Source organism: Doryrhamphus excisus, linkage group LG20 (genome assembly GCF_037039965.1).
Source record: "Doryrhamphus excisus strain RoL-2023G ecotype Guam linkage group LG20, RoL_Dexc_Guam_v1.1, whole genome shotgun sequence".
In the NCBI taxonomy this organism is placed as follows: domain Eukaryota; kingdom Metazoa; phylum Chordata; class Actinopteri; order Syngnathiformes; family Syngnathidae; genus Doryrhamphus; species Doryrhamphus excisus.
Genome location: NC_136376.1, coordinates 11851248 through 11992786, shown reverse-complemented (window position 1 = coordinate 11992786; position 141539 = coordinate 11851248). Strand labels below are relative to the sequence as shown.

General features: G+C 41.1%; 12 protein-coding genes and 1 long non-coding RNA gene across 19 annotated transcripts in view; 5 read left to right on the top strand and 8 right to left on the bottom strand.

The window, feature by feature from the left end:
* Nucleotides 1–3054, bottom strand: part of vstm4a (V-set and transmembrane domain containing 4a) — a 7553-nt gene extending 4499 nt beyond the window's left edge. The window contains exons 1-2 of the mRNA XM_058058467.2: nucleotides 2808–3054; nucleotides 1455–1907 (exon numbers count right to left, since the gene is read on the bottom strand). Of these exons, the coding sequence (XP_057914450.2) occupies nucleotides 1455–1907; nucleotides 2808–2856 (502 nt within the window). The 5' untranslated portion in view covers nucleotides 2857–3054. The remainder of the gene's footprint in view (nucleotides 1–1454; nucleotides 1908–2807) is intronic.
* Nucleotides 3055–4422: 1368 nt separating this feature from the next.
* lg20h10orf71 (linkage group 20 C10orf71 homolog) lies at nucleotides 4423–17541 on the bottom strand. Of its 4 annotated transcripts, XR_009120425.2 has the most exons (4): nucleotides 17372–17541; nucleotides 6537–14801; nucleotides 5745–5809; nucleotides 5583–5660 (listed from the first exon to the last, which is right to left on the bottom strand). XR_009120425.2 is itself a non-coding variant. In XM_078787225.1 (3 exons), the coding sequence occupies exons 2-3, from the start codon at nucleotides 14646–14648 to the stop codon at nucleotides 5109–5111; spliced, it is 8664 nt and encodes a 2887-aa protein (XP_078643351.1). In that variant the 5' UTR covers nucleotides 14649–14801; nucleotides 17372–17541; the 3' UTR covers nucleotides 4423–5108. The 4 variants fall into 4 exon arrangements, 3 of the variants coding, with proteins under 3 accessions (XP_078643351.1, XP_057915007.2, XP_057915008.2); XM_078787225.1 differs by lacking the exon at nucleotides 5745–5809 and having other exon boundaries at nucleotides 4423–5660; XM_058059025.2 differs by lacking the exon at nucleotides 5583–5660 and having other exon boundaries at nucleotides 5662–5809.
* Nucleotides 17542–22976: 5435 nt separating this feature from the next.
* Nucleotides 22977–28039, bottom strand: drgx (dorsal root ganglia homeobox). Its single transcript, XM_058059026.2, has 6 exons — nucleotides 27951–28039; nucleotides 27379–27479; nucleotides 26757–26858; nucleotides 24197–24369; nucleotides 23671–23783; nucleotides 22977–23595 (listed from the first exon to the last, which is right to left on the bottom strand). The coding sequence occupies exons 1-6, from the start codon at nucleotides 28006–28008 to the stop codon at nucleotides 23240–23242; spliced, it is 903 nt and encodes a 300-aa protein (XP_057915009.1). The 5' UTR covers nucleotides 28009–28039; the 3' UTR covers nucleotides 22977–23239.
* A 1262-nt stretch (nucleotides 28040–29301) lies between these two features.
* Nucleotides 29302–43595, bottom strand: ercc6 (excision repair cross-complementation group 6). Of its 2 annotated transcripts, XM_058058958.2 has the most exons (22): nucleotides 43461–43595; nucleotides 42696–42883; nucleotides 42370–42598; nucleotides 42078–42198; nucleotides 41882–41996; nucleotides 40607–41315; nucleotides 38930–39061; nucleotides 38352–38510; nucleotides 37457–37592; nucleotides 37095–37265; nucleotides 36825–37001; nucleotides 35793–35909; nucleotides 34736–34831; nucleotides 33769–33987; nucleotides 33411–33521; nucleotides 32812–32931; nucleotides 32581–32675; nucleotides 32346–32491; nucleotides 31780–32271; nucleotides 31535–31703; nucleotides 31389–31467; nucleotides 29302–30653 (listed from the first exon to the last, which is right to left on the bottom strand). In XM_058058958.2, the coding sequence occupies exons 2-22, from the start codon at nucleotides 42865–42867 to the stop codon at nucleotides 30204–30206; spliced, it is 4215 nt and encodes a 1404-aa protein (XP_057914941.2). In that variant the 5' UTR covers nucleotides 42868–42883; nucleotides 43461–43595; the 3' UTR covers nucleotides 29302–30203. The 2 variants fall into 2 exon arrangements, with proteins under 2 accessions (XP_057914941.2, XP_057914939.2); XM_058058956.2 differs by lacking the exon at nucleotides 43461–43595 and having other exon boundaries at nucleotides 42696–43450.
* A 22039-nt stretch (nucleotides 43596–65634) lies between these two features.
* cxcl12a (chemokine (C-X-C motif) ligand 12a (stromal cell-derived factor 1)) lies at nucleotides 65635–72170 on the bottom strand. Its single transcript, XM_058058497.2, has 4 exons — nucleotides 72010–72170; nucleotides 70409–70526; nucleotides 69201–69284; nucleotides 65635–66675 (listed from the first exon to the last, which is right to left on the bottom strand). The coding sequence occupies exons 1-4, from the start codon at nucleotides 72074–72076 to the stop codon at nucleotides 66654–66656; spliced, it is 291 nt and encodes a 96-aa protein (XP_057914480.2). The 5' UTR covers nucleotides 72077–72170; the 3' UTR covers nucleotides 65635–66653.
* Nucleotides 72171–97417: 25247 nt separating this feature from the next.
* On the top strand, nucleotides 97418–104350 carry tmem72 (transmembrane protein 72). The gene is made up of 5 exons (XM_058058870.2): nucleotides 97418–97505; nucleotides 100822–100888; nucleotides 101652–101723; nucleotides 102498–102637; nucleotides 102767–104350. The coding sequence occupies exons 1-5, from the start codon at nucleotides 97430–97432 to the stop codon at nucleotides 103171–103173; spliced, it is 762 nt and encodes a 253-aa protein (XP_057914853.2). The 5' UTR covers nucleotides 97418–97429; the 3' UTR covers nucleotides 103174–104350.
* A 690-nt stretch (nucleotides 104351–105040) lies between these two features.
* rassf4a (Ras association domain family member 4a) lies at nucleotides 105041–126118 on the top strand. 2 transcript variants are annotated; one of them, XM_078799367.1, is made up of 12 exons: nucleotides 105041–105130; nucleotides 111971–112039; nucleotides 113375–113450; nucleotides 118963–119069; nucleotides 119678–119757; nucleotides 122382–122548; nucleotides 122955–123056; nucleotides 123853–123933; nucleotides 124019–124070; nucleotides 124193–124314; nucleotides 125427–125524; nucleotides 125749–126118. In XM_078799367.1, the coding sequence occupies exons 2-12, from the start codon at nucleotides 111987–111989 to the stop codon at nucleotides 125810–125812; spliced, it is 1002 nt and encodes a 333-aa protein (XP_078655493.1). In that variant the 5' UTR covers nucleotides 105041–105130; nucleotides 111971–111986; the 3' UTR covers nucleotides 125813–126118. The 2 variants fall into 2 exon arrangements, with proteins under 2 accessions (XP_078655493.1, XP_057914316.2); XM_058058333.2 differs by lacking the exon at nucleotides 123853–123933 and having other exon boundaries at nucleotides 125749–126100.
* LOC131107888 (C-X-C motif chemokine 11-like) lies at nucleotides 108194–110124 on the bottom strand. The gene is made up of 4 exons (XM_078799406.1): nucleotides 109969–110124; nucleotides 109722–109839; nucleotides 109555–109638; nucleotides 108194–108649 (listed from the first exon to the last, which is right to left on the bottom strand). The coding sequence occupies exons 1-4, from the start codon at nucleotides 110033–110035 to the stop codon at nucleotides 108535–108537; spliced, it is 384 nt and encodes a 127-aa protein (XP_078655532.1). The 5' UTR covers nucleotides 110036–110124; the 3' UTR covers nucleotides 108194–108534.
* Nucleotides 117206–118358, bottom strand: LOC144902153 (uncharacterized). The gene is made up of 2 exons (XR_013630454.1): nucleotides 117879–118358; nucleotides 117206–117754 (listed from the first exon to the last, which is right to left on the bottom strand). It is a non-coding gene; the product is annotated as an uncharacterized LOC144902153 (long non-coding RNA).
* Nucleotides 126119–127469: 1351 nt separating the features above from the next.
* Nucleotides 127470–132492, top strand: paox (polyamine oxidase). The gene is made up of 10 exons (XM_058058329.2): nucleotides 127470–127791; nucleotides 128091–128267; nucleotides 128344–128474; nucleotides 129667–129854; nucleotides 130145–130326; nucleotides 130426–130595; nucleotides 130773–130858; nucleotides 131792–131904; nucleotides 131978–132132; nucleotides 132202–132492. The coding sequence occupies exons 1-10, from the start codon at nucleotides 127638–127640 to the stop codon at nucleotides 132349–132351; spliced, it is 1506 nt and encodes a 501-aa protein (XP_057914312.2). The 5' UTR covers nucleotides 127470–127637; the 3' UTR covers nucleotides 132352–132492.
* Nucleotides 132493–133022: 530 nt separating this feature from the next.
* mtg1 (mitochondrial ribosome-associated GTPase 1) lies at nucleotides 133023–136116 on the top strand. The gene is made up of 11 exons (XM_058058332.2): nucleotides 133023–133259; nucleotides 133366–133430; nucleotides 133509–133613; nucleotides 133693–133779; nucleotides 133869–133925; nucleotides 134009–134099; nucleotides 134517–134578; nucleotides 134649–134745; nucleotides 134809–134890; nucleotides 134962–135074; nucleotides 135495–136116. Exons 1-11 carry the CDS (start codon nucleotides 133157–133159, stop codon nucleotides 135590–135592), a joined length of 960 nt encoding a protein of 319 aa, XP_057914315.2. The 5' UTR covers nucleotides 133023–133156; the 3' UTR covers nucleotides 135593–136116.
* Nucleotides 136117–136280: 164 nt separating this feature from the next.
* Nucleotides 136281–136733, bottom strand: sprn (shadow of prion protein). The gene has a single exon (XM_058059263.2). It carries the CDS (start codon nucleotides 136731–136733, stop codon nucleotides 136281–136283), a length of 453 nt encoding a protein of 150 aa, XP_057915246.2.
* A 1129-nt stretch (nucleotides 136734–137862) lies between these two features.
* On the top strand, nucleotides 137863–140033 carry echs1 (enoyl CoA hydratase, short chain, 1, mitochondrial). Of its 2 annotated transcripts, none has more exons than XM_058058336.2 (8): nucleotides 137863–138053; nucleotides 138415–138612; nucleotides 138691–138818; nucleotides 138899–138998; nucleotides 139079–139183; nucleotides 139331–139450; nucleotides 139521–139588; nucleotides 139679–140033. In XM_058058336.2, the coding sequence occupies exons 1-8, from the start codon at nucleotides 137963–137965 to the stop codon at nucleotides 139742–139744; spliced, it is 876 nt and encodes a 291-aa protein (XP_057914319.2). In that variant the 5' UTR covers nucleotides 137863–137962; the 3' UTR covers nucleotides 139745–140033. The 2 variants fall into 2 exon arrangements, with proteins under 2 accessions (XP_057914319.2, XP_057914318.2); XM_058058335.2 differs by having other exon boundaries at nucleotides 138412–138612.
* Nucleotides 140034–141539: the final 1506 nt, after the last annotated feature.

Sequence of the window (141539 nt, the reverse complement as noted above, 5' to 3'; positions counted from 1 at the left end):
CTCCAAAGGGTTTACACCTGCATTATCCAATGAGATCCTGTGCAAGACTAGTATGAGAAAAGTCTTATTATATTTGCACATTTGCAGAAATGATGATACACGTCTATTGGATGCAGGTGTACCTAAAGGAATGATGTCCAGCATCCTATAGAATACAGCAATTTGATTATTTCTCTTTCATTTAAGCTCACATTTAGAATTTAGATTTTGTTTGCCCCATATAATCAGCTCATCGTCAGCTCTTGTTTTTTTGCTTTTTTTTCTGCTGTGGTTTGCATGTCAGAGATGCCTGCGGCTATGTGGCTCCATCAGCGGGGCACTGGCCTGAATGTAGGACAGGGCGTTGGCAGATGCCTCCACCATGTTGAAGTTTCTCCACGAGAGGTAAACTATACCATAAAGTGTTCACGTCATGCATACATCATTGCGGCTGCATTTTCAAACCCCAACAATGTAACGTAAAACCATCTTTTGTATTCAGCTTTGTTGCGGTTATGTGGTGTGAAAATGGGTGAGCAAGTTCTGCTGCGATTGAATGTTCTCCTGATTCTTGCATAAAAGTACCCTCCTAAATGCTGATGCTGTGTATTTCAGAGTTTCTGCACACAGCTCGCTCAGCAACATACAAGCTTGTACTCCTCACACTCATTCACGGGGTGATATTGTTGAGTGTGGTTTGGCAGCGTGAGCTCATTGTTTTTTTTAGGGAAATACCAGGGAAATGAGGTGACACACACACATGCACACACACACATGCGCACAGGTCTAATAGCGTGTAAGAAGCTCATCGTAGCTTTTCCACTTGCCAAAATATCCCCATGGTAATGGTGGGAAGACAAGGGTGGTGCCACACAAAGAAATACAAGAACACGTCCAAGGCACTACTCAGAGCTTGAGAGCATTTTTCCAATGTTTGCTTATTTCCATAACATGGCTTGCATGCGTGTGGTTATTAGGGATGTCCCGGTATTCCAGGCTATATCTTTTCCATGCAACAACACTAGAAATCCCCTTCTTTGCTGCTCCAGTTAGACTTGCCAAAAAGTGTGCATTTTGCTTGCCAGAATCAACTGATGATTGAATGGTGATGTTGAGAACTGACAGTGCTTTTAATTTAAACGGACATGCCAGATGGTTTGATTTATAAATACATATGGAAGAGAGATAGCAGAAATTGTGATTATGTGCACATTAAATCAAAATTGCACGTCCAGTTCTGATAGAAATGCTGCAATGGCCACATACTGTATTTCTTTTTCTGTTTAGATGCTTGCTGTTGCATTTTTACTAGGTGTGGCCTCAATGTTGTGATTGGACCTTTCTTTTTTGCTGTTTTTTTGGGACAGACCACAATGGCATCATCTGTGGTATAAGATGACTCACTTCAGTTCTGCCTCTCATGGCTATTCAGTTTTTTTGAAGACCACATGACCCACTCACACTCTTTTGGCTACCTGTTAGCTGTGTAGTGCCCGAACCATTAGACGATGCCTTCCATACGTTCCTGTACTTCCTTATCTCGTGCACTCTACACGTATAGAAGCCCTGGTCCGTCCCGCTCACATTGAGAATCCTTAAGCGGTACACCTCTCCCTCAATTTGCTCATAAAGTCGAAACTTGGGCTGGGGGAAGCGGCGGGTGTAGTTTCCATACAGCTTGAGTTTCTTGATGCCCATCTTGACGATGAGGAACTGGGAGGGTTCTGGGCCCGGAGGGGATGGAGACGGAGGAGATAAAGAGGGTGAGGGGGTGGGAGGAGTCAGAGGGGCGAAGAACCAGCGGAGGATGAGTACACTGCTGCTCCTCTTTCTCTGAGATACCAGGCAGGACAGTGTCAGGTTGTCCCGCTCGGTTGCCATGACAATGGGTCCAGGAATCACTGTCACATTCAAGGCATGGCCTAGTCCTGTTGGTACAACATACAAAGAGTACAATAAAGTGGTTGGTTGGTTGGTTGGTTATATAGTACATGTGTTGTATTTTTATATTTGTTGTTACCTCTGCTAAAAGACAAAAACTACCCAACGTGCAGACAAGCAATCTATTGATTTTTTTAAAATTCGAATTTTGAATCTGAGGGTCTTTCTGAGTCTTGTCCATGGAAACTCTATGTTAGGTTACTTAAGTTCTGCACTATGCCAAGTGCTACTCCAGTTTACGTTTGGTAGGTCACATGATGGGTGTCTCCTCTCTTCACTTCTGCAGAGATGTTTGATTTCCTGCCAGTTCAACATAATTGCAGCATTTTGTGTACATGCACACCCACAACTGCTGCATGGTTTCACACTGCTTGACCTCATTCAATAATGTTTTTCTATCATTAGACGGGAAATTCCTCCCTTCCTAACCAAGACTCTCTGCTCTGCATGCTGCTATTTTTTCTTCTCTGCAGGTAGTGATGTTTTGTTCTGCAGCCAGCTGGGTCAGCTCAGTCCTAGTGGAGACGTAGAGTCTGGACACAAGATGTGTGATCAAACAGATCTAGATAAATCTACCGCTGGGGAAATCGTATTGTAATAACAATTTAGGCCTAAAGAGACAAGGGGATAACAAGATAACGGAGCGGCAGATACCATCGTATGTTGCATTGCTCGGTTTTGTGTTCGCTGGGAATCTCTGCGATGGTAACAAGGTAATACACACTACTTACAAGGAGAACAAGCGCGTTCAAGTTCATTCCCCTTTATCTTGTAGTTCTAAATAAAGTTTTAATTTGATGGTTCACAACAAGTTCTTTTCTTTACATATTGCATGCATGCCCGCTCCTTCCCTGCCTTTTTTATTGCTGTAAACAAGATGAGCATACCTGTGAGCAGAGCTTTAGTCAGGACCAGCAGCACTACAGAGATGTTCATTGTCCTCTCTCTGTGAATCCATAAACCCTGAAAACTGCAGCGCGCTAAAACAAGCGGAGCACGACTGCACGACCCACCAGAGCCCTTGGCCACATTAACTCTTCCCCTCTTTCTCTTCTTTTCGCCGTAATATGAAACAGTACATGCTCTGTTCCCACTTAGGAACTCCCACTCATTCTCCCAGTAGTCTCTCTCTCACATTCCCTCCCCGGCCTGTCTCGGCTGTCTGTGTGTTCTGCTAAACGAAGGAAATGTCATTTCCTGTGTTCCTGTGAGGAGTCTTGGGCCAAGGCCTTAAACCCAGTGCCCAGTGTTTTGGTCCGGTCTTGTGGTTTAGTTTGTGTCCATCACATTGTGTGTCATTTTTAGAAGGGTACACGGCAGTGCTGAACGTGCATTTCCGTCATCCACAATTACTTGTCTACTTACGCTTGTCTCTCAGTGGTGCAAACGCTGCCAGTCAAATATGTTCACTCTTGTCTTTTTGTTTCTGCATGTGGTAATGATGCATTTCTGTGGATGTGTGTGTGTGTGTGTGTGTGTGTGTGGTGGGACTTCTCCCCCGTCTGGCTGCTGCATGGAGTGGCATGGGCTTGTCTTTTGGCTGTGGTTGACAGACTGTCCCAGCGGAATGAGGCCTGCTGCTTTATTGGGAAGCCCAAATTGCTGAGGCAGGGCTTCTGCTGTAGCGGCGTGAAGGCCGCCAAAGCCAAACGGAATCACAACAAAATGAACCCTTCTCGCTGTGAGTTGGCTTATGTTGGACGGGAGGGGGGTCACGCAAGTGGACTTTTGCATCCTTGTCAGAGTGTTTTGTGTTTTTTAGTCCAGTCAGTTGTACTGATGGGAGGCTGCTGGCATCCACAGGCCATGTTTGTATTTTACTGTGGAACATTAAACTTGTACACTCCATAAGTTGTACAGTATGTACCTCAAAACTCCTATTATTAATACTTTTATTCATGGTTAATTTCTTTTTACACTTGTACGACAGTAATGAATGTCAAATTTAAACTTAGAACTGCTCAAGGTACTGTTTGTAATTTAATTATATTTTGGTGGGAAAATATGCTAATAAGTCAGTAGTTTACTTCTTTTTACACTTGGATGATGACTCAGAATGACTCAGCAAGTGGCACATCTGCGACCAAGCTCAAATTTGCTTTTCATCATTAACCTAAATACTGGGTGTATTGTTTTATTTACGATTAGCTGTCATTAACTTTTAATGTTACTTCAAGTTTGACTATACATTTCTGTACAATTTCTACCACTAAATCTGATTAGGAGTTATTTTCCTACCAAGTTCCACGTATAGAAGTTCCTACCTGTATGCCCTACAATGGTCAATATGATGATGAGCTTCTCGGGGTAGGTAGAGCCCACTTGTGGTGACTATGGGGAGCCTGCACCACCACATCAGTGCTCTTTTGTGTCAGCCAAGGGAAATCAAAGAAATGACATTTTCATTCCGTCATTCATATCATTACATCCCATCGGTACAGTGGGCAAGGATTTGTTCCATACAGGAAAAAAATACCACACATACACATGTTTTAGCTCTTGTCTTTGTTTATTAACTCTCCCAGGATCATTTTCCCCTCCAGTGCGCTCCCTAAACAGCCCTTCATAATTGTTGTGCGTAATCAGTAAAAAAGATGTTTAATTTTAGTCATAGGCCCAGGGAATATTGTAAAAGTCAAAACAGGATGCTGACAGTAATATCATTTTGTTATTGTTTTTATTGTGTTTTCAAGTCACAAAATGAAGTCTTCAGCAGTCAGGTGATTTCTAAAAGGTAGTCATCCAATGAGCAGTTATTTTGTGTCTGTGTGTATTTTGAGCCACACTGCTTTGATTCACAGCAAAACACAACTTCCAACATTAAATACTCACTTTTCAGATCAAAACTTTTATAACATCGAGCTTCATTGAGCAGCAATTTACACCATCAGCAGAACGTTGACCATTTACACACATGCATCACCAAGCCAAGGGTTGTGCTATCACTGTGTTTACACAAAAGAGATATCTTACTATCTCCATTCATAAATGGAAATGGAATGGTGAACTCTGTAGCACAAATGTTTGCTTTATAAATATACATTTTCAGCAATATAATAGCATGGCACACGGTCAAACTAAAATATTCTGGTACTTTTTCCATATAAAAAACAGTAACAAAACGTATTGTGTAATGCATTGTTTCTACTGACATTCACCACAACCCCAAAGCTAGTCATCATTTTTCCTCACCAGTCAGTTATCTCCATAAAGTCGTCCAGTTCACTCATGGTTATAATATCGCAGGGTTGAAACATTGAGTGGGCTGAGTTATCATTTTCGCAAATTGTGCGTTCTGCAAGCTGTTTGTTTGTGTCGCACTCTGGGAACGGCTCTTGTGTGTTGTAAACAGTGTTTTGTGTTTTGTTTATATCATTAACTGTATCCATATATGGCGTTTGCTCCGGGCTGTAGCACTGACCCTCAGATTTCTGTCCGTTTTCACTGCTTTGATTTGTGTTGCAGCTATTTCGATAATACGCTTCCTCCTGGGCTCCTGAGGAGGATCTTTGGGAAGATGAAGAAGAGATACCAGCAGGTTTAAATACTTGTGGATAAGCTTGGTAGCCTTTGTAATGCACAAAAGGTTTATCAGCTGGCGAACCGTAAGAGTGAAGCTCATGTTGCTGTTTGAGCTGCAAATGTGGTTGGAAATTCGGCTGGGGGAAAACTGGCTTTGGCTGATGCTGGAAGATGCTCTGTCCAGACTCACGAACATTGAGCTGAACATAATTTCCCGTCTGTGGATCAAAGAAAGTCTTCATTTTCACCTCAATAGGCGCATCCACAAGAAAATACTGTCCAGAACCAATGTCTTGCAACACCTTGCGTTGTGTCAGTGGGTAGGAGTGGGGATAGCTTGATTGTACATGGTACTGTGTCACTGCAGCTGGGTTGGTGGCATAATGGAGAGTGGGAGAAGAAGGAACATGAGGAACCATCTTTGAAGCAATAGGGTGGGTAATTTGGGCAGAAGCATGAGGAGAGGACACTGGGAGGGAGATGGGTGCAGTGGCATGGGGTGTGGCAACTACATGGGGGGCATGAGTGAAGCGATGGGAAACAGAAACGTGGGGAGAGGCAGTTGTGTGGTGTACAGGCGCGGGGGCATTAGGGGTGGTCACTGGTTTGGACAAAGGGGCCGGGATGTGAGGAGGGGCAACACAGTGGTATGAAGGAGCAGTGGAATGGGGGTAGGCAACTAGGTGCAATATGGGTGCGGTGGAATGGGGCGTGGCGACTGGTTGCGGTAGAGATGCAAGGGGGTGTGTTACAGGTGCAGTGAGATGAGGGGAAGCAGCAGGGAGAGAGGCGGGCAAATTAGGCGATGCCACTGGATGTGATGCAGGTGCAGGGGGAGAAAGTGTGGCTACTGAATATGATATGGGCGCAGTGGAATGGTGGGGGGCAACTGATAGCGATACCGGTGCAGTGACACGAGGGGTGGTAACGGGGAGGGAGATGGAGACGGTGGAGTGAGGCGATGCATGAGAAATTAGGCGAGAGTGCTGGTTCTCTGTGTGCTTAGAGCTCGACCCAATAGTTGGTGCATAAGTGAGGGAGACAGGAGGGGAAAAATGCGGAGAAGCCACAGCATGGCGATTTGAGGACCATACCTCGGCGGAGGCAGAAGAAGGCCTACTGGAGGTTCTCTGTTGTGGTTTCTCCTCAGGGATTGCAGGGCTATCTTGGGTCACCTCTTTCCGTATTCTACGTGTAGTCAGCCTTTTAGCCCTGCGCAAGGCTTTGTCACTTTTGGGGGGAACCGTTGGAGGTTTTCCCGAACGAGACACATCACTGCTGAAACTGCAGGCTGAGACTGGCCTCTCACAATCATACAACCCTCGTAAATCTGCCAGGTCGGCTGCACTTGTGGCGTAACTCTCTACATCCTCTGACATGTTGCTGATGACCGAGCGAGAGTCGTCTTCATCCAGAGCAATGCTTCTCCTGGAGAAGGGTTTGTGACGTGGAAGAGGAGCTGAGCATTCCTTTGAAGATGCAGGCATAGCCATTGAGGATTTGTTCATAGGAGCAAGTCTGTTTAATCCTGTGGCTGAATCAAGATGGATGGGAGTTCCTGTGTTACGTCTCATTAGCTCCTTCTCGTCCTCCCTTCTCTCTGTTCTCCATTCCATGGGTGATCCCACTCTGGAATCTTCTCCAAAGTTCTTATGGAAGCGTGGTTTGACTGATTTGGTAAAACAAGAACCTTTTGTAGTGTTATCCTTCACTCTGAACATTAAGGGTTTGGCTCCCAGAGCAGGGGAGGAAGTATTGGAGCGGGGGAGTGATGGAGCAGGAGATGCAGCAGCTGGAGGCCTATGTGATCCTCTATGGGACCCAGTGTCTTCACTTGCCACAGGTACCGGGGAGCGTGCTCGTCTTTCTTTCAGTTTCTTATCTACGGAGGCGATGGTGTAGTACTGAAGAGCATCCATCATCAGGGCGGCTCGTTTCTGCTCCTCAGGCTTTGACATTTTCTCCATGGCTGCTGCTGACTGTTCTTCTTTCCTCTTAGATTTGGTCCCATCACCTCTGCTCAGTTCCTCTTCGGGAGCACTCTCGGCTCCGGGTAACTGCTTCTGTCTTGGTTGTGCACTCGCTTCCTGTTTGTCTTCACATCTCACCTGTTCAGCTGTTACCTGCCCTTCTCCCCTCTGCTGCTGCTCCATCTCTTCCTCTTGAATCTGTTGAATTCTCCTCTCCTCTGCATGTCTTCTCTCCTGAATCCTCTTGGCTAGACGTTGTTCCTCCTCGAGCACAGCTCTTATCTGCTCTTCCTGTTGAGCAGTTCTTTCCTCTTGGATCAGTCTGTTTCCCTCCCCAACCATGATGCTTCCCCCTTTATCCTCTTGACTGTCTGCTCTATTTTCCCTTTTCTCTCCAGTAGTTCCTTCATCATCCGTTGGATTTGCTATCCTTCCTTCATTTTGTTTAGCTTTTCTTTCTTCCTCCATTCTTTGTGCAGTTTCCTTTAGTTTCTCCCACCCTTCTGCTTCTCTTTGCGCACATCTTCTCTCATCTGATATAAAAGCTCTCGTCTCCTCTTTCATCACTCTCGTGCCTGCGGTTTTATCTTCCCTTCTCCTTGATACTTCTTCTAGTTTGGGTTCTGCTTCTTCGTGATAAGCTTCCAGCCTTTGTTTTTGAGAATTTTTTGATCTTGTTCCGTCGACTGTGTGTTTGTCTACGACGTTTTCTAATTGGCTTATATTTGATCTTCTATCTTCTACGTCAACTGTCTCCTGAGTGTTTTTTGCAGAATCCAGTAGTTTTATTGCCCCAGGGGGTTCTCCTGGTTTGCTGACTGAGGATGACGGTGGAGCTCGTTGTCTCCCAGACTTAGGCACTTCTTTTCCATCTGCCTCCTTTTCAACCTGAGTTTGTTGGTTCATTTCCCTCAGTTCTTGAGCCTGTCTTTCCAAAACTCCCTTGTGATCTTGGATATCTAAAATATTTTTTCCCAGTCTTACTCTGTCTCCCAGTTTGAACATCCCAGTTCGTTGGTGTTCTCTCTCAGTGATGGGAAAGACAACAGGTTTGGGCTCTTGGTTGACTTTCACACCAACGTCTGTCTTTTTTGGGAAAATGTTGTCCTTGGCAAAGTGCTCTTGGGGGTCAGAATTGAACACCGGGCGTCTGCTGTGACGTGACTGTATTAGCGGAAAGAATCCTTCTTTTTTGTGTGGAGGCAATTCCTGATTTGTGTTTTCTCTATCTTCAGAAACAATGACTTTCAATCTGGCGTAGTCCGCCAGCGCTGAGATCTCAGGAATTGTAGACACTCGGTTTTTGGGTTTTGATTGAAGTTGGGGTTCCTCCCTCTTTGGCTGTGAGTTTCTTGAGCTAAGTCTTTCCTTTGCTGATAAACTAGATCGAACTTCTGAGTGCTGTTTTTTCTCATTCACATTGTTTATCTTTTCACTGTTTTGCAAATCCTTCTGTTTTGAAGGGTTCTTACCCGCTACTCCTCGTGGCTCAACACTTAATGTTGAAGATTCTGAGTTACTCTCACTTGTTTGTTGGTCAGGACATTCCATTGCCTTTGAAACCGACAACGTATCTCCATTACTTCCGTAAGATGTATTTACTTCTGGTGTGCCTTGAACTTGAAAGTAGTCTCCTTCATTGGGGGGTACGTTTACTGTTGTGTCATTCATGTCTGCTCTGTCTGCCTCCCCACTATGGGCTGTTCTGTCTATGCTGCGGTATTGATCCATGTTCTTCAGTGAGTCTGCCAATTTTCTCACGCTGGATAAAACATCTTGTACACTTAGTTTGTCTTCCAACTTATCTTTCATATGCTCGTCACAGCTTTTTGAAGAAGGATATTTATCTTTGATTGATGTGCTCATGCTTTCATCTGGGTTCGATAATGCTTCTTGGTCATGTTCATCAATTTTAGCCACATTAGCGTGTGTTGTGTTGGGATTTTCCCCCACATTGTCCATCTCTGATCCTCCTGGAAGTACTCTGATGGCAATGCTGTCTATATGGACATCTTCCTGTTGATTCATTTCTCCAGTGTGTGTCTCATTTGACGAGTTGGTCATGTCATTGCTTTTTTCTGTCAGTAGGGGTGCACTCTTATCCCCAACATCACTACATTTAGATGGCTTTATGAAAGGTACCACATCCTCTTCCGGGGATGGCTTGAGGAATTGAGTCTCTGCAACAATCTGGTCAGAATCCTTGATGTAGTTGATTCCTGAGTTTATTACTTTGGCTCCTGTTTGCTTTAACGGTACATTTATTACTCCTGTATGAATTTCCTCTTGATATGTGAGGTGGTTCTTAACCGAGTCTTCTTTGGATGTTTTAAGTGTGTTGTCTGCTCTTTCTGCAGCCTTTATGTCCTGGTCCTGTTCATAGTGGAGTTGAGTATCAGTTGGCATTTTATTTATTGAACTGAAAGTGAGTGCAGGGGTCGCATCTTTTCCAGTCAGCGCTTCATTTACTTGTATTTTGCTTTGGGATCCTGCACTGATATTAGACCGCTGCTGCAGGGGAGAGGCCATTTTCTCAGCGACATTCTCATGATGCATATTCATACTGATATTCATTTGAGTGTCTGCAGAATGTGTTTCCTTTGCATTTTCACTACACATATCCAACAGAAATTCATTCTTCATGTTCATTTCTACACACGATTGGTCAGTATTACTTTGTTTGTCATGCTTTCTTTCGGCAACAGTTATTCCCATGATCTGCGGACTGTCCCTGGCCCCACAGACCTCACTTGGATCTAAGACTAAATCCTTGTGGGCTACTCTTTGTTTGCTTGTACAATGTGGTGACTCCTCCAGGTCATCAGAGTTTAATGCAGGTTTGCATATGACATCTTCCACTTTTTCTGACTTTTCTGCAAGTTTTTCTTGCAATTTTACTTTACTTTTATTTGATTCTTGATGCATATTTTGTTTTTCAGGTTGACCTGCTTGTGGCTGAACCTCGATTAAGCCTTCATCTGTTCTCACAAAACTGGGAGCTTTATTCATCACTGCAGGTGCTTCAGGTACAGAGTCACTGCTTTTCATATGGTCTACAGGAGCTTCCTTTGGCAAGTGATTGAGAGTTTTACCGCTTGTTCCTTCAGAGCTGGAACACGTTCTGACAAGCTCGACCCCTAATGTTCCCTTCTGATGTTTTGAAGTAATATTGCCGGGCATTGCGCTTCCATTGCCTCTCGACACTTCATGCAGTGGGGGCCTCTGTTTTCCATGAAGATTCTGACTAGCTGGTATTTGTTTGAAAACTTCCATGATGGCTGAAATCTCTTTCTCAGCGTGCGCTTTTATTTTGGAAGTCAGGATTTCCTGTTTTGTCTGAGCTTTCTCTTTATGGGGCAATGCTTTGGTAGCAGTACCATGTAGGCCTTTACTTGGTAGAGCGCCACACTCCGTTTTCCGTTTTCTTTCACAATGTCTCTGCTGTACGTGAGACTCGACATCAGATATTTCAAACTTTTCAACTTTGACGTCCATTCCTTTTTCTGAAGCAATATGATCAGTTGCGGTATTTTCAGCACAGGTCGGTAATAATTTGAATTCTTTGGATGTCTCACTGTAAACATAAAGACTTTCATTGGGCTTTACTTCCTCTTTAACTTGCTTTTTGGTTTCATTCATTATTATGGGATATTCATTCTTTGACTTACTGTTATCAACTTTTGTAACATTATCAAGGGATAGGGCTGATGTTACACTGGCATCGGTTGATGCCACTTTGTTTCTGCCAAGCGAAACTGCGTTTGTAAAGCCGTATTTTTCTCTAAGACGCTCATAGTAATCATCCCAATGATCTGCTTTTGAAGGACTCTCTTTTTGTTGATGTGTTTGTGTTGGCTGAGGCTGTTCTTTGCTTTGCTTGATGGTCACCTCTTCCTTTGTGACATTTTCCTCCACTGTGCTCGTTTTACTTCTGACTTTTTCCTTTTGCTCTGCTTTCATTTTCTCCTTTATCTTTGCTAACTCTGCTTTAGCTTTGGCTAACTCCGTCTTAACACGCTCGACTTTGTTAGGCTCACTTTTGACATAATGTGGCGCTGCTGGATTTGTCGGCTTTGTTAACCTTTCCTTTGTGTGTTGTTGTTTTAGCGATGCTACCTTAGCTAGGTCCATGTTGATTTGCTCCAGTTTGACCTCTTCTGCTTTCCTGGCCACAGAATTAGCCTCGATAGCTTCATGATTTTTTACTGAATTAGCTTTCTTTTCTTTTACATCTTCAACATTCTGTTCATCTGTCCTTGTGCTGCCTTGTTCAGGTTTAGCCTTTTGTTTTGCTTTGTATGCGTTTATTTGCTTTGCTGCAGTCGCTTCTGTTTTAAACTTTTCCTCTCTCACTTGCTCTTCCATTTTCTCTTCACCTTCTTGCTCACTTCTGACATCATCTTGAGCTAGTTTAAAGCCATCTTTTTGGGAGCTTTGTGTTGTCTCCATTATTACCTGTGGGCCGTCCAGCTTCTCTTGTTCTTTAACGTCATGTGTTTCATTTTTTAATTGGATTGTTTCAGCTTTTGTGTTTTCCTCAATTGAGTCATCTGTTTCGTTCCCTCGTGTCTGCTCCTCTTTCTCCTCCTTTTCTTCATGGTGTTCTGATTTCACCTTCACCGCCACATTGGACGTTGCTGAGCAAACCGGTTCTGCAGACTTATCTTTGAGAGTCTCCATATGCGTCCCGCACTCTACTTTAGGCAGCGTTACTGGCGACTGCTCTGACTGCCTCATCAGTGTAGGCTTTTGCTCAGCCTTGATCTCAGTAACTGGTCCATCTTTCATTTGGTTGACTTTTGGGTGAGAAGAAGCCACCTCATGGACTGAAGATGAACTGTTTTGCGTATTAGATTTGATTGGCTCCTGGTTGTCCTTTAACACTGCGGCAGATAGATTATCTGTATTTACTTGTGGAGTGTGTAGCTGTTGCCTTTTTATGTCTTTATTCACGTTCTGTTGACTTTCATTTTTGTATTTTGGTGAACAGATCTCCTCTTTTACGGCGTTTGCTAGGATGTTAACATGAGCAGGTTGGTCTTGTTTCCAAGGCGCTACAGCTGTTTTCAAAGTACACTGATCTGTGTTTGAACTTCTCCATCTTTCCTTTGAAAGATTATGATCCTCTTTGCGTTCCATCGGTTGACAGCCAGCTGCCTCTGCAGATTGCCTCACATGTGCTTCATTCAAATCCTTGCTTGTTGAATAGTCTTCACCACGTTGCTTCAGCACGTCTGCATCTTTCCTACAGGAAGTAAATGATGGCTGGACTTCAGTGAGGTTCTGCCCATTTGTTATTTGAGCACTGGTGTAATTTTCAACCTTCTCATCTTGCTTTTGAGCAGTCATATAGTCTGAAATCTGGCCTGCAGTGTTCTGAGAGTTTGTTCCTCCAGATAAGAGTCTAGGGCTGTGATGCGGTTTAACATACTGATGTGAAGTCGCATCCGTGCAGCTGGATTCATGACCATTTGGTTGTCGATCCTCAGGTATATCGATCACAATGTCCTTGGATTGCTGGAGAGCCGAGTCTTTGCTTTTTTCTACAGTCTCAAAGCTTTTGAATTTGCTCGGACTGTACGTACTTTTCACTCTTTTCCTGTTGTCTTTGAGATTGAAGAGGAGGCTGGTGGCTTTGGATTTGTAGCTTGACATTCTGATATCAGGAGTGCCCCCCCTGCTCTCTGCACGTACCGGGGCATGTTCCACCAGTTGGGGGGAACCTGCATACTGACTGGTTTGTGATGGCTCTGTTTGGGACACAGAAATCTTCGGTGAGAGCAGAGTGTTAGAGGTTGGAACATTTTGCTCCACTGTTATGGCATTGTAACCAAATGGTGTGGAGTTGTCACGACCAAGTGCTCCTCGTTTATTAGCTGCCGTCTCAGTTCCAGTCATTATTTTGATCTGTTGCTGGAGGGCTTTAACAGAGTTGATGGTGTCCTGAACATGGCAGGTCATCTCAGCGGTGGGTGATGCAGTTGATGGCCGCTGAGGTGGAGGTCTGTTGTTTCCAAGGCTATGTGTCCTCATCCTATGTGGATAATGCACCGCCAGGTCTGATTCACATCGCTTTTCTAAGGCAGAAGCTTTCTGCAACCTGGTGGATGTTGACGGGTTGTTTGGTACTGCAGGTGTTATCATAGTCCTGTGGTTCCTTCTATTCCTCTCTTGAAACATAGATGAACCATTCATTTGGGGATCCATGGATAGCTCCTTGTGCATGGGTTTTTGGCCCCATTTTGAGAACTCTGAACAACGCATAAACCCTGAGGTTTCCCCTTGTTGGAAAGGGAACCTGTTTCGATCTCTCCATACTCTAAAGGGACTGAACTCACTATGTATGAAGAAGTTAGTGTGGCAGTCCATATGTGTCATCATGCTGTGTTGACTGTGGGACGATGCCATGAAAGAGGAGGCAGTGTTCATGTGAGACACTGCAGCTGCTTCGGAGGAGTAAAGGTTGCCATCCTGGGGTGAGAACTGGCCAGTCAGGGGGAAGTGGCCGTTGGTAAAGTTTTGCTGATATGTTGTTGGCATGTTTATCAGAGCTGGTCTAGTCCAGCTTGCCTCATCGTTCCACTCTCTGAGTTGACCATCCATAACAGTTCCATCCTCCGAGTTAAATGCTCTGATAAGAGAAGAAACTCTGGAACGACTCCTTCGATGCTGCAAACTCAAATCTGACACTCCATTGCTGAAACAGCCTGGGTGCTCTCCTCTGAAAGATCTTTCTTGCTGAGACATTTCCATAAAGGAGTGTTGGAATGTGGCAGAAAGCCTCCCCTGTGTCCTGTCTTCATAAAAATCCCACTGTGGATTTCTGTTCATCTCTGCTCCATACATTCCTTCATGGGTCCAGTCCTGTCCGTACTGCTGCACCATCATGCTGAAGCTGTCATGTGCAGCTCTTTTGAGGTCCTCTCTGTCTCCGTCCTCTCTTTCGAGTCCACTCTGACCAAAGGCCAGCTGTCTGTCCCTCTGGATAGACGGTGATGAAGCGCCCAGGTCCGAGTCATTATAAACAGCTTCATCGCCAATGCAGAGACTCCTGAAGGCTCTGTCTGTGAGACTGCTGACTTCACGGTCAGTCTCGTCCAGGAAGGATCCGCCACTCGAGGTGTCGCTAAAGCATCCATCGCTGTACCTTCGATGTCCGCCACTTTTTCGCCTTGAGCGATTCGAGCGACTCGAGCGACTCGAGCGGCTCGAGCGACGTTTCTCCACTGAAGTCATGATGCAGGCTGGGTTGTGTCCTCAGCGGCTCAGCTATTCATTCAAGCATACAATTTTTAACTATTGGGTACAAGAACCCTGAGTTTAGGGTTCCAGCTGCTACTGAGCTGTGCATCTCACTTGACCTTTGTCCAAACATATCCTCTAAATGTCCTACAAGGCAAAACAAAAACGCAATTACCATTTTTATCATGGTTATTCTTATCCCAGTTCAAGTTTGAAAAATTAAGCTGTATTTGGGTGGGTGACTTTTTTAGTTATTTTAAAATATATCAGCCTAAACAAAATAAACAACACTAAGATATCAACAGTATTAGTTTATTAGGAAATTGACTCATAAAAAGAATATGTAGCCCCTTTTACACAGAGATATGTTGCAGTTCAATTACCGTGTTCTTTAACAAAAAATAATCCATTAATAAATGATTGCATGATGATTTCATGGTTGACTATGGTGTATTATTAGTCAAACAATATTTGAAGACGATGGTATAAGTAGTATTCAATCTACAATCACATTTCACGTAGTCAGCCATGGCATGTCTAACATGATTCCGTGTGGAAGTGGTACATTTTTGGCTATTTCGTCCATCTTCCCCACAGAGTTTTAAATCCTTTTTTATGTTTAGAATACAATAAATAAATGTGAGCCTAACTAGCTGCTAACTAACACACTTGGGTTATAGAACAAGACACTATTTAGACACACAAGGACATGCATCAAACAGAGCTGAACTGACAAGACACATGCAAGACAACCCAGTCCAAAGGCCATAAATCAAGAACTAAAAACACTATCAACCCAACACCAAGTCCAAAAATCTTGAAGTGTGTCTTGTTGCTGTGTGATACATAGCCTGCTGCCATTAGAAAATTCTCTCCTGTACAGTATGTGTTTCCGAAAACAGTCCTGTAAATCCCAGCACTCAATCGGCCTGACCTTCACAGGCGTGTTTGCATCAACCTGCGCTGTTGCTATGTGCACAAAAGACGTTATTTTGGGACATCAATTATTTGCATCAATTTAAATGACCTCATCCACGCATACACATAATACACATAATACACATAATACATATCCTACCAGTGTACTACAATAGCTGATAACACAATGGTAACTAAGGCTAAGTGTTGAAAAAAATCCCCATTTAAGTGGAGTTAAAAAAAATGTCCACATAAAAACACATTCACCCGTTGTCATTAGCCTTTGTTATCAATAATTAGTTATATTCATCAATTTAGTGATTTATTAGACCTACAAGGATGTGTGCAGTACCTTCATCAGCACATGCTAATGCTAACACAGAGCCCAGTTTTTTTTGCTTGTACATCAGTATAATGTTCTTTACAAATATAATACTACTTTGCATACATGTTACTCAGCTGCATTTCTAGTAATTGTGATGTCCAAGTTTTTCTGCACAAGGGCCAGAATAGTAGAAACAACTTTAAGTATGATTCATTGCAGTTCTACACCATTGCAAGCTACAATAATAAACATCGCTCTTTGATATTGTCAATAAATAATGATCATTAAACTTATTTGAAGTGTAGATCTTGTATTGGATCTTATTAGATGGAATCCATCCATACATTTTCGATACTGCTTATCCTCACTAGGTTCATGTCTATGCTGGAGCCTATCCCAGCTGTCTTTGGGTGAGAGGTGGGGTACACCCTGGACTGGTGGCCAGCCAATCACAGGGCACATATAGACAAACAACCATTCACACTCACATTCATACCTATGGACAACATATTTTTGTGCATGGTTCCTAATGAAGTGTGTATCTTTAAGAGGTCAAATTACAACACATACTTAGTTCAAGTACAGAATGTACAGAATCCTATATTGATAAAAAAAAAAACGTTGATAAAAAAAAGCAAAGCAAGCAAGCAAAAATCTTAGCTGTTCATTTCAAAACATATAATTTTAATTTTAACAGAATAAATTGGACTTAGCAAAGGCTAAAGCCAACAGAACACAGCCTTTTGCCACATCGGTAAACACACAAACAACATTGTTAAGCCACAAAAATAACATAATATGTAAGATTTAATTGCCATAATGATGATGATTATTATTATTAAAACATTAGTAGGAGAAGCATTAGTATGAGCATCACGGACGTATGCTTTAGGTTTAATTTAGCTACCAGACAGGAGAGAATCCAAATGTTCATTAATACTGTATCTTCTGGCCTGGAAGCCATCCACAAGTATTCAGAGAACATCTAAGCCCTGCTGCTACTCTGCCATATTGCACCGTCCACATTACCTTGCATTTAAATTGTTGACATACAACTCTTAATATGTGGTCCAAATATGTGCATGGTACTACTAGCGTTTACATACATGAAGTGTCTGATCTTATTCTAAGGCAAAAAATGCGAGTTGCCAGTTTGATTTCTTGTTTATTCTTGCATGTGACTGGTTTATTTTTGTCCAGTGACAGCTTCCAACGTTAAAACCTGACACCACGGTGACCTCCATTGAGAAGTCCAAACATAGACAGAAGCAATCTAGCAAAATATGTATTTTTAATAAATACTTCAAATGAATAAAAGCAGTCAGTCATCCGAGTCAGATTAAGGGTTTACATGTAATGAAATCATTATCTAAAGTTAGATTTTAAGACGGTCATATTGACAGATTTTAGGTTCCTTTTCCTTCTTGTCTTTTTCTATCTTGGAACAAAAATGCCAGGTGAGGTCTTAGCTTACCTTCCAAGTCCTTAATCCATCATTTGGACTCAAATCCCTCCCCCCCAACAGAAGGCCTCATTCATGGGGGGGTGTCCGGGTATCACCACCTTGGCGGCCTTCTTCTCCAACCCTCTATGAGGTCCACTGCGGGGTCTTGGAGGATCTGACCGAAGTGAGGCAGCGGGTCTCGGGCTGCAGATCAGACAGAAATAGAGGAGTTGTCCCAGAGAGAGTGTCCATCATGGGGGGGGCAGAATGGGGGCTTGGAGCTGGCGTGTAGGTCTGTGAGATCCTGTGGTGTCGAGTATCAGGTGGATGAAACAAACAGCCTGGCAACTATTTATAAATGAGGACGGCCATCTCTCAGGAATGAGCTTCTGGCAAACTGGGCAAATATTTGCTGTGGAGACGTTAATACACATTAATGTCTGTACATTCTGTCACTTTAGTGGATGTTAGTTGGGGGTCCGTTTTGGGTGGAGACGTAAATACCACATCTTCACGCTACATGGAGGGTCAGCAAGTCTCCACCCACTTGCTCTCAATGAAGGTTCCATGTTCTCTATCGTTTACCTACGCTTGTATCACTTCATTGCAGTCTAATAATCTACCCGGCTACAGCTTCTCTCAAGCTGAGAAGGCCATACGGCAGAGGAAGGGGCGGGTCTGTGCCGCCCACTTTCACCCCCAAGGGCCCCGCCCCCCTCCCCAAAACCCGCTGCTATAATAAGAGATTGCAGCAGCGGATCATTTCCTGGGATTCTTGGCGGGTGCAGGGCCGGCGTGGCAGGGTGATGGACACACACACATGGGCGCCTACACACACACACACACACACACACACACACAGAGCACCTCTGGAGTGTTTGATTTCTGTCTTCATTTGTCTTCATTTGCATTTGCAAGTATTGCAATGTGGTATTGTTTGGAACATGAACGTGGTTCCTTGCTTTTTTTCTTTTCTTTATTTCTTTTAAGGAGGCCGCAAAATGGCGCATCTCGTATGGATGTTGCCATAGGTTCCTCCAATTGATGACCCCGTGTTTGATGACCCCCTTATCAAACTATCTCCGCTTTGCCTAGCTCTCACTGGTTGTACTTTGGATTGGAGGCAACGTGCTAGCTAGCTAGTGTTATCTGACTAGCTCCTGGTCTTTAAATCAGCAATACGGTTAGTTTGGAGCGTGTATTTGTCCCACGGACAACCACAAGTGGATATCACGTTCATGGGGTGCTTTTTCACTGAACATCTTGCCATAGTACATTGCCATTAGTATCTTGCCATTATACTAAATATGTCTTGTCCTCCAAAACACTATTTGTGTGTGGTTGTTGACTAAACATCGACACATACTTTAGTGTGTCCAGCTATGATGTGATACTATAACAGGGGTCTCCTACTGTAGGTCGCCAGCTGAGTTCAAAGTATCAAAGAATATTTGTTTCGACCCAGTTTTTTATAATAACTGTTGAATTCAGACTGTAGACTAACTGATTGTGATAGGAAATGGCTATTAGCAACTCCAGACTCAGTGACCTTCTCTTTTTATGCACACTGTGTAATGCTACGCAGACCAGTGCTTTTGCTCCATGACTTACACGAAATAAACACAGTTAAGGATAAATTACTTACTGCTTGCTTCTCTGACTATTCGACATGACCAAGTAACGTTGGAAAGGCGTTCAGCAGTTTGTCGTCTAGTCCAGCTGCAGACTGGCCCAGGTTCACAAAACAGTCCAGTGGGAAAGGCTGTTGACAGATTTATATATTTTTCTTTTGCTGGTAGGGAATCAGGAACTTCAACCACTTCTATCTGATGTTTGCCTCGTTAGGAATAGCAGACAAATGTAGCTTTGCCTTACACCCAAAGAAACACCGTCATACTGGCATAAAGATACTGTATGTAGGATGATGACTTAACTATTTATCAGTGCTCATGTCAAACTTACCATGCAAAACCATGCAAAATACACTAAAATTAATTAACCAATGATGTTCAATATTTCAAATTAATGAAGATAAAAAAGTTAATGTTTTTAAAGTGTGCAGTAGTAGGTGCTTACGTGGCTTCAGGTCAAACGACTGAAAGGGTGAGGCTGTAAAAAGTTTGGGAACCACTGTTATGGTAATCACATGGTGATTAATAAATGCAAATGCAAATACAAATGATGATTATTTATTAATTATTACTTTGTAATTATTATTTTGCCAAAGTTTGCACATTTTAAAACCTTAAATATATATATATATATATAAAAACAATTAAACTGTGCAACCTTTACTATTTTTAAATATGTATGGAATGAAAAGGTGGCCAGTATATATGTCAGTTTCATCATTTTTAAAATCTTAAACTCCCAGTATGTGAGGAATAAAATAGGATGATTAAAAACCTTAGTACAAAAACTGTACATATACAAAGCCTATATATTTGAATATTTGTATTACATCATTAAAAAAAAAAGTGTTTGTATGGCCAGTAGTGAAGATTCTTGCTCCCTAGCTCCCCCTAGTGGAAATACCAGATGTAAGCCCCTCAACTAGGTCTTGGTCCTGCTGTAAGTGCCCATGTAGTTTTAGTGTTTGCGGCCAGTTGGACCCAAATGAGCATTGATCCCAAATGTTGACAGCAGGCCTTCAGTGTGCTGAGTCAGGAAGGAGGAGCCATGTTGTGGTGGTTATGTGGCAGACGGCCCACCTGCACATTACTGGATGCTGCATTAAGATGTGCTTCGTTAGTAATATCTCCATTCAGAGATGAGCTTAATTGATCCTAATTGATTGGCTTATTGATCAGGTCTGCTGCAGGAATTAAAAGGAGACGTCGTAATGTGGCGGGCTGTTTCAGGAGCTGGTTTCCCAACTCGTGCTAAGTTCAGGTGTTGTGCGAGCAAAAAGTGTATGTTGGTGTGTTTGTGTTTGACCGAATTTCTGCACAAATATTTCATTACTGCAACAAAAGAAGGCCATTAACTGCAATGTAAGCGTGGAGTCAAGCTGCTTGTCACCCACATTCTCACCATGTTTGTCTGCTTCTCTGGCTCCTCTCCAGCTAATTTGATATAACAATGCAACACAAGAGCGCCTCAGGACTTTTACAATTATCAATGATGCCACATGCTGCAGCTGAATGTCAACACCAACTTGACTTGTTTATGAAATATTAAAGCCTCGATTTATGAGCAGAACTTAATGATGATCGGAGTCATTAGAACTTCAGCGGGCTTTGTTTTGCCGATAATGATTAAATTCCACAACAGCTGTATTCAATTTTTGGGGAAGCTGAATGCATTTTTCCACATCTTTTGTAAGAACGGGATGGATTGTGGCAGCTGGTGGGGTACATGTTTAGGGAAAGGAAGTGGAATTGGGTGGAATTGGGAGAGGATATTAGCTGGCAGGTCACGGGGTGGATGTCACAGCCTTTTTTAGTGTATAACAATACCAACATATAGATGTATTGAAAATAATTCTATACATACATCCGTGTGTGTGTGTGTGTGTCTACAGTATATCACTTGCAGACTATTAAAATGCTCAGTAAAAAAAATGAGTATATTAAACTCAAATTGTGATGTTTTGGTGGAAAATAAAATACATTCACAATATTGACAAAAAAATATGTATATGCAGAATTTACACATATATACACACAGTATATATATTCAGAATAATTGTATGATTATTTTTTTGTATTTTTAAAGTATGAGGCACTCATAACATGATTCACTTAGTACAGTGTTTGAAACCTGAATTATTATCATAGTTTTGTTAAATAAAAAAATATAAATAAAAATATATATATATTTACAATAATGGTAAAAAACATAAAGATTACAGTGGTTGTATTTTTTTAAGTTAGAACAATTAAGACATTTGAAAGTGATCAGTATATTAGTGAGTAAACTAAAATGATGCTGTTTTCGTGGGAAATAAAATACAATATATTTGAATTTAAAATAAAATCCATTTTTGATGGAAAGTAAAATATAAATTCACAATACAAAACCATTATTTATTAAGTTTTTAAAAGATTCCACATTTGGAGACTAGCATGTTTTACTTTATTAGTACATGTGAAATAAAACTGAATATAGAATTCATAATAATGACAAAAATATACAGAAATTCTGATGATGTTTTTGGTGTAAACTAAAACATACCTTCAGAATAATAATACAAAATATGCACCAAAATAAGACCATTGAGAGACTTTTAAACTTTATGAGTATATTTATTGCCATGATGCACGTCTAATGGTGTGTTGTGTACAGTGTGACTTTAGCTCTCTTCTTCTTGTCTCAGCAGGGTGTCACTTCATCAATTATTGAAGCTCCACTTCACGGTAATACATAATTTCTCATCAATTATTCACGATAATGTGTGTGCAGTTGACTTAATTGTGTTATTGACTTATCAAAAGTAATTTCCTGAAAATCCTCCAGGATGTTGTCAGCTGATGTTGAGTGAGGAGGCGGTATCAACCGACAATAAGAGTACAAATAAATAGAGGAGATCACATTTAATGGGCTTTATTAAGACACAAGGAGAAGATTCCTAAAAAGTAAATAATAAGCATCACTCTAAGGTCTGCTCTCCTCGGCGTTGAAGAGGAGCTGCTAAATAATGGATAAGAACAGATGGCTGCAGCCAGAGGAACATGAGCGACTACATCTTTAATTGTTTTAAAGAACATGTCACAACAGGAGCAGCGGTGTGTTTGCTGTCGGACGGACGTCGTGCTAACAGAATAGTGGAGAAGGGGGGGTTGGGGGGGTGCCACATGGACGTATTTACACTGGGAATGGCTGATTTGATATTTAGATTAAAGTGCACTTTCACTTCAAGATCAACAAGAATGGAAAGATTGACGTGTGGAAACACACGAATGCAGCAAAGCCCTGCCATTAGTTACATGCATCAACATTCACAATAAGTTAAGTATCGGCCCACCGGGGAGGAAAACAAGAGGAATTGACATAAATTCACATTATCCATTGGTTATTAGTGGAAGTTTACATTTAAGGCCGAGTGATTTATACTCTGGCCAAATTTTCAGTCCAAGTGCAATTTTATTTGTTGAATGAGTATATTTTTTAGTTAAATAAATAATACATAAAAGTGGCAAAAGACTGTGAGAAGTATAATACATTTTCCAGGCTGTACTTTGTGGCGTTATAAGAACTCATTTTGCCTTAAACATATCTGAAGTTAGAAAAATGCATTTTTCTTCATTTTTCTAAAGCTGCAACGCCTCCCCTGAAGTGTCACACGCTCAAACTCCATGTGTTAAAGCAAAAAAAATAAAATCAACAAACTCTTTTTTTCCTAAAGGATCCTGTTAATCTAGAGGAAGCTAGAAGAGCATCGGTGGGTAACCTACGGCCTGTGGGCCATACATGGCCCATGAGAGCATTTGTTTCGGCCTGCCGTGCAATTTTAAAAACCTCAAGGGAACCTGAGCAAAAACCTTGGCTCATAACAGTATAATAATAAACATTTGTATAATTGGTACCTCATAAATTTACTACAGCACTATGAGGACTTAAAGCATTGGATGGAGTGCATGTATTGAGACCAAAATAATGAAAATAGTATAGTAATAGTATTACACAACATCACAGTCTTTTGCAACTTTCTTCTGTCATTCCCGGCGAAAAGAGACCAGTTCCCAAAAATATTTAACTTGAACTTTGCCCTGTTTGTCAATCATTTTGCCCTTTACCGTACTAGTCCATGAAAGAGTGCAGAAAACCAGATCCAAACGTGTGCTTTCATGAGGAAAACAAGTCCCCAAATGTTCAGAAATAATAAGAATAATCATTTAAATAGCTCCATAGTTGCGCCTAGAGGACCAGGAGTCAGTCTCGGACGCTTGAGAGTCCTCACTTCTTCTCCAGTGCATCCTTATCGGAGCAATGAGGGTGCTTGTCAGACACCTTGGAGGCCGTGTTGGGACTGGAGCTGTCACTTCCTCTTCCGGCTGTTCCGCTCACTTCCAACTGAGCTGAAGCGGCCGCCGAGGGCCTCATCATGCCCGTCACCCCGGACAGGACCCCCGCGCTGCCAACCCCGGGCCCGGCGCCGAGCAGGTTGGCCGACTGCAGCACCGCCTCCGAGTGCTCACGGGCCTTCATGCGCAGGGCAGCCACGCTGGCGGTGCGGTTGCCCTGGCAACCGTAGGGCGGCAGGAAGGATAAGCCCATGGGGTCCGAAACGCAGCAGGAACACAAAGCGTTGCCTGGTTGTAAAATCACACATTTAGTCATTTGGAATGATGCAAAGTTGAATTTGCGACGCCGTTAAGGAGGATCACCTTTTAAGGTGGCGACCTGAGAGAGGGCCTGAGCGTAGGTGGCAGAGTTGAGGAGGGTACCCGGTAGACAAGATGGGAAGAAGGGACCACCAGGACCCACGGGCCTATTCATGCTGACCAAAACAAGAAAACAGACAATAAGTCAGGGTATACTTCCACGCATCACGTATGCAAAGTGACCACTTTATTAGGTATACATGCACAAACCAACGGGATCCAGTACAAAAAACTGCTGTTGCTATAATGTTTATAGATTGATACCGTCAAATAGAGTAGTACTTTAAAAACCACAATAGCGTGATGGATTGCAGTTCTACACACACTTTCATATATACAGTAGAATTTGGTTATAGAATAACTATAGATCATAATGGAGTGGCCAGTCGGTCAAAAGTTTAGACACACTTTTGCATGCGATTCAATGAGAAATGTGTCCCCAAACGTTTGATTGTTAATCCATACACTTGAAATCCAACTCATGCAAGCGTCTCCTTGCCAGAGTTCAGTCAAGGTGTTAACATGTCACCTCTGCTGCATCTCCAGCGGCTCTTTCTGTTTCCTGCTCTGCTCGGAGGGCGACTGAGGGTTGATGGCGCGAGTCGGAGGAGCGCCCTCGCTTATCTGCTCTTTGCCTCCTTCTGGGTCTGCGCCGCCTCGCTCCGTCTTCCTCCACTTGGCCCTGCGGTTCTGAAACCAGACCTGAGAGAAACACATAGAATGAAATCACAAAATAGTTAACTTGTCTTCCTGTTATTATCATTATTATCAATATTCATTTTTTTATACAGACAACAAAGGCTAAAACAGAAAATATTTCTCTCTAGACAACAGTAACAAAACCCCAAATAACATCCATAATGACACATAATATGTTTATTTCCTAATACCTTCCTTCCTGTGGCACAACTACCGCTAACTCAAATACATCATACATCAGCACTGCCATACACAATACTGCACAATACTGACAACTTGCAGGAATAAAGCAAATGCTAATCATGGCTTGACCACAAGGTCATTTATAAAGTATAATTCAGCAACAGAACCAATGTTGGAGTAGCATAAAGGAGCCAGCATGAGTGCTGCTGATGCGTTTGTTGTAAACAACAATACGACAGTTGCGTAGCGCAACATTTTAAAGCACATGCAGAGGTAGATAATGCTGCTGAATGCTGACCAATCACGATACTTTTAAATGCATTCTACCGCCATGTCATTAAAAACATGAGCAGGTGGTAATTTGTAATAACCATACATAATAAACTGTGCAATAACTGTGCAATAAACCTGTGGCTTAATCGACAAGTACACAGCTTCTTCTTCTTCTTGATTTGTGTTACCTTGATTTTGCACTTTCTATGCTCTTGTGTGCTTTTTGTACTCTGCTTTTGCAGCCGTAAATCTGCAGCCCCCCCCCCCCCCCCCCCCCTTGCAACACCAATAAAGACATATCTGATCTTATCTTACCAATGACCACACTGGTCACTATGGGAGAATTGACCAGAGGTGTTAATTAAATATCTAAAACACTACACACAACTATGCCCTGTGATTGGCTGGCGACCAGTCCAGGGTGTACCCCGCCTCTCTCCCAAAGACAGCTGGGATAGGCTCCAGCACCTCCGTGACCCTTGTGAGGATAAACGGTATAGAAAATGGATGGATGGACGATACACAACTAAGGTCCATTGACTGTTTAATTATGTGGAACACTAAGAAAAGTTGTTGTGACCCAATACTTCTGCCAAACTTACTAAAACACCTCGCTCGTTTCGGAGGTGGAATTGCAAGTCAGAAGTGAAGCAAGTGAGAAATGAACTAAAGCATTACTCTTACGTCATATTAGCATGTACCGTGCACAGATGGACGATAAAGAACACAAATTTGCCAGACTATTGTGTCAACTGCGCTGATATTAATAAGGCGACACAGTAACCCACTCCCATCACCGTGACACCTTTCAAGACCCGACCCTAAGGTTGAACACCCTGTTTGTCACGTCCATGTAATGTAGCACTAGTCCAAAAGTTGCACCATCGGGCACCAAGAACAAGTAATCCTATGTTAATCGAATGAAGGTCAGTGCCTATAAGAACATTTAATGGAGCCATTTTTCATTATCATATTTTAATGACTTCCCACTGACAGTTGTGCAGCCCGAGAGAGGGAGCGATGAAGTCGTTTATTTCCCTATTTAGCGATTGTTTGACAACATCACATTCGATTAGGAGCGGCTTCTAGCGGGCATTAATCATAATGGGTACCTCTCCCATTGTAGCCGCACTACAAATGATGTCAACAAGCCCAAACAAAACACGCGGAGAGGACAACATGGCGGTGGCAGGACAACAATGCAGCCAATGGACTTATCTCACCCTTGCACCTTCCTGCTACAAGTCAAGCCCCCCCACACTAACCCCTCTCTGAATGGGCTATAATTGCTCCATTAATCTCCATTTGCAGCATGCTCTTAATGCGGGGGAGGCCCATTGACACTTTACAAAAAAAATGGAGGGAGGGGGTACGAAGGGGGGGGGGGTAACACTACAACAGAAATGACATTTATTTTCTAATAATAATGTAAGTTTAATATCCCTGCACGCTGCACGTTCATATGGAATAATAGCAATGCGATAATCGGATTAGGGAGAATAATAATTTGTTGACACTCCCTAATTTACAATGCTGGATTCCATTATGAGAGTAAAGATGACCCTAGGGAACAAAAGGCTAACTATTACATTGGACACAATTAGATCTATCTGTGTGCACCCGAAAGCAGGAAATGACGTCTCAATTCATAGATTTGCTGTTTGCACAAGAGTGTGCCTGAAAATGGACACACACACTCACTCACACACACAAACACACACACACACACACACACACACACACACACACTGACAAATGACATGACTGGGACATTATTGCTGTTTAATTATGCATAAGCAATGAATCAATCTAATCTGATCATTAAATTGACATGATTCAAATATTCCAGAGTCTTTATTTTAGTCTAATATTTTTCAAGTATAATAATAATTGATATAATAATAATAATTATTATTATTATTAGTGAGGCCCACCTGCACTCTGGCCTCTGTCAGGTTGATCTTCATGGCCAACTCCTCACGCGTGAACACGTCCGGGTAGTGGGTCTGTGCGAAGACCGCCTCCAAGGCTTCCAGCTACACACACACACACACACACACACACTAGACGTCAGTGAACATGCAGAATAATGTGCTTCCAGAACAAATCAAGTGTTTTGTTGTCACACTATTTTGCTTATTTTATGTATAAATATTAATTGACATAAGTCTGGTAAGAAAAAATATGTTTTACTCCAAAATAACCTTGATTTGAGATATTTAGGCTTACCTAGAGTTCCACTTTTTGCAGTGTGCTTACTTGTCCCTTTGAATAATTCTAAAAAGTACATAAATAAAAACATAACCCTACACAATATACAAAAACAGCTATATATATATATATATAAATGAAATATATAAATAAATATATACATTTTGTGAGGTAAAGGTGTTCATAGTCATGCATTATTTTTTTATGTAGGCATTTTTATTTCTTTACATTAAAGGAATCTTGTAGAGGCCTCCATTTGGCATGCATACATAGCAAGGATGCACGATAATAACATTTTCCCTGATTTCTTTTGTAGTGTTTCTGCTATGTAAAAATCAGTTTTACCTGTTGCAAAGTGAACGTGGTCCTGTTCCTGCGCTGTTTCCTCCGCAGGAAGCCATCATCGAAATCAGCTGGGGCGTGGTTGGCAAAAGTGCTCGAATTCACTGCAAATTAATTTCACATCATTTAATTACTGTAAATGTATATTTGGAAGAATTTTAGCAAATGTGTAGAATATATAAAAATGGAAACATGACTATTTTTGAAAAAAAAACTTGGTTTTGTAAGCCCATTGAAAAGAACACACAGACCCAAGTGAACAACATAAGATAATGTCATATATTGACTTTTCCCATTGTAGTTGCATGATAAAACATTGATGCTGGGAGTCTGAAGGGAGCCATGAAGGACTTATGACACTCAACATCTGCTCCTTTCCAGCAACAGAAACCCCCTTTATGAAACCTGACCTCAGGGGGCCAAAGCACTGACACTTTTAAACACAAAAAAAGTACGATTTCCTCTTCAATTTTGTTATTTTTCCATTCAAAAATAAGAAATCCTATTAGAAAGTGTCACATGCATATATCAATCCATAGAAAATGAATATAACATGAATATAAGCAGACACTTACATGTGTTGGAGCGACAACACTCGGCATCCAGCTGGGGAGGGCAGTGGAAGTAGAACATCCTGCAGCTTCAAAAAAGAAAAGAAAAATCACTCTTACACACACACACACACACGTGCACACGCACAGTTACAAGTCAAAGTTGTGTTTGTTGTTGCAGGAGCATCCTGGAACTGCTCTAGTGTTTGCTGCTCTATAGAGGAGGGACTGGGAGGGTCCACCTTGCTTGTCTTGTCTCCCCCCACAACTCTCTCTCTCGCCCTCGCTCTCTCTCTCTCCGTCTGACACACACACACACACAATCACACACACACACACACACCTCTGGGAGTGTCCAGATGTCTGTATAAGTGTGTAGAGTGTTAAGGCTTTCAAATGGTGTCGCACAATCTCACACCTAATTGTTCCTAATCGGATTATCTTTGTCTCTCACCCGGATGATATGTGTGCGTGTGCGTGTGCGTGTGCGCGTGTTATTCCCCAAACACACACACACACGCGCGCACACACACACGCACACACGCCCTGCACTGAACTTTTTTTGATTTCTTTTCATATATTAAAAAATAGTAAGGCCGCGTTTGGGTTTTGCACGGCGGGGTTAATTGCACGTCGGGGGTGTGTTAAGGGCTCCACTTTACAAGGGTTTGCGCTTCTCGAACACTCGCAAGGCCAAGATTTTGATTTTGTTCACAGCAAGGGGTCCCGCGATTTATTTGTCGGGGCTGAGATAAATGACGTGCTGCGGGAGCCTTTCAATTAGTTTTAAAGCACATGTGGGACGCCATGAGAGCACACGCCATGCCTTTTGTGAGGTGCGCGCACCAAAAAAAATGAGGCTGCAGAAATTTCCAAGAGGAGAGCGGGATTGGAGCAAACCACATAAAGTGCACAAAATCCCGTCTAATGGCGCGTAATTGGTTCTGTAATATCATTACAGGCGGATAATGGCCAGTTACACGGCCCCGCGCTATTAAAGCCTTTCCCCGGCGTGCAGCGTTTATGTTATTAAAGGGGGAATATAATGATATTTTAGTTATTAAATGCGCGTAATTAATTTATGCACCGCTGAAAATAAACTTGGTGTTATGACCTGCATGGCGAGGTGCGTGCAGAAAATTGAAATCAAATAACGGGGCTGATAACTTTATCCCAATCTTTGCTCCAGACGACTACTGGAGGAGGCCTCAAGTGGATCTCATCGCCTTTTATGCGCCTTTCTTTTCTTCCTTTCACTCCACGCAAAAACAAGCCAAACCCTCCAGAAACCCCAGTGGAGGGCTGGCGGTCTACATGTGACGCCGTGCCAAAAATACAAGCTATAGGATTTTATTGTATACACTATTATAAACAAAAACACTACAAAAACAACTTATTCAAAAGGTACATTGAATTTTTATTTATACTTCCTTCATTATGACACATTAGAAAATGAGGTAATGACTGCATTCAAAGACAGTAGCAAACTAAGTGTGGAAATTCAAGATAAATATCTAAAAATCAAGGTGCAAAAAATGCTTTTTATTTTTATTTTTTTTTACATTTTCTACTTTTGAAGCTTTCAACCTCAGATGTCAGTATCATATTAAGCAAATACATCTAAGCAAATTGGGCAAGTGTTAACAAAAAACATATTTTTTGGTGACAAATGAGCACTTTTGCCTTGATTTGAGATATTAATCTTGCATAATTTCCACTCTGAGGAACGTGAATGAGTTTAGTCCGTTTTGTCGTTACAGTAAATTCAAGTATGAACAGATACAAATAAAAACATATGAATAAATTACACACATTGCTAATGGAGTGTATGACATCTTGTGCAATTTGTCATATTGCTGTAAATGTACATTTCATACAGAACAAGAATGAACTGATGATTTTGAGGTGATTGACAGTTTTATCACAGTTGGTTGAAACAAAAGAAACCTGGCCAGTATAGTAGAACCTCAATATAGTCGCTTAAAATGGCATAAAAGCTTGAAGGTAAAGGTAAAGGAGTGTGTAAGAGGTGTTTTGCTTCTTTTTTGGCTTTTATGTCAGGCCACCAAAGAAGGTACCAGTGAGAGCACACAGGCAGAGTGTAGTGATGACAACCATAGAACCAACAATGGTTCATTTGATTGTGGTAAACTTACACGTAAACATTGCGTGTCTCTGGAACAGATTATTTGTACTTCCAGTATTCCTATGCGAGGTGGTGGATCGGTGGATCCCAGCTGTATGGCAGACTTTTCACGTTCCACTGTATTTGTGAACTTAGCGGAAGTTCTCCTTGAGCCTCCAGATGCCCTCTTGTCCAAACGACCTGTGAAAGTCACATATGCTTCTGAGGAGTTCTCTGAAGACCGGCACCTGATTCTCCTTCAGTCTGGGTTTGAAGTACTCCAGTACTTCCTGCGTGCTGGCCTCCCCGTCCACCTGTGCCTGGAAGGCCACAAAGTTGCGGAGGTCCGTCAGTAGCTCATCGTGCTCGGTGAGTGGAGGTGGAGGGGAGCGTGAGCTCTCGGCACCGTCCTCCAGGTCCTCCTCTTCTCCTTCTCGGTGGCTCACTGAGGGAAGGCTGAGGTGGTTGCGGCTTTTCATTTTGGCCAGCAGGGTGGATGAGGAGAGGGGGGCGGAACTAGAGTCCGTTTCGCCCATCTCCCCGCTGAAATGAGCCCCTGAACCAGGCTTCTTTGGTTTTGTCTTTCTTATAATGGCAGCATCCTAAACACAAAGAGGTACGGTAGGACGATCAGTCTGGGAGACGGGGTACACCCTGGACTGGTTGTCGGCCAATTGCATCGCACATTCACAGCCACATCCATTCCTATGGACAATTTAGAGCTTTGTGGGACCTAAAAACTACATTTCTATCACGTGACACGGTTCACTTTGACACGCCTGGCTTCCATTTCCACAGCAGTGGTGTGGACCCATTTCATTGACCTGAATATCAGCAAATATATCGGCGTCTGGAGATTTCTACATTTCTACACACACACACACACACACACCAGCGACCTATGCAACCGCAACACATAATGCAATCTACCAGGTTTAATTTAACCAAAAACATGATTTAAAAAAAAGATACATGAAATTGCATATTCCCCAAATTCTGGGTTGTATTATATTTGGCTCTAAAAGGTCAACATTTCTTAGCATCCACACTAAAGTGACAATTGTGCCCATAATCTGCCAACAGAATGAGTCAGATTCAAATGTTGTAGTTCTGTTGCCAGATTACATTTTCTTATTCTAAATCATATGACTGTAAGGATTACGTTAAGGGACAAGAAAAATAGCATAAAATCACAAGTACCTGATATGCCCATAAAAATGTCTATTTTATATTTTTTACTCCCAAAGCCTGTTGTCATGGAGTCAAAACAACACTTTGGAGTAGAGTGACAGTTTTGTCATTGCACTACAGAATGACCTTGACAAAAACACATTTACCTTGCATTTGTCAGACGTGGACATAGTCTGGACAGACGGTCCAACCAGGAGAGAATTCTTCTTTTGTCCGAAGCGTTTCCTGGAGAGAGCAGAGGTGGTGCAAGCTGAGCAAGGGGCTACATCCACACCGTGATGTGGCTCAGTACCTTGCGGGCGGTGGAGGGTGTCGACTGAGGGTCAGTCTGCATTGCTGACGCGAGACTTTGAGGGCCTTCAGGGCATCTTTGGCCACCCTGTTGGCTTCCGCCTCCACCAGAACGTAGTCCGGATTGGAGGACTCGATGATGGAATCGTGTTGCATGACGCTGTGGATTCCTACAAAGATAAAAACAATCCTAAGCATCCGCATAGAAAGTTTGTGGGGGGAGAAAAAGCGTGTACGAGTACGTACCAGATTTCTTGAAGAGCTTTGCCAAAACGTAATCATCTGACTTCTTCTGGTCGCCAGGCTGCTCTGCAGACTCCTCTTTCTTGTACGCTCGCTTCTTCACCAAATGAGAGATGCGCTGGCCCTCAAAGCGAGCGTCCTTGTTACGTTTATGTTTCTTTCTCTTATGTATTTCCACTTTGTTGGAGTCACAGTGCTTCCTCTTCTCCCTGTGCTTCAGGCCGCAGTTTGTGTCATCGTTAAAATTCTCTTGGCTTAAGTTATTTTGCTTAACGGCTGATATATGTGAATGTGCATCCACGCCATTGTGGTTATTTATTAAAGTATCCATGTTACCACTCAATTGGCCCCGAGATAATTGTCTACTTGGAGACGTAGGAATGTTCATTGAGGAATGTCTGTTGTTTGCACACATTTCATTCTGGTCCACGTCAGAGGGTTTACTGCGCTGCGTCCTGTCTGGTTTCTTAGGTGCCTTAACATCTGAACCCGTACCTGCCGTCACAACCCAAACATAATGTAAACAATTCCAACTAGAGATGAGGCACTGCAAGAAAACGAGTGCATACCTGCAAATATAGCACTCGTCTCCGTGCCCTGCGTCCCATCAGGGTCAGCTAGAGTGAAGAGTTCATATATATCATTGGACTTAAAGAACCGCCTTTGTTTGGGGTCCTTCAGAACACGATTAGTCAGGAACTGTTTAAAAATCTGCCTGCATTAAAAAGACAAAAAAACAGCATTAGATTCAGTCTGTCATACATTTTCTCAAGCAGGCCCAAATCCACAATGGCAGTTTCTGACCTGTGGTAGATTTTCTCCTCAATCGTCCCTGCAGTAAGGAGCCTGTAGATGGTCACTTGCTGTTTCTGACCAATCCTCCAAGCCCGCTCCCTTGCCTGCCAACAACCCAAGCAAACATCTAGGTAAAACACTGGCATGCAGGAAAATGCCCTAAGTAAGCATCATGAGCTAAACCTGACAGGATTTTGAGGTTCCACTCAAAATGGTGGAAAGGAAAGGTGCGTGTTGAACCTGTGTATCAGTGCTGGGGTTCCAGTCTGGGTCATAGATGATGACCCTGTTGGCTCCGGTCAGGTTGACTCCCAGACCTCCCACTTTAGTGGTCAACAAGAAGATAAAAATAGAAGTGTCCTGAGAAGAAAAGAAAACAAAAATGATGCTCTTCAAATTGGATGAACAGCTAGGGCTATAATCAATATTAATATGGAATGCTCAGTGATCATACCAACAGCTGTCTTATATCCAACCATCCATATTATGTCTGCTCTCATTCGCTCCCATAAATAGTATGAAAGCAAGTTCCCACTAACAGTAAAACCTAAAATGATGATACATTTTACCATTATAATTTGCAGAGACAGTCATATTTAAAAACAAAGCAAATTGGCGGTGGAGGTTGGTTATGATAAATAGCAATAAGAGATCCTGCTTAGCGATGTATCTGGTGTTCAGCAGCAAAGAGATAATAAGGAGGATCCAGATGAACAACAGCTTGCCATCAATTAGTGTCTCCACCTCAGGGTGAGCACGGATCCTCGCAAGCCTTTTGTCCCCCAGGAGGGGATTTTCATGGGAAACACTCAGAGCCATTAGGGATGACTAATCCGTACCTCGTTGTAGCGGGCAATGAGGGGCTGTCGGGAGGCTATGGCGGTAGTGCCGTCCATTTTCATGTACGTGTAGTTGTTCTGCCTCACAAAGACCTCCAAGATGTCCAACATCTGCAAGGGAAAAGTGAAAAATGAGCCTGGAGAAGCAGAAAAAAAGGGGAGGGGTTTTGGATTATCCCTAACAGGATTAAGGCAGATTAATACTATATGGACAGGGATACCGACAGGGAGGGTCTCAGATTTCCTCTGAGGTCTAATCTCATTGCTATCGACTATGTCAACAGACGCTTCACATTCTCCCTCCATCCTTGCACTGCCAGTGGAAGCCAAGGTTGTGACAGCCGCAATGCAAAAGTACCTGTCGAGACTGCGTGAAGAGCAGGACTCTCTGACCCTGCTTGAACCAAAGACGCAGCAGTGACTCCACCACGATGAGCTTGCCCGAGCGTTTCCAGTAGCCAAAGTGCTCTTCTTCGGTCAGCGCCTCCTCCGGGATCCCCCTCAACAGCCGAGGCCCTCCAGAGAAAAGATCTGGGTGGTTGCAAATCTTACGCAGCGCTATCAAACCTGAGAAAACCTGAGCAGGGCAAACACAAACAAAGATTTATTATCAGATTTGCATTATATTAATTAGTTTTCTTACATTTTATATTTGTCTGCACTGTGGGTCATGTAATGCACAGTTATAGAATTAACAATAAAGCTTCTTGAATCTTGAGATGGAAGACAACCAATTAAAAAGCATGGAGTAAAGTAACATCCCCACCGTCATCACAACACTGTACCTTTAAACAGATAAAACACATCCAGGAATAAGATGCATAACTTATTTACGCACAATTAGGGCCATGTTTTTTGATGAAGGCACAGCGGTCACTGCATTAGTAATGGTGGTTAATGGACTCAGAGTGACCACTGAATGTATATATACACATTGTGTGTGCGTGTGTGCGCAATCTGCTGTGGTCACCCTTGGCTCTCCAACCACGTCCATTTGGTTAGTGGTGATAAATGGTGGAGACTCTCTCCGGGGTCTGGCTAATGTGAGAACAGCATCTGTACCACCTCCACATCTTAAAGACTACGAAAAGTACCGTAAGCCTAACCAAAAATTATGCTACAGAACAAATAATGTGCGAACAATACACAAATAGCTGTGAGAGATTAAGTGAGATTCTTTTGTTAAGGGAGTTAAATAATGAATAAGGCTTGTTTTGTTCCTGGAAGCCCACTGCTGGACCGCAAGATGTGCCCTCCTTGTCCTTTTAATGCAGCGTGCTACATAACAACAGGGCGCATAAAAGACGTTGCGCCATTCTGCTCACCTGCATGTCCCCGTTGAGTATCTGGTAGACTTCTTTCGAGTCTAAGAAGCTCTGATAAACTTGGCGCTGCTCTTGTGTCAACCTGCAAAATAGGACCTGCACATACACGGGACAGTGTGAAGAGGGTGTAATGAGCGGTGAACGTCCTCTTTAAAGCCCCTTGATGAAGTGGGCCGTGCAAGCAGAGAAATTACAAGAGGAAGAAGTGTGTTTTGGAGGCACTGGTGTCCCCGGGGAGGGACTTAATGAGCTGAAGTGAACTGAGGAGTCAAGCAGCATCAGACTCAAGGACAGACCAGAGACCGTCCCACCTTAATGAATACTTGCTCCTTTTACTTTAGCGGGACTTTATTAGCTGGCTTCACTAGAAAGGGCCATGCAAAGTCATGGAATAATCTTTGGAATCTCCTCCAATCTGATAAACATCCCACTCAACGTAGGAACAAGATATGGTTTAACACGCAAACCTTTTTTGCGTTTCTATTGTCGAATATTGGAAAGGGTATCAAAATACTTTAACTATGATGTACCACTTTGTAAGCATTTATCCTTTGTGTACAAATTGCAGTGGTGCGAGAGTGGACACTGGTGATATGTCAGCAGAGTATTCAGTGCAAAAAAAATAGAAAAACAATGAGTTCCCACGATAACACTATAACAGTCTTGCCTTTACAGAAGGAAACAAGAGTGATGCTCATTGAATTTACGTCTCCTGAGATAAAGATGGTGGTGCAAAACAGTCAAAAGTTTTGTGTTGCCTTTGCTGCATTTAGTCAAGAAAATATTTTCCAAAAAATCCGAATTGTATGACCTTTGGGGCACTATTTAATAGGTCTCATTGTACTATGAATTACAGGGAAGCTGTTTGTGTTTCTTCTGTGTACCACATCACATTATTTTTTTTTAATAATTAACAGTTGTGTTATGCAGTGTGGCACGCGGTCATGTTATTCAAGCTATTTCCATCAGTGGAAATACAGTAGCTAGCCTTTCCAATTTGTACTATTATGGACCGAGTGTTGTTTTAGTGTGAAATGTCTTAGAATGCAAAGAATACCTGTTCATTTTTGTCAGGTAAGGCGAGGTTGTTCTTGACGTCAGCCTTCATTCTACGAAGGAGGTAAGGATTGATGGTGTCTCTCAGCACACATGCACACTTGAACGCTGTCTGGACCTGAAGGTGAACCAGTGATTTGGTTACTTCTATACTTAAGTATGAACAGACTGCAGCAGAACAAGAGCGGATCATTCAGTCAACTCCAACACCTGTCAGTGAGGATGTTTCCTGGGGCATGATTGTCATTTTTAGCCCCTCTTCCACTCATCACCGCCTCTGACCAGCACAAGCCATTTACTACATTTACTACAGCAGAGTGCTGTCCGTCCCAGGGGACACAACTGGAGACCCCCCTCCCCAAGCCACTCAAACGAGTTGTCTTCACCTTATGCTAAAGGCCAGTTAGCTTTTTAAGCATTAACTCACTGGGGGTCCACAGAGAGATCAAAGAACCCCCGGCAGAGCTGGAGGGGACAATAACACGATGAGGATTTGGGGCTCAAGTTTGAGTGGATTCACATGGGGGTGTGAACGGGTGCTTCAGTAATGGATCTCATATCCACACATGCTCATCGTCCCACCTCTCCCATATGTTTTTATGTACTTTTGGTTATACACACCCAGAAACAAAAGCCACAATGAATTTCAAGAAGAGGATAAGGCAGCTGGGCGTAGCTTTTGTCTGACCATTTAATAACATTAATAATTAGTAAAGGTTTTTATTATCGACAGCGGAAGAAGCTTCGATAGCCATCTTAAATAATTAAATCCATTCAGTCAGTGGGTTATTAACGATTGGACACTAATGACGGGCTCGCTCCGCACAGGCTTTCCACTTTTCCTCTCTCTCTCATGCATGCGCACACACGCATCCCCACTGGACAAACTCAAGTTCCTTTGCATGGATCTCCAATGCATGATGTATGACATGCTTTGGAAAATGGGAGGATGACTGAATAATTTTAGGCTAAAGACAACAAAGACACTGAAGGACAAACTGTAAAGAAAGTCCAACCATGCGTGGACCAGTACCTGGACAGGTGAAGCATTGCTGTATCCTCCCATGGTGATGGGCACAGAGAACTGTTCCATGAAGACGGGCAAAGTGCCCAGTTTTCCGGGGAAGACAAAGTCAAACAGAGACCACAGCTCCTTCAAATTGTTCTGCATGGGAGAGCCCGAGAGGATGAACCTGTGTGGAGTACGGAACTGGAGAGAGGAAAAAAAACGTTAATCACAATACAATGTGCAGTGATAGCCAGATATATTAGAAACCAAACATGTAAGTGTTTTAAACAACACCTGTTTGCAGGCTGTGGTGACTCCAGCATTTGGATTTCTGATTTTGTGGCCCTCATCAAGGATAATATAGTGCCAATCGTAGCGTTGCAGGGTGTCCTGCAAGTTCCTCACTGCTGAATATGAGGTTATCAGGATACCGTGACAAGATGCTATCTCAGGAATCAGCTTTTCCTGCAACAAATAAAACTTAAAGTGTTTTAAAAACTCTCCCCTCCTGTGTGGTTTCAAGCATTAATGGTGCATGTATAAGCCTCTAGTGCCCCCCGGAGGAAAAAGACCCCATCGAAAACTTTATAGCTCACTTAGGATATTCGGAAACAAAAATAACAAAACACCACAAAAAACAAACAAAAAAACCACACCTTTTTGCTAGTAAAGGATCCGGTCTCGTGAAGGACAGCAACTCTGAAAGGAGGCCACCACGTGTGGAATTCCTTCACCCACTGGTGCATGACTGTAGCAGGACAGACGATGACAGTTGGACCCAGACCAACATACCTACCAGCAAATATAGTGTGAAGAGATGCGTCAACAAGGGGGTTAAGAGCTTTATTGCTATGGAAAATATCAGCAAATTTCATTGGCAAATTAAAGTAATAATTCCTAAACCAAATTAGACTAAATAAAGGCAATTCCCAGTGGGAAGAAAAAAAAAAAGAGCTTGCGTGAGGCAAATAGGGTAAGGTTGGGTGACCGGTTACAATAAGGACCCAGAATGCTTCCTTAAATGATCACTTTACAAATTTACTTCAGTGAAAACCTACCATCGCACACACAGACAAGCGATACACACTAATGGCCTCGTATGAACCTCAGCACAGTAGAAGCTATTGATATTGGACCATAATTGAGTTTGCAAGCAATCAATTTGTGGATTTCTACAGACAGAATATTGACCATCAGGGAAGCTCCGCCTACCAAATGCACAATTTGCGCAGTAAAACTGGATTATCACCACCCCTGCACCAGGTTTTATACATTTGATTTATGACTCCGGCGCCTGCTGCGTAGCCATTTCATGAGTCCAAGATTCCTCTTAAGTGTTCATGAAAAGATACTCAAATGGTGTCAGTGTATTCTCTGATGTCTGCAGGAGCAAAGTCAAGAGTCCGATAATTGAAACATGTTAAATAATTCAGACGAGCACACTCAAGCAGAAATCCTCCTAATCAAATATTCATACCATACAGACACTGAGTCTCTGGCCAAGCTGTGTGTACATGTTTTTTGTGTGTGTGTGTGTGTGTGTGAGTGCACCTGTAGTTGGATCCTCGGGTCCTCAGTTTGCTGTAGCTGAGTCCAGCCAGGAAGCTGATGACCTGAATGGTTTTACCCAAACCCATCTCATCTCCCAGGATGCCGCCTGCTTGCTGACAATGGAGCTCCCACATCCACCGGACTCCGGTCTGTTGGTACCTGACCAGAAAATAAAAACGAGTCAAAATCACACAACATCTGCCCTTTTGGTCATAATACCCCGATTTTTATAGATGAAAAAGCGCAAACTACATGATGGGAGTCAATTACAGCAAATTGGTCCGAGGGCAAAGACTGGAGGCATATATGCAAATTCTTTACACCTTGCCAAAGAGGGAATCATAAACTTTGTAAAAATAATAAATCAATAAAATTGGCTATGTACAATTACCCTCTAAAACTGCTGCAAATAGTTAGTGTTTGGTTACACTTTATCAGTAGATGCTGAAAATGTTCAAATCGTCCGATACTGATCAGAGCATCCCTAGCAATGACAGACAGGAAGTAGCTAACTGGAAAAAAACAAACGTATGGACCGAAATCCTCAGAGAAGGAAACTAAGTCACATGACAACTTACTTGAAAAGTTTCTTCCAGAGGAAACCAGGCACTTTGAAGCCTTCATCGAACTCTGCATCACTGTCATCTGTCAGCTCCTCACCTCTTTGCCGCCTCTCCTCTCTTTCTCTGAGACGCTGGCGCTTCCACCTCCTGGTGGAAAGACATACAACGTAATGAATGCATGATATAAAAGCAAACACAGTACTTAACAAGTAAGTAGCGTGTGTGAGAGTTTTAATGATGTCATTATATTGTACAGATGCTGAGACAGATTTATGATGTTTTTAAGAGCTAATAAATGGATGGGTGTTGGTTTTAAACTGCTCTGAAGAAGGTAACTGTTCGAAGTGGCCCCTTAAGACTTCGGAGCTCCGCAGCAAAAAAGGTAAATGTAAACGGAAAAGAGGTGGAATGGTGCTGCAGCAAGAGGCAGTTAGAGGCAGAGTCGTCATGCAGCAAATGAAGATTGATATAGACAATTAGTAGTGTGAGTTCCCCAGAAAGGTGTGAGGTGGAGAGGATAAGAATCCATCTTCATTTGGGCCTAGTCCTGTCACCCTGCCACAAAACTGGTCCTTTAGCTGGGCCTGTGAGACCATGCTCTCTAATTAAGTCAAGACTAAGCATTGGTTCAGTTAATTACACTTTTCTGCCCCCTCTGCACCACCACTGTCTTCCTGCCTCCACCCCAACTACAAACTGCTCTAATAACACCATTCCTTGCACAGGCCGGCCTCATGCTGCCATGCTGTGTCTGTGCTGCTGAACTGACATTCAATCATTGTAGCGCAGAAAAAAGGACACATGCCAACACAATTTATTTGGCAGCTATAAATATAAAATCTCATTAGGGCTGCTCTTCCCCTAATTTGAGCATGAGAGTGAGCGCACGTATAAAACCATGTGCAGCAAGATAATTAGGCCAGAGTGAAAGCGAAGAGAGAAAGGAGGAGGAAAAAAAAGGACTGAATTTGCTTAGTCAAGAAGCAGCTGCCAATCTCATCTGGGATTAACTCCTGTGGCACCATGCAGCCAGCAGAAAGCAACTAACTAATGGACAATAACAATAACACATTTGCACCGTGCCATTGCAAAACTGAAAAAGGCTCAATCTCATCATCTGGCCACTTTCTTCAAGAGGAATACTTGCTGCTTAAAACTTTATACAGAACTACACTGGACCATCTTGAACCTTGCTGGAAATATAATTCATCTGTCCCAATGTCAAACTGCGATGTCGAGCATAAAGCAGCAGTTTTGAAAATCTCATGACTGGTGCTTTTCAACCTTAACTGCCAAGTTAATTGGTGACACCAAATTGTCCATAGGAATGAATGAGTGTGAATGGTTGTTTGACAAAATGTACCCTGTGATTGGCTGGCGACCAGTCCAGGGTGTACCCCGCCTCTCACCCAAAAACAGCTGGGATAGCATGCCCACAACCCTCGTAAGGATAAGCAGTACAGAAAGTGGATGGATGCGGCATGTACTATTATGCATTCCTAACAACAAGATTAAACAAAAAGAAGCTACATTTTTAATTGGGATGTTAATATTTAAAATGATCGCTAAGCTGAAGTCTCCGTGAACACTTCTTACAATTCCCAGGTTATTCAAACTGTTGCCATGTTGTTATATTGGGTTTGAACTGATGCCAAATGTAAGGTATAATTATGCTTTTACCAGTGCAGGTACCTTATGCGCTGTCTGTAATATTCCACATCCCCATCATCCTTGAATTTCTTCTCTTTCTTCTTGACATCCTCATCTTCATCTGAGCTCTCAGGGGAATACTCTTCCTCACTCTGTTGTTTCTTGCCCACCCTCCTACCCTTTGCATCATTTTTCCTCTTGTATGGTTTCAATTCATATTCGCCATCGCCATCGTCATTCCCGTAGCCCTCCTCCATGGCGTCTCGCTCCTCTTGGTCAGGATCGAATCCTTCGTCACTCGGCAGGTACTCTGACCCCTCGCTGTCAACCTCTTCACCTTCAATATGAGGTTTCCTCTTCAGCTTGGGTCCTTGTGGCTCAGACTTGGGTCTCGCCTTGGGATGAGCCTTCAGAGCGGTTATCTGGAGCTTTCGCATGCGCTTACCCATTTTCTTGTCTTTTGGAGAGGAAGCAGTTTTTTTGGTTCCTTCCCTGTTAGCACCAGGTCCAGGCCTCCTCTTCTTCTTCAAGACAGGGGTTCTCTTCCTCTCGGTCGCCAGCTTGGCCTGGTCGGCCAAATACTGATCGAAAGCCGAGTTTTCAGCCAGCATCAGTTTCCGAGGCTCTTTCTTGACCTCCTTCTGTGGGATTCTTGTCCCAAAAGGGGTCATTTGACCTGTCCGGATAAGCTCCTCCCACTCAGTCTCCTGGGCTGGCATAAGCATGCTGCCCAGCGTTGATGGACCAGGCTCTAGTAAGACACACACACGCATTGGCAAATATTAGCACTTGACAAATCAGTGGCGCTGCTTTTTTTTATGTTGCATTCAAGGAAATGCAGTAAGACAGCAGTAATCTGCAACATCCACAAAGAACACCTGTTAAGCATAGCAATAAATGCATTGGTACTATATCATGTATTCTCTGAAGGTTTTCTGTTAAATATAATTTGAATTTGATCTCAGCTATTAAAACATATTTACATTTTGTTGTCAGAACGGCTGTTAATCAAGCAATTTATTTCTAAACAGAACAACTACTAGCATACTGAGGTCGCCAGCCATGTTTTTTTTTTCACTTGACCTTGTAGGTTATTTGTGGGATATGTCCCGCTTCCCAGCAGGCTCAAATGCAGCATGGGAATATTCTACTGCAAACTTTTACACTCCTATTAGTCTTTGTTAACATCATTATTGCGCAGGCTAAAAGATCACTGCAGGGACATAGCAGATGGCCACCGCTAGCATAGAAAGCCATGACATTGCGAGGGACGACTGTACACCAAAATATAAAAAACATGACACTCGCAGATCTCACCAGTCTCTTCTGCATCGTCTGCCAAAAGCTCATCTTCAAAATTCTGGGTGGCCTCTCCTCCTAAAATCGCCTGAAGTCGCTTCTGTTTGGCTCGTACCTTCTTGAGCTGTTTCTCCTGAATCAACAAAAGGCCATTCCAACAATGCAGTCAGTCAACATCAAATGAATGCTAAAACTATCGTTGACAGGCGTTTACCTTATTTTCTTTCTGCCTTTTGACAGATTCAATCTTCCTACTGATGTCTTTACTTGCGGAAGCATATGGCGATAGCTGCTCGATGATTTTATTTATGTGCTTCAAAGATATGGTAACGGACCTGAAAGTATGAAAACTTACATTATAATACTTTAAGGCATTGATAGTTACCGTATATACAGTAGCTAGCTGAGGAACAATGTATTTGAAGGATGGGTCATTGTACTGCGACTACAGTGAAGGTTCAGGTGTACCTAATAAAGTGACCTACTTCAGGACGTTTTTTTGTCACCTGACATCATCCAGCACTGACTCGTATTCCTTCTCTGCCTCAGCTTTGGCAACAGCTTGATTGACCTCGTGGATGGCCTCATCCACCTGCTGCAGGACACCTTGCTCAAGGACATCCTGATCATAGACAGCCACACCAAGACCCTGCAGCTCATCGGCCCCAGAACTGGCAGAAGCTGCTTGGATGCGCTGTCGGTCGATCTGCAGCAAGGCTCCAGACCTTTTACCACCTGGATTCAACAGTAGAAGAAACCACACTCAGACATGACAAAGCCAGGATAGTTGATGTATGCAAGATGCAAAAGTATTTATGAATGTATTTCCCACCGATGTTGCCCCCCTCTGCATCGTAAACAGCTGGACAGGCAGAAGCAGCTTCAGAGCCCTGAGAACAAACCACTGATCCTCCATTTTCCTCCGAGGCTCCCCTGGTGAGAGCAACACTGGGCGGCTTAGAGAGGGTGAAAGGACCCTGGTCCTCCGAACCATCTACTGGCATGGTGATGTGGCTGCAACTAGACAGGGACATCAATGTGTCAAGCAGACTTTACTATATGGTCATGAGCAACTCACTTTCTGTGAGTGCAGTAAATGATATTGCTGGTGACGTAAATGACGCTTTCAAAAATAACAAGGTCCTGAACACTTTTTATATTTCTAACTCTCTTTTTATACTGTACTATACTCTATACTATTGTAATCGCACAGTGAAGAGAAGAAAAAACGTAATGTCGATGCCCTGTGTGTATTTGATACATGATGAATCGACAATATAATATTAAGAAACAAGGTTAATTAATTAGCAAGGTATCTGACGTTTACATCTCCGCGTATACAATGATATAATTCTGTGTTCTTCGTTGTTTAACTGCTATGCTAGGCTGCTAAGCTGATAGCTAACAACACATTCATTAACTGCTATGCTAGGCTGCGAAGCTAATAGCTAACACCCCATTGATTGTCTAGGCGAGTAGCTTGAACTAAAAACAATCGTTGAACGATAATACTCCTCACAACAGACGATGAAATTATTTGGCTGAAATACAGCGAATTATACTGATTGTACGTAAGAACACGAGAGCCTTTACTTACGAAATGTGCAGTTACACAACATCATTGCCTTGTCTAAATGTGCGAGTATTGAACGAGTCGTTCAAAATGCTTGACTGTTTTATTTATTTATTTAGTTAAATGAACATGGACTCACTAACACTCGATCAGTTAATTCGTTCATTTAGTCACCTCTGCTACCTTTCGCTACATTGAAAAAAACATGTCAGGGGGTAGTTTGGAATTTGTCGCGCATTGTGCGTTTATTTGTAACAGGTGACTCAAGCAAATCGAGTCTCCGATTCACTACAGTGACTAAAGATTCGAGTCAGTAAAAGGAATCGAGTTTACCATCACAACTGCTTTGTCAAATCATCTTCCGGTGCCGGAGAGCGTTGCTCGAATGAGAGACTTTTGAGATAGCGTCCTCTGCTGGATTCACAGCTGCAGTATTCGTTTTGACCTGCAGATGGCAATATTTAATCATATTCTAATTTAGTTTCCAGTAAGACAGCAGGACGTCCTGCTGAGTGTAGAGATAAAAAATTGGGGACTGATTACAGCGGACTTTCCAAGCTGCCGAGAGGGCGCAAAAATTTGAAGGTACTCCGGCCCACCTCCTGCGTTCCTTCCTTCCCTTTACAAGCTAAGCTATGTGTGGAACACACAGTCTATGTTTGTTGTCAGCTAATATTGTTCTCTCAGCAACACAAACTCAAATTGTTGATTACTTCTCTGGGACTGCTTGTGTGTGTTTGTGTACGTGCCATCAGCACATTTGTGCATGCATGTACGTACGAGCCTTGCCATGTAGCCATCTTATTCTGCAATTTCTCATGGTAAATAAAAAAAAAACATCACTTTTTCAAGGGTCAATTTTCAGCATTTTATTCAGGTCAGTGCCATTTGCAAAAAAATAAAAAATAATGTGCTTTTCTGGTCTGGGAAAACCTCTCACAACCTCGCTGGGGCTCCCGCAGGGCCCAACTATATCAGAAAAGGCCAAGACACACAGTGCATTCTGCCCAATACCCTAGAAAAGGCCCCTCCAGCATCCCTCAACACAAGTACCCACAGCGCCACCCCCAAACCATCGCACCCCATGGACCAGCCATGTGCCCCAAGGGAGTCTCGACAACCCAAGGGGCCACATCACAGCAACCCCAGAGCAGGGCTGTGCCCTCAAAGGACGCCACCTCAGGTTGTTTCATGACACTTTTCTCGTCCAGGAGGTCGGGAAACCTCCCGTTCCCTCATCGGAAAACGCCAACAATTTTCAAGGGGTCTGTTTTTTTCAGCTCACCAATTTTTCCAAATCTTTTCAACGCCAAGGTGGTGGGGCAAACCTCCCACACCTTCATCTGAGAGCCCGAAAATGGTGAAAAACACCACTTTTTCAAGGGTTCGATTTATGGCTTTTTCTTTTCCGGGTTCAGACCTGTCACATAATTTCATAAATAAAGTCTCTTCAAGAACACAGGAGGTGGAGGAAACCCCCCCATACCCTCATTTGGAGTCCCAGCAGGACCCAAAAACACACTTTTCCGAGGGGGTGATCTCCAGCAGAGAGTGTAAACAGGAATGAAAAGGACATGTCATGTTGTTTAATAATGGCTATCTTTTAAAAGGACAACACTTCATTGTTAATATAAATGTGAACTGTGCCAAGTACGTGTAGGCCACAGGCTTTATTTTCAATCACTTTCGACAATAAACAGTGTGTTTAATTAAAATATCTTCCTGCCTTTGCAAAGCAAAACAAGACTCCCTAAGAAGGTGAACTTATATCCAAACTTGGGCTGGAAAATGATGTCACAAGAATCTTCATCAATCCTATTACTGAGACACTGGACATACGAAAAGAAAAACATTGGGTAAAAATGTAGAATCAGAAAAGCGTCAACGTGCTGTGTCTAGTAGAGAGGCATGTTTTCTTTTTAGGTCATTGTTTTTCCAAAGCCACCCACACAGTAGTCAGAATAGGTCAAAATAAACGTCTGATGAATCGCCCATGTTGTGAAGAAAGCGATGCATGCACATAATGTTGTGACTGTTGACGGCGGCGATGCAGCAGGGAATGTAAACTCGCCATCGCCCTCTGTCCTTCATTTTTGTGTGTAAATTCAGCAGATATGTTGCACAGAGTCTACCTTCTCATATTATCAATGTTTCCAGATATGGTTTACATTATAAACACAAAAGAGAAGTAGGGGAGCGTTATTGCTTTGGCATGTTCAGGTATCTCCAGAGTAAAGTCAAGATCTTGCTTCTGGACTGTTCAGTGTTTTCCCAAAGCTGTGCTTGTTTTTTCTTGGAACAGTGCTTCACTTTATGGTCTTCTGGAAATGTGAACCCTTTTCCCCAGCCTGGAATAAAAGATCTATTATGAGCGCTCAAAGACCTCAGTCATGACTGTGTCGGTAGCTGCTTATAATGCAAAATGGGCCTGTGATGTTTCATTTCTCTGTTATCAGTTTCCAAGATAGATGTAGATATGCTCTGCAGCTCTATATGACCTTTATGTGAAATATCTCATCTTACCTCCATTCTAACAAGCTTTAAGATGATTAATAAAGATCTGGGGATTATTTAGAGTGTGGCGCAGCGAGCCTCCCCTCAGAATAATATGGTTGGGGACTCCCCTATTTCCTGAAAAATTGATTTTCCGGAGCATATTTTGTGGACTTCTTTGCTCACACCAGACATGTTTTTATTAGTTCACTATAGAAACAAAAAATCCATTACTTTTAAGTAAGTTAACTTCATATTCATACATTCATTTTCTGCCACTTATCCTCACGAGGGCCGCTCGGGTGCTGGAGCCTATCCCAGCTGTCTTTGGGTGAGAGGTGGGGTACACCCTGGACTGGTCGCCAGCCAATCACAGGGCACATATAGACAAACAACCATTCACACTCACATTCATACCTATGGACAATTTGGAGTCGCCAATTAACCTAGCATGTTTTTGGAATGTGGGAGGAAACCGGAGTACCCGGAGAAAACCCACGCATGCACGGGGAGAACATGGAAACTCCACACATTAACCCATCGAACCCTGACTGCATGGCCTACATGCTAACCACTTGTCCACCGTGCGGCTATACAGTTGTCCCTACTGGTTAATTGATTCCAGATGAAACCACAATAAATTATTTTCAGCAATTTCCGGATTCAATGTTAATAAATGGAATATTGTCATAGTTAGAACATAGAAAACCTGTTCATGACTTTCTAAATAGGCTTTTTAACATTATTAGAGATTTTTGACATGAAATAACACCCCTATAATCACCTTCACACTCCTTTTATTTATTGCTTACACCACATTGCGCAACTGCTATGCTGCAGGGCCATGAGATAGTTAAGAGATTAATTTCTGAAAAAACATGATATAGTAAGGGCGCTATAGTCGAACTGCAATATTGCGAGGTACAACTGTATGGAGATACTTTATCGCTCAGGTGTTTTAGAGGGTTTCTTTTTTGGTTATTATCCAACTCTCATCCCATATATGACATAAAAAGTTGATACAATTTTGATCCAGCCCATGTATAGCGTACCTAATGATGCGTCTTGTGAGTGTCCATATTGCACCCAAGTGACTATCACTCTATCACAACAAATAGCTTGTATCTAACATGAAATGATGGAACTGGAACATCTTACACTTGTACAGCGTGATACCGAGGAAAAGTTCCTTGATGGACCACACAAAGCTGACAGGAGTTACTGAATTGCTAAAGTGTCCATCTTCATTTAGTGTGTGAACAAGAGAGACTGTAATGAATCCTGTCTGTGTCTCCAGCTCATGTAAGGGGGATCGCAGATTTATATGGCATAGCAGGGTAGAGTGCAACTCCCAGAGGGTGTGTGGTGTGTGTTAACGCTGCCGTGTTGCGGTGTTCTCTATATCCTGACAGTAGAATAACACATGCAACAAGATTTAAAGACTTAACCCTAACAGGTTTACGTCCACAGTGCTCGCTGGGGTTGCTTCTCAGAGAAATGGTTCCAAAATACACGGAATGTTTATGTGCATTGAGGGCTATGCGAGGTAAGGCAACACATGTCTTGGTATTTGCGGTAATTCATCAGCGTGGTGGTTTTTCATCTGTTGTCTCATACATATAGTTGTCCTGGCTGAAGTCCATATGGCCTTCATCAGCAGCTTGGAAAATGACCAATGCCTCCAGGACTTTTTTCTTCCATTCTTAAGAACCTCTGCGTCACCATTGTCGACTTGTTTGGTTGTCTTTGGTTGTTAATCTGTTCTACAGGGGTGACTTGACTGAGTTGTGACCCTGTGAACTTCATCCTGGTATATTTTAGGACTTTTTAAAAATCCTTTTGTCTTTGTGGCGTGTATCCCCACTTGTAAATGTGTACCTAATTATCTGTCAGGTAGCTCTGCTAGTTTCTGTTTTTAAACCTTTCACTTCCCTCACACTTGTTTTCACAAGCGAGAGGGAAAGAGGGAATGATTTCCCAAGTGATTTTTTTGGAAAACTTCTTTTTGACCATCGACTTTCCTTTCCGTAATAATTGGATGGATTTAAAAGAGTGTTGGGTGTGACACGTTATAATTAATAATTATTTTGCTGTAATGCAGTAATGTAAGGGATTAAAATGTATTTTAACCTTGTGGCGAACATAAAAATGTGATGTATAAAAAGCATCCACCAGGATTTGACTTACTCAGTCAGCACAGATTACTCCAATTAACTGACTGTTGAAGTCCAGTCATTAGTTGAAGGCTATCAGTATGTTAAAGTCTTTGAGTACCTAGAAAAGCTCTCTACAAATGGGATGTATTTTTATGGTTAGATAAATGTGTTTCCTATACATTCATTCCAGATTGTCTTTTTCAAAAAAAGCGACAAGCAGCAAATGTGGTGACTTTTTCTGGTCAGTATGAACTGTCGCTTTAAGGTGAGCGGCAGACAGTGAAGTTGAATAAGTCAACATGTTACAGCTTAATCATGACAACATCAATGTGCTGCACACTGGGGCCATCGTACATTACATGTGAAGCCGGCTAATGTCCCCTATGTGTTCTATTGTCTCAATGACTAAATGTCTTTAAATACCCTGCTGGATGCTTTTTATCTGTCTCAATAATACTTTTTGCTTCTCAAGACTGATATGATACTGATAACCAATTTATTTTCCTGTAGTTTGTGGACACCTGGAGGGAGGAAGGACTCAAACAAATTTGGATTTGACCAACTGTATATCTGTTGATTTGTCAAAAATCATGACATAACCAAAACCACATCACTACAATCAGGAGAACCACAATAAAGAGCGGCGAGAGCCTCCGGCTGTGGGCCAGGGGACGTGCACTATATTTGGACACATGCTCAAGGTGCTCTGTATTCAGGGACACACGCCGAACAGCTGGTGTGACACTACGGAGGTGAACCTCTTGCACTTTTCAAATGCTGCGGTGCTGGCGTTGCTGGCGGCTGATAAGGTTTATTTGTGTGCTTTTTTCCCCCCTGCAATTTGTATATGAATAGTGCATGAATATTGATGCCAAATCAAGTCTATAATTTTGATATTAATGAAGGTACTGAACAAAATCAATTGCTGGAACGTTGCTGCTTTGTGCATGTAAGCTGCACCACAAGTAACAACACAAATGTGGAGGAGTCCGTGTTAGGTGACATTTTGATCCAGTTGCACAAAACATCCCTTTAATAAAAGACATTAAAGTGCTGTTTCAATTTTAAGTAGCGTAAAGTAACACAGTAACACAGTATGCCAGCACAAAAACAAGTTTCATGATCAGATACAAGCCTTTTCATGCAATTTGTCCATTTATAATGTACTTTAATAATATTGATGCAAAATGTATATGATTTTAATATTAACAAAGGTGCTGAATCAAATTAATTGCTGGGCTTTAGCGAGTTCACTGTTTTCCAGTGTTACTATTTGTAATTTCTCTCTGATGCCAAAGTGATGATAAATGTTTGCCTCTAGTGGTGCTCCTGTGCAAAGACAAGTCACTTTTGAAGTTTTATAGACAGGGAGGAGATTGGGAGTTATGAAGTTCAATGTAAACATTCTACGAGAAGAAAACTTCCAGTCTACTAAAAAATGTTTCACTACCTAAAAGTTTGACTCCGGAATGCTGTAGTCAAAGTTCAGGCTTTGGTCAACTAAAACTATTCAACAAAACGTATTTTACTTCAACACCCAAAGAGGTATGTCAACCACACTTAATATACAACATAGTCTAATGTGCAAGCACTCCAAGTGATGTATGGCCACCATCAAGTTGCTTGGGATAGGTGAAAAGGGTGCATGTGTAATGGAAAAAGACAAGTATGTTGCTTTTAGGTTGCGATGAGGAGCTTCCATAGCTCCTAATCTCATTAATAAGGCACAATATTCCACTAAGTAACCCTGACAAGGCACACCTGTGAAGTGAAAACCATTTCAAGTGACGACCTGAAGCTCATTGAGAAAACACCAAGGGTTTGCAGCGCTATAAAAAAGGCAAAATATGTTATATGGCTAAAATATAAGACAAAGTTAGACTTTTTTAACACTTTTTTGTTAAGTACATAATTCCAAATGTTCATTCATAATTTTGATGCCTTCGATGAGAATCTACAATGTAAATAGTCATGAAAATAAAGGAAACGCGGCGTGTTCAAACTTCTGGTCTGTACTCTACATTTTTCCCTACTTTTGCTGTTTCTGTTTATTTTATTTCTGCAATGAGCCATGTTTCCATCACACCAGCCTTCTTGGTTCTGTCACTGGTTAAGAGTTGGAGGTGTTACATTGTGGAGGGGTTTATGCAGCTTTCAGATCTGCATTGCATGGTGAGAGGTCGCGTTCCACCCCCACTCACCTGACCTTCACCTTGACAGTTTGTAATTAAGTATTTCATTAATTCATGATGCAAGAAGCACTCCATGTTTTTCACTTTTAACGCGCACCCCTACTCAGTAAATATAGCGACCTAAATTGTCTACACAAATCTCTACGTATGAGTTGTGTTATGAAGCGGAGTTATGGTTGCCACAGTACCATCATGAATGAAGCAAGACATCCACATATTTCTTTATCCTCCAATACATTGACAAGAATACGCCTGACTTTCATTTCTGCTACTAGCTTTCAGCAAACTTCAACCGGGTTATAAAGATAGAGCTCAGCCAAATTTAAACTGTGTGACCTGCAAGGTGATAAATGGTGCAGACAAGTCTGAACATGTATGTATTTGGATCTGACAAATCTTAAGAGACTTTGATCAAATGTAGAATTACTACATTTTCGCTTTATGACAGCAGCATTGATGCCGAGAGAATCCCAATCTGTAGCAGTAAATACACACTAAAATAAAAATAAACATCAATTGCCCCTGATCAGAACAAATGTCAAAAGCAATTTTGGACGGTTTACATTTGCATTACTTGGCTAAGATGTGATTTTCCATTCTCTTCAATATAAACAGCAAAGTATTCCTATTTTTGTGCTGTCTCTAAAGCTGACTGTAGCCTGAAATCTTCATCATTAGAAAAATGTGCCGAATAAGCTCCCACAAGGGAAGTACCTACTGGGTCATTCTGCTTATGTCCCAGGAGTAAAACTATTGTGATGGAGAACAACAACAGGAAGGTGATGCTGAATCAAGTGGTGCACGGCTGAACTGCTCATCTCAACCAAGGTTCACCAAAGGACACTTGAGGAGGCGGATAAACATTTTAATAATTGTAAGCATCCAGGATGTAACGGATGAAAAGATTTGTACTTAAATAACACAAGCGTCAGTGCTGGGACAATGTGGCAAAGGTCAAAAGCATCGAGGAACAGGACTAAGCCTGGTGATAAAGTTCAGGTCCAGTCAGAGGTTCATCATCTTGTTCATGACAGCGCAATGAGGCGTGAGCTGGAGGTTCTGGGAAAGGGAAGACACTCCGGACTTCTTGCCAAGTGGATTTAACTGGAACCCTTGAATTGAACAGGAAGCAATCTCACGATCCCAAGCATTTTTTGGCTACTCTTCATTTATGTGTTGAGATTTTACATGTGCAGTAGAAAACTCACATTGTTACGATAGTAAAAGATACAAGAATTTTTTAACTGGCATGAGGTATTTTAAGAAGTACTAGAAATATGCCGGTACACACTCTAATACAGGGTCAGGCAAAATGATCTGACACATTTGTAGGTTAAATAAAAGGCAAATAAAGTAAAGAAACAAAAATGTGTTTTTATTTTCGAAAAGTACATATATTGTCATTGTCATATTCCGGAACTAGGAAGTACTCTGCTATGTAACAAATACATGAACAAATACAATGTTGCAAGTTTTTAAATGTTACTGCTAGTTACTCTATGTCAGGGGTGCTCACACTTTTTCAGCATGCGAGCTACTTTTAAAATGACCGAGTCAAAATGATCTACCCACTACAAAAATGCAAAACATCTATTTATTTTCAAATGTATTGAGGATTATTTGTACGTACAATGTATGTTGATGTACCTTACATAACCAAATGAGCCAATATTGCAAAACACACATAATTAACTATTAACATTTTTTGTAATTACCTGAGTTTACTTTGATGACATGCACTGAATTGAATCAGCCAGGGATGCATAGTCCGGACAGTAGCTGCTGATAGCCAGGTTAGCCAGGCAAACGCACTTCGAAAAAGACTTTGTGAAAAAAAAAGTCCACCTCCCATTCCGTATGGAAGTGATATGTTTTTTCCTTTTTACTTGGTCCAGCTACTTCACTCATTTTAGTGACCATGAACTTTAGCGAGGGCTTAAAATCTGACGCAATTCGCCGACTAGCTTAGCACTTTGCATCGTTGTTTACGCATGAGCGGTGACCTAAAGGTCAAAATTCAGTTGTCATCTGACTGGTTGTCCTGTATGTCAATCAAGTAACGGGGATGGATGATAGGCTGACATCGTAAGTTCTGCTGCACTTAGAGACGTTGTTTGATTTGATTGGTCACCCGAAGAGCAACATTCCGTTGTCATCTGAATGGCTGCCCTGGATATCAATCAAGAGATGGCATTGATGCTAGGATGATATTTTTTTAATGTCACGCCGCGATCGACCAGCGATCGACCAGTACCACCTCCGCGATCGACCGGTAGATCGCGATCGACTTAATGAGCACCCCTGCTCTATGTACTGCGTACATTTTCTCCCCTGAGAAAAAGTCTAAAAAGGATGCATTGTCTTTCATTTGGGGTCTATAGATTATATAAATATAGATATAGATATAGGTGAGGCTAAATGACCACTCCCCAAGCATGTCTGCAAATCATTAAAAATATATATCCAGTAATTTGGTTTGCTTTGACTTTCTGCGTGTGTGTTTTGGCCCTACAAAAGTACATTAAGTACACTTCAGGAAAGGAATAAGCTTCATGTTCATTTATGCCAATGATTGAGGAGTATTGAGAAAGTGAAGGAGTTGCTCTGGAACTGATAAAAGAAGCACGGCTGTGAGGCAGCAGTGCAACCTGATCTGACATAAGTTTAAGGAAATGCTGATGAGTGATGTCAATAATGTAAATGAAATATAGAAGTCCTACTATAGCACATAAACTGGGGCAAAAACGGGATATCCAAAAATGGCTGCTTGCAGTTTGGGGCCAAGGGAGATGTTGCCTTTCAAACCATAAGGCAGATTGTCTTCATTGTCTCTTTCCTCCACTACTTCCTGTTTGCCACCAGTTTAGCCTTCAGAGATGAAACTACTAACTACAATGGAGTCCTTTCCTCTCTGCTCTTCCTTCCTCTCCTCATCATCATCATTGAGAGATACCTCCGCCAACTGAGAAAGTGGAAAGGCATTCGGTATTTTCATTCATTCATTCATTTTCTACCGCTTATCCTCACGAGCGTCGCGGGGGTGCTGGAGCCTATCCCAGCTGTCTTTGGGCGAGAGGCGGGGTACACCCTGGACTGGTGGCCAGCCAATCACAGGGCACATATAGACAAACAACCATTCACACTCACATTCATACCTATGGACAATTTGGAGTCGCCAATTAACCTAGCATGTTTTTGGAATGCAAACCGAGAGATGGAGGGGGGTGGAATCAAACTCGTGGCTTCGAGCTGTCTGGCCTTTGCGATGACCACTTGTCCATCAAGCAGCGGCATTAGGTATTTTTTTATTTTTATTTTTGGATACTGTTTTATATTATTACTTAGAATTATATTTTTTTTAAAAAACAATAACATCAATTTTCCAGGAATACTTCCTGGTTTAATGTTGCTGTACTTTCAGGAAGGCTGTAAACTGAAAAGGTACACAGATAACACAAAATGGCAGACTATGCATCTACTGCAGCATTCTTGTCAGAGCATACACTACTGACTTACTGTATTTAATTACACATTTACTTCGTTCCATGGTGACCATGTTTTTTTTTTTGTGACCATGATTTTTTCAAATCTCAATGACCAGTCCATCCTAATATTCAAAACAGTCGTCTGTATGATGTAGTGCAGTTCTCTACCCCTGCTAACCACAGTGCCAATCCAAATTGAGCACTACTCTCTTTGTAAATGCAGAATTCTTTCATGGAACCCCATTAGGCCTGTACAGGTGTACCTAATGAAGTGTCTGGCGTCTTTAAACAATAGGAACAGCCATATTTGGATGTGTGTCATGTCTTATTCGGTTCAAATGTTAAAAACATCTGGCCTATTGTACACTATGTGTTCCTACATAAAACTCGTACTTGATTTCTTGCCAAGAGTTGAATTTTGAGAAGATTTCAACCATTTTATGATTTGTGTGTTGACATAAGCCAGGAGGTCATTAGGCGGTATTGACATAAATACTAGTATCTAACAACCCTGAAGTCATCTCAGCTCCTTTTGATTCACAGAACAACACGGCGTACATTAATAACTTGTGTCATATTATACGACAGTATTTTCTGTCCCTTCACAAATAGCAACCAGGTGCCGAGCAAACAGCTTGATTGTTGGATCGTTATCAGAATAGCGCTTATTCATTGTTGACCTTTTGCTGAAATAATTGTTTTTATTTGTCCTGCGGTGATTGATGGTGTTATAAAGTTTGAACTTACTCAAGAGGAACCTCACGGCCCCCCTCGTTTGCCTCTGGTCTGTGTTTAGTTACTTGTGCTTACACGGTTATGTCACTTTCACTGTCACTTTATTTCAGTGCTTCTGGTGTCAGAATATTTTTTTATTACTCCAGAACAAGTTTTTCCTCCTGTTGCACAATCCCAGAGGGAGTCATAATCTTTTTTTAATGAGGGTCTTGGAACTTCAAGCTGAGGATGAGCAACTTCACACGCAAATTGGTTCCTGGAAGACTGGAAATACACGTACATATTATTTCTATTTATCACATAAATTTCATTTCAATACATTTCTCGGTTCCATTGCGTCATCTTGGGATTTTGGTTTCATACAAAGTGGATTTTTAAGACTTTTGCTGCAGAAAACAGTGATTTACGAACGCACACATGCACGCACGATCACAGTAAATGAAGACAATGTGGTAACACAATAATGAAAGTGGCATTGAGAGCAGGAAATGTTCTGGGCCTGGTTCTCCTGCAATGTCAGCAAATGTTCTTATAAATAAATGCCCTAACGTCATCCAAATCCTCCCCTGACATTGTGGAACACAAACAGGCCAAACACAGAAGGAAACAAGCTCATCAAAATCAAAAGTCTGAGCCAACAACATAACTGCTTTGAAAAGAAACGCACCATTAACTTTCACAATTTGACTTTTGGCATTGAAATCATTTCATTTTCATTCAGATGTGCCTTACTAGTTGCTTTTAGAAATATTCTTAACTTAATATTCTTAACTACTATACAAGTGCAAAAGTGCAAAAGTAAGTTAACCAGAGTGGCTAGTGTGTCCTAGTCTACCCGGAACACCTCACCAGGGAGGCGTCCGGGAGGCATCCAGACTAGATGCCTGAGCCAACTCAACTGGAAGAGCAGTGGCCCTACACTGAGCCCCTCTCGGTGAGTCCTATAGGGAATAGCAACACATGAGCATGAGTCTTGAGCATATGTCCTTATGCTTATTTTCTATTATTAGTAAGTCTACTATAGGCCTCACAGCAAAGTTTGAATGGTTGTTTGTCTATATGTGCCCTGTGATTGGCTGGCCACCAGTCCAGGGTATACCCCGCCTCTCACCCGACAGCTGGGATAGGCTCCAACACCCCTGTGACCCTCGTGAGGATGAGCGGTTAGAGAATGAATGAGTGAGTGAATGAATGAATGAATGAATTAATGAAGTCTACTATGTTGGGTAAGACGATTGTAGAGGTGGCCATAGGGGTGTTAGTTGATGTGATTCAGCAAGATGATGCACGGCACACAATTGATTGTAATCGATCAGTGGAAAATAAATTAATGAACCTTACCAAACTTTACCGAAACTCATATGACATAAGTTTTGATTGAATTCAACCTGTTTTCACATGAATTTAGTAACATTTAATACCAGAGATAAGGTAAAATCTCATATTTTGCAGAGTATGTACAAAAGGCCTTTATAATAAGGACGGATTGGAAAATACCATTCCATAATCTAATGATGTTCTTTCCACATCATGAAGGTATGTCGTGTCTTTCCTCTCTCTCCTTTGGGTGTGAGCACAGAGTGACGTAAAATGCTTGAGAACTTTTCCAACTGACAACGTATAGGCCTCTCTGTGCAATGTAAAGATGCTTTTGACACTCATTGGACCTTGAATCCTCCTCCAACCACCCACAGCGGTCGCTTCCGCCATGAATCACAGCCTACGATTCAGCTAAACGGCAATTGTAGGGGCCAACAGGAGGTGAGATGGAGCGTCAAGTTCTCTTTTACACATGTGAAAGTGAGATGAAGTTCAGTGCAAACATTTTCCTTGCAGTATATTGCTGTCGCCCAAAAATACGTTAGTGCAGTCATTCATCTGTAATGCTGTCTCAACAACAGTCACCTTGAATGATAATGTTGTAGAAAACCAAAATGAATCTTCTGCATGGCTTAGATTGCCATTTGGGGGGGTTGGATATTTTATCCAAAATCTGCAGACAACTCAAGGCACCAGGCTAATGTCACATGCTCAACGTGTGGAAGGTAATAAGAAAACAATATGAAATGGATGAGAGGCTAGACACTGGCACTTCTATGAAGTACAAAATGGAGACTGATTAGGACCAAAATGTGCCAAAATCAGCAGGTAAACCAGACGCATGGTGCTGGCATTACACGCTCAAAGTAAAATGGTGAAAAATGCAGTATTACACTGGAATAGTCACAACAGTGCTGCACATACAATGAGCATATCTCTTTCACTAAACCAACATGCGGTATCACATTTTCCTCATCCAATACTACTTTTTTGTTGTTTTCTGGGGTGTTGAAGTGCATTATATCACACTGAGAGGTGTTCCTAATATTTAGCAAAGGGTGAGTGTGTGTTGTCTGTGATGAGAAGGAATGTTCACACTCATGCGGAGCAACCAGCAACCTCCTCCTGCTCCTCTTCCTGCAGGTATTCGGAATTCCCGTGGTGATGTTGTTGACTCAGCTGGGATCAGTCAAGTGCTGCTGTTAAAGAAGCCTTCTCATTTGTCCTGCTGTTATCCGCCAACAGCACCTAAAACCTCTTAAGCCCCCCCTTTATTATCCTTAACACTTACTGAAGACCACACTCTGCCTTCCTGTCCTGCTCCCTCTTCCCCTCCGCTGCCTGCCTTTAGGGCTGCCTGCCTTTAGGATGCCGCTGCCTTGTCTTCTCAGCACTCTCACTTTGAAACACACAAACTCTATCTTTTCAATTTCAATGCACAAGTGTCCGTGTTTTCAGAAACCCTCTGTGAGGTTAGAGGTCAGCCAGGTCCTGCTTTGCCAAATCTCCCCAAGGGTTCCAAGGGCAAGGTCTAAACATCCTCCACTAATGCAAGTTTGCGTCTGCCTCAAGGTCTGAGTGTGTGTGTGTGTGTGTGTGTGTGTGTGTGTGTATGATCAGCATTCCTGAATTTGGATCATGATACAACTTTTACATATGTCTATTTATTTTCAAATTTACACCCAAGTACATTTGTCCTGCAGGGAATTACATCACAATTGAACACGAAGTGTAATTTTAATTAGCTCATGCAAGTACAACTGATTCAATGTATGAACAAATACTTGTTTTTATTGGCATATGCATATAGCACAGAATACATCATGTTTTAACTTCTTTTTCTCCAGCAAGCCATAGCAGCCTGCAGCATATCATGCATTGTCTTGAATACAGAAGCAAAACACATACGCTGAAGCTGTGTCACAGCTCCTGCTCTCAATGTTGCAAGGTGTGGAACTGGGAGTGACTGTCTTGTTGTTTTCATCATTTTGACCCAAAATGTTACAAAATATTTTTTTTCAAGACAGTGCATGGTATGATGCAAACCAATACAAAAGCTGTCTTCATGAGCTACATTACATGCTTTTACATGACATGACTTTTATGAAAATGATGGATGTCACACTCTATTTGGTCTGAAATATGCATCTTCCTTAGTGTGAACCACTTCGGTCAACGTGAAAGACAAATAAACAACAATACCCACAATGCCTGTGGCCACATTTGTAAACAGATCCTCACTGGGATAAAATAACAAACCTAAAACCTGCTTTAGCAGATACTAAGCTGATGTTAGCCATCAGGGACATGAACATTTCTGCATGCGATTTTAAATGATTGGTAAAGAAATGAGGCAATGAATAATTTCAGTTTGCTGAAGTTAGCCAGTAGATGACATTGTATTCCTGATGGCAGTCAAATCTGTCAAAAGAGTACTCAAGTGGAACTTCTTCAGAAAGTAAAACTATTTTCTCAGAGTCAAACAATCATTTTACCCTCCTTTGGGGGTCAGCCTCCATTGTGCAACCATTTTCATGGCCTCCTCTTTCCAAGTTCTTTTTTTTATATATGTGATTTGTTTTGTTTCATGAAAATCACGTCCCATCTGCAGGAGCAAAAAGAGAAAGCAGAAGGAGGGGGCCACTAAAGGATGTCCATGTTCTAAACAAAACTATCCAGTGTAACATCCAAATTCAAATACCCTTGAGGTTGTACAAATCAGAATTTGCTTTGCGGAACGCGTGGCTTTAAAGTCAAAGTATACTTCGGATTGAACTGCTGTTATGCATGCAACTTTTTAACTTTTGCTTTTTCTTGTGAGAATTATTCCAAAAGGAAGAGAGCGCTATGAGGAATGCAATGCTTTACGCCTTCACAATAATCACAGAATCCATTAGTCTGTCATAGAAGCGTAGCTCGTCCAATCTACACTTTCTTTTGACTTTCCCATGAACTGACATCATTTTTTTGTTCAACCAAAAAGATTTATATGCAAAAGAACAACACAGCCCACATGAAATCAGAATTTAGGCAAACAGTTTTTTGTTTACTCTTGTGCAACACCAGTTCTATTGCTTTCACATTCAGAAGTACGTCTGTATTGGGGGTGTGAATCTCAGCACTGGAGACCATTCGATACACATCCCGATGCCCTGCCAGCGATACGATACTTTAACCATACATGGAATTTTATGGCGATATGACGCGATACAATTCACCCTCTTCACGATGCGATAATCATTTAGTTCAAATCAATGCAATCCAATATGATATGGTGCAATTTCTTGCGATATGATGCAATTCAACATGATGCAAATAAGCAAAGGGAAAAAATGGAATTCAGTATGGTCCTACAAAAAGGATTTGGCTTTATTCCTTCTCGGCACTTGGCAGTAAATTCTACTAAAGTGCTGTTTGTCTTTTTTTACCATGCACCACTTCTTGATAAATATTTTTGCCATCTTAAAACAGCAACAACTTTTCAAAAACAACTCTGCGCACAATTTCACATCAGCTATGGAATTCCAATAGCAGTGGTTCAGTGGTGGAGTCAAACAATTAAACAATAATTACTGCTGTAAAAAATACAATAAGCAGCAACAACAAAGTTAAAGTGACGCTTTCAACAGTGGGATCAATGTTTGTTTATATTCCTGTCTGCAAAACATACTGCTAATATGAATGCAATATCAGGCAGGCTAATACAGTAGTGAGGAGCAGGAAGTGCAAAACAACTTGTACCCTTTAAAAATTGTTCCAAAATTCAGGAAGAAGCCAACTGCTCTTGGGATGGACAATTTGGAAAGAAGCGGAAGATCCACTTGTTCTGACCTGATCTGCCTGGTTCTTTCCGACTAGGAACTAGACGGGGAGGCGGTGGTGTCCCCTTTTTAAGGGGGGGTCTGCATGTTTGTAGTGCTGCCGTTGTACAGCTTCTTAACGCGGCATTCTTTGCAAATGACAGATGTTTTGTCGGGCTTTCTGCCATTCTTTGAGAATCCGTAGTGTTTCCAAACATACCATTTAAATGTTGCGTGGGGGTTAAATATAAAAACTTTCTCGCTGCTGCTGGTTGCGTGCGAACGTCCATGCTGTTTTACTAGTAGTTGTATGTGCCTCATGGCTTCCGCCCGTATTCGATACAAAACGTGAAGTAATGATGGTGCATTCATTGCACCTGGGGAACAGCATATGGGGTGAAGTTGAACATTAATAAAACGGTGCTTGTATCGGATTTTACCGATACCCAGAAACGCATCATGATGAATCTAGATTTCACTCGTCAATTGCATCCATACCCAGTGAATGAGCCTCATTCACTGATGTATCAATATATGTTGTATTAATATCGATTATTTTCCACACCCTTAGTCTGTATACAGTACAGTGACAGGGAACATAATGACTGGATGGTTTTGTAAATATTGACTACAGCAGTACGTGTTCTTATCTATTGAGATATGTAGAAAGTGTGAGATGGGACAATTCACCTAAAATTACTTTCAAGTCAATACTTTTTAGCATACTTTGTAGCCTCTTTCACACAGCGTTGTAACCACAATAATAAACACAGCTCTTCTTCTCTTTATACATTACAAATCATGGAAAATTCTAGGCGGAAGTGTCATTATTTTTGTACATTACTTTCAGTCCCTAGAAACACAGCATCCTGATATGGGACTCTCCAAAGGGAGGCCAAAGGAAGGAAAATGGTTCTCTGCATCCTTTATAAATGAGAACCATGCCAAATGAGTCTCTAACATAACATCTTAGCTGACACATACAGTAATGTTGCAATGCTAGGATTAATGACTCTCAACTTTAGCTTGATGCAACTTTTTTGAGCCATACAGTCTGGAGGTGTCATGATTAGAATGAACCCCTCGAACCCGCCTGAGATGGAAAAGAATCCTGAAAAAGACCACAAGTCTTACTGTATATTTGAGGTTTAGAGATTTACACACACAAACCAGAAACTGGTGTCAAACGAGTCAGAGCTTTTCTTCTGTTCACTCACACATCGTAGTGACCAAGTAGCAAACAACAGAGGGCGTGTACTGATGCTAATTTTTCAGATCATGGCAATATACAATATAAATACATATCCTTCCTTGGCTTAAATTTCCCAAACATATTTCCTTCAACCTACTCTACGAGACGATATCATTCAGTCTGCCAGCTCCTCCTTTAAAATGCTCCTTCAGACTTAATCGATGTCTCTACAATCAGCCCCTTATTACATACGTATGTTTCAGGTGCACAATGTCATGCTTCTGTTATGCCAACTTGATTTGCATGCAGATGTAAAGACATTCTAATGCTACATGTAAGCTGATAAGGAAGCTGAAGATAAGCCAAGGACTGATGCTAGACCAAAATGAAGGATCACTGCCATGAATCATCCAAAGAGAGAGAGTGATTCACTCCAGCATCACGGAGGAAACGTATTAGCAAGATTGTTATCGTTTGATCACTATGATTTACTAAGAACACTAACCACACCGGCCTCTAGTCACCATCGTTTCATCTTATCTGGACCTCATTTTACAATAAACAGGCTTGGTTTCATGAAATCTACATTCAGTGCAGAACTGCTGAGTTGAGACCCATCAGTCATTGCTGGGGACACAAATACACTGCTGTGCTTTTTAAAAGAGTTACTTTTACCTTCCAATTGCTTACTCAGCCTACTACAAATCACGAGTCATATTTTCTATTGATGTTTGTTGCCAGTGGCTGAATATTACGGTCTCAAGTCTGGCTAGCAATGTAGTCCTAAGGTAGGCAGGTCATTTTAGCTTAACTATACTCAAAGTGGCTCTCATGCTCTGGAGAGATCTCAAATACTTTTTAGAAACCGTGCAGTTTTAGCGATTGGTTTGTTGGTCGGAGGTGGGTTGGTAGCTTGGCCACTTGCTTGGTGTTTGTAATCGGCTGGTTGGGACCTTGGTGGGTCCTTGGAAGCTTGTTTTGCAGTTGAGTGAGATATTCGGTAGGTAGGAGGTGGGCGGGGGTTTGGGTTGTTTGTTTTGTTGGTAGGTGATGGGGTTGGGTGAGCGTTGACTTGTCAGTGGGTCGGTCAATATTTTGATAGGATGGTGGTGGGCAGATGGTGATGTTTGTTGGTGCATGGTAGGGTTGGTGGCTTGGCTGGTTGGTTTGGTTGCTGGACAGAAGGGTAGCTGGATTGATTGGTTTGTTCATGTCTTTGCTGGTTGGGATTTTTGTTGTTTGCCCAATTGTTGTGAGTAAAATCAGAAATTCTTCACTTTGTTCGTTGACAATTTTTTTGTCACAGCATGTTGGTTGATGACGTAATCCACCAGCCAGTCCAAAAACATGCACAGACATTGAGTCACACCGCAGCTGAACAGAGGGGCCCTTCTCATGCACACTGTGGCCCTTGAAGATGAAGCCAGTACAGTCTATCAGTGTAATCTCAACATAATAGCTAAGTTCTTTCTTTCTTTCTTTCTTCTGGGGGACAGTAGCATTGGTCACGGTCTTCTTGCTCCTTCTGTCCGGGTGTCACATGGTACTGTGAGCTACACATGAGAAGACATTCAGCTGACTATTGATGGAGACACCCCAGTTACATCAACCAATTAGGATATGGCTGATAATCTGGGGAGGAATGGCGACTGAGAGAATCACAGTGTGTGATTTGGGGTCTGAAGTTTGAAGTTGGTGGTTTTGGAGGTCGTGTGGGCCCCTTGGATGGAGGTGCCCCATGGCTGCTCAAGTGTGTGACTCCTTTGTGTGTCATCCGTACCTAACATGCATAGATAGCTGCTTCATATCGGTTTGCAAACACAATCACATGGAAGGAATTTGCGTCCCATAGCGTCTGCATCGTGTGAAGAGACGGGCCCCGTGTCCTGGCTGCGTATGTGTTTTTTTCCCCTCTCATTCAAATTCTATGTGAAGATGGATAGTGTTGAGACTCATAACCTTGACAATATTAGCACATGAAAGGTAGGGAGACAGCAGGAGGGCGATTTTAAGCGTTCATGCGGGCCCCCCTCTATTAGCCTCCCATTCATTTCCAAACAGACACACACATGCTGCTGTTATTACTCACCGCGTGTTGGTCACTTTCAGCACACAACACTTTTGGACACATTTGGCTGACTAATATTGTCATAATTGTGATTAATGTTCCTCCAGGTCACAGGCAGTGTTAAAAAATTAACAAACAGACCCCCCTTTCCCTTAGCGCAATCAACAGGTCATTTAAAAGTCATTACTTGGGATGATTTTTTATTTTTTTACAAGTCAGTGGGAGCAACACCGGTGGAAATGCTGGATGGGTCATCTGATATAAGCATAGCGAGGTCCTTACTAATGTTTCCCTTGGGGAGATTGTTTTAGTACACAGCATGGCCCAAGGCTGCAACTGGTCCTCCAGAAGGGCAGTTTGAGGTGGAGGGGCAGGGGGTAAATAACCACAGTTGCAGAAAGGGGAGTGTGGGGGCAGTTCTGGTTGAAGCAGAGCAGACACCGGTGGTACACAATCAAAAAAAGACATTTTTAACATTATCATTACAGGTAAACGGGGGGCATGTTGCTAGATTAAAAAGATATCAACCACCAGATCTTGCAATGTATATATTTATTTACAAATACTAGATTCTGTGGGTGCCAAGGAATTTCGGAAGTAGCATCACCCGGAAAAAGCCAATATCAATCCCACATGACAGCCAGGCATCTGCCCTGCAGTAGCTGACCTTGTGCTCGAAACTAATTGTCCAAAGGAAAAAATGTCAAGGTTTCTTTTTTGGAGGCAGGGGGAATAACATTCTTCTTTTTGCTCTCCAGAGAATTTAGTAAAAAATCATACAAAGGTTAGACGCTGCAGTGTCAATGCAATACAAGGAGCAAACCTCCACCATGATGACTTCCAACAAAACACAAAAACTTTGAGTAGAATTAGATATATTGTAGAAATAGATGCTGAGAATCATTAAATGTCAATGCCTTGCAAAGTGTAGGACAAAAGATTGGTTTAGGATTCTGCTTTAGGTCGATCCATCCATCTACTTTCTATGCCGCTTATCCTCATGAAGGTCACAAGGTATGCTGGAGCCTATTCAAGCTAACTTCAGCCGAGTGGCGGGGTACACCCTGGACTGGTCGTCTGCTCAGGTCTGTTCTTACAATTCCAAATCTAGTCTTGCAGTCTTTGGTTCCATTTTCAGTACAGTGAAAACAGATGAGTTTGTTATGTGCAATACTGTACAAAAACCAAAGCAAAATTTTGGCACTATTTTTTTTTATTTACAAAAAACCAACCATATTGACTATATGCGATAAATATTTCTTTCCCCAAAGAACAGTGCCTTTCACCTGAATCATTGTCTCTTTCAGGTGAAAATACAATGCTGCGTCTATAGTCCAATGGCCTTGAGGTGCACGTGACCTCAGTTCAGTGGACATTAAACTATTACCTGAGCATGTTTGACAACTTTGAACATGAAACCAGCAAAATGCAACAAAATGGAGAGCAGTGAAGAATACGAGCGTATTCAAGCGTCAAAATGCATGCAGAGTATGACAAATTCATACATGTTGACGGGTCTGCACTAATTCAGTATTTAAAGTCCTGCCCTGAGACAAGTAAGACGAGGGGTGGATGGGACAGGATGATTGGCCGATGAAGGAGAGGGAGGACGGGCAACGACAAGAGGAGAGGGAAGGGAAAAAAATCAAATTCCAAACTAAACTCCAATAAAGGAGCACAGCATGGGACTGATAAAAACCTCGGCATACATTTACAAAAGTAAGCACATTTTTACACAACATGAACACAAGACTAGCACCATGAAGGGGAAAAGGTAGGCGGTGATCCCAGCACTTATTTATTTATGAAATGATTATGGGCTGCACGGCAGTCGAGTGGTTAGCACGTAGACCTCACAGTTCAATCCCACCCTTGGCCATCTCTGTGTGGAGTTCACATGTTCTCCCCATGTTCCTCCCACATTCCAAAAACATGCTAGGTTAATTGGTGACTCCAAATTGTCCATAGGTATGAATGTGAGTGTGAATGGTTGTTTGTCTATAGTATGTGCCCTGTGATTGGCTGGCGACCAGTCCAGGATGTACCTCGCCTGAAGACAGCTGGGATAGGCTCCAGCACCCAGGACAAGCGGTAGAAAATGAATGAATGAATGATATTTTATGATAGCTACAGCTTAACCCTGGAACAGATGATTTCTATTTCAATACAGGTGTAAAGCGCAGATAAAAGTTTGAACACACTTTATGCAAGTACAAATTAAGAGTTTAGAAAGTAAACATATGTTGCCAGATGTAATAGTAGAATAAGCCAAACTCTGACACCGCCCAAGAATTAATGATTGTTTTATATTCCAGTTGGAATACAAGAGTTAATCATGAGTCTGTCTTCTTGTGCATATCAAAGTTTAGGTAAACTAGCAGCAGTTGAAGTCTTTTAAACCCCCCCCCTCTCATATTCCAAACAGAAGACCGCTCACACCAAGTATGTACTACTGCGCTTGGTCTCGCATAACGGCCACCTGAGGGACGTTGAAAGTTCATGTCTTTTAACTGCAATGTGTTCCTAATGGCTGCTTGTTCAGTTAATTCTTTGTGAACAAGCAAGATCATTGTCCTATGACTTGAAAGCTAAACTCATTTTCTACATGAAAGGCTTTATGTTGGCCTTTGTGATATTTGAGTACAGTACACTTACAGTGCATTTAAGGCTGACATCTGTAACTGCGTAATAGCCCACGGGTCAATTGTAATGTGTGTGTGTGTGTTTAGAATGAAAACTCTCCACCAAGACACGCCGTATTGTTCCTTGTTTTACTGAATAACTGTATACAATTGTCACAGGCTCAGTTGTGAGAGTACAGTTCCTTCATTTAAATGCATTAAAGAATACAAAAATAAAACCTTTATATAACATTATTCGATACATATGACAAGGAGACTTGAATGACTAGCTGACATCTTCCCAGATTTGAAACAAGTCATGTGATAACTGACAGGAGGGACAACAGAACATAAACACAGAAAAGGAAAAGGGGGAGTATGTAAATATTTTTGTTAGAATATGTAGTATATCAGATATAAAGTGCATTTTTATCTGCGTGACAGTTGAATAAAATTTCTAGATCATATTTCCATATCAGGTTTTACTTTCTTGTGTGAGAACTACAGTCAATGAGGCTCAAGTCATGTCTTTATAGTGGCGCCTGTTATTGAACAACTTTATGATTCCAGACAGCTTGTTCTTATTGGTTGCTCCATTAAACTTGTTTGGGTGATCCAGATGTTATCCGGTTATTCTCGATGAGTGAGAAAACCTTGGGAGTCACATTATCTCAAACCACAGAATGGTTCAGGAAACACTCTTTTTAAGGCGTCCTTATTTCCATTACAAAAACATTGTAATTGTGTAATTGGGACTTTAACTAGGATATTATACGTTATATACGCTGTGTGGGGGTACCTGTAGAAATTCCTAGGTGCCCATTAGCGTGGAATATGGAATACATCTTAGTGCCTGACGATGGTTATGTCTTGAAGCAGCCCTTTACTGAAGAAGTCAGTAGCCTATATACATTGTGGTTAGCCAACAAAACAGATAGAATTCCACTTTGCACAAACAACAATTCTACGATCTAAGCCAAGACAGATGCAATGCATGAGTGGTGATGCACTGTGGGTTGATTCATGCAAAAGGCTTATAAGTGCTGCAGAACATAAAATTTTCATGATTTTTTTAGACTACACAACAAATATATAATGATGTGTGATGATGGTCCATATCCTTAATGATGGCTCAGAAGGATCTCTGGAGACACTTTAGTGTTTGGATTTTTTCATCCTGGAAGACAAAAGTGAAGATCGTCATCGTCAATCAATGAATGGAACACCTCGACTGCAGAGTCTGCAATAGTCTCCCACAGTGTGGTCTACAAAAACAAGAAACCGGGGTGAAAAAACATGGGCACGAACAAGTGGAACAACTGTGGCGGTAGGCAACCTCCTGATATCATTTGTAATATCTCCACAAGATCTACATTTGAAGTAGTATGTAAGTTCTGCGTGTGATTTAACATGCTGGTGCTGCTACTCGGGTGTTGGTGTGAAACTCATGCGTGTTATGAATGACCTCATTAGCGTATTAATGCTGGCTGAGCAGTTTGCTCCTTTATGGCTATTACAACATTGGTTTTGTCGGTTGAGATGAAAAGTTAAGCTTTTTCATACACTCCAATCGACTTTATAATTTGCGGTTAGGCTAAATAAATACCTTGGAGCACTTATGGTATGTTGATGGTTCCATATCAACTTCTTTAGCAACATTAAAATACATTACAATACCATCCAGCATAATGAATGCAGTGTGAGCACAGTGAGCCGAACCACTAAAATATAATAAATTCATAACTCCAACACAAATGCAACAGACAAAAAACACTATTCCAAAAATCCTATTGAAAATCATTGATTTAGTTATGAATGGGTTTTTGGAGTAAAAATGATTAAATTGTAAAAACTTTCCGGTAAGTGTATTTACAAGGCAATTATTTAGAGTGAAACTAGATATACCATAAAGATACAACATATGGACTATTTTATATTTCTTTTTGGGAGAAAACTGGCCTTCTGCCAACAACCCATACTACTGGCCATATTATTTGCCCGTCATGACTCTGGAATATGCAACCCCTTAGTTACTAGTAACTTTGCTATAATGCGTCCACTTCCTTTTTTGACATCACTCTGCAATGTCTGCACTTGTCATTAGTGATGAGGCCGATCCCATCCAGTATCTGTATCATTATGGCCGTAATTAATACTAATAATTAATTACACACAAAATATATAAATGTTGTTGTTTTTTGCCGTTTTTTGAAATAAAACCAACAATAAAAGACAAATAACAAAGTGATCCCCCTGCATCCATATGATTTTTCTATACCTGGCCCTCAGTGGACACCCCTGATCTACACATACTATATACTCCAAAAACCAACAATACCGCTTTAGATTACTGCATACATCAGCAGGCAGATGAGAAGCCTTTGTAACCTATAACCTAGTTTGAAATGGTTCTATTATAATTTATATACCAAAGAATATATTGTGATTTATATAGCTATATGGGAATATGTTAACAGGAGTTCCTGTTTCTCTAACTTCCTGACCTTATACTATATCATTTGGGATATACACAGTATGCATATGTTCATTTATAGTATCAGGGATCGGCTTGGAAGTGAAAAAATGTGCAGGAGTGCATCCCTACTTGTCATCAGTCAAATTCCACTTTCAGTTGCACATTGACACAACGAAAGGCACGTAAACACATTAACAAGGTTAGGTATGATAATGATATCATACATTACAAATGTTTGCCTTTTACAAAGGGACGCATAAAGGAAATGATTGTCTTGTTCAAGAGCAAAATAATATACGGTTTACAATTCCCTCTGTGCATTTATTCACACTATAAAAAGCTTGTAAAGCCTCCCTGGAGACTTTTTTCATTGCAAACGCATAGAGCTGATCCATTGCAAACGACCACCATCTTGCTGTGTTGTAATGCGGACGAGCGGTCACACCTCACCAGCGACATACACAAGCCCCGAGAGCCTCGTCTTTTGAGGGAGACAGTTTGACTGTGCTTGTATTGTCCATATGTCAGTTTGGTGCAGTTGAGGGTGAAAGTCGTCAACTGTCAACACAACAGGGTAGCTTTTGACTCACATTGCTACTGACTTCCAGCAATGTGTGCCTGGACTGTATTTTAACCATTTTAATAGTTTCAAAGAGTAGACGTTCTTCCATTATGGTCACAACAAGCCCTTCTGATGTGCTGAAGATCAACGCTTAGGCTGGATTTCAACTACAGGACTCACGGTTGGATACACACCTAGCATGGTTCAGAATAAGGCCTTGTTTATTAGTTATATTCATCATTTATGGATTAAAAAGTGGAGGGATTTCATGTAACCTATCAAAATCTAAAAAACATTCCCACAGGAAATAACAATACGTATGGACTTTGAGTATATGACAGTAGTCATGTACTAGCATGTTTTGACTACAGGAGCCACACTAAAGAGGACCGTTAGGAGGTGTTACTCCCATTCAATAGTCCATTGAGTCGACGTCGATATGCGCATTTGCTGCTTTTGCATGCCAATACTGCTCACTTAGAATCTCTATAGCAGAGGGAAGCGGATTCGCTGAGTGCCAGACGTCCAACTTAGACATAACCCTGCATGGTTTATTTACTGTACTGTACTGTACTGTACTGTACTGTACTGTACTGTACTGTACTGTACTGTACTGTACTGTACTGTACTGTACTGTACTGTACTGTACTGTAGAAAAACTCACTTGTTGAGTGCGTTCTTCAGGTACTGCTGCAGCCATCTGATTTCGGGGTTCATACACACTTCCTTGTTTGTCTTCAGCTTGGCGCTATTGAGGAGACAAGAACATCACGGGTCTCAGTCAGAGATCAAAGAGTGACACGTTGACACGATGATATCAAACAAGGGGGATGGGCACTGAAGTGTTAGTGTAGCGTGAGGACTTTTTTCCACACACATTTTGATATTAAAATTTGTATGTTAAAAGTATTTCAGTGCACACTGTGGTTTTGTCCAGAACAAAAATCACAGTAATCATCTTCCAAATTCCCATCTCTCATCCTAACACATAAAATCATCTTGTTTCTAATCCTACAAATTTCCCTCACTGTTTTGTAACAGTTTGTAACTTGTCCTTCAAATCTACTATGTCTTTGTACTTCCATATATTGTGCACTTCTTGCATGTATTGACACTTACTACCATCAAATCCTATTTAAAAAGCTGTGCATCCACTTTCCAACACACTGCCACTTCCTGTGCACGCTTCGGTGGACCCACACACTTAAAATGCAGTCTGGGCCATGTGTGAGGGTGCGAGTAGCGACAGAGGGGTGTGTTCGCACACATGCATGCACAACTCTTTTCTCTGGCCTGTCACACTGCCTGAGATTGATGGTGAGAAATGTCCAAGTAGGAAACCTGGTGAACTTTTTTTTTACACTTGTGGTTCAGTACACTGATCAAAAATAAATGGGATGGGACCAAAAGCTACAAGGCAAAGGACATATGCATACAAGCAATAGAAGCACATGCAAGTACTTGACTGGGCTGCTTTCTTGACATACAGTATTACATGACATAATTCAAATAATTCTTGAATATTTAACTATGTAATATTTATATTAGCTATTTTTACCACCTTAAATTACACAGAATGCGTCTAAAATATACTTTTATTGTGACTCACACAGAGGGAGAGAGAAGTTTCTCTTATATTTGCTTTTTGCTGTCTCTATAACATTGGTTCAATGAGTTCAAGCGATCTGAACAGCACCAGAGTTCACTTGCAAGCGGACAGAGACCCATCCCAAGCGGTCTCGGTCCACTTGTCTGGTTCACACCAGTGTACATTACAGCAGAAAGCATCAAAATCTGTTTTAACCAAACATGACAAGTGGAAGTAGAAAGGAACGCTACCCCTGATCCATGCAGGAATTAAAAAAACCTCACATGACTTGGAAGGGGCAGTTGGGCGTATGGATGAAGCGGAGCTCTCGGATGTATCCACGAGGGAGACTGTTAACTGTTGAACGACAGTAGCATCTCTCCACCAGACTGATGGGCTTTGCTGTGGAGGAGCAATTATATTATATATACACAATATATGCAATATACAATGTCATTTTTATATTGATTTTTCTATTTCACTTGTAGTTTAGTTACTCTAGGTCAGTGGTTCTCATTTATTTTCTCTCATGTCCCCACTGGGAGACAGAAATGTTTTCACACCCCCCAGATTTGAAATAGTATTGAGAAACTGATAATATCTATTTATTTATCTGTACATACACAGACTGACCTCAAACCTGAAACCAGTGTAATATGAGCAAAATGGAGAACAGTAGACAAATTCATTTATGTGGGCAGGGTTTGCACTAATATTGAAAGTACTCCCTGCCTCTCACGACCCCCTGACAGATCACCACGGCCTCCCCAGGGAAGCAAAAGCTATGGGCCTATACCTAATGGCCAAACTTAAGCTTAAATTCATTTAAAAAATTTAAAAATTAAAAAATTTTGAGGCATGTTGAATGAATGAAAAAATCTTACTGAAGAAAATGCGACACAAAAAGACCCCACTGGAGGGTTCACTGATAGATCCAATACATCTATATAACAACATATGATTAGTATACAACCATACAAGACTATCCCAGGTTACTTTTGACACAATAACCATCTTATTACAGACATTTTTACAATTCTAAACAAAATAAATCTGGTTTGCCAAGATATTAATACAATATTTGCATGCAAAATAAACTATTAGGAGTAGAAACAGGTAATAGCAGGACTCTGATGGCTGATGGATGTTCCTGCTTATAGTTCAAGCTCTTGTGCAAACGGTGGTCACGGTTGGTTTATAATGGAAAATAAACTGAACTGTGTTATTGTAGTGTTCAGGAAAACCTAACCAATGATATCCAAGAGGTTAAGTAATCCTAACCCAAGATATTCATTGCGTAGAAGTGAGAAGATAACACATTACAGGGTGAAAAAACAAATGAGAGGAGAAAAAGATACGTGTGGAAAATTACGCTCCATGCTAATACATTTTTACACCTGATGCCATATTTGCATGACAAAGGGGGCGCAGCTTTCTGATGTCGCCATTCAGACTCGCGGAGGCCTTTTCTTAATGGTGCCTCATTTGGGCTTAATTAAAGCGTAAACAACGCGGAAAAACAAATAAACATGCTGAGCAGCAAACCACACACGCATCCAATCACCTAGTGATTTATACACGGCTGAAAATACTCTATTTGACGTCAAAATAGCTTATAAAGTTTGGAATAAGGATGACAAGATAATTTAATTTATATGCCACATTTGAAATATTTTGATATTATGTTTTGATTATTATCATAAATCACTTTACGCATAATTCCTTGATTTACTCGTGAATTAATAAGTTATGATATTAGTACAGTTTGTAGTCCCATATTAAGTTTAAAAGTTTAAAGCTTGCCCATGACAAGCTCAGTAAAATAGAAGCACAAGGGTTTGGACAAACGAATCGACCTTAAAAAAGTGCAAAATTGAATTCATACCTTGCAAAGGAGGCGCATATGTCAGCAGTGTGAGCACAGCCACAACTGCGATTAACTTCACATCCATCCTGGGTTATGTCACCGGTACCTGGTCCTGCTCACAATTAGTCCTGAGGAGTTGTGAGGCACCACGGAGCTGCTCCTCGTTAAATTCAGCATCACTGTAGAGCTGCCGTCAGAGAGGAAAATTTAAGTTCCGGTCTTGATGTCAAAATAAAACTACTGCATGGCGATAGTTCGCCTTTGCCGACTTCTCTATGGAATAATTGCTCGGTAAATTGGTGAAAAAAGTATGAAATACACATTCGTAGAGCACTGATTTTGATGAGAGCAGCTTTACTAGCGTATACCTGCTTTAAAAGAGGCTTACGTCTCAGATCCGTTTTATTTTGGTGGCATCTGTGTTTCCGATTCCAAAAAAGGGAGCTGATACAAACGTAAAACTTGAAGAATATGTACAAAGTTAAGTCATCACATTACAATAGATGAAGATGTAATATTTCAGAATTGTTTTTTGAGAAAAACATCAAAGTACTACAAGAAAAAAGTTATGATTTAACGAGATTAAAGTCATAATTTTAACAAAATGTTGTGGCAATATTACAATAATTAAATAACCATTTTACAAGAATAAGGTGTAATATAATGATAAAATTGTAATATTACAGAGGAAAAGCATAATTTTACAGTTGGAATTTAATACAAGAATATCAGGAAACTACAAAAAATACAAATACAGTAGAGTCTCCGTTAGCATCCAATCCACTTAGCATGTCATTCAGTTAGCATCCAGTTCGGTTAGAGTTGGACCTTCTGGAGCAAATGAATGAAGCCAACCAAGGTTCCACTGTACTTGAGGATGAATAAAGCCATAAAAGTTCCAATTTTGCTAGCATAAACCTATACACTACACGTTTTAATTCACTATTTTCTTCCATCTAGGTCATTTGGATTTACATGATTAATATTCAAAGGCCTTCGCTGTGGGCTGTAACTTGAATACAACATGTTTATTTCCAACATGTATGTTGAGAAGAAACAGGAGACATTTGTGCCGCGTAAGTTTGTTTTTAGTCATGGTTTGTCTTGTCTCAGGGTCTTCATTAGGCCAAATTAATTTAAAGTTAGGAGCGTAACTGGAGCTGATTCACATGAAGGTGAAGTGTTTGGTTACACTGACTGACTGTTTCAAAAAATAGACAAGAGGGTATGAAAAAATAACACTCAGAGGGAACACAACTACTCTCAGTTTGAGTGAATCCCTAAACAATTTCCTTTACACAGCCTGCTGCACATTTAACATGAATACGTGTGTGTGTGTGTGCATGTTGGTGGCTGCATCATTAGAGTGTTTAACAGGATGCAGATGTTAGGTCTGTTTCCAGACAGAGGACTTTCATCTTCATAGCAAACACTCCAGTGTACTCATGTGCTTGCGTATTGCGTTAATAAAATGTGTGTGTCAAATGTATTCCTAATGGAGAGATCCGGATGATACTAAAAATGAGCTTTGGCTGCTTACTTTGTGACACACTGGGGAATTTCAAAGCAGCCAAAAGTCAGATCAGTAACTTTTAAACACTTGGATCTGCACACTGAGGTTGTGTTATGGTAGATTTATTAGGAATAAATCAACAGCGGTAACAGTTGATCATTTTGCTTGACGCTCAATTTGACTTAATTGATATTTTTCATGTTGTCGGTATTGTAAGTTGTCTGCATGTTGGATTTCAAACTCAGGAGAAACCATGGAGACAAGCGTGAGCCACGACGCAGACACAACACACAGCATCAGCTGACAGTTGAATGGACACATGTTGACTTATCTCACAGGCTACAATGGCGAGCTGTAAGCACGTGAGACAGGAAGACACTCGCAAAAATGAGAGAGAATGAACACTCAGCAGGCTAAATTTGTCTTTATGGCTAAGCATATCCGCTATAAGAAAAAAATCGGCTAACCTAGCACAATGTTGCTGTCAAAATGTGGCTCTAATAACAGCACTGTTGTTCACATAGCTATGCTAGTGTTGCTAATCATGTGTCCTCCTGTCCCACTACTTAATCTTACATAGTTGTGATTATATACAGTTATCGTTTTTTTTTGCTTAAATTAATAATGCAGTAACAGTAACATCATAATCATAACAATAATAAGCATAATCATAATAGTAAAATGGGCAACAGTTGTAGTCCAGCTAAAACTCAACTGCCGTTTGACGACCCTGCACCTCCTGAAGCTCCAGTGTTCCACTGAATGAAAAAGACCCCCATCTGAGGTGGCATCTCCTTGTCATGCTCGTAAAGTTGGAAGCCATCAAGCCATTTTTTTTCTCATCAGACAATAAAACCTTCCAATGTCTAATGTTTGATGCTCCCTGACAAAGTCTAAATGGTATCATTTGGGTCAAGGACCACTCTAAGTCTTGATCGGAATCTCTGTCTGAGCGCAGGTGTATATTTTTTGTGATCTACCACTTTTTTGTTCTGTCATGGTCAGAATCTTTCCAAAAATGTAGAATGGCGGTCTTACTGCGTCTGACCTCAGCAGGAATAGTACACTTAGTATTAGCCATCAAGAAGGCATGACCGTGTGAATGCCTGACAGAAAATGAGAATTTTGAGCAGATTTTGGTTTTTATAGCCTTTGGTCTCAACGTTTTGATCAGGTGAAAAACAACCTATTTCATCCATCCATCATTTTCTATGCCGCTTATCCTCAACAGGTTCTCAGGGGTATGCTGGAGCCTATGTCGGTTGTTTTTGGGTTAGAGGAAGGGTAGACCCTGGATTGGTCGCCAGCCAATCACAGACAACCTATTTCAGTTCCAACTGTTTTTTGTCTCACTGCCCCTTCTTGCTTTTGCATATTGTAGCTCCACTTAAAACCTCATTAAGGTGCAAATGTGCAAAATGCTCAAAGCAACTGGTCTTAATATTTTGATCAGGGCTGTATATTTACTGTCCACAGAAAAGCTGGTAATATTATATTGCAGCCCATTGTATTTGTACTTGTAGTTTTCTGACGTGATAAAGAGTATTTACAGCTGGTCCACCCTTAGAGAAGAGTGCTGAAAAATATGCTATGTGCACGTGAACCAAACGATGTCTGTATGTGACATGGTGGAGGTATGGGTTCTATCAAGTGCCCCATCTACTAGTGTTTCACTGATCTGACATGAGTTGTGGTGTCGACTTCTGTAGCCAACCTGTCTGTCTGTTTTGGGAGGTCTGACTCCAGGGGTCCATCTCCAACTCTCGGAATCAGTCCCGCTTTTACTCTACTGTCTACTTGCTTCTGAATCCAAGTGTAAAACACATGTTGATGTTCTCTCACAAGGATTTTTTTTTCTGTGCTGGACTTGGAAAATGTTGAGATTGTTTATGACACCCAATTTGGATTCACTTTCACTTGTTTTTCTCACACTTAATACAGAAAAAACATCTTATCGTATATTTATATGACGGCAACCTGTAAAAAACCTGTAAGACGCAATCCGAGCCAGTATTTAGCGGTGTCATATTTAAGTAATATAACTTTGATAAACACGAGCGCTAAAGGAAATGTAAACTTTGCTGGAGAAGAGTTGTGAGAACACAAATTCTAAAATATAGCTGTGCTCAGCTATTTTAGTTTTGGCTGTGATGACCGATTAATTGGCCCCAAATCAGCTACTAGCTCTTTGGTAATCAATGAATCATCTCTCAATCAATCTCCCAAAAGAAACTAGCTTGGAAACAACAAAAAAAGCTGCAGTCTCACTTTGGTGGAGAGGAACAACAAACAAAGGGGGAAAAATCTACATTCACCATACCTCATGTTCAATAAAAGTCTATCCCCACATCAGTCGATTTCTGAGCATTCTTAGAAGAGCGAGCCGATGACCCCGGGGGTGGGTCTATGGATGGCTGGGCGTCGGATGGTGGACTGACAGATTTCCACAGGTCAGACTTTGCTTTGAGAGCGTACAAGCAACTGGCCCCTGCGGGGGAGCTCCTATTGCTCCATTGAGGCTTTAGAAGACTAAGACCTGCTGGTTGAGCTTTTGTTTGGTTTCCTCTACATCCTCCAGAGAGTCACCAGCCCTCCACCTTCACGCCGCCATATGGACTACCTCAATGGCCTGTCCACTTAGTATTTGGCAAAAGATGTTGAAACAAAGGAGGGACAATGACACAGATCATTCTCGTAGGTTTACAACACATTTGAATGACCGTATTTTCTGGACTATAAGTCGGCCTTTTTTTCATAGGTCGGCTGTTCCTGCGACTTATACTCCAGAGCGACTTATAAATGACAAAACTGTTTATGTTACATAAACACCGGACACCTTTTCTTCTCATGTTTATTTTTGGTGTAGCTGAATAACCATTGTGTTAGCATATCTTATACCTATTCCAAGAGGACATAATGTCTGTTTGGATCAAGTAGTTTGGAAAATAAATTACTCGCAATGTGACAATGTGACTTATACTCCAGTGCGACTTATGTATGTTTTTTTCTACCTAATGATGCATTTTTGGCCTTGTGCGACTTATAGTCCAGAAAATATGGTATTATTATTATTGAATTAACATTAGTGTATGTGTAAAGTTACACACCTCTGCCTTTCATGTCAATGAATTACGATGAGCAGACTGAATCCAGCAGCTTTATCGAGCTCTACATGTGCTTTAAAATGTTGGTTGCAGTACTCGGGTGTTGGTGTGAAACTCGTGCACTTGCTGTACTGTTGTTTACTATCATTTCATTAGAGGTTTTAATGGTGGCCAAGCAGTTTGCGCCTTACCACTATTACAACATTGGTTCTGTTACTGCTGTTTTGTTTAGCATACTTGTTCATAAATGACCAGACTGTCTCCAAATATCTCCTTCTTACAATCAGTGCGGTTCAGGTAAATAAAAGTCCTGCCAGTTCCCCTTTGGAATGCTAAAAAATACCAAACACTAGGTTGTTTTGTTGCAGTGAATATAATATACCAAGGATTTTTCTACAGTCGATACTAAGCTGGCTGATAAAACCGGCGGTGCTTTCATTTATGGAGTCTCACACCTGGCGCTGTCCAGCCATAGGAGAGGCAACCTTTTCAGCTGCTTCCGAGATGTTTAGCCCAGAAGAGGCTCAGTCAAATCCCTGAGACATGTTAAAATTGACAGTTTGAAGAGCAGAATCAACTTTTTTTGAAGTCGAGCCTGATGATATACAGCACAGAACATTCCTTCCTTTTGAAAATCTGCATGACGGTAACAGTATATCTTCTTGGACCTGCCATTCTATTGCAGCAGCTTTTGCAATGGTTCATAGAGGTGAACCACAAGACTGAATTTACACAGATGCTACAACCGTCTCAACACTAGGGCTGGGAATCTCAGGGTACCTCGCAATACATGATGTGATACAAGGCTCACCATAATATGTTGATATATTGATATTTTGTCAATAAAATACTGTATGATCTGACACACCTGATAACAATTATTTTCTGGCTTACTTAAACTGTCCCGTGGACTACTGCCATTGCCAGATTGTTCCCTGTTCATGGCCTGCTACCTGTGCCTCCCAGCCTCGTTCCTTGCACCTTGGTACCTACTTTCTGGTCTGTTTTTCCCTGCTTGGCTTTTTCCAGCAGTGGATTCTGTCAGCAATTTGCTGCCTGTACCTACATGGTTTTTCGGAAGTGTTTTGTGTTGTCCTTTGTTTCCTGCTTGGTTCTCAGCAGTGTCTTTTGTCAGTATTTTTTTCTGCTTGTCTCTTTCCGCAACACTTTTCGAGAGTCCTTTTTACCCTGCTAGTATCCGTGTTAGCAGGGCCTTTAGTTAAGCTAGTTTTCCCCTGTGACTAGGTCCGGGAGATTTTCATTGTACTTTGTATTTTTGTATTTTACAGTTTGTCACATTATAAAGCTCAAGAAAAATACTGGCCCACAAGGTGCCTTTTTTCAGGGCTCACACAAAGGTTGATGTTTTTGGCTATACAAATGTGGGATTAAACAAAACTTGCGAACCAACATGTGGAGCCTGTTAATATTTCATTACACATTTATTATTGCTGTATTGTCAATGATGCATAACATATGTCATCCACTCCATTGATCCAGTTTGTCATCAAGCTGCTTTGTGCGGGATACTCCAACAGGTGAAACAGTGCCAGAAACAGCTGAAAACCCCTAATAAATCACTTCGTAACCTTTGCTAGTTAGGTAAGTAAACATATACAACAAAAATAACATTAATTGAGAGCAATACAAACGCTGTCAAATGACATATTATCGCATCAATCCATGTAAAGATATGCAATTTGTATGCAATAAATCTTAATCTTTAAAAACACAAAATGCATCACTTATCTGCACCTTTCCCATGAAGCTTTATGAGAAAGGAAAGGATCTTGGCTCTTATTTCTGGCTAAAGAGACCATCACTAAATGCGTATTAATGGAATGATATGCATGAAAACCAAGCTGTGTTTTTGTTGTTGTGTTAAACTGTGTCTAATTCCTTATATTTGGAAATTCATATAAAAACATCCCCCAAAATAATCTTGTGTAAAAACTCTGTTGAGGATGATCTTACAGTTTATACACAACGTATATCCCACACTGATCATTTATCATGGAGTCGTTACAAGGTGCAGAAAGCATCCCACCCCCTCAATTTAGCCACGAGGTCCCCCCTTTCCCTTTGTCACCCCCCCTTCTGGGACAACCCCCGAGATCTTTCTATTCTCAGTTCTCCGCTGAGCCGTAACAAAACAGCTGCTGTTCCTTTACAACTTTTCCATGGCCAGGGCACAACATAAAACACTGGAGGGGCATTTAAAGTGAGAGTTGAAGCTACAGCTGTCAGTCAAAATGACAGAAAGGTTAACATGCAGCCACTTTGAAATAGTTGCTCTGCTAAGGTCCCCATACAGTGGGACGTTGGAGCACGTGTCTGGAGTTGCAATCAATTTCTAATTAATCAGAGGCAGGAAACGACGAGCCAGGAAGCAAAGACAAGATATTGTTACATATTATCAATCCTGACTGGTGTTCTTGAAGTCTCCCGGCCGGGAAATGTGTGATTTTTCATGGTCCAGAACCCTTTGCATGTTCATGGAGTCATCCCACATAACATGCAAAGCCACGTAGCTAAAACAATGTTGTATGTATGTAAATTGAAAAGATGAACCAATAACAAATGGCCCGCAGGAAGCGTATGTTTGCCTCATGTGTTGACATTGTGACCTGGTGTTGCATCTGCGACTTCTCTGTTATTCTTAATGGGCCATGTGATCCCGGTGGGACGCTTTATCAACAACATATGAACAGCATCAGTGTTCTCCAAGGAGCAGAGTGGACGACAAAAGAATGCGAGAAGTGAGAGAAGGGACAAAGCTGGAGGCTGGGACAGGTTGAGCTATCAGAGAGGACATGAGAAGAAAGGGACAGACGATGTAAAGGAAAGACAAAGTAAAACGAGGCAGAGAAATGATCAGCCTGTTAAAGGTCTGTTTGCGGAGCTGGCTTTGATTAGTGGCTGCAAGCACGCTCTGTTCCTCATTAGGGCACCACAGCGTGGAGGTGCAGCCACCGGAGACGCTGCGACTCTTTAAGGGCGGTGGGCTGAGGGGAGACTTGTCCTCTTCTGTATACTTCCATCCATTTTCTATACCGCTTATCCTCATCAGCGTCATGGGGATATGCTGGAGCCTATCCCAGCTGACTTCAGGCAAGAGGCGGGGTACACCCTGGACTGGTCCCCAGCCAGTCAGAGGGCACACTGCATTGCAATTGATGCTAATGCAAATACATGATCGATGTCTTATATGGACTACAAAAAACAAGTGATCTGGGATTTTGGGAAAATTGAACATCGTCAAAGTAAAGTGATGTGGGGGTCTCACACACAATAACAAATCACTCGCCTCATTTCCATAGCCATAAAGTCAGTGAGACCTCGTGCCGAATTGATGGGGCCATCATCCCCTCAGAAGACATCCATCCTATCAGGGATGAAGAGTTCTTTTATAGCATGACACTCTGACCAGTGTTGTATTGATCTGCTGACCTTTTCCCTCGCAGGGAACAAGTGGACTCATCACATGCTGACAATATGACATCCACAGCATAACACAACCATCTGATCCCCTGCAGGGGTTCCAGCCCTCATTTATTCAGGGTTTCCTTCAATTTGTCACCTGTCTGTGATAATTCTATGCAGGGTGGGGATCATGCAGACCCCAGAGAGATCTAACTCACAGTTTGACCTCTTCTTGACAAACACTGAACCAAAAAAAGTGTTGCTGGAAATCACACATGTTGTTCAGATTAGTGCGTACAGCATCACTGCAGTATGCACATTCCAGTATTTCTTAATAGCCGGGTGTGATGTGCAGTTCGGTGCCTTCACTTTCAATAAAGGAGTCATGTAAAAAATAGACTTCCCATAATGAACTATTAACATGTTGGATAAGGTGTTACTGTAGGCGTATTGCATTACTTAGTTACAATGTTTCAAATGTATGTTGAAAATACCGGTTGATCAAGAACCTGCACACACACACACACACACACACACACACACACACACACACACACACACACACACACTTGAATGCATATGCAGGTCAATAATGGGTGGTCTTTCAAGTTGCTACATCAACCACTTCAAGTCTTTTCGACTTTAGCCTCAAGTGGTCTTGTCGCATGAGCAGGTCACCCTTTTTGTGCTTTAAAAAGGTCATAAACACAAACGCACACCCTCTGACAACCACAAAGTCATGATTTGTACAAATGATGCTTGATAAACTTGTTGAAGTGAGGTGGACAGCTTCATAAAGTAAATGACAAGACATGTATGGATGTAGCCACCCTACCATGCTTAATAGACTAAGGGAAACAAGCTTTAAAAACATGTTATCAATAGTTCACCATCTTTCATTAGAGCAGCATTAGTAGTTTTGAGAATATATACAGTATATCCAATAGAAATCCTAATGTATATTTGTGTTAGTGTGTTAGTGTTTGTGTGTGTGTGTGTGTGTGTGTGAGGGCATGGGAATTCAAGCGTTGCCCATGGACCCGAAAAAAGTCTCAGTTAACCCCAGTTTCAGCAGACAAAAGGCACTTTGTGTGTGACAGTTGTATGTGTAGTGAAAAGGTTTCAGGAGGTGAATGTAAAATAAGGCTGTCCTTTTTTTGTGCCGCCGCGTCTTTCACTTGCTTGCTTTACAAAAAGTATAGACACCATTAACAGGGAATCAAGACCATTCAGGAGGTGTATAATGGTCAAGAAGCTGCGATAATCTGCTGTTGGGATTGGTGGCGGACCATTGAAATGTGAGCTGGCATGGCCTGGAAGTGTATGTCTGGATGTGTGGTTGCTATTCAGTCACTTGAATCCCATTAAATGAGACATAGGCAATTAAACTAATGAGACCTCTGCTTTCTCCACAAATTTTCCAATACAAGAGCTGGGCTTTACAATTTTCTGGGTAAAAGCTTTAATTTTTGATATGCTGTTGTATTGTATCATGACCTGCGAGCCACACACATATTAGTCAAAGTGAACTAAATAGGGGGCGACAAGGATGTCATTCTAACGAGGTTCCAGTACAATCCTTGGTGGGCTTCAGTAGAATGTGATGATTACACGTTTTTACTAGAAGGTTCCTGCTGGGAACATTCATGCATTAAAAAGCGTCTGGCTTCAGGACCTGCATGCACAACCATCACAGCAGGGACCCCACAGGCCATGCATGGCTATTGTGGATGTACACAAAACAGGAGCAGGATGTTTTAGTGGATATACCGTTTCTGCAGGGCCATGGAATGTAGTCAAAAGTCTATACCTGCACTGTTAACACCTGGGATCACTTTATTGCTGACATGAAACTTGCCTTGTGTTTATCTTCCACTTTGATCCGTCCCTTCCTTTCCATATTTTATGACCCTTTCCATATTTTACTACGCTTGTCTTTCCTTGGCTTGTTCTCACTCAGCATTATCAGGTGAGCTTGTTTAGCAGCTCTGTGTCGCTCTGTGATTTTGATAAGGGTCGTCTTGCTACGGGAAGCACCATGTGACCCTAAAAAGGATGCCTGCTGTCCATCGGGCCTGACCAGACTTGACGGCCCCCCGCGGGGCCCCTGGGAAGCGTCTGAGCTTTCGGCCAATATTGAGGGCCGAGAAATAACTGATAACACTGGAGAAAAGGAGATAAGAAGTTAATTGAAATTGCAGATCGGGATGTAATGAGGTGACACCAACAGCAGGGCTGATCTCATTATAATGAAACAAATTGTGTGTATGAAGGCTATTCAACAAATCATCACAGCCATTCAATTGTTTTTTGAGATACAAACAAGGGAAGCTTTTTAACCACAGGGTGTATATTAAATAAATGGCCACAACATTAGGTACACTTGAACCATTTACTTGTCATACTTTATCGTATGAATCTATCAATTTATCGTAGAAACACTGATGTACATCAGCAATTTATCTTTTCAGACCAGAGGATTTCCCCAAGAAATGAAAACAGCAAAGGTTGTTCCAATTTTAAAAAAATGGTGTTAAACACCAATTTACAAACTATCGGCCAGTCACCTTACTACCACAATTCTCCAAAATTATTGAGAAGCTATTCAACAATAGGCTGGATAAATTTATTAATGCGAACAAATTACTATCAGAAAGTCAGTATGGATACAGAGCTAACATTTCTACCTCCATGCCACTGATCAAAATTACGGAGGAAATCACTAACGCTATAGATCAGAGGAAGTGTGCAGCCGCAGTATTCATGGATCTGACAAAAGCCTTTGATACAATCAATCATGACATCCTAATAACTAAATTAGAAAGGTACGGAATAAGAGGATTAGTTTGAACTGGTCCAAAGCTACTTAGCTGACAGGAAGCAATACGTACAGCTAGGAGAATACACATATGCAAGTTCATATATTACATGCGGAGTTCCCCAGGGGTCAATACTGGGGCCAAAACTGTTCAACTTGTACATCAATGATATCTCCAAAGTTACGAAAGACTTAAAGCTGGTATTATTTGTGGATGATACCACTGCTTTTTGTTCTGGAGGGAGTACAGATGAAATCGTTAGAAAGGTCAGAGAAGAAATAGTCACACTAAAAATATGGTTTGATGATAATAGAAAATAAATTTCTGGGGATCACAATAGATGAAAATATGAGCTGGAAGCCTCATATTACAAATATACAACATAAAGTGGCCAGAAATATTTCAGTATTGAACAAATTTGTTCTCAATCAGAAATCACTCCACACTCTTTATTGCTCTCTGGTTCTACCATATCTTACTTATTGTGTGGAAATATGGACTAATAACTATAAAAGCAATCTTCACTCGCTAAATGTACTGCAAAAAAGATCAGTAAGGATAATTCATAATGCCGCCTACAGAGAACATACTAATTCCTTATTTCTAAAATCACAAATACTTCAACTTGCTGATATAGTTCATCTTCAAACAGCTAAAATAATGCACAAGGCTAAAAATAAGCAATTAGCTAAAAATGTCATCCAATACTTCTCTACAAGAGAGGAGAAATATGATCTCAGGGAAGAACTACATTTGAAACACTTATATGCTAGGACTACGTTATGCTAGCCATAGCATTTCAGTATGTGGAATCAAACTATGGAATGGATTGAGTAAGGACCTCAAACAATGCACAACGATGAGCCAATTCAAGAAACAATACAAGCAGTTGATGTTTGCTAAATACAAGGATGAAGAGTCTTGAACCAGTCATGATGTGCTATACATATCACTATATTGACACTTACTATGGTACCCATTATGGCATTGGATGCTCATATCACCTCCTACTTCAGTACGAGGTGCATTATTAAAAAACAAACCTTAAAATGTATTATGGAAAGCAGGAAGTGAACAAATGTAACAGTTACTGATTGTAAAAGTACCAGATGGAGGGGTAGGATTTAATAAGCTTTGCTTCTTCCTACTCCTTTTGGACATGTGGAACTGTGAACTGATTATGTGATGCACTCAATTGTAATCTGATGCATGTTCAAATGAAATAAAACCATTACCATTGCCATACCTAGAGTTGTTTCTAATAAGCGTTTTTAAGCATCCCAATAAACTAACCAATACAATATGTACAAAATAAATACAGAAGTCAGAGCCTAGATCTAAATCCAATTTAAAGTCTGTGTTGAGGATAAAAGAGATACTCTCATAAAATGATGGATATTGAGCATTTTTTTCAAGAAAGTGTGGGCAAATATTGTATCATGTTGACAGACTCCTCAGATAAAGCCTTCATCTAAGTGCTGAATTGACTCAAATACACAGTAAAAACTCTCTTTCAAAACCAAATATTGGAAAACTATGTTTTCAATATAAGTGAAATTTTAGGGTGTGCACACTGAAGCAGCACAAAGGTCAGGTCCACTCACCTTGGTTTGCTGCAGTAGCGTTCCGCTTGAAAATAGTACAGCTGTTAACTGAAAACCACACTCCAGTTCCAAAAAGGCGAGCTAAGAAACAACAGTGGAGAAGAACACATCTATTTTAGAGTACGTTGATGATAAACATGATGACATTGTGATACATTTCAGGTCAATCAGGGTGACGGGGCTGTGAGCATATTGACAACAGCCATTCAGACTCAACCTTTTTTTTTACTGCACCTCCGTTTGTAAGTTGGTGCAGAAGTAAACAGAACAGGAACTCACTGTCAGGTTTGGAATTAATCACGATAAACAAGGGATGACTGAATATTTATTATTTTTATTTCTAGCCATGCATCATCAAAAATGACAATGACGTGACCAATGAGAGACGGCAGGTGGTTTATGCCACCTATATGGTAACATTGTACTCTTTCCACCCTGCTCGGCGACTCCACCAGCAGTTAGCCTTTACCTTTTTGTATAGTCTTTTTCCCGCTAGTCAGCAGCCCTTTGTGTTATTAGTTTGCACCTTATGTTGTATTTCTACCCCACATTTTGCATGAAACACTTATTTTTCCATTTTTATGTCATTCTCTGCGTTGGGATCCAGACCGGGCCGAACCAAACCGTAACAAGCAGTTGTACCCTGTTGTACCAACTTTTGCCAATAAATGGACATTTTTCTCACATTTAAATCTGAAGGCTACCTCTGGAAAATATTAGAGCTCTTCTCTTTTTCAGGGTGCATGTATGGGGCTTGGGATCAACTTGCCAGTTCTTATAGTACTGACAGATTAGGTGTCCCCCTACATATTTTATTTCCAAGGTCTGAACTCTATCTGCTTGTCTGTCTATGTCTGCCACAGGGCTCTTCTATGAAACGAAAATTATACTCCCTGTGGGTGAATTGTTCATATTTGCACAGCTGCAGCGCCTGCGTGGAAAGGCTTAGAAGAATTTGGACAACTAAACAATGTTAATTTGAAACCTATTAACATTCTACTTCGGTTCAGGTTGAGGAAGACATTTTCAACGCTTAACAAGCCCGGCGAGACGCGCTTGTTTTCTGTTGAAGTGACTTGCCTTCCCTTTTTCATCCATGAAATCCCCATCGCCACGCATGCATCAATATGCATCAACCCCCCCGTATGTTCTTCAGGAGGAAACGTGGGCGGAAAAACAATGATGGACCTCCACTTTGTGCTGCCCTGTTCAAATATTTGCTCACATGTCAACTTTGAGTGGTTGAGTGTCCATACGGAGTATTGTTCTTTGCTGTGTTTTATTGTTTTGGCAGATGTGATTATTTTTTTCTTTAATCAAATCTGTCTGTGGCTTAATCAAGTGATCCTGATGGATTGGCCTGGTTTCCTTCCTCACCCCCAAAACAGACATACACCAGTGTGCACCCCACTCGAGCAGCCTGAGGACATTTCATTCTGTCATGATCAAACATGTCCTTTAAGACAGCATTCTCACCTTTGCATCGTCTTATACTCTTCCTTTATTTATCATTATGTGTTCATGACACTTTACTGTCATCCGTCACTTCTTTGGTTACATTTTAAAGTTTTATGAATGAAATTTCTCTCCGGATTCCCTGTGCTTACACAAATCTAAGTATATATTCTTTATGTCTGGGCTTATGTTTGATGAGTCCCGCTGTTGTGGTTGGAACGTAAATTACCAATCAATTAATGACAGAGTTTAATCACTCTGTAAATCAGAGTTGTTTTTCCTTTGTGCTCTATAAATAAACAACACAAGACTGGATTCAATGGTTGTTTTCTCTGTGTTTGTGGGTCAAGGGATGCCCGAGCTGTGTTTGTGTATTTGGACTGGGGTCAGGCACATTTCACTGCATCCTCGGGGAAATATCTGAAGTGCTATGAAGCATATCTGCTGTTTCTCACCTAAAAAGTGGACTGTTTTCTTCTGTGGGTGTTTGCCATGGTGAAAGCTGAACTACACCACACACCATTTGCCCTCCACACGCAAATATGAATGTTTTTATACAGGCTATGTACTAGTTGTCTCTTTTAGGGTGAATATATGAATGCCTTTTCTGTGCAAACTGTACACTGACTCCTCTGTTATATCCACGTTTGAGTTGTCTTGTATTGCACCTTGAAGATAAAAAGCAGAAATTTGAGGCAGCATGGACAGGCTCCACCCTAGTGAGGAGCATGGAAGATGGACGGACGGATGGATGGATTTGAGTGATACATTAATGGTGTTTGCTGGACAGATGTTATGAATATTATAACGAGGGGTTGATTATTCCAAAAAGTACCCTCTAAGTACTGTAAGACACTGCTGTGCATTAAATATAAAATAGGACAGACAGAAAAACAGCACCATCTGCTAATTGTACATTTTGCAGACTGGAGATTAATAGATAGCAATCATGACCAATCAACATGACCAATCATTACCAATAATCACTTATCTCTGGGGCTAACCATTACTTTCTTTGTCGATTAATATGAAGCTTGTGGCTTCGATTAATTGAATAATTGGTTAGACTCTGAACGGACAAAATCAATATGAGCCAAACGCGAACAGTGAATGGTTTCATCCATAACAGAAAAAGGGGTAAAAATGTTCATCACTGTTGAGTCAGAGTCAAAGCTGATGTGGGATTTGCCCGACACAAAGATAAGAGGTCTGCTTTCATGGATGACTAAGAAAATTAATAAATATGACTATTTGAGAGGCTGAACTGAGAGGCTATTTACATTTTTACATCCCAAAGCAATAAATAAAACACAAAAATAGTTAGATTAATTGCATAATGCATTAATCATGAATTAATCATCAGTCAACTAATTGTTGGAGCTTCACACATCTCACAATGTTAAACATGAGAATTGTTTTACACTTTTATGGTGCTACGGTGAAAAATGGTGTGACTGTCATATCTAATGAGATGTGTGTTTTCATAAGAGGCGCTATGACTTGTGGGTAATGTCTGGCATGCTGCCGCTAAATGAGCAGAGGGGTGCTGTGGTGTTTAGGTATTGAATTTTGATGCGTGTGTTGAAAATAATGGAAGTAACAAGCTGGTGATTTAAGTCTTGTCGTTTGTTGTGAGCATGTCCGCATGGCGGTACGTTGATGTGAATGTTGCTGCTTTGTTGAGTTAACACAGGGACTGTAATTCGGTCACTTTAGCAATGTTGCTTTTATCACACTGAAGACGGAGAGTGGCGAGCTTTGTGGATTGGTGACAACATGGATTACCGTCGAAAACTTTAGGTGACACTCGATGGTTTTGATGTTTTGTATACCCATCATGGCCTTTCATTATTTTGGTTAGATGGTTAGTTCCTTCTCCACAGACTGACCCTGACCTCGGGGAAGAGCAGGTTGGAATTTGGAAAAACAATCACTTTTTTTTGTTTTGTTTTAAGATGGAATCCAGAGCTGATGACATTTGTGATTACGTTAATTCTTTACAGGTCAAATTGTATTCCTCTGGAAGGAGAGCAGTGAAAATATCAGAAGCTGCACAATTCATTAATAGTGGGACTTATAACAAAAGCTTTGATAATGGATTGATTGATTTATTGTAATTGATCGCATTTTAATTCAACACGACAACTAAATCATTAAATATGTGCACTTAAACAACAAAATGCAGTCAGAAGAATATCAGGCTGCAATTTGGGCCTCAGCTTTTCTTTACTTTTATTGACAATACACAAATCCTCACTACTAGTATTGATTTAGAAGTCATGCTACTTCCTACTGCACAGTAATATGTGCAGAATGGTTATAAGTTATATTGAAGCAAATGTCAACAAACATCAATGGGATGTTGCCCCTCACAGTGCCCATTTCCCTTAGTACTGTATATGGAATTGGGATTTCCAGAGTGCAAGCACTCAGGTTTATGAAATCCCAGTGACCCTCGCATTAACCTCTCACCATTCATCTTTCTTACGTCAGTCCTTTCACCCCCACAACTTCTAGGCTAGCCAATATACTTATTGCTTAAATCATGGCTCTCTCTCATCAAATCTTGCTACCATAGCAACACTGTATACGTGAGGCTGACCCTTGACAGGAGCACAAGCAGGGTGTAAAAAACATCCTCACACTTCCACGTCCTGCACCACTAAAGCCAAAGCAGTAGAAGGGGTTAAAGTGCAGTCGTGACCCTGCTGATGGAGCACTTCTGTGTGGTCAAGCGGGGTCGCCAGATCACAGAGGAAGAGTGTGAGGTCAGGGAGGAATGACAGCAAACCAACATACAGGCAAACGCATCCATCCAAAGTGGGAGTGGAACGCATCTCTCTGGCATTAGTAATGCCGCCATTCATCTTGTCCCAGCGATCCTCTTATGTACTGCTGGCTTTCTGGACCTCAGCTTGTGTTTTTAGTAGTGCCATTTCAGCGGTCACATCAAGTCAAATCTTTGGAAGCAAATCTGCATTTTATTGGGTCTGGTGGAATCCAATTTGAAAAGAAAATGGCTGCCTTCAAAAGAAGATATATGATGTTTTCCTCGTTTCTGTTATTTAGATCATAAAGCACAATGTTGTTTCACTCCTCCATCTGTTGTCACTCATAGCGTGTTAGCACATTCCAATATGGAAACTGCGATTAGGGAGAATTCTTCCTGTGTGTCCTCCTCAGAGTCCAAAGTGATTTGTGTGCGTGACAGGTGCTCACACAAATATATGCGCGCTCCAGGCATGCCGGAGCTGTTATCGCCATGAAATCAAGGTCAACACTGTTACCATAGAGAAACTTTGCTCCCTTCTCATCAGACCAAAAAGTCTATAAAAGCCAGAATAAACCATCCCGGCATTTCTGTCATGAAATCCGTCTCTTCCAATAACGCTGTCACAAAATGGTGTTGTCGTGAATCACTTTAGATTCATAAATATGCAATTTGGACTTTGAGTATGCCTACGAACGACTTTCCCATAGAAGAAAACTGCAAGTTTAATTACCATTTAAATGAACCAAAGGGTTGTTGAAGTGCAAAGGAGGAAGTCAATGACATTGATGTGAGTGGAACTGTGTTCTAATATATATACACGTATAAATAAATATATATATACACTGTATGTGCAATTAGAATATTGCCTAGAAACAACTTTCCCATCCATGAAAACTGCATTTTAAGCTGTTGTCGAAGGACAAATAAGGAAATTCTGCCTTGCCAGACTGATGTCTAGAAATCAAACCGATAGTAAGGCTACCAGGCAGTGGCCTACTGTTAGCGTTTAAAAGCAGATAGATAAGATAGAGATGGATGGATGGATGGATGGATGGATAGACAGACTTCCTTTATTGTCATTGCACATTAACACAGCAGTGAAATTGCCAACGAAATGTCATTGCCTGGCTCAAGTATAAATATAAATAATAATAATAATGTGGCGAATAAAACCATCGAGAGCCTGCTGACCTGCTGACCAAAAGGAGCAAAGCTACGTAACCGAGAGTTTCAGGATGCCCATTGATGTCGTGGAAGTTCAGTTTAAATAAAGGACTTCTTGAAACAGCAATATCTAGTATGTATTCCCTTTTCTTGTGTTCCAATCAAATATCAATGTATGTGTAAATCAATCAATGTATCACCATATTATTGTATGTTTTATCACAAAAATAACAAAAGTTACTTCTCTCACAGTCATTTCTTTGATATATCAAATTCTATGTATAGTCATTTTAGATTTACTATGTTATCGCCCACTGAGGCTTTATTTGACCAAGATGACCAATGTGTCCCTTGCTGCCTCAGAAATCTCTCAATTTCCTCTCTAGAATGTACTTGCCTGTTTATTTCACAGGCATACTCTGTAGGGTTGGCCCATATTTTTGATTGTAGCGGTATAGATTCTTGTCACGATAAGAAAATGAGTTATACCGGTATAAGTAACATAATAATAAAAATATAAGGTACAAGTAGAAGTACAGTTGGCTGTACACTTATCAGCTGACAGTCTCCTGGTAGCTTGTCCTTGATGGTGCCCCCTGGTCACTGCCACAATATGGGCACAAATAGGCTGCAGATAGCAAAACATGTGCAGCATGGAAACATTTAAAGGGGCTGAAGGATGGCCTCACCCTGACCACTGCACACACTCCTAAAACACAACCATGTGTGAAGGATTTGGGTAGATAATGACTTGTCTTTTGATTTGAGCAAGAACAGGCGTGACCAGTAACCGTGTTTATGACAGGGGCGTAAAATAAGACATGATCATGCTCTCTTAACCAGGATGCTAAACTTCATCTTCTAACTGATAAGTTATCTTTTACAGAAATGTAGGTTGACTCGGGCTGTTAAAAGTAGCGTGTTAACGTCGGTAACTAATTTATTTCATTAATCAGCTGCACGGTGGGCTAGTGGTTAGCATTTTGGCCACACAGGTGGTTTGAATCTCCGCTTGGGCATCTCTGTGGTGTTTGCATGTTCTCCCTGTTCCCGTTCCCGACATTTCAAAAACATGCATGTTAGGTTAATTGACCACTCAAAATTGCCCATAGGTATGAATGTGAGTGTGAATGGTTGTTTGATTGATTGTTGTGCCGTGTGATTGGCTGGCGACCAGTACAGGGTGTATCCCACCTCTGATCCAATACACCCCCGCGACCTTAGCAAGCGGCATAGAAAATGGATGGATTGGATGAGTATGAGGTTTGTGGTACCTGGTCTGTGCAATAGTAGTAGTAGTAAGTAATAAAGTATACTAAATGCACATTTTATTCATGCTTTTTAACTTTTAAGTAAATGAGAGTAAATGAAATGAGGTTTAATCAGATCCGGTACACACAGACATATACTGTATGTGACTTTCATATTTTGCCACAGTCATGGAAAAAATGATTAGACCACCCTTGTTTCTTTGGTGTCTTGTGTCACGGTCCGGCTTGTGAGTTTCTCGGTTCGACCCCAGGATGCAGAGATTAGGAAATATATTTATTATATTTATTTATATTTATTATAATATATTTATTTTCACTATGCAGTAGAACAATGCACTAGCATGGCAAACTCAACCAAAGACAATGAACCAACAACACGCACCTGAACTAAATAGGCAACACAAAATAGGAAACAGGTGCGGGAGATAATTGAAAGAGCAACAGAGGAAGTGAATACAAAATAAGGGCACAAACGAGGAACAGAGGAAAAGACGAAAACTAAGAAGGCTGTCATGAAGCCCGATTGTGACATCTTGTTCATTTTTCAACTAAAGATACCTTTATCTGGACAATTATAATGGTGATAACAAAAATAGCTCATATGAATTGAATGTTTTGGCAGGACAATGATATAGCTATTGATGAAGTGATTGTGGTTATTATCTAGAAAACAATGGAAGTTGATGGATGTCAACTTTTAAGTTAAACCTTTATGAGCTATTTTTATTATCATTTTGTCCAAACAAATGTACCTTTAGTTGTACCGGGCATTAATATTGCTCAATAAACTTAAGAAACAAGGGTGGTCTAATATTTTTTTCCATGACTGTAATAATGAACTTCAATATGCTACACTACTTCCATTATAAAAACGTATACTAGTCCGATAGTGTCAATAAAATTAGGCATTTTGTAGATTGTAGTTACATTCTTTTTTATATAACTACACACTCAGAATCAAAATGTATGCTGAAGTGGCATCCTTTATACATCTTAAAAGTCTCTAGCAGTAAATACAAGTGTTGAGTGGGTAATGTGTGCTTCTCGTACACAGCATGCAAGCACACACCCGGTCATTCCAGCTACTTTAATCCTGTGTCTGGTTAACCTTGAGTTATATCCACCAAATGTCGCTTTATTTGGTAACGATATATGTCAACTATGACCATGTTTTACTGCTCCCAAATGGACCATACAGTAAAAAGGATTTTCCACTTAATCCCAAACAGACCCTAACTGTCAGTCTATGTGATGGGAGGTTACGGAGAGCCTACATCCATCAGGATCCATACACACGCTACAGTGTGATGTACAACAGCATTTCCTTGTCCTCCAAGAACCCCCGCCATGCTCACAGGGACCTTCTCAAATCTCCTCTTTCCCCCAGGAGGACCACTCCAGATAATCTTTACAACCTTGCCAGGATACTATGAAAGATTTTTTTTAATTTTCCGCTCCTGTAAGTTGGAACAGGAAGAAATGGAGGTGCATACTTGTGTGACTGAAGCTGGAATGTGATTTAAAGAAGTATAAAGATGGTGCACACATCTCCATGGTTTTGTCGAAATTCCTGGGAATCTTTGAAATTATTTTTAGATGCACTTCCTTCCCTCAGATTAGAATTTCTGAAGAAGCTATGTAGCAACGTGGTCCAAGAGGACCACATGGAGGGCTCACATGAGTGAAACAATGGGACTTTGCGTTTGGGATGAATACTTTAGTTTACCCTCAGGCCACATGAAAATGTCTGGGAGGACAGACTGATTTTTCATTTTATATTTATATTCTTATTCCATGTTTTATTTTTATCCTTTTCCTTAATCTTATTTTTACCTTCTACAAAATGCACCGTGGAGTTGCACTCAAATTTCGTTGTATGCAATACAATGACAATAAAGGCGATTCTGATTCTGATTCTAAAAGAAAACGGTGAACACATTGATGCTAATGCCAAACCCATATTTCCTTAGGTTTCAGAGTTCATTGTGCAAAACATGACGACAGTGTGTGTGCATCATATCTTTCATCTTCGGGCACATATTTTGTCACATGTCATTACAGTAATCCAGTACAATACATTACAGTACAGTAATAAGTTTACTGTGGTTTATTGGTTCCAGACCCCACTGCATAAGTCAATTTCCACAAGTAGGATTTCTTATTTATAAATGGAATATTATCATAGAGCATAGAAAACCGGTTTATGACCGTGTAAATACTTTTTTCATTACATCATTATTAGAGCCCTCTATACATTAACTAACACCCCTATAGTCACATATACGCTCAGAATACCAAATAAAGTAGACATAATAAGAGACATTTAAGACAACTAAAACTTATGCTGGAGTGTGTTGTTATACTTGTGTTTTGTAGGGGAGCTCACAGGGGTTCAGAGTTGCGTTTTAGCTTGGCGTGGGTTACAACCACAACAGCAGTAGGGATTAGTGTGCCTGTTATCAGATCATTCAAACCTGCAATAAAAGTCTGTGTTTGCTTCTCCCCGAACATAACAGCAACATTACTGATACATATTGGTGTGTGATACTATATTTGATAGCAATCTGATACCAAGTAAATACAGGGCCAGTATAGATGATATCGATACCAATACTTTTTAAAAAGTAAGGCTAATGCATCATCAATCTGAATCAATCTACATCTGAATTTGATTACGATTTGTTAATTCATACTATGTATATGTATATATATATATAAACCGTGATAGTGAAGCCACAAAATTTGATCTTTGAAGTGGCGAGACACTTCACATCTGTTATGGCTGAATTTTGGGGGGTTTCTATGTGAAAGAGCCGTTGCAGTGGACAGCATCCTGCAGATACTAGAGTTGACCAGCAGCAGAGGCACACCAACAGCTCTGTATGGAAAACTAGTTTGATGTGTCAACTCAACATTTCTATATTGTTGTAACCCAGCATGTTTGCATGAGGTCCATGAGGTCACTTCAGAGTGATGATGCATTACCACTTGTAAACCACTAGGTGCCCTGCACGCAAATCAAGTCCATAGTGCTGGAGAGACTGAGATTGTAGTGGCAATTTGTGAGTGGAAAGCTTCATTATCTTCATAGTCTGACAAAAAACAGACATAGTCTGTGATTATGAAGAAATTCAGAGCAGTGTAATTAAAATTTGAGCAGTTTTTCACCGGTTCTGACAGGTACCAGACACCCACACTGGATGGAGAAAGGCTTGGTGAGGCATGGATATTCTCCATAACCAGATAAATGACAGAGGAGTGGGAGGTTGCTGATCATGTGGAAGATGAGGAGGTCAAAGGCAAGGATGACAACAGAGTAAAAGGACGTTAGAGTTCAGTCATGCTAAGGCATCATTTCGACTCACAATAACCGAAAACAGTATTTGTACTGCAACTTTAGATTTGGGGAATCAATACATGGCTATCTGTCACAATTACAAAGACCACCCTACTGCATGTACTAAATTACAGCATAACTCACTATTTGTCAGGTCTTTACAACGCTCTTTGACCCAATATTGTAAACTATGATTTTGGATGACTATTTTTCTGTCGTCATTGAGGTCGGCCATGTCAAATAAACACACAGTCAATTGGTAAATGCAGCACAGGTGAGTTCACATGTAAAACACATGTAGTTCATTGCCCTCTAGAGGGGTTATTCAATTTTACACTCAGTTTTACATGCTACATCGGTATAGGCCAGTTGACAACACAATCACACCCGTGGAGCAAAGGCGCTGTGGGGGTGCCAGGCCTGCTAAAGGGCACTGCAGCAATGCTCAGGGAGTACAACTCTCCTTATTTTGGTCCACTGTGGATGAATCAAAGTGTCCAGAGTCAGGGTTGTTGTCTACTGTCTACTAGTTTAGCTTGGGCTAAAATGTATAATAATATGTCACAACACAACTAATGTATGATCAATAGTGGAGCCTCTAAATCAAAGGCCCAAAAATAGTAAATGTTGGTGGGGCCAAAAATGACCCCAAATCTGTATTTGGCAGCAACAACCACAAGGTGGCAATGGACGTCATTACTAAGGTGATTGGAACTCATTTACTGGGAATGTTTGTAGACTGGAACCAACTGGAACCAATAATGAAAATGAATCATTACCTTAGTGATGGTACTATAGGGGAAATTTCAGGACATCTGCCTAAAATGTTACGCAACATCATCACTTTAAGACTACACTAGATGTGCTGGACCTCTCTGAAACCACCATACCATAAATGCTGCAAATAACCTGGATATTAATCCGGAAACAAGTGAAACTGGTACAAAAATGCCTTTGTTAGAGACTTTATGGAGATTTACGTAGATTACTTCAGGCCTTACTAGGAGACTAGGAGAGTGTGTATGTGTGTGTTTCTGTGAGACTCTTATGGCTCATTCCAAAACACCTCCGCTGTGTCTGAACAAACGTACACTTGCTTTTCTGCCAAGCCTGTGTCAGCTCATAATGCAGACGGCTGTTTACTCCTCTGTGAGTGGGGGCTGCACTCAAAGTGAAACTTGGAGGAGAAAGGACAGGCTGCAGTCTTGGAAGGAAAATACAAAGTCTTGTTGATTTCACTGAACCAACCAAATTCTCAAGAAAATCTTAAAGAACACGTAGGGAGGGCCCGCCCCAGCCCCCGCCCCCACCCCCGCCCTTAGCAGCAACAACTGCAAGCAAGCGTTTGCGATAACTTGCAATGAGTCTCTTGCAGCACTGTGGAAGAATTTTGGCCCACTCATCTTTGCAGAACTGTTCTCATCGCCACAGCAATTCAGTTCATTTCAGCCTGAGGTCACAAACAGATGGCCAGACATTTTTGGTAGACAGCACACTTCATGGATCTATTTATCATAGCACGTCCTGTAACAGCAAAACAGCTGCAGACCATCACACTACCACCACCATATTTTAGTGTTTGTATGATCTTCTTTTCCTGAAATTAGTGTTACTTTTACACACTTGTACGTTACTTTTACTTCACACAGGTCATATAGTTTTTTTTTTATTTGTTTGGTGATGTGAAACATTTAATTGTGACAAACGTGCAAAAAAACTAAGAATGTCACGCCCTGTGTGGGTTTGCACGTGACAGGTTGAGTTTGAGTTACCTTCTTGGGCTTTGGTTTCCGTTTTGGACTCTTATTTTGTATTGGACTTCCTCTTTTGTCTCCTCTGCCTTTGTTGCCATGGTCACCCACACCTGTCCCTAATTTGTCCTCTATTTAGTTCAGGTGTGTGCTTCTCCCTTTGTGGGATCATTGTTGTTTGTCCGTCAGCTACCTGAGTTGCTTTTTCCTGCTGCTGCAATTATTGCACGCAATAAACATTATTTACCTGCTATTGGTCCTGCTCTCTGCATCCTGGGGTCGAACCTTAAAGCAATGAAGCCGAACCGTGACAAAGAAATCGGGAAGGGCGCAAACACCTTTTCACATCCCCATAGAACATGTATTATGAATATAGCATTCCAACTATGTTTTTTCCACTTTATTAAGATGAATTTATTCATTCTTTTTGCCATTAACTAACAACCTATATATAACCTGTAATATATATATACATACACACATATATATATATATGTACATATATATGGTATATATTATATTATTATATATTAGGACAATTTACTTGGTACACACACCTACCCAAAATTAAACTTTTTTACAGGTGATCTTGATTGATACTGTCCGAAGTATTGAAGGGGACCTACTATGCTCATTTTCGACACTTTTTTTTATTGAGTTGTGGTATCCTACAAAGCAGCGACACATGATAAACCGTACAGAAAGCTTTCTAGATCTTTCAGATTCTGTACCAGATTCTCCACCTCCAGGTATGCTTCCTGAGAGAAGGCAATCTGCAGACCAAAAAAGACCTCGGTAGAACTTGGTGTTGGAAAAAAACTCTTGTCAAATAAAGCGTGCAGAGCCATCCAAAATGTCTTTCACGGCTCACTTCCAAATGCACAAACCTCATTATCTGACGCTTTGGCATTCTAACATTTATAGGTCAGAAAAGTGTAAAAGCATAATAGGTCCCCTTTAATTTAACACATTCTACTGAATGTGTGTGTGTGTGTGACTGATTAACAGCGAGGTCATTATTGAGCCACAAACCGTATTAAGGTTGAACCGCACCAGGCTGAGAGGCTTCAGGCGACACATCCCAACTCTCAAGAAACTCTGCTTAACATTCCGCTATGTTTCTAGAATGTTACCCCAGTAACGTCCTGATCACCAGTTATTTCAGATAGTGTTAGAACTGTAAAGGTTAGCTTTCTTTTAGAGGGAACCATACTGCCTGCAGGCATGGGGAACTTAGGGAGCTTTTGGTGGATTGTGGTGGAGATTGCATGCAGGATTCTTGGCATATCGACAGCCACAGGTAGGATGTATGGTGATTTGTGATGTAACTCAAATGAACAAATGCAAAATCTCTCTGCAATTTGTTCAGCTGCTTGTTTGGTAAACAAAACAAAACAAAACAAAAACATGTAGCATTAGGGGTTAGAAATTTCACAAGGCAAGTTTTGTTACAATATGCTGTTCATAGCTGTTGACAGAATAGGTCTCATCATCCTCACAATAGAAGAGTATTTCAAAAAGTCATTCAGTAAAATCGCTGCTTTGGATATCTTAGGAAGAGCTCATATAAGAGCTCATATTTCCAATCCATTTAAAAAGTTTACAGAAAATATGTATATGTAAATATGTATTCATTGAAAGCACAGTCTCTGGGTTTGCTCACTTACGCCTCCATTACTTAAATGTCCTCTTCATTGATGGTGATGGTTTCCTCAATAGTTACTATTATAGTATACTATATATAATCTCATAATATATAGTATACTATAAATTATAGCACTCAATAAACACACAGTGGTAATTTTCTTGTATTACACTTGCATTTGATCTAATTGGATTGTCCGTGTGTACCTAACAAAGTGGCTGGTGAGAGTATGACTATCCAAGTACAATGGGAGCTCATCTAAGGTCCGCCCCAGTTAGCGCTTTTTCAGTTAATATGCATTCTTAGCCATCTCTTTTTAGCTGTTTTATATATTTAGAATGCACAGAAAAGACATGTGTTCAAGTCTCACATAAGGATTGTTGATGATGACGACCAAAATTCCAAAAAGGTGGAGTTTTCCGTTAACAAAACAAAGACCACAAACCATCTCAGATTTTGAGAAGTTGTTGCTGGTGTTGCTGAACAGAAAACAGGTAGATAGTTTCAGAGGCGAGGCTGCAGGGTGAGGATGTAACACAGACAACATCTGCAAACGAGTGAGTCTGTTGACAAATTTAAGGGAAACTGAAATAAACAACAACAAAAAAGAACAGGCGTACACGCGTCGTTTTGAGGCCATTGTGAGGATGCAAGTGCAAACAATGTGCTTCCAAACTCCGTCATCCCTCCCCTCGTTGTTGTTTGCATTACTTTTTTTAATGTAAAACTGTGCGTGTTAAAAACTCATTAACTAACCTCTCCCCTCGGTTTGTGGATGGAAGTAAATTAAAACAGTCCCTTTTGGAAATCTGAGGAAATACAGCTGGAACAGGTGCAGATTCTGGAAGATCTAGAAAACTTTCTGCGCAGGTTATTGCGTGTAGCTGCTCTATGAAGTCTGTGGAGTCCACAGCTCAATACAAAGGGCTGAAAATGAACATAATACGTCCCCTTTAAATAAAATAAAAGTAATGTTAAATTCATTGCTTTGTTATTATTTTTTACATTTACAAGCATAAACTTACGAGTTTAAATAAATTTACGAGGTTTTTTGCATGTAAAATTATAAATATTGTCTATAAAATGCATTTTGTCTTAAAATTTGGGGAATGAAATGATTTTCTATGTGAAAACCTGCCTTGGTTAGAGTCCATTTTGGTTTGAGTCGGACCTTCTGGAAAGGCTTGATGATGCCAACTGTACATCCAACATCTCTGCCAATATATAGAGCACAAAAATGTGCACGCAGCCTGTGTATCTCTGTTGCACACACACTTTTGTTTAGCCTCATTACCCCCTCATTGCTCAACTACTGTAATTGACACAGTTGTAGATGCTGTTTATTTAGTGAGACATGCGCCTGATATTGCTCTAAAAGCCACTGTCTCAGCATCCAGCAGCGTTACTAGCCTTACTGGAGCTCACATGGTTTTATACCGTGTGTGTGTGCGTGAACATTTATGTTGTACGCATTTGCCCGTTGGTGTGTGTCTGTCTGCCCCTGTGTGTGTGTGTGTTCTATGTCCAGACAGTTAAAAGGGGGTACACTTTATGTTTATTTCCATCTTGTCTGTATGCAGCGTTTATTCCTCTCACACTCTATAAACCAGAAGAAACATTTTAGCAGCTTTCTCCTGATTTCCCCTTGGTGTTGATGGTATCGCAGGCATTCTGCAAAGCCTGCCATGAAAACTGCTTCCATGTGTAGTCTTGATGACGCTTTGGCGGTGCTTGTCTCATCTAGACGTCCAAGAATTAAACACATTTTGGGAAAATATAATCAGATTTCTTAAATAAACCATGATCAGTTTTTTGTTTGTTCACTTGTTTAAAGTGATCCATGTCCATGGTGTATTGCCCAACTGGTGGCTTTTTGCACAGTATGTTGTTAAATGATAAGGTATAGTAGTCAGCACTCATGGCAGCAGAGATTTTTTCTGTCAAAGGCAAAAGTAGCATTTCTTGTCAACATTCAAACTTGGAACCAGCACTACTTGACCTTTAGTTTCCATGATTTGGTCAGCATATCCATTCAGCTGGACTTTGTTGTCAATTCCAGTCTCAGCCAAGCATCACTTGTTTTAAGGTGGTCTTATTAAGACTAAACAAATATAGGAAAAACAATACCACTGATCATTCATGAAGTCAGGATGTGAGATAAGAGCAGTGGCAGTCAGCTTGCAGTGATATCAAATACCCACTTCACTCATTTTGGCTTTCGTTGGTATTCTTTGGCTAAAGATCTGCAATGTGATTAAAGAGCTGCAGTAATTACAAACACGAGTAAGCCATTAGCACAATTCTGTAATCATTCATGACATCAGTCTTAATGCTTGGAGTGGAAGATACATATTGGGGTGGGTTACTTCAGGTTCATCCAAGTGATTATGTATTGTCCCGGAAGAGGTCAGTGCTGTTAATATGATTAATTCCTGAATTTGTCGTTATCTGCACGATTCTACAATTAACAAATACATCCAAGACGACATACAAAACTCACGATTAAACCAGCCAAACAACACATTTACAGTCAAGAAGTTCAAACCAAGCGTATTTCTGTTCCATCTTCATAGAACATGCAGTATAGACATACACAATATACCAAAATCCCCTCATTAGATTCCCAAACTGTGGCACGAGTACTACATGCCATATATACAGGATCCATCTAGTGAATGAATAAAATGATATTACAGACATATGTACATGACATTATTACATTGCACGGATACACATTATCAAAATGTTTACATCTCTATGCCACAAATTAATCAACCCAGCAAAACAAAATAATTTTGAGGTGGTACTTGCTGCAAAAAAATAAAATAAAATCTGAGAGCCACTGATTTTCAGAACAGAGATTGTTGAATGAGACTGCAAAGATTACATTTTAAGAGTGTTGCCTGGCGTGAACAAGGAGCCAAGCCTGACATCTGGTGGACATACTGTGCTATGAGCTTTCTTTCCTCAGTGCTGTGTGCTGTAGGAGTGGAGACCCTGCATCAAGGAGACTTCAACAGCCTTGGCATCTACCTACTGTAAGAATTTGTTGAATATTGTTGTTTAGGTGTAAAACCTATGTAAATCTTTTCAAATATAAATACTCTTCTTTGTGTCTACAGAGTGTATTATTAGGACAATGAGAAGGGGCATATCTGTACGCATAGGAATAATGCATTAACTAAAATTGGACAAGAATGGTAACTAAATTTGACATTTTACATAAGGTATAGCGACAATAGCCGCATATCAAATTTCATGTTGTTTTTGGTTAGCTGTGAAGTACTCACCCAGAATGGATAACCCACTTGTGGGTCCTGACCCACCGGTTCAGAATCCTCATTCACATCCTGGCCTGCTTTCTGCTAGTCCTGCTACTTTTTCCTGTGGATCACGGCCAATCAAACAAACACATAGCCACAGGAAAGCTTCTCCCTGAGGAGAGATGCAATTCAAAACAATTTAGAATATGTTTTCTAAGAAGAGACTATTATTGTAATGACTTTAGTCCTGGAGGCATTTTTTGGTTTACAAGATGGTTATCAGAATTTTTAAGGGGGGCAATTACTGGTCCTTTAATGACACAATAGTGTGATTCACACACAAGCTGACATGTTTCAGTCTGCTGTAGATGTTATGAACAAGACGGTGCATGTGGTCCAAAATGTTTGGTTAACAAGCGGTTATCAGGATATTTAAGAGGGTAATTACTGGTGATGGGATTGTGATTCACGCGCAAGCCGACACGTGTAGATATTATGAGTGCATGTTGTCCAAAATTGTGTTATTTCCTCCTGACAGAGTGTCCTCTTTTGGCGTCATGATCTTTGAACTGGCTTATTTCATCGATGCACTACTGCTCATGTGCCTACCGTGAGTACACCACTACAATTTACTATGAATGTCCATCTAAGCAGCATATTGAGGTGAGAGGGGCACTTTGGAAACTACGACCTGAGTCACATTCCAGTCCACGACTCGGCGACTTAATACTCAATACACTTGACGACTGAAATGCTACTGATTCAATCGGCAGCAGACGGCTACTTCCCCCTGGCCATCAGACTGCTCAATGCCAAATAAGCCCCTCTACCTATAAGCCCCTCTCTATATATTTTACACACAGTTAAACTTTATGATTTTACTTTCATACATAATAAATACAAATAATTTCAAACAAAACATGATTTGTACTATTTGCAGTGCAGATTTCTATGCTTGGGCTGCAAGTGGTTAGCGCACAGGCCTCACAACTAGGAGACCAGAGTTCAGTTCCACTCTCGGCCATCTCTGTGTGGAGTTTGCATGTTCTCCCCGTGCATGCGTGGGTTTTCTCCGGGTACTCCGGTTTCCTCCCACATTCCAAAAACATGCTAGGTTAATTGGCCACTCCAAATTGTCCATAGGTATGAATGTGAGTGTGAATGGTTGTTTGTCTATATGTGCCCTGTGATTGGCTGGCCACCAGTCCAGGGTGTACATCGCCTCTTGCCCGAAGACAGCTGGGATAGGCTCCAGCACCTCCGCGACCCTCATGAGGATAAGCGGTAGAAAATGAATGAATGAATTTCTTTGCTTTTTATGAACAGCCCAGAGATGAAGAGTTGCTTTTACTGCTTTAACCTTTGTCCTTTCCCATTCCTGCAGTTGTCCTCCAGACTGGCAGCTCTTTATGTTGTGGGGGAAGATGGCCCACGTTGGAGGATTTCATAAGTTCCTCTATTACTCCATCATGTCTGTTGTCTGTTTCTTGCACCCTGTGTTGGTGTGGCATGCCATTATCCCAGGTAAAATGAAGACGACTGTTCTTGATTAAAAAAGTACATGTCAAATGCATCATAGTAGAGTAGGAAAAGCCTGAACACCTAACTACAATTATGATTAAAGTAATAGAATACATGTTTCCACTCTTGCAGGGACGATGCTTCTTGTAACTGCATTCTTCAACTTCATTCTAAGCAAGAAAACAAACACTAAATTCCCCAAAAGACCAGAGGAGAGCTACAGCGAGCAAGGCCTGACCGCGGTGTGCGTGACAGAGCGACCAGGCTCGGACAATGCGCTCTCCTTCCTGCAAGTGTTGACAGGGAAAAGAGTTGCCGTAGCAACCAGGGACGGCTGCCACGTCCTGGCCGACAGACGAGGAGAGAGCTTTCAGGCCATGCTGGAGCTGGAGCAGATGCCAAAAGAGAAGAGGCGGAAGGAGAGGAGGCCCATTTGGATGAGAGTCCGAGAGGAGGCCAGAGAGATGGAGGAGATGAAAGAGTTTGTGGAGTCAGAGCCAGAAACCACCTCAGACACTGCACCTATGATTACTGACTGATGTAGGCTTTATTCATGACACACTTGAAGAAAATGATGATTATGTTCATCCTGAACTGGTGCTATACCGCAACTACAACGCACAAAATGATGCTTTTCAACAATGCCTGGTGATAATATGTATGGTATTTATACAGTATGATTAGTAATGTAATGCTCCACTAATGGAGAGTGGAACCTCTGAGATTTCAGTTCAAATTTCCCCGTAGGAATAATGGGAATAGTATCTTCCTGTGCCATAAAACCTTTACCTCTCACTTTTAACATGAAAACTTTTAACATGCCACACAAATGAAAAAGAAGTTAACCACCCTAAAGTGTAAAAATAACGTTGCCATAACTTCAGTGACAAGTGGCAATTGGCACTTGTCGGTGTATCTTTGAAATGAGTGTGGCAAAAAAAGCCAAAGAAAAAGCAAAACACAGCTCCTCCTGTGCTCACTCAACCAAGGTTTTTTAGCAAGATGTTTATTTTAGCCGTTTATTTCATCACACGTGTGGCTTTTAGTCTGATTCACTTCATTTTTGCTGCACCTAAATCGACTGGAGCGGTGACACTAATGCAAGGCAATCCAATCTAGTTAATGTTTCATGCATTATTCACAAGACCATGAAGTGGATTAAGTGTTTCACTCATTCAGAATTAGTGGCAATGTGTGCAAATGTGACAGGGAAAAGCAGGAATTAAATCTCACGCAGGTGTTGCAGTCACATTCAAGACACCTCATTGTGTATGAGAGTGGTGACCATGGCGACGGGGCTCATGCTATAATGGGGCAGAGCCCAGTAACAAAACAGAGCTAATGTGTCCAACATTGGGGATGCACATTTTTTAAAATATGATCATGTAACTTATATGCATGAAACAAATGTAATATTACACGTGCAAGAATAAAAAGGCCAGTCTCTTGTTTTGTCACGCTACAATAACAAAGCCTCATACAGACATTGTTCTTTTGTTCAGGTCATCAATCAATACTGTATGTATTCTGTGGACCCACGTATGCACACTGCACTCTTCAGTCTTTTGTTCACTGAAATGAATGAATCAAAGCGATGGAGAGACTCAATAAACACATGAGAGCTAAAATGGACACATGCAAATGCCTGGAGGTTATACAATCATTGCTTGGAACACACAACTTCTTGTTTTTTGGTTCTGGTCCCGTGGTATGTGAGTAGAGATGTTCTGGAGAGAAGACTACATCTTTGTCCAGAGTTCACAAAGGTCACGCATTGGTCCATTCTCAGCCTTGTATAATGAACTTTGGTCAATTAGCAACGAAGTGGTACCACAGAAATGGTCATAGTTTGATTCCGTTCCACAAACGCTTAATCAGTTCTTTTATTATGACTTAGAATGTCTCACTTCCTTCCTTCATGAACCCCCATCAGGGAGGGAGCAGGAGCGACTTCCTATAGTTTTTGTTTCCAAGCTACAATGGCTGAGATGGAAGATCCGGGATTAAAAACAGGATGGGGGGGGGGGGGGTACATTTCAACACGGTCACAGTGGATTCATCCTTTATTCCAGAGAATGGGAGCAAAACAGGAAAGGGTTCGACTAGTGTGCTTGACTTGACTGAATTTGTACAAATTGGTTTGTTTGTCAAGTAAATCACAAACAACTGCAAGGCATATAGTACATAAAACACATGTAAATAAAGCTTCAAATGAAATTGTTTGATTGAAAAAGGCAATGCAGGACATGTTGTCAGTAATGAGATGCAAAACCCCCCAGAAAGATCTTGATTAAGAAGGAACAACGCTAATACCACAAGCCCCGCCTACACTGCCCGATGATTGACTGAAGCTCACTAAGGCGACCTCTTATTGGTGCATTTTGCTGTCAGTTTGTTAGTCCCGGCTCTCAGACAGCACACCACCAAGGGGGCAAAAAGAAGAGGACTGGTCAAAGATAAGCAGGATATTCCACACGGAAGATCTTTACTGCTATGGTAAGCTGATACGAAAATATTTCTTTATATATTGTACCAGATTTACCAGTAGATCAAAATTTCCGCGATAAAATAGAGAATGTTTACTTAACAAGAGGTGTTGAGAAGTTGGATGCATTATTATTAGAATGTGCGGTTTCGTCTTCCCGTTTCTCCTTGTTTTATTGTGGTTTAAGATGTGATTGTGCCATTATGATATGATTTGCTTTACCTTGTGCTGTTTGTGCGTGTTGTGGGGCTCCCCCGTGTATTTTTACTCACGGGCATGAATGATGATGATAATGATGTTTGGACTCCGTTGCCTGCCAGTGAAGGTGTGATAATTGGGTGCAGTTCTCGCGATGCTTCTTTGTCCACACAGGAACACAAAGGAGAATTCATGCACCTTTTCTTCTCTCCAACCTCTCTCGACCGGCTGCCCCCTTCTACCTGAATTATTCATAATAATGGTGACAGACTGCTATCCCATTAAAAATGTGTAAATATGCATGAGGGACAGACTGACCATTCCATAATGTACATACTTTGGGTGCTGTTTATTCAACATATAGCCTCGATATGTTGAATGCATTGTTAAGGAGTTTAATTTCAAGTTAAGGAGTAATTTAGTTACAGTATGAGAAGACTAAGGACAGCAGTCAAACAGAGCAACACATTCTTGTGTCTTCAACCAAAATAACAATATTGTATACCTTTAAGGCTGGCCTACAGCTTTCATATACAGTGCTGCATCATACCCCTTTTGTAATATGTATTTATGTATGCGATATGACTTCCATGACTTCCAAGGATAGATCCGAATGGCAATGGAATTCAAATGCATTCAAATAATACTGATGTTTGTGATAAAACAAACTAGATCTTGTATCAGCCAGTATCAGAGTAAAGAAGTGTAATATGTTGACCCAGTTTTCTGGTGTCATAACCAGGAGAGATTATGATCCATGTGATCAGCGTGGAGTAAAACTGCCCTGTAGACAAAGTACTAATTATTAGTTTTTTGTACTTACAACCCTCAACACTAGATGGCAGCATTGGACCATCAAGGCTTTGCTTGGCTTTAGGGCTTAAGTGTTATTCATCCATTCTTTTTCTCCGCCCTTATCATCAGTAGGATGGCGGGTATGCTGGAGCCTATCCCAGCTGTCTTCGGGCAAGAGGCAGGGTACACCCTGGACTGATCGCCAGCCAATCACAGGGCACATATAGACAACACACTCATATTCATACCTATGGACAATTTAGAGTAACATGCATGTTTTTGGACAAATTCTTAATGAACACAAGGCACGCCGGTCAACTCCCGATTTTGCCTTCAGAAAATAATTAAGGGATTATTTTAGGACTGTACCAACATGTTAACAACATGTTCACATCATTAAGTGACATGCACGTGTGTAAAAATAAGAACTGACCGAAAAACTGACGTTAAGAGTGGAAGATACCGAAGACCCATGCATGCTGAGTTCATGTATTGAGCTTTTTTGGCATTCGTATCTGTCATAAAAGAGAAAAGGTGCATTAATCCCTGTTAATATTAAAAAGAAAACAATATAATGTAGTGGCAGAGGGAGATGCCTGCTTGTACAAGGAAAATGACTTTCATCACTTACATTTAAAATCAGCTGTTGTGCAGTCACGTTGTTGACTTTAGTAATATTGTAATGAGCATCCAGGATGAATGACGGCCGTCTTGCTAACGTCAGTGCAGCACGAGTCCTCCAGTTAAAGCCTAGCATTTGTTTGTGATTCAGCTTGTTAAGTGAAATAAAATAATGAATTGTCATCATTCAGAAATTAGATCGAGATGCAGCTCACTTTCCTACATTGCGGTAGGATCCATTTCTGACTCTATGGTTATCATCACAACTTTCCCTCACTTGTACCGTTCTGTGGTGGCAGCACAAACACACACACACACACACACACACACACACACACAGAAAAACAAAAAAGCAAAAGAATATTTAAGTAGCATAAGACACACGTGGGCTGCACGGCGGACGAGTGGTTAGCGCGCAGACCTCACAGCTAGGAGACCAGGGTTCAATTACACCCTTGGCCATCTCTGTGTGGAGTTGCATGTTTGCATGTGTGGGTTTTCTCTGGGTACTCCGGTTTCCTCCCACATTCCAAAAACATGCTAGGTTAATTGGCGACTCCAAATTGTCCATAGGTATGAATGTGAGTGTGAATGGTTGTTTGTCTATATGTGCCCTGTGATTGGCTGGCGACCAGTCCAGGGTGTACCCCGCCTCTCGCCTGAAGACAGCTGGGATAAGCTCCAGCACCCACCGCGACCCTCGTGAGGAAAAGCGGTAGAAAATGAATGAATGAATGAATGAAGATAAGGTAATCCTGATAATGAGAGCATTTGCATGATATTTTTCAAGAAAACGTAGCTTAATCCTCAAATTGCATGACTCTTGAGGCCTTGTGACCCAAAGATCTGACTGTTGTTGCCATTCATCTACAGTCCATACCAAAAGTCCCAAAATCACTGCCACAGCTGTGACAAAAGGACCTTGTTGACCAGCCGACTTTCACTTTCATTTACTACCACCATGTGCTCTTGGCAATGACTGATGACAGTTTCGCAAGAGTCCACTTATCACCAAAATCAGTTTGCACACGGAAAATATGACAGGTTACAACACGAGCTTTAATGCTTCCCTTTCTTTTATGAAGATCGGTGCAAAATGGTTAAGTGTGTGTGGCCGCACAAGAATGTAAGTAGGCGGGTTCACCGCCATCACAAACAACTCGCTTTAATTGTTCCACACCGAGTCATCTGATGTGTAGTCATCTATAAAAACATGCCGTAATGTGATCTAAGAACACGCTTCGGAAACCCAACAAGGTGTCAAGCCATGGAGAACTTTCAACCCTCATTGGAAGATTAGGTACTGCGAGACGTTGACCTTCCAGTGACTCACATTCTGTGGTTTATTAACGAAAGCTGAGGTCATGTGACCTCTTGCTTCCTGCCGAGGAAGAATTACTCCTATGTCATTCTTCAGATTCAAAGCAAATACATCCCAGAGCCAATAAATGACACTCAAACACATTGTTAAAGTTGTTTATTTAAAAAAAATCTGAATGCTACAGAACGATACAAAAATAAATAACTAGTGTTTCATGTGCGCAGACACCTAAACACAAATTGCCATTTTCAAGCTAGAATAGATATAACATGTGGCCTCCAGGGCTTTGTTGAACATCAGATACACCGATAAATAAAGCCTTCTGCTGCTAAAATAAAAAAGACAACATTAATTGAAGCCCAAACAGCAGAATCTGAGAAATGTGACACTTGATGTAAAATGACACAATCGCCCTCTTCTTTATGAAAGGCCCTCATCTCCAAGTCCAAAAACAAGGTCAGTAACTTTGTTCTGGATGTTTCACGACTGATGTCTAGGTGAGACTCTCCCGCGGTGTCGAGAGTGTCGGCGCTGACCTCTCCTCCTCCTCCTCCTCCTCAGACACAGTTTCACGTTACGACCCAAAGAGTTAGCCCTAGAAAATACACAACAGCTTGTTTATGCAAATCAATGGCAAATGCCCTCCTATTGTGTGTTTCTTTATTCTAAACAATGTTTAAGTGCACCTAAAGCAAGCATGTGTTCTAGTAACATATGTAATGACTACCACTGTGTTCATAGTGATTCAAATACAATAGGTTGTTTACTGCATTGTCGCTTTCTGCAACTTAATAAGGCAAACCATCTTGACCTTTGCCCTCCTGCAGTATGGGTAATGCATAGTGTTATTATGCATGGAGGTCAACATTCATTTCTAACCTAAATTGGAGGATTAATTGGGGGGTTGACTTGAGTGCAGGCTTACACAAGCTGTTGTAGCCGTATGTGTATATGCATTAAGGTATAGTCGTGTGTGTTAAAACAGAATGAAGCCCAAAGTGAATCATACCCAAGCCAAATTTGGAGTAAAAGTTCATTTGTATTTGTTGAATGGGTATCTTAGTCAGGAGCTGTATTAGATAGATACATGATAAGTTACTTAATACCACTGATTTTATTAGACAATTTGGAGGAAATTTGCACCGTTATATGATACTGGTGCCATGTATGATCTAGAGCAGATGTTTTAACACCTCTTACGGGCAATTTAAAGAATAAAAAATAATAAATGCGGACCACCTGCTTTCCAAATATGCATAAAACAAAAGGTTTGTCAAGAGTCTAGAACTACCAAGCACAGACCACTTTGGAGTGTCTTGGGGCCACCAGGAGTCTGAGGACCACAATAAGAGAAACTCCAATCTTTGGTTCTAATGAACCAAGTGGTTCTCATTTCCTTCGCATGTGTTGAGAAAGCATATGGATCAGTTTGAACAGCTAAAATGTCCAAATTGTAAAGTAAAATTGCATAATTTTGGGGTAAATTATATGTCATCTTACCGAGTCCAGCATCGTATCAGTTGTTTCCCCATCGGTGTATCTGGACTCAGACACACAGGTTCATTGGTACTCTTTAGTGTCACGCTGTAAAACACAAACAAGTTACATGTTAGACCACTGAGGGTGTGAATGTGTGTGTGTGTGTGCTCACACAATACAATACTCACATAACAGTAACCTTGTCGCAGTTAGGGTTCTTCGGATACACGTTGAGCTCCTTCAGTTTGCCCCGGACGGCTTCCTGCGTCTCAGGACATAAACATCTTCCCGGAACAAACGTGCTGTCTGCACAAACACGGTAACGAGATTACGAGTTCACTGAGTGCCGAGCAACACAGGTTAAGTCACACATGCACAGACAAATGTAAACAGCGACAGTACACAGTGGAAACACACAAGCAGGTATGGGCTCACCTGTGCTCAGGACACAACAAGCTGCCAGCAAGATGAGCTTGCAAAGAGACTGAAGGTTGAGCTCCATGGTTGAATACTGACTAAGCGTTGACACTGAGCTCCGGAGACCAACACTGCTCTTTATATCCTCGTGCTCCTCCCCCCACACACTCGGAGTCGGCCGGGCTTTCCACACCCGGAAATTCCCTGAAGCACTTTCCCTCTTCGGATGCTGCAGAGAGCTTGAACATCATTCTTCTACAACATAGCCACTTTAATTGAAAAAGAAACTCATCTAAATTTAGCAGAATAAATGGTTTAGTCTCCAAACAGCATGGAGGATAATGGGTTGGGGCCTGTTAAAACCAACGTTCAGCTTTTCACAATTCCAATGTATATATGACGCAAAAACCACACAATGCATCACCAGAGGAACATCATAACCACGGTGAAGCATCAAAACATTCAAATGTCTGCTAGAAAGCTGAAGAGGAATTTCACCTCTCAGCATGACAATGAGCCCAAAAATAGAGCGGAACCTCCAAAGCGGATTGTCCCAAAAGTTGTACAATTTTTGCGGAAAAATAAAAAATTGCAGTTTAAACCATTCTAGTGCATGAAATCACAGTAGATGCAGTATTAGTGTATCTTGTGAGAGGTCAGCTCAGTGAACATCTACATGCTAAACTCCAGTGCAAACTCCAATGGGAACTGTGCAATGATAACAATAATGTTTGCTTAAATATCAATGAATAGCTTCAATAAAAAGGTGACCCTGATGAAACCAGCTTAGTACTTTACATGTTTGTTTCTTGTTCATTGTGCATACATGATGGGCCATATTATTTCTTGAAATCACTTATTTGTGGTCTCATTTTGCTTACATTAACTTTCTGTCACTGTGAACTAATTGCAAGCTCTCGCTAACAGATGTTTTCTAAAGGAGTGTCAATGTAGTAGCTGGCTGGTAAGGAGAGCGGTGTTTAGGCTTTGCCAATGGGTGTCACAGCATGTTGCCTCTTGGATTGTTGGCTCTGTGTCAACAAGAGCATGTGATTTATCCTAACTGCTGGTCTCTTGCTCTTACTGGAGCCCAGCAGGAACACCATTATCTGCCATATGCCACTTCTCTACACTTGGATCTATTTGCATCTTGCCAAATATGCCAATTCATTCATTTATCATTATCTTATAATTTATTGATTAATCAATATCCTGTATTTATTCATGAATTATACAATGTTTGTCATTTTTTTTCAACTCATTCATTTGAATGTATTTTATTATTTTTCAAGTCTATTTCCTATATATTTACATATTTTCTAATTTAAACTGACTATAATGAGCATAAGCAGCAGATGGATGGATGGAAATTACTGTAATTTAAAATAAAACTTGTATTCCCTCTGTCTTTCAACACTGCTCAGGCTATCTAGTTAATCCACAGGGGAACTGCACTTTCTTTTGGAATTTGCCCCATCGTTCACAATCCTTAGGTGAAACATGAAGACACATTTCTTTCCCTTTTCAGTGTATTATAACCCGAGAAAACAAGTGAATATGAGCTAGCTAACAATGCATGTCACTGGGATACACCTGTTTTGACTATGAAGCCCTCTAACGATGTGGCATTGTTTGATATACATACGTACATGCTGTGATCATGCATTAACTTGTACAGTGATGATAACATGTAGTAGTTGCAGTATCTTGATGATTTAAAACACTACCCAAACTTCTTTAGCTCTTTAGCACTTTAGTTCGTCAACAACAGCGGCATAGATACAGCGACAACACCTACGATGTCCGCTCTCAATGGGATGGCTGTGTCTTCCAGCACAAGACGTGTGCTCCGGTCCTCAGGTAAAAATGCTGACGTCTGTTGAGCATCTTGTTGAGCGGTTATCAAGGTCTCGCGTTCGTCTGCCAAGTCTGCCATTTTTTGAGTGTTTGTGAGAGCTATGGCGTTTCCACGACATCCATCGGTGATGTAAAAATGTATTTGTCTTTCTTTGTGCTACAGCTGAAGTCCTGTCAGAATGGTTGAGCATCAAACCTACGTGAAGCTGAGTGCTGACAAGCTGATACCAAAGTGAGTCTTACATACACATCTCTTACAACAATCACCTCTCCGTATGTCACGGTAGGATTATGGCTCCCTCACCGTATTGCAGTTTTTCAAGTAATAATAAATGATGTGTCACGCTCGGGCTTGCGAGCTTTGCGATGCGACCCCAGGATGCAGAGAGCAGGACCAAAAGTGCAGATAAAACGTTGACTTTAATGGCAGCAGCAGGACACCACAACTACCAAGCAAAAGGCAAACCAAACACACGACTATTGACAATGAAGCCACGACTGAAAGAGCACGCACCTGAACTAAATAGGGATTATGAAATTAGAGGAAGGTGCGTGAAAGAGCAGGGCTAAGGAAAACGGAAGGGAACGACCAAGGAAGTGGTTTCAAAATAAGGGCATGGAAACCAGAACAAAGGCAAAGAAGGAAACTAAAAGAGCTGTCACGAGAGAGTGAAGCCCAATCGTGACATGATGGCTGTTTTGTGGTGGACTATCATTTATTATTAGTCAAGAAATATTGAAACACAAGTTATATGTAGTATTCTGGTCACTTGGCAGTAGTAATGTCATAGTAATGCCATAACGTTAGATTACATACTTTCATACTACATGGAGACTGGCCACTGAGCCAGCATAATCGAGCCGTCATGCCGCGGCTTATAAGGCTCATTATGTGTGGAAGTGGTACGTTTTTGCCTTTTTTGTCCTTCCCCACTCCATTTCACACACATTAAGTAGCTGCAGTGTTCTGTGATGTAAACAAATAATAAATGAATAGGAGTGTAAAAGTGACTTTTGGGTTGTTATTTCATGCCTACAGTACTCTAATAATGTTAAAACCCATATTAAGAAAGTCATAAACAGGTTGAAAATATTCAGGTTATTACCGCCGCCAAGCACAGTGCAGTGGTTATGTTTTTATCTGTTTGCGTTCACAATAACTTGAAAAGTTCTGAATGGTTTCGGATGAAATTTTCAAGAATTGTCGGAAATGGGATATGCAAGAACGGATGAAGTTTTGGGGGTGATCCTGATTACAGTTTGGATTCAGGAATTTTGTAAAGGATTCTTTAACACTGCAAGATTGGATCATTTTTGCCATTTTTGCAAAGACTGCAAAGACTGATCCAAAAAAATGTAGGATTATTATTTTGATGTGAATCACAATGGGGGAGGGAGGGGGGGGTCTGTGCTCTCTGAGTGCTTTTCTAGTTAATACAGAATTTATTGCGGTCAGGTCTGGAACCAATTAAGTACGATAAACGAGGGACGACTATACACAGTGATGCCAAGACTGACTGCACTGCGGTGTGAGGGGGGGTGGCCTAATCCTCTTGTTCTTCATCAGGTCGGACATCCTGTCGCTGCTTAGGACCTACAACTGCTACCACGAAGGGAAGAACTTCCAGCTGAGGGCTCATGAGGTAAGCGAAGTACATGTTCAGGAAATTTGGGGAATCTGTTTATCCTTTGCTGCATGGATAGAAGCAGTGCTTCATCATATGGAAAATGAAACCAGTTAAACCAGTGCTGTTGTTCTCAGACAGACAAAGGGGGATTAAAATGGGCCTGTCCCGTATACAAAGTGTCCAATATGGAGATCAACTGCTTACAAACCACAAAAAAATCCCCATTTCACTCAAGTTAATATGGAATAAACGAGTGTTCTCCTCAGATATGCAGTTTTACACATAAACCACCGCTCGCCAACTTAACCTTTTGCTGTTGGGTCTGTAAAATTGTTGGCAAGAGTATGGTTATTTGTTTGATAATTGTTCTGTGGTATTTATGGCCAGGAGTTTCCCCTTGTGTTCACCAGCAGGTTGCTGAGTGGACTCAGACTCTATACTGTATGTGTGTGTGTGTGTGTGTGTGGGCAGGCAACAGTGGTCATGATGTGTCCCTCATATTTGTCCCCCCATCGGTCAGACTTAGGATATTGTCTCATTCTGGGAAAGTCCCACACATTCCGACTGATGGCGACCCTCACATGGACTGCAAAATCTGAAAGTACTGTACACTAATTAAAGTTATATTTACTTTATAGTATTTTTACTAATACAATTGAATGCACCTTCTTTGATTTATGTATACCTTCATTTATATTTGACAATTCACAAAGATACAGAGTAAATAAGAACTTTCATCCATCCATTTTCTATGCCACTTATCCATGGTTATGCTAGGTTGTCTCAGCTGACTTTGGGTGAAAGACGGGGTACACCCTGTTCCTGTCACCAGCCAATCACAGGACACATATTGTATAGACAAACAACCATTCACACTCACATTCATACCTATGGACAATTCAGTCGCCAATTAACCTAGCATGTTTTTGGAATGTGGGAGGAAACCGGAGTACCTGGAGAAAACCCACGCACGCATGGGGAGAACATGCAAAGTCCACAGAGAGATGCCCAAACTAACGGGGATTCGAACCCAGATTTTCCAACATATACCTTTTATAAAGTATATAGAGATACAAAAGTATGCAATGTATCTAAATGCATTTGGCTCTTTCCGAGGAACACAATGGTGCTAATTGGCTTATTTATGTCATGGATAAGACACATCAGAAGCAATAAGAGATGATAAATGTAGAATGAACACATTGGTTTTACATCAAGTTAGCTAGTCTATAATGAGCATGAACAGTTCAGGTAACCAAATATGGTTCTGTGCCCAATAGAGTGATACACAAAAGGCTCATTCTGGGTGCCGAGTGCCATGAGACGTTGATTGTTGTTTTTCACACAGTGTATTTTAACCCTGTTGCCGTCATACAGAAAGGAAACTAGTCATAATTGTTACTTTCAGGATAAAATTGTCAGAGTCAAAGTTCCACTCTGAGTAAACAGGACTACTGTGAGGTCTTGTTTGTAAAGTTAAAGCTGACGAGTCCTGTGTGAAAGGAGGTCAGGGGAGCTGGTGAATAACACTCCAATAATGTCGTTTTTTTTTAAGGTGAGGTCATGATCACGTTCACTGGGTGTAGTCAGATGATCTTTTAGTCAGGTTGTATCAGGTGCTGTGGTGCTTTGTTATTGCAGGAAGAGCCCAGACACTTTTTGGAATCAAGAACAAGCCCTTACATGTTTGCTTTGTATGCGTGTAACTGTAAGGCTCATAATGATGAGGAGATTCATTATGACACAGATTCCTTTGCTAATGTATTGTTCGTATATTTTCATTCATTGAGCGATTCTTTGTTTTGCTATTAGTTCGGATTCACCAAAAAACATTTTAAAGCACGGTGTTTTCAAGGTAAACAGTATGGTGAATTACTGGAAGAATCATTGGGCAAAGTAGAAAGTGACAAACATCAGAAATGTGTGATTGAAGCCGTATTATACATCTATATTCATCAATAAACGTCCTATATCATTCATCAAGCAGGCTGGCTGTGCATTTAAATTAAACGTGTGGAAGAAACTGAAACTCAAATGTGTTCGGACCGTTAATTAATTTCTGTGAGTTTATCCCCCTCTGGTGGCTCTGTTAGGTACTAAAAAAGAAAGACACCATCCGTTGTAGCACCACTACCACTAAGATTAAGATTAAGATATGCCTTTATTCGTCCCTCAGTGGGGAAATTTGTATTGCACAGCAGCAAGAGTACAGAGTCAGTTAAGCAGTACAAAAATACACAATATAGAAAAATAAACAATATAAACAACCCAAGTATTAACAGAAATCAACAGTTTTTCCCAGAGTTATATACAATACAGTATGTAGGTAATATGAAACCAGGTGAGATATATGACCAGTCTATACACTGAGATCCTGTTAGAGAGTTAATATGAGGCATTATGGAAATACTTCACATAGAACTTAGTATATTGCATTAGAGCCCATAATATTGCACATGGAGGTTTATCAGATATTGCACAGTGAATGGGGTCTGGAGTAACTATACTGACTAAAAGCAAGTATTACACAGATGTACATAGCAGTGTAGAAGTCTATTGTGAGCGGTGCTGGTTGTACAGCCTGACAGCTGCAGGAAGAAAAGACCTGCGATATCGCTCCTTCACACACTTGGGGTGAAGCAGTCTATCGCTGAAGGAGCTCTCAAGTGCTGTCAAAGTGTCCTGCAGGGGGTGGGAGTCGTTCTCCAACATGGATGATAGCTTAGCCAACATCCTCCTCTCTCCCACCACCTCCACTGGGTCAAGAGGGCAACCCAGTGCAGAGCTGGCCTTCCTGATGATCTTATCCAGTCTCTTCCTATCCGCAGCCGAAATGCTGCTGCCCCAGCAGACCACTCCCTGGAAAATGGCTGAAGCCACAACAGAGTCATAGAACGTCTTGAGGAGTGCCCCTTGCACTCCAAAAGACCTCAGTCTCCTGAGCAGATAGAGTCTGCTCATGCCCTTCCTGTAAAGTGCTTCCGTGTGATGAGTCCAGTCCAGTCCAGTCCAGTCCACTAGATGGCAGTATTGCTGCAGGTTATAAGAATTCAATCATAACAGCAAATATTGTATTAATAAGCATTTTGTAAGCACTGACAAATAACGTTTACAAATAAATAGATATATATATATATACATATATAAGAATTTATTAAATTATAAAACCATCATTATCATCATCATTTTTTGGATGAATTGTCAGAATGTTTTACTGTTTAATTTTGATATTTGCCTTAATTTTTATCAGAATATATTTTACAAATGTCTAGGTTTACACTGAAAATGGGTTAGCATTATAATGTTGGATGATAAAAAAAAGAAACTGACAATACTGTTGCATTATAAAATAGGAAATTACTATTTTAAGAGCTAAAAGACCATGAGAGATCATAACATTTATTTATTTTTTTTAGGATTAATTGAAAAAATAATCAACTGGTTAATCGATTATTAAAATAATATTTAGTTGCAACCCTAGATTTGTTTTCACATTGAGTTTATTACTTATTTTATTTATTATGAAGTTTTAAAATTACTATCAGGTTCAACTTGCATGTCAAAATATGTCTTAAAATAAAAATATATTGTTTTTGGTCAAACATTTGTATGTTTTATTTAAGTCCCGCTTTGGGCCCCATTGAAGTAGTGTTAACATTTCAGAAGCAGCAAGTTGGCATCAGTATCAGATAATAGTTATTGGCCTTTTTGGGGCTCAATAAGTGTTAACGTTGAAATGTAAGTAAGTAAAAAAAAGTGGAATAAATGGAATCATTTCAGTATTTTAATAGAACCTGTATCGTATACTTCTTTAAAAACAATGTAAACATGTGATCCTGCATCCACAGTGCATACAAATAAATACTTGTTCATTCCTTGTCCATCCATCATTGAGATGACGTGCGCCTTCAAAATGTCCTCCCCTTCAAGTCCTTATCCGACCAAACAGCCAGTCCACAGGGTCTTTACCCCGGCAGTCTTGTTGTCTGCTGCTCCTAAGGGAACCGTCCTCTAAGGTACTCCCGCCCAAAGAAGGTGTGCAAGTCCTGTGGGTGCGTGGTGAACCGCGAGAAAGTGAGGATGAAACGGAGTGTTTCATTTGAGCCTTGGACAACTGGCTCAGCCTGGTGGACCTCTGGTGTCTCAAGGGGCCTGGGCTCAGGCCCCCCACGGGACGAGCGAGAGCTTCGATGCTGGTTATGTAGTCTTCCAGTGACTGGGAGGGCTGGCAGGCTGCAGGGTGCAGAGGGGAGTCCTCGAGTGTCTCAATGATGGTGGGCAGGAGAGGCAGGGAGAGTAGCAGACGCTTGTGTGTCATTCTGGGGAAGGAAAAGAAACCATATTGCTTATTAATAATCACATTAGCACATGATTATACTAATGCTAATCTCTTTAAAAGTATGGAATATAGTTGAAAAAAAGTATAAAAAGAAGCTTCCTCACCTTTGTTGATGCACTTGTGGTTGTGATATAAAGCAGAGTGAAGTGTTGTGGACTCAGTCTTGAATGTCTGAGGTCCACAGCTTGCATGGCAGCTTTATAGAAGCAGCCTCCAACAGTGATTAGGCGTGACGGCTAAATATAACTCTGCCGACCTTACTCACATCTTTGAGCGTGTGGTTGTATGTGAGAGAGACCGAAAGCGAGAGGGTGTGTTCATGGCTGTTCCGGAAACCTTGGAGCAGTGTGTTCGCAGGCTTGGCCTCATTTAAGTGTTTATGTTACAGAAACAATGAGGCTTTGGGAGGGATTCGCCTGACCTTACACAAACACACAAAAAAGCTGCCTCCTTTGACAATTACTAACATCTCTCTTTATATTTGCACTGTCAAACAACAAAGTCATTACAAGTGGACACCCTCCTGATTATTCATGCACTTTTAACAGCATGTAAACAAGACAGGAACCAGTTTTATAACTTGTGTTCCACACTAAACAAGGGATGGCTGTAGTCAATAACTTAATTGCAATCTTGTAAAAGACTAAAGGTCCAGGCGTATCCATCCTTTAAAGACAGTTTGGTAACACTTTACAAAAAGTACTCAAAATTACATGATGAATGAACCTACCTATCCCTAACCCCCTCCTGAGTAATTCACTCAAAAGTTATGTGCCTCAGTCATTAGTTCCTCATTAATATCTACTGTATTTTTGCGTACCTTTTGTAAAGTGAGACCCACGGTTTTTGTGCTAACATTTAAAAGTAACAATACAATTTTTTTCCTGCTGAGCTAAAAGTACAATTTCACTTGAGTTAAACCTAAATATTTTGCCTCTCTGCCGACGTGATCCAAAGCTGCCACATCTACATGACCCTCAGTGCTTCAGACATGACTTCACCCTTGGACTGTATACAAAGGGCGGGTTCGGTCTGATGACTTTTCTCTAAAATGAGACGCTTCAGCCTGAAGTGAATGTTCCTGCACGTACACCTGACATTGAGCCTTTGTGGCTGGGAGCCTGCAGGATTTCCTCTCTGAGCAACGTGTGTGTGTGTGTGTGTGCGTATGTGTATGTGTGCATGTAGGAGGAGGGGGAGCTTATCCTGGAGGGTTTACTGAACATCCACTGGGGTCTGCATCGACCGATCAGACTTCAAATGTACGATGACAATGAAAGGCTGCGTGTCAAACGGTACGACAGCCCAACTCTTCTCCAGACTGTACATTTAACAGACTACAAACTAATACCTTGTCGGCCAGCCATCCCCATGCTTAGCACTTACTACTTCTAACACAGTAATACATGATGCTGTTGTAACACACATTAACATTTTTTTACCCAAAAAATGATCGAATGTGGATACTTTACAAAAAATGTCCTACATGCCCTTTTCCGTCAATTTAAAACTGTATTAACGAAGCTTAACGTGCTAACAAGTTTTTTTAAACATTATCAGAGCCCTGTAGACATGAAATAGCAGCCCTACAGTCCCCTTTCCACTCCTATTACTCATTTTTTACTCTATACTGTGCAACTCTTATGATGCAGGAAGCTAAGTGAGCTAAGAAGCAAGCGAGCTAACAACCAATAGGAAAACATTTGATTGAAATGACTTATTGTCTTTCAGCTAAGTGACGCTAATTGGCTACCAAAAGGTATTAAAGTGCTGTGTAATTTATAACATACCTACAGTATACAAACACACACAAGTTTATATATACTGTATGACTACGACAAATGGTATAAATATATTAACATGCATTTTTTTAACATTTATATTTCAATGTGTGTATCTATAGGAACAGCAAGTGCATAACGGCAAAGCAGCACTCATCAGAGTCAAACAATAATTCACTCGGCAGAGAAATTGGACCTGCTGGTAAGTAAACATGTAGTTGCTCCTACAGACTGTATATAACTGTACTATCTATACGTATATATATATATATATATATATAGTATGTATGCACACACACAAATACTTGGCATGCGCACATATTGTCACTTAGCACAACGCAGACCATGCAATGTGGGGACCACTCTCACACACACACACACACACACACACACCAACTGCAGATTATACATTCAAGACGGATTGCAGCCTGCTTCAGTCAGCATGTCCAGCAGTGAACCATCCACTCACGTGCAGAGATAATCTGATCACGAGTAGCAAATAAGATCACCACATGTAACCAGACTGAGGGTATTTAAAGGTTTCATCTGGTCTAGTCCAGGTTTATTATGTGCACCATTCACCTCTAAAGCACATGCTTCATGATTAGCAAATAAGTAAACATTTATATTTTATTGATCAATATTCATTGTAACCCCTTGGACATTTCTGGAGCATTTCAATCCAGATTACTGGCTTTAATAGAAAACTTTAATCATATCATCATTTGAAGCCTCTGGCTTGGGAATTCACAACATATTTGTAATTCAACTGATAAATTGTAATTAACTCATTCGCTACCAGACGTATTTTTACGTTATTTTTAACCCGACGATGTATTTACATATTCTATATTTTCTTTGCATGAGAGGCAAAAATAGGGGATGATGCAAGTGCACAAAAAAAGAGATCATGTTCAGTAAAAATGGTCACAAGGTGGCAGAAGTGTATTTGATAAGACTTCAGCATGCATCTTTCCCATGTATTAAAGCCAAGTGGAAACGCAGTGAAGGTCAATTTTAATGCATGCGCACGTGCACAAACAGCTGTATACTGTTATGATATGCTGTGATGTACAGGGTGACCCAAAAAGATGCGTACCCATGAAAATTTCAATTGTGACTTTGATTAAAAAGCTATTTATTTCAAATTACAACCACACATTATTCATTGTCATTCCGAGTTCTTGGCTGCGTCTACGCACTGATTTCCTAGGGCTGCGTCCTACTGAGTCCCTCACTGCAGCAATGTTTTCTTCTGTCCTTGCACTCTTTTTCCTGCCTGAATAAGTTCCCCCTGTGGCTTTAGAACATAAGTTCACTACAGTCCCATGCTCTCTGAACTTCGTAACCCAACTAACAATCGTTGATTTTGGTGGAAAGTTGCGACAATGGAAACATTATCGAAACTGAATCTGTACACTCTGGTATGATTTTGTCGCAAAATAGATCTCCAGGGAGAATATCTTCTGCTGATTTGTCCAAGACATTTTTGGGGCAACTATAGCTGAAAACGATCATCCATAGGTTCACCTTTCACGTCCTGCAACAGAAAAGACATTTGTTAAAAAATGGATTTTTTATCGAATAAAATATGGGTACGCAACCACCATTAAAAGTCACCAACAATTTGAAGTAAGTCTCAGAGGTTATAGCCACAACTGTGTATTGGAAGAGTGTTAGCCAAAACTGGTTCTCTGGAATTTCGTGTTCAGATTAAAAGTGCTTGTAAAGTAACCACATGTGAACGCACCATATAGTGTTTCTGGAGCTTTAATGCAAATGAGCAGAGTTTGTGTATGCCTATCTCCAACAGTGTGTTTGGCTTCAAGAAAGGCTATTGTGTACATAGTATACACTGTAACTCTGCACTTACACGTAATATAAACCATATATCACATACAAGGGTGAAACATGAAGCAGTGCGACCGGAGAATAGACGTTAGCAACACTAGCATAGCTATGTGAGCTACAGTGCTAAGACATTTTAATAGCAACATGATGCAAGGTTAAGATATGCCTTTATTCGTCCCTCAGTGGGGAAATTTGTAAGGTTGGTCTATTCGCTGAAGAAATTAAAAAAGAAGAACTTAGAGCTCTTACATCAGTGGTAGTAGTACATCATAGTTCCTGGCTTTATTTTAAGATGTGTAGCAAAGCCTGGTTTTGTAGTGTGAAAACCCCAAACTTAAAAAGCCACGGTTTGAGTACCTCTTCTCGCAAAACTGGAGCAAACAAGTGAGGGAGATGATAGCAATTTTTTACGTTTGGTGCTCATTAATGGGCTCTAGTGCAGGGGTGGGCAAACTACAGCCTGGGGGCCACATGCGGCCTACTAGGCGTTTGAATCCGGCCCGCCAGTTGCTTTCTAAGTATTGAAACTTTTAACATACAAACTGGCAACGTGACTTGCTTTTTTTTTTACTTATTTAGTAAAAAAAAAAAAAAACAACAAAACTGTAAAATTTAATTCCATAGTTTGATGTGGTCTGATGTTTAAAGTGCTCCTGACAAAAGGGACATGAGAACATACAGCTGATAATTTTGACAATTTTGTTAACTCAATGCGGCCTATGAGTGAAAATATTTGCCCACCCCTGCTCCTTACAGTAGGGACTTCCTACTGTTATATAATTATTTTGTAATTATTTGTAGGTTATAATTCCATTTTGCATAATAGGGAGCCTTTAAAGTCCTCTATTTATGTTTACATTTCTGAGATAACAGATTGTTTATGTTAAATTATCAACCAAAAACCTTGTCTTGTTATTGTAAAAGTGCCAGCTGCAGCAGCTAAAGAGGGTGTTGATATTTCCCTTTATCGTGTAGGTGGGGATTTGGAGGGGCATGAGGAAGAGGAGCCTCAGCTGCTGAGGACCAGAAGTGATGCTTCTTTCATGCAAGTCCAAAGGAGGTCAAGGACAAACACAGCTAGAGACCTGCAGCGTTTACGCACACACAGGTTTTCAATCAATGGACACTTCTACAACCATAAGGTACACAAAAGCGTTCACACATCCGCGTGTATTGTAAAACGTCTGTGGCATGCACACAGACATACTGTAGAGTACACGGGTGCCGGTGCAGGTGCAGCAGGGAAGATGTGAAGATATTTCCTGGGCGGATGTTCCTGTACTTGGAGTCCTCAAGTTTGACAATAGCCACCCATGTGCTGATTTGACTAATGAGTCATCTGACGAGGAACACTTCCATCAGATCCTCTTTGACTGTAATGTGTGTGTGTGTGTGTGTGTGCTGTTGAACACTGTGCAGCTGCACAACCAGTAACTTCCCCTCTGGTCTGGACTTCCTGTACACAATGTTCAAAGCACCTAAGTTCAGAAATAATGAAAACAATGTTACTGACACCATTGGTCTTCTCTTGTGTGACACCCCCCACAGACATCTGTGTTCACTCCGGCCTTTGGCTCAGTCACTAACGTGCGAGTAAACAGCGCCATGACGACGGTACAAGTACTGAACATGCTGCTACAAAAGTTTAGGGTAAGACCAACATGTACTGTGCTGAGGTTTCATTTTAAGTTGAAAGCATTCTCCACATCACCTTATATAAAACACATGCCTGTATAAAAAGCATTCATTTGTAAAACGAATAGCAGGGGTCCTTTACTTACATAATATGATGTTGATGTTGACCTATGGACAATTTAGAGTCTCCAATTAACCTAACATGAATATATTTGGAACGTGGGAGGAAGCAGAAGAGGAGTACCCAGAGAGACCCCAAGCACAGGGAGAATTCAAACTCCACACAGATGTTCCAACTGATGAACCCGGATTTCCTGATGTTTGTGTGGCCAACGTGCTAACCACGAGGCACTGCGCAGCCTGTGTTGTGCAATATGCTTAATAAGTGACTATGTGGTCAAAGAGAGCATTCCCACTTTCCACTGCAAGCCATGCACACTGACAAATGGAGCACATAGTAATTTCATTGGCATGCACTGTTCAGAATGTTCTGAACTCCTGTTTCGATGCTAGAATAAATGCTTTTTGAGCCATGTTCATCTTCCCATAGCTGACTTTTTGTTGTGCTCATTTCGACAGCGAGTAAGTTGAGACCGAATTAAGCATCCCTCAGCTGGTTGTAGCCAAGTTGTGCACTCATTTTACTTTTAATTACTTTTAACAACAATTACATCTACTGTATTTGTATTTTTCCACATTAGCTTTCGACTGGGACTCCAAATTGAGAGCACATGCTGGGGACAAACAGCATACTGTACTTAATAATTATAATTAATAATTAATAATGAACTTATGATGTGAGTCATTCCAGGAAGAAGCAGTGTTTTTTCTAGAAAGGCTTGTAAGGACACCGCTTCAGGCGACCATGTGTCACACATCATATTGCAGTTCTGTAAGAGTTATACAGTATTTATGAAATGTTTATACTGTACTTAAAATTAAGGATTATAATATTTGTAATATTTGTGTCTTTTAAGGTGGAAAATAAATCCGAGGAGTTTGCTCTTTACATGGTTCATGAGTCTGGCGGTAGGTTTGGATTTGAATATGTTTTTTTTCCCTTGTACGTGATGCATGTAGAAAGACAAATACTCCATGCAGACTGGTTAGTAGATGAATTAGGGTGTTACTGATTTCATGGCTGCTCTTAGAGAGGACCCACTTGAGGGATGGCGAATACCCACTGGTGGCTCGTGTGCTTCACGGGCCTTGTGAGAAGATCTCTAAGATCTTCATTATGGAGGCCGACCTAGGAGAGGAGGTCACCTACGATGTAAGTCAGAGCCTCCTTTTTGTCACATTGTAGTCCTGGTGCCTACGAGCGACCCCCTTTGAAATGAGCCCAGACACACAATGGCCTGAAATAATGTCAGGTTAAATTTAGCCAGCTGAGGAACGCTATCCTGCTTTCTGACAATAGCTTTGCTGCTGTGTGCTGTGACGGCACGGAGGGAAACGAAACCATTGCCAGGAAGATTCTCAAGTTTATGTTTGATTTCATTCACAATAACAAACAAAGAAGTGTCTGGTTATGCAATCAAACTGACTGCTTGTGAAATTCCTCGCAGTTTAGTTCTCCCTGCGGTGTGATCAGATGTTTGTCACAATCAACATCGAAGCTGTTCCGGAATGTCTAAAGCAGAAATGTGATTTGTTTCTCAGCAGCAACGCACAACCAAACACAAACGTTAAGTCCACGTCACAACTTGCCACCACACGGCAAATTCTACTAGCTATTAGAGATATACAGTATAACAACTGGGGTGCTAAAAAAAAGTGAGTACCCCTGTATTATAGCTGTGAGCTATTTTTAAAATGAGTCCCAAAGATTTACCAACAGCCTACTATAAATATCAAATATATATATACGTTTACAAATACGAGTATTTGTGTATATTATACATGTATATCAGGAATGCACATATTTTGTTTACAAGGTAATCAAAGTAGTTGATATAATTATACTCAATGTGGCAATAAAGATAATGACACATAATTCCCCAAAAGTTGTGTACATAACCTGAGTACTGGTAATACTGTATGTCAGTCAATTCATAGTAATTATTGTAATGGCACACATGACAATGACATGTTATTTTTTATAATTTATTGAGTTTAAAGGGTGATTCATGAATATTTAATACACTATACTGCATGTCCATACATACTACAAATGTTCTAAACTCTAAAATTATAGATTATATATTTTGTATTATTTCATCCAGTTTTACCATTGATTAAGCCTTGTAATAGTCTCAGATGTGCATCTTTTTTTTGGCCTGTTTTAGGGTACTGGGGCTTGCATTTTCATGTAATTAGTCTGAATTACATTACAATAGATTTTATTTCTGTACTGTACACATTTTTATGTGTTTCATCCCCCAGGTTGCTCAGTACATCAAATTTGAGATTCCAGTTTTGGACAGCTTTGTGGAAAAGCTAAAAGAGGAAGAAGAACGGGAAATCAATAAACTGACTAAAAAGTAAGTGAAGAGTCTCTCATACGGAGTTCCTCATTGAACGTAAGATTACGAGAAGCCTGTCTGTGTCTCCTAAACGTGTTATGAAATCAAAACAACCCTGCAGCCTGTCAATGGAGGCATTGTTAGCTTTAACAAGCGAGAATGATCCAAAAAGTCATATTAGCGGCACATGTGCCTTGTAATCCCCATTGGACCCCAGATAACCTCAGTTTACCCCTCTGCAGGTACATCACTCTGAAGTCGATGATTCTACATCAGCTTGAGGACAGAACCTGTGATCCAGTTTAATCCTACGTTATTATAGTCACATTTTGTGTGACACTTTTAATGATTTTCTGTATATTTATACTTTTGTCATGTTTCCTCTGACTTTGTATGAAATAAATTGCCTTAAAGTTGTTGCATTTCTGTACCAAATAAAAATTTTTTTAAAGTGTCCTGTTCTGCCACAGTAACTGGGGAACGTATTACTATTAGCATTGTTCTGAGTGACCTTTCTGCCGACCAGTTCCCATGAGCTGTGGGTGTGGGAGACCTGATCGGCTTTACACAATGAGGTATCCTGAGGGAGGAGGGCTGTTCCCTTTTTCCCACACTTTCACAAACAGCAAAGTCTGTTGACTGTTGTCATTTTTGCAAGACCAACCTTGACCTTCAGTCAGGCGACCATTATTATTAGTTGACTAATGCAAGTACTTGCCCGAGTGTGTGAGATCTTGACCTGCATCCTTTTCCCCTTGGATGTGACTGCTGCATGGGAAAAATATACAAATTCAGCACACCATGCAAAATCATTTCCGGAATTAAAAAAAAATGCAATAAAGTATATTGTAATTAATTGATATGCCAGAGGACCGCACATTACATGTTGGCCACACAGTCTCCCCGTGTGTGGGTTTTCTCCCACGTTCCAAAAACATGCATGTTAGGTTAATTGGTGACTTTAAATTGTCCATAGGTACAATGGCTGACGACCAGTCCAGGGTGTACCCGCCTCTCGCCCGAAGACAGCTGGGATAGGCTCCAGCATACCCCTGCGACCCGAGTGAGGATAAGCGGCATAGAAAACAGATGGATGATATGCTAGATCTGAAATTAAAGCAGGAAGTGATCTTATAGATTAAATGATGTATCCACCCTCAAGTATAACAATGTAACATACCGCTATATACTTTTTGAAGTCACCAGCTCGAAGCTGTATTTTTTCCTCTAATTGTCTAGGATTTTACAAAGATTTTAATAGTTTGTGTTAGTTGCATAACACCGAGGCAAAAGCCTGTATCTAAACACACAATCACATGGTTTCTTTCATATCCAAACATTGAGAGGACGGGTAGGCTCTAAAATGTTGAATTCGGAACAAAGCATTCTCTACGATGCCATCACCTGGCCAAACAACAAAATGCACTTTTTCACTCTTCAAGTACTGTACATGAGACTGAGGATTCCATGTGATTGTTTTAAAGCATTTAGGTTTATGTCAGAACCAACATAATGTCTTTATGATTAATTTTTAAATCAAAAGGGCCAAAAAGCACAATATTTTTAGTCTTGCTAATGTTGATAAAACTACATTAACAAACTCAACTTTCCTCTCTACTCCTCTCACTTCAACACAGCACAGATGAACACTGAATGGGGAACGCCAACCTTGAATAAATATCACAATTCATTGTTGAATATTGTGAAAAATAAACAGAATGGTATGTGACAATGAAAACTCTTACTAAATTCTCGTAGTATGGTAGGCCAATTCACTGCATCAGCACCTTGTGGCGAGAAGTTGTTCTTTGGTTTTATTTGAGTAGAAAAATACAACAATCTGAGTGAATGCTGCCACCTACTGTCCGAACCTTTGAACCTTGAACTGCGCATAACGTTATTTTACACTCAGCAGTAGTACACTGTGGTTTACGCTATGGCGCTCCTAACCCCGCCCACCACTGTTGCTCACCATCATGGCGGACATTACTGCCTAGTGTCTTTGGACTAAACACCGGAATGGCTGGTCGCGACTGGAGGAGGACCATAAACGTCTTACGCCTGCCAAATTCTCCACAGTTCCGGACCTCCGTCCAGTTAGTTGTGTTCTGCAGACCAGTCAGTCTCCGCCATGTCTGTGGGTGTTGACGCTAGAATAGTAATTGTAGGATGTGGGATAGCAGGGATAGCAGCGGCACAAAAACTAGTTAAAGCAGGTTTTAATCGTGTGCACATACTCGAAGCTACAGATAGAAGTGGAGGAAGGATAAAAACAGGCAAATTTGGTAAGTAAACCAACGATGTCTTTCTACTGTAATCTAGGGGTGTCTAAACTTTTCCACGGAGAGCTTCATACTGTAAAATCACTAAGCTAATATAGTATACGTTTGCCAGTGTCGTGTATATAGTATATATTTAGGACAAATCATCGTGTTATTCCTATCAATATTTATTACATATTCCATTTGACCTATGTACAGTATGTTGTCTTATCGCATACCGGAGCTCGTATGTTAGTTAATCATACAACAGCGCCATATTAGAAGACACATAAGGTAAACCTGCCCATGGCTTCTGCCTGTAGGTGATAACATAATAGAGGTCGGTGCAAACTGGATCCACGGACCATCCGAGGGCAACCCAGTGTTTTGTTTGGCTCGACAATATGGACTCCTGGATGCAGAGGCCCTCAAGCCAGAGAACCAGGCCATGGAGATCGGAGGACATCCTCCCTGGATGCACAATATCTTTACCAGCTCAGGTGACTTATACATGCATGGTGGCCAGCCTGTATGGTATTTGTGATCTTATGCAGTGTTTTCTTTTTTTAATCAAAGGTCGCAAGCTGAGCATTGAAGATGTGCATCCTGCTCAGGAGATGTTTACTGAGCTGCTGGAAGAGTGCGCAGAGTTTAATGAGAGAGGAGGAGAACCATGGCCCAGCACGGGTCAATTCATTCGTGCAGAGGTATTGTCATATTCATGATGACCAAGTGTCTTTTTAAGAACAGACTGTACCATGTATACTGTCAAATCAAATCAAATCAACTTTATTTGTATAGCACTTTTCCTGCAAAGACATGCAACACAAAGTGCTTTACAGAGTTAAAAACAATTACTACAATTAAAAGGAAAACAAATACTAAGAAAGCCCCTCCCTCCCACCCTCCATACTAGATGCACACACACCCACCCACACACACACACACAATCACACAATCACACACAGTAGGGAGACATGGCATGGCACTGAGGATCAAGGAAACGCCACTTTTGGGGCTGTCCACACTGGGAGGAGCCGCAGGCTGTGCCATCGGGGGACCAGCACCCAGGCCCCCGACTCCAACAGACAGGCGGACCCCCACATTAAAGGGAGGAACCTCCAGCCGGCCGGGTCGAAGGGACCCAAGGATGGCACCCCCTCAGCAGACCCGACAGCCCCCAGTGTGGAGGACCCCCCCTGAGGAAACACTGTAGTTAAAAGCTAAAGACTAAAAGCATAAAATAGGACTCAAAGGATAAAAACATAAGAAAAGTTTAAAAATATTAGTTAAAAGCCTGATTAAAAAGGTGCGTTTTTAATGTTCTTTTAAAAATATCAACAGTCTCCGCAGTCCTGAGGCTCTCCGGCAGGCTGTTCCACAGGTGGGGGCCATAGTGGCTAAATGCTGCCTCACCGTGGGTTTTCGTTCTGGGTTTTGGTATTGTTAAAAGGCCAGTGCCGGAGGACCGCAGGGTCCGCGGGGGTTGATATGGTAAAAGCAGATCAGATAAATAAGAAGGTGCAAGGCCGTTAAGACATTTAAAAACCAGTAAGAGAATCTAAAATCGATCCTGAAGCGGACGGGGAGCCAATGTAGCGACTTTAAAACTGGTGTAATGGTCCTCGTCAGCACACGTGCGGCTGAGTTCTGTAATAATTGGAGATTTAAAATACTTTTTTTGGGAAGACCGGAGAGCAGGGCATTACAGTAATCTAAACGACAGGAAATAAAAGCATGCATTAGCACCTCCGTACTGGCCTGAGAGCTATGTGCATTAGGCAGCCGACACTTCTTCATGAGTGTCCTATTACAGGACTTCACTGTGGGTCACAGGTATGGAAACAAACAATGTCAATATTCCACTCTCGCATCCATCTTCATCTTGTTTTGATGCAGGTGCAACAAAGAGCAGCTGAGAAGTGGAAAGATGCTGATGCAGCCACAAGATCTTTGCGACTGTGTATGATTAGCACTATGCTGAAGGTGGAATGTTGCATCAATGGAACTTACACCATGGATGACCTGAGCTTGGGTTGTTATGGCATGTATAAATCTCTGCCAGGACTTGACTGCACCTTACCAGGGTTTGTAGCCCAAGCCGGAGTGCTTGCACAGCATGATTATGTGTCAAACATTAAAATCATTATATTAGTTTTATTAGTATCCACTTAAAAGAGTGTCATAAACATTTGTAAACAATTCTATGTTAACTAATGTAAGTGAATGATTGCCTTCATGAAAGTTATAGCTTCTCATGCAGGGATAAACGTTGACTACCATAACACCTGCTTACCTCATATATATAACCAAACTAAGTTGCGACAATAAATCAAGAAACTCCTCATCACCTGTTGTATTTTCTCCCTTATTCCAGTGGCTATGAAGGTGTGCTGAGAAACCTGATGTCAGAGCTGCCTGCTGGTCTGGTGACCTACAATCAGCCAGTTCGCTGTATCCACTGGAACAACACAGAGAAGACAGACACCCACGTGACCATTGAGTGTCAAGACGGGAAGAAAGTGGTTGCCGATCACGTGATCATGACTGTTTCTTTAGGTATTATGACATATGGATGATAGAGAAGAACCTATCCTAGAATCCTAGAGAAGAACTTTTAAAATAGAAATTGAATTGTCCTTACTTCTCTTTGTCCAGGCTACTTAAAGAAACACTATTCCACTCTGTTTCAACCTCCTCTTCCTTTACACAAGATGCACTCTATCCAGAGATTTGGCTTTGGCACCAACAATAAAATATTTGTGGAGTTTGATTCGCCATGGTGGGATAAGGACTCTGAGGTCATCTACCTGGTGTGGGAAGATGAGGTGAGTCACCACGTCTGTGTTTGCACGATCCAATAACATCCAAACAACGCTCTTGTCATGGTTTCAACTGTGTTGCAAAATGCTTAATAGGCTGCTTTCTGTCAACTTTCTGAGCATCTTTAAAAATGCGGGCCACCGTTGTGAGAATAACACAACTTATTTTCCATCATGACTCAGGATGCCATTGTGGACAAGGTACAGGATCTTCCAGGATCTTGGATAAAGAAGTTGTTTGGCTTCACTGTGGTAAAACCAACTGACGGGTCAGCAACCTTCATTTTGGATTTGACTGACTGGTTATGGTTTATGGTGATAAATACTATATGCATAAAACATGTTTTATGATTTTCATGTTAATATGTACTGTATCTTACCACAGCTGTATTGTACTAAGAAACACAGTATTTGGAGTTACAGTGGAACCTCTTAAGTCAAACCCATTCTGTTCCCATAGAAAACAATGTAAAATGAATTTGTTTGTTCCGTACAAACTATCACCTTCATAAAACTTGTATTCACTTTACAGACATAGTAGTTTTAACTAACATTTGTCATTCTCAACAATAATACAACTAAATTAAAGTAACAATCAAGGTTTTTGCAGAGTAATATTGCCACCAAGTGACACAGGTATTTCTGGAATTAGGTAAACGTTCTATTGTGTATAGTAAGTATATACAGTACAGTATGTAGTATAATTGATTTGATTAACTGCATTGCTCATATTCCACTGAGCAGCCAATCATTTCCTTGTGTTGCAGCAAGTTGGGTTTGATTCTGTGGGTATCATCGGTTTTCCTGTTTGTTAGTTTTTCTTTTGGCTTTTTCCTGATTACGGAGTCACCACAGCGGATCTCTGCCATCACTATTATCACTTTGTGTTGGCTTAAAAAATACAGAAAAAACAAATACACAAGTAGTTCCTTTTATTGCAATACCCAACTATATTTGTATACTGTAGTCAGTAAGCTTAAGCTGTACATGCTGACATCACACATGGTGGTGGTTTGTCCTCATAAGTTTTATTTGGCTTTTGAGGCCTATTTTTGCAGAACATTTTTGTTGAACACCAAAATGTTTAGGTCTCCGGGAGGTTCCACTGTACATGGTTTTCATTGAACAGTGACTGTATTGAACATACTTGAAAATGCTTGTATGTTGATTTTGAATGGGGTGTTTACTCTAATAACCCACAGGCACAGCCATGTTTTATGTGGCTGGATCGCTGGGCATGAGTCACAGTACATGGAGACTTTATCTGAGCAGGAGGTCCTGCACGCAGTCACTCAACTCATCCGCATGTTTACAGGTGAATAAGTAGCTTTTATGGCCTTTCTGTACTCACTGGACTTCAGTATGTTATCTAAGTGTTCATATGTTAGGCAACCCTATCATCACTCCCCGAAGACTCTTGCGCTCTCAGTGGTTTAGCAACCCCTGGACATGTGGATCGTACAGTTATCCTTCAAAAGGTTGTTCCCCGCAAGATTTGCAGAACATGATGGAGCCTCTACCTCCAAAGCCATCACTGTCACAAGTATGTTTGCACTGCAGAATAAAAAAAAGTGTTCCTCAACTCACACACTATTTGGTGCGTCCAATCCAGCCCCTGCAGGTGTTGTTTGCTGGAGAGGCGACCCATCCAAGCTACAGCAGCACTGTCCATGGAGCTCTTCTCACTGGCAGGAGGGAAGCTGACAGGCTCATCGCTCACTACTCCTCCAGTCATCCACCCAAGCCTAAATCAAAGCTTTAAAAGAATAACACTTTTCGTAAGCAGCTTCATAAAATTAAGTATTTGTCTAAATTGAGACCCAATTTTCAAGGGAAAGGGAATACAATCAATACAGATTATTATATTCTTTCAACTTAATAAACTTCTTACTGTTCATCAAAATCACTGACTGCTGTTATTATTGACGTTCTTGTTAGATAATACGGTATCCGTATTTATTACCAGTATTATCATGAGTTATTGATACATTATTAGTCCACATCTTGTATCCATACTATGAAATAACCCAGTCAAACTACATTTCAGAGACATGCTTTATCAAAGTTGCCCAAAGTTATAAAATAGACATTTTTAAAGTAAGTCTGTTAGTCTTGTTACTTTTAGTCTTTTGTAGAGCATTCCTATATTTTTTCCATGATCTTAAGCTCAATATTGGTATAAAAAATGTGAAGAAAAAAATACGTTCACCCTCGACCAGAGGAGAAATTAAAAGTGACAGTATTGTAGCAACTTCTTCAATTAAAATCAACTTCATTAGAGAAAAGTAAATAAAATATTTTATTTTATATTTTAGGTTTTCGCAATTTTATGTTATTTTAGGTTATTTCGCAATTATTATTATATCCTTCTGAGAGCAGTCGTGCACACAGCAAGTTAATCATAGTGAAATCTTAGAGGAAGAGCGGAACAAATATTCTGTGTTTAGTTTTGAGTCGGTTTGTAAACAGTGGTACGCCCCACTGTGTTCGGTTTTCTCGCGATTATGATAAGTGAAGCTAATGTACAGATGTGAGATAAAGTTAAAACAAACATATTTATCGAGGCCATGAAACTATACCGGTCGCTCTGTAATGTCACTAAGTTTCGAACCAGTTTTGACTTTGGAGGACGGGAAGTGGCTCACTGGTTCCCTGGACACATGGCTAAAGGTGACTGTTGGTTTTCGGCATGAAATACTCACCGTAACCCATTTATTGTACGATGTTGTTCGCTTGTGCTCCCGATAAGTTACTGAATATTATTCCTCTATTGTAGGTTTGAAGCAAATGAGAGCCAGTCTGAAGAACGTGGACTGCATCTTGGAAATACACGATGCCAGAATATCCTTTCTGATTAATCTATTAGGTGGTTTAGCTTATGGTTATTATTGATGATTAAAGCTCTTTAACGCTATGAACCTCCCCTTCTCTGGACGAAACCCTGTGTTTCAGGAAAGTCTGGATGTCAAACCACATCTGCTGATTCTTAACAAGATGGACCTGGCTGACTTGTCAAGTAAACAGGTGCTGTATGCATGCATGCATGTATGATAAAATAACAAAAATAACTATCGAGTAATTATTCCACACATTTTCTGTGCAGAGGATCCTAAAGGAACTCAATAGAACCGGAGTGAAGAATGTTCTCTATACAGACTGTCTAAAGCAGCGAGATGACAACGTGAAAAGTGTACAAGTCCTTTTCCCTAAATGCACAATCTCTGCCTGCTCACTGTCGCATTTCTTAAAGATTCTTCATCTTATTCTTTTATTCTTCAGTTGGTGCCGAAGGTGGTGGAAATGATAGCAAACTCAAACCGCTTTAACAGAGACGAGGTATACACAAATGTGTTAATTTAGTGGACAAATAAAAGTGCATTGCTTATTCTAACAATAACATATCATTTTAACACTTCCAGAATCAAAATTATTGTCTGATGGTGATTGGAGTGCCCAATGTGGGAAAGTCATCACTTATTAACTCATTAAGAAGAACGTATTTGAAGAAAGGTACAGTAAAACTGAGACCAGCATGTTTTTTTCTGAGTGTCTTGCACAGAGCAATAACAATAGAACTATAAATTAGAACTAGGCATTTTTTGCCTGTTATACAACTAAGCAGGATATTGCTGCAACTGCGTGTGCTTTCACCTGGTGACATGTAAAATACTTGTCAGACGGCGACTGCTTTCAACACAACTGTGAGTCTCGGGTAGTCAAATTTAACAACCCGATGCTGGCATTGCAGAATATCCTTACACACAGGCAGCATCCCGCCTCAGATACTACCTCTGAAGCAGGAACATTGCCAGGTCAGCTGCTGCCGTTTTATCATGTTAGTGCTCTGTGTACACAGCGCCTATGCAGAAAGAAGGTGGAAAAATCCCGGCTTTTGTGTTTTGGCTATGAATAAAATGTTTCTTTCAGGCCGTGCGTCTCGAGTAGGTGGCGAGCCAGGTATAACTCGAGCAGTCCTCACTAAAATTCAGGTAACTGTTCTATTTTTCTTTTTACTTTCATCGATTATGTGCACGTGTGTAGTGTTGTTAATTCCGTCAGGTGTGTGAACGCCCTATAATGTACCTGTTGGACACCCCAGGCGTTTTGCCTCCCAGAATTGAGAGTGTTGAAACAGGCATGAAGCTGGCTTTATGTGGTAAGTAAGCTCAACATGCAACACAATTACTGAATTGATAAACATGTTTGTGTTGCTCTCCAGGAACTATACTGGACCATTTAGTTGGTGAGGATATCATTGCTGACTACTTGCTTTATTCTCTTAACCGGCTGGAAAAGTTCAGGTACGGATTTGATGTTTGAGTCATGTTTTACTTTTGTCATTGAGATCCATTTGCGTTGTGTTTGTGTGCAGTTATGTGGAAAAATACAACCTCCAGGAGCCCAGTGATAACATTCAGCACGTCCTCAAACACATCGCAGTGAAACTGAGGAAAACACAGCGGGTCAAAGCCCTCACTGGAGTAGGTGAGAGACAACAAATCATTTACACTTGAGGAGAAGTAAGCAGAAATACACCACATACACAAAAGTATTTTGTAGCATTACGTAGTACGAGCTGTTAGCTGTACAAACTGAGTGGGACCAATCAGTGGAATGAGCTTGCTTCGAGGTGGGCCGTGGGTGGCATAAATTAAAACAGAACGTTTTGGAAATCCAATGAAATCCATCTGGAATAGGTTATTGTGTGTAGTTGCTCTATAGGAGTCCACAACTCAATACAAAGGGCTGAAAATGAGCATTATAGGACCCCTTTAAGAAGCCAAATAAAAAGCATGGAGTACATTTATCCTTTAACTTGTTTAACTTTGTTTTACACACTCTGACCACTATCACACCAATTGGCAAAGCACATAATGGTGTGTCATATTTACTTGTCTCCTTCAGGTGACATCACCATCACTGTTCCAAACTACACTGCAGCAGCGTATGATTTCATCCGAGCCTTCAGGAAAGGAGAGCTTGGCCAAGTCATCCTGGACTGAAACAAGATGTACAGTATATTACTGAAGATAAACTCCACCAGGATCCATCTGGTACAGTTAGACAATGTTTTGTAAAGTAAAACAAGTCGATATTTGCTTAAAGAATTCAAAAGACAGAAACCTTGACTCGGTTTTAACATGTATTTATTTGCATTGAGACAGACAACAAATATATTATGTACCTGTACACAAGTGCTTGAGATAAGGAACAGTCTAGTGCTCCTAACAAGAGGAAGAGGCTTTGGGATACATCACAACATCTCAATGTTTGAGCAGCACCACTTGAGTTTTAAAAGGGGACTTTTTAGCTGGTTAGGGACACTGTGTCTTAACATCAGTGGTCTCAAAATGAGCAGAATGAAATGTGTGTAAAGAATAGAATCAAATGCTCTGTTCATGACACGGTTCTATAAAAAAAAATGTTTATGAAGTCTTCCAGTGAGCAGATTATCCTGTGCGGGGTTGTGGTGTAGAAGTAACTTACTTTGAAGTGCATATTCTAAAGTAAAGGTAATATTGATTTTGGCTGTGCATCTTCAGATACACACAGGCTGGTGTGATCGTTGAGGAGTGAGCATAAGTGGTGTGTTTAAGTGTAAGTAAACAGTTACAGTGTTTCTTCTGTGGTTAGTGTCTTTCCAGGCAGCCTGTCTTGCATTAGTCAGGTCCAGTGTGTTTATCCATAAGTCTACAGTATTGAGTCCAGCAGGAGTGCATTGGAGAAGAGTGTTGCCATGGTAACAGAAAGCATTTGGCAGAAAGAGGCTCCCCTTGTGGAGCCAGACATTTGGGCATCAAAGTAGCTGGTCCTGTTGTAATAATCCAGCTCATCCTCTGAGCTCTCTGCATTGTTGCGGCGGTAAGCGGATGCGTACCATTTATCTGCCGTCAGGGCCACTGCAGCCCCTGCAGCCGCAGCAGCGGCTACCCTCACCGGGGATGTCCGCCCCGCCACCCTGAAGCGAGAGCGTGGGCCGCCGTAGCTGCCTGCCCCGCGGTAGGTACCTGCTGTGGAACTCCGGGCAGGGGAGCCTCGGGACGAGCCCCTGGACCCGCCGCGGCCACCTTTGCACAGTACAGGCTCGCACAGGAAGGCAGACAGCAGGAGGCAAGTCCAGCAAGTTGCAAGCACCTGGTTCATCTGTGCAGGAGGAAAATAAAACAATATTACTGCAGATTGTAAATGACATTTGTTTCAGAATAACTGGACAAATGGCAATTTATTTTATTAGGATTTTACATGATGGTGATATTTTTCAGTGACTCTTGCCAAAAGCTCACAATATTGTTCATAAACAGGCAACTTAGTGCTGCCTTTTTACTGTAAGTGGAGGCTGTGTAGTCTTTAAATATGTTAACATCGGAGGAAAGCGCCCTATAAATTATCCAGTAATGCAAGCAATACATAGTTTAACTGAAGCTGTGTTTATTACAACATGTAGTAGTCCCATTGAGTAAGGGCTATGATCTTTTAACATTATTTCTTGTATAGGCCACCTCAAGCTTGCAAAAATAAATAAATGAATATATATATATACATACATATATTTAAAATGAACTCAAGTGTTTATTTGCAGAAGAACACTGATAATACTATTTTTACACATGCATTTGCATGTATACAACAAGTGCTTGTTGTACATCTCTGCAGAATCACTTAAAAAAAATAAAGATGTCTGCCTGCAGAGAAATGAATACAATTGTGCCTGAGAGGATACAAATAACAGAGGCCTTTTTTTAAAATACTGCTTATGGTTGTCATGGTGAATATAATAAGATAAGCGAATACAAACAACCCAAATGTGCACACAAAATGTGGTATTTTCAAAGTGCACGCCATTTTTGGACATGCATGTTCATTTTACCGTCCTAATTGGCCACTATCTCAGGCACACTCCATATTACAAAAATTGTGATTAAAAAGGCATTACCCTGTAGTGATAATAATCATAAAAACATTGCAAAAGGTTGATGCTTACCTTATTTCGGCGTGTGTTTATCCTGGGCTCAAAGAGAAAAAAATGATGGAGATCGCGGAGGATGGTGTGCGCGTTCACGGGGAACGAGCAGCGCGCTCACGACAAGACAGCGTTACAAATCGAGTTAGGGAAATAATCTCGTTTTCACGATAACAATTTATCTTATATTGTATAAATGTTCACGTCGGTCTATGCCAATCTGTCACCGTAATATCAATGTGAATACAAGTTATTCCACGCTCGTCCGCTAGATGCCCGTAGTGCTAAACGACATGAATGTGAACCGTTGCTAGCCACAAAAGAAGACGTACCCGGAAGTACACCGTTGCCATTGCTCTCGTAGTCACAAGTTCAGAGTCAACGGGCGTCGTTGTTGGTGGTGACTGCTGCCATGGCTTTTCTTTGCAGAAATGCGACCTTGCTCTTAAAATCGTGCCGAGCGACGCCTGGTCTTTTGGCCTCCGCTCGCCTCTGTAGCTCGGGTGAGTGTTTGATGGCATACGGTGATCGTTCAATGTCATGTCGTGTGCGTCACTGATATGGCAAGCATGCACTCTAATAGTACATAGTTATATTCAGAGTTATATTCAGTGCATATGCACAACGAATAGATTAGAAATCAATTATCTACGACTCATTTTGAACGTTTCGAGTTATATTGTTGTGTCAGTGCATCTGTGTGTTACTGTATTAATTTGTAGCCGTTTAGTTGAACTGTCTTGTAGTAAGGTACACCAGTACAACCTAAAAAAGAGCTGTAACGGTGGTGATTGCATTAATATGCATTTGGGATCAACAGTTGGGAAATAATCTAGTGTTGATCTCTGTTTTCTCCCCCAGCAGGCACACAATATGAGTATATTATGGTAGAGAAGCGAGGAGAGAACAAGAATGTGGGTTTAATCCAGCTGAACCGACCTAAAGCTCTCAATGCGCTGTGTGACGGCCTGATGAAAGAGTTGGGTCAGGCTTTGGACACCTTGGAGAGGGACAGAGATGTGGGCGCTATCGTCCTCACCGGCAGCGACAGAGCATTTGCAGGTGAAATAGAAATAATAACAAGTGTGTTAACCTTTAAGTCTTAACATGAGCAGTAAGCATCATTTCTGCCCTGTTCAGCTGGAGCGGACATCAAAGAAATGCAAAATCTGACCTTCCAGAAGTGTTATGGCGGTAACTTTCTGTCCCACTGGACCAGAGTGTCCACTGTGAAGAAGCCAGTGATTGCTGCTGTTAATGGTTTTGCTGTATGTAAAATAGTCCCAAATTACCCCTCCCTTCCCTTTACCTTGACATTGTTGATTTACAGTTGTTCACTCGGTTTCAGTTGGGCGGCGGCTGCGAGTTGGCCATGATGTGTGACATCATCTACGCTGGAGAGAAAGCCCAGTTTGGCCAACCAGAAATCCTGCTGGGGACCATCCCTGGTACAACGCCACGTCTCTGCTTAGCTGGATAAAAATATCCTTTGGCGCTGTTGTAGGCATGATGTCATCTCTCTCTGTAGGGGCGGGGGGCACTCAGCGTCTGACCCGTGCAGTGGGCAAATCTCTAGCCATGGAGATGGTGCTTACAGGAGACAGAATTAGCGCCCAAGAAGCCAAACAGTCAGGTATTAGAAACTAAAGGCTGTAGGAACTCTTAAGAGGGCCCAAAACCACTTTCCTTGTGGGTTACTTCTAAGACCACCAGAAAATGGCAAAAAAAAAGCAAGATTCAAGGTTTAGATTAATAATTTTAACTGTCGTGTCATTTGCAGGTTTGGTGAGTAAAATCTATCCCGTGGACCAGCTGGTGTCCGAAGCGGTGAAATGTGGCGAGAAAATCGCCGCCAATTCCAAACTGGTGTCTGCTATGGCAAAGGAGGCGGTCAATGCAGGTCAGATGTTTAATTGAACCACCTTACCTCGCTTCCTGTCATGTCATTCTGAAACCTTGTCTGGTTTCAGCCTTTGAATTGACTCTGGCTGAGGGGAATCATTTCGAGAAGCGTTTATTCCATGCCACCTTCGCTACGGTGAGTAGAAGCACTCACCTCCGAGGTTTACTCTTGATGCTGCATGGAGTTGTGCCTTGTGAAGTTTGCGTCTGTCTGTTTCCTTTTAAGGATGATCGCAAGGAGGGAATGACTGCGTTTGTGGAGAAGAGAAAGGCCAATTTTCAGGACAACTGATCAGCTCATTAAACTACAGAAATCAGACGTTGCACCACTTAACAGGGCAAGGAACATGCCACATGAGTAAGGGTGAGAATTTCAACCAGGCATGTCAATGAAGACAATGTTCATAATGAAATCCTCCTCCAACAACATACTAACATAATGAGATATGTAGATATTATGGACAGCTCACAAAACAAAAGCAGTCCGAATTTATCAGTCTGATTACTGTTGGGGACTTTCTGCCTTTTTAACTCCAGTTTTTGTGTTCTCTATACATTTTACAAATAAATCCTAAAAATGATGTGCCTTTTTAATTTTTTTAAAATGGAGGCTGTCTAGCAAATGGGCCGCACCGTGGCCGAATTTGCATGTTCTCTCTGTGAGTGCGTGGGTTTTCACCGGGTTTCTTCCCACATTCCAAAAACATGCTCGGTTAATTGGCGACTCCAAATTGTCCATAGGTATGAATGTGAGTGTGAATGGTTGTTTGTCTATATGTGCCCTGTGATTGGCTGGCGACCATTCCATGGTGTACCCCGCCTCTTGTCCGAACTCAGCTAGGATAAGCTCCAGCATACCCCCACTACCCTAGTGAGTATAAGCGGCAAAGAAATTGGATGTGTAGCAAACATAGTTGAGTTATTAAAAGCTGGCTTTGTTTTTGCAAGTGCTGACTTGAAATACATTAGACTTGTAGTTTATCAAAATGCTTGTCTTGCAGTGAGCAATATTTCGTCACTAGAGGGAGCTCACATGCAAGTAGTGTTGAATGTAACCAAATACTATACGGTAGATATGAATGAAATTTTTTAATTTATTTTACATGGTAATGTTATATGAGACTGTCAGTGTTAATATACAGTGCTAGTCAAACATATGGATGTATGTTTTCATTTGATTGCATGAGAAAGTGTGTGCAAAAGTCTGACTGACCACTCTGTATATCCATTAAAAAAAACAAAAAGAAAATAAATTTTTACAACCAATGTTGTAGAAGTGCACTCCTTGTGTTGGTACAATCTTGGCAATGCACATTTGGTGGGGAAAAAGTATGTGTTCACACGGCGGCTCCCTGTATCCTCACAAGGCCATGGCCTAATTGATTTTTACTTTCTTTCAATATTTCCCCCTGGAGCTTGCTTTCATGTCCGGGCCCCATGAAACAAAACTTTTCAAAGGGTGCGATAAGAAAAAGAAACTTGTCTCCTCTCTCGGCAGGTCGCACAAAAGTCTGCAGAGCGAGTCCGAAAAGAAGCGACCCTTTGAGGTCTTGCAGAAAGGTCAAAATAATAAATGTAGGCTCAATTGAGGCTCTCCTGGCAGACAAAAGGCGCCAAAACGTTACACACAGAGGCTGTGCGGACCCTCATGGCGTGATAAACTCATTTAAAGAAGTCCAAAGAAAGAGGGAGCAGCATGGGTCCGGTGGAGGGAGGGGGCTCTGAGGGCGGCAGACAGGGGCCTGGCTCCTGGGGGCCTTTCCTCTTCTGGTTCTCCCTCTTCCATGTGACTTCATCCCTATTTATTGTACTCGAGTGGCTACTAAAGCCTGCTGTCTTACTTTTAAGAGCCATAATCTCATCAAAAATGAAACTCTCTGGGGAATAAAACATTGCTGGGTTCCTGCAATTCTGTTAATAGTATATATGGGATATCATTTTTTTTATAGCTTGGGAACATACTTGCATGCTTTTTGACCCTTGAAAGGACTTTAAAAAGTTACCCTGGAGTGCAATAATTAGCCCTATGGGGTACATTAGTGTATAGACAGAAAATGAGCCTATACCGTATCCCAGGGGTGTCCAAA

Bases quoted from the DNA above. Each gene is read 5' to 3' on its own strand.
- ercc6 (XM_058058956.2), bottom strand. From the start codon at position 42,897: ATGTCCCTGTCTAGTTGCAGCCACATCACCATGCCAGTAGATGGTTCG. The intron at 42,599-42,695 runs GTGGGAAATACA...TGTTGAATCCAG, and splicing joins TGCAGAGGGGGGCAACATCG to GTGGTAAAAGGTCTGGAGCC. The intron at 32,272-32,345 runs GTATGCACTCGT...TTGTGACGGCAG, and splicing joins GACGAGTGCTATATTTGCAG to GTACGGGTTCAGATGTTAAG.
- echs1 (XM_058058335.2), top strand. From the start codon at position 137,963: ATGGCTTTTCTTTGCAGAAATGCGACCTTGCTCTTAAAATCGTGCCGA. The intron at 138,613-138,690 runs GTGAAATAGAAA...TGCCCTGTTCAG, and splicing joins CAGCGACAGAGCATTTGCAG to CTGGAGCGGACATCAAAGAA. The intron at 139,451-139,520 runs GTCAGATGTTTA...GTCTGGTTTCAG, and splicing joins AAAGGAGGCGGTCAATGCAG to CCTTTGAATTGACTCTGGCT.
- sprn (XM_058059263.2), bottom strand. From the start codon at position 136,733: ATGAACCAGGTGCTTGCAACTTGCTGGACTTGCCTCCTGCTGTCTGCC.
- tmem72 (XM_058058870.2), top strand. From the start codon at position 97,430: ATGGGGAACTTAGGGAGCTTTTGGTGGATTGTGGTGGAGATTGCATGC. The intron at 97,506-100,821 runs GTAGGATGTATG...TTCTTTCCTCAG, and splicing joins TGGCATATCGACAGCCACAG to TGCTGTGTGCTGTAGGAGTG. The intron at 101,724-102,497 runs GTGAGTACACCA...CCATTCCTGCAG, and splicing joins CTACTGCTCATGTGCCTACC to TTGTCCTCCAGACTGGCAGC.
- rassf4a (XM_078799367.1), top strand. From the start codon at position 111,987: ATGGTTGAGCATCAAACCTACGTGAAGCTGAGTGCTGACAAGCTGATA. The intron at 112,040-113,374 runs GTGAGTCTTACA...GTTCTTCATCAG, and splicing joins GCTGACAAGCTGATACCAAA to GTCGGACATCCTGTCGCTGC. The intron at 113,451-118,962 runs GTAAGCGAAGTA...GTGTGCATGTAG, and splicing joins TCCAGCTGAGGGCTCATGAG to GAGGAGGGGGAGCTTATCCT.
- paox (XM_058058329.2), top strand. From the start codon at position 127,638: ATGTCTGTGGGTGTTGACGCTAGAATAGTAATTGTAGGATGTGGGATA. The intron at 127,792-128,090 runs GTAAGTAAACCA...TTCTGCCTGTAG, and splicing joins GATAAAAACAGGCAAATTTG to GTGATAACATAATAGAGGTC. The intron at 131,905-131,977 runs GTGAATAAGTAG...TTCATATGTTAG, and splicing joins ACTCATCCGCATGTTTACAG to GCAACCCTATCATCACTCCC.
- cxcl12a (XM_058058497.2), bottom strand. From the start codon at position 72,076: ATGGATGTGAAGTTAATCGCAGTTGTGGCTGTGCTCACACTGCTGACA. The intron at 69,285-70,408 runs GTGAGGTTTTTT...TCTCCTCAATAG, and splicing joins AACTGCCCCTTCCAAGTCAT to CGCCAAGCTGAAGACAAACA. The intron at 66,676-69,200 runs GTGAGTTTTTCT...TTTGTCTTCCAG, and splicing joins CTGAAGAACGCACTCAACAA to GATGAAAAAATCCAAACACT.
- drgx (XM_058059026.2), bottom strand. From the start codon at position 28,008: ATGTTCTACTTCCACTGCCCTCCCCAGCTGGATGCCGAGTGTTGTCGC. The intron at 23,784-24,196 runs GTGACATGTTAA...TGTTTTGGTCAG, and splicing joins CCGCTGGAGATGCAGCAGAG to CATGAATAGGCCCGTGGGTC. The intron at 23,596-23,670 runs GTGATCCTCCTT...TTTTACAACCAG, and splicing joins TCAGGTCGCCACCTTAAAAG to GCAACGCTTTGTGTTCCTGC.
- mtg1 (XM_058058332.2), top strand. From the start codon at position 133,157: ATGAAACTATACCGGTCGCTCTGTAATGTCACTAAGTTTCGAACCAGT. The intron at 134,746-134,808 runs GTAAGTAAGCTC...GTTGCTCTCCAG, and splicing joins CATGAAGCTGGCTTTATGTG to GAACTATACTGGACCATTTA. The intron at 134,891-134,961 runs GTACGGATTTGA...GTTTGTGTGCAG, and splicing joins AACCGGCTGGAAAAGTTCAG to TTATGTGGAAAAATACAACC.
- LOC131107888 (XM_078799406.1), bottom strand. From the start codon at position 110,035: ATGGAGCTCAACCTTCAGTCTCTTTGCAAGCTCATCTTGCTGGCAGCT. The intron at 109,840-109,968 runs GTGAGCCCATAC...GTGTTTGTGCAG, and splicing joins TTGTTGTGTCCTGAGCACAG to ACAGCACGTTTGTTCCGGGA. The intron at 108,650-109,554 runs GTAAGATGACAT...TGTATTTTCTAG, and splicing joins CTGATACGATGCTGGACTCG to GGCTAACTCTTTGGGTCGTA.
- lg20h10orf71 (XM_058059024.2), bottom strand. From the start codon at position 14,648: ATGACTTCAGTGGAGAAACGTCGCTCGAGCCGCTCGAGTCGCTCGAGT.